The 104,894-nt window shown below is 52.0% G+C and overlaps 3 protein-coding genes across 8 annotated transcripts; all 3 read left to right on the plus strand.

The window, feature by feature from the left end:
* The first annotated feature begins 18,979 nt into the window (after window positions 1–18,979).
* On the plus strand, window positions 18,980–26,414 carry Des (desmin). The gene is made up of 9 exons (XM_021163365.3): window positions 18,980–19,660; window positions 20,834–20,894; window positions 20,989–21,084; window positions 21,245–21,406; window positions 21,574–21,699; window positions 22,145–22,365; window positions 24,007–24,050; window positions 25,461–25,543; window positions 25,710–26,414. The coding sequence occupies exons 1-9, from the start codon at window positions 19,086–19,088 to the stop codon at window positions 25,749–25,751; spliced, it is 1,410 nt and encodes a 469-aa protein (XP_021019024.1). The 5' UTR covers window positions 18,980–19,085; the 3' UTR covers window positions 25,752–26,414.
* A 7,719-nt stretch (window positions 26,415–34,133) lies between these two features.
* Window positions 34,134–91,101, plus strand: Speg (striated muscle enriched protein kinase). Of its 6 annotated transcripts, none has more exons than XM_029477563.2 (43): window positions 40,939–41,004; window positions 41,967–42,009; window positions 42,826–42,855; window positions 43,443–43,532; window positions 43,615–43,951; window positions 46,621–47,927; window positions 49,682–49,825; window positions 50,464–50,646; window positions 59,862–60,037; window positions 60,271–60,359; window positions 61,115–61,290; window positions 63,719–63,979; window positions 65,149–65,307; window positions 65,422–65,611; window positions 65,719–65,942; window positions 68,751–68,870; window positions 69,085–69,189; window positions 69,353–69,559; window positions 69,874–69,997; window positions 70,086–70,261; window positions 73,123–73,235; window positions 73,782–73,950; window positions 74,102–74,198; window positions 74,324–74,524; window positions 75,828–75,885; window positions 76,412–76,489; window positions 76,576–76,754; window positions 77,180–77,206; window positions 77,718–77,870; window positions 79,178–79,220; window positions 80,229–80,297; window positions 80,498–82,466; window positions 82,754–82,885; window positions 85,539–85,655; window positions 85,819–85,986; window positions 86,089–86,211; window positions 86,386–86,553; window positions 86,667–87,246; window positions 87,853–88,092; window positions 88,190–88,413; window positions 89,221–89,296; window positions 89,579–89,728; window positions 90,041–91,101. In XM_029477563.2, the coding sequence occupies exons 1-43, from the start codon at window positions 40,972–40,974 to the stop codon at window positions 90,231–90,233; spliced, it is 9,501 nt and encodes a 3,166-aa protein (XP_029333423.1). In that variant the 5' UTR covers window positions 40,939–40,971; the 3' UTR covers window positions 90,234–91,101. The 6 variants fall into 6 exon arrangements, with proteins under 6 accessions (XP_029333410.1, XP_029333417.1, XP_021015891.1 ...); XM_085838503.1 differs by having other exon boundaries at window positions 43,615–43,774; XM_029477550.2 differs by lacking the exons at window positions 40,939–41,004; window positions 41,967–42,009 and adding an exon at window positions 34,134–34,676.
* A 3,842-nt stretch (window positions 91,102–94,943) lies between these two features.
* Window positions 94,944–102,222, plus strand: Gmppa (GDP-mannose pyrophosphorylase A). Its single transcript, XM_021168659.3, has 13 exons — window positions 94,944–95,012; window positions 95,803–95,863; window positions 95,964–96,061; window positions 97,278–97,381; window positions 97,914–98,100; window positions 98,403–98,462; window positions 99,473–99,603; window positions 100,513–100,647; window positions 100,768–100,865; window positions 101,037–101,083; window positions 101,235–101,327; window positions 101,493–101,661; window positions 101,950–102,222. The coding sequence occupies exons 2-13, from the start codon at window positions 95,824–95,826 to the stop codon at window positions 102,048–102,050; spliced, it is 1,263 nt and encodes a 420-aa protein (XP_021024318.1). The 5' UTR covers window positions 94,944–95,012; window positions 95,803–95,823; the 3' UTR covers window positions 102,051–102,222.
* The last annotated feature ends 2,672 nt before the right edge of the window (window positions 102,223–104,894 follow it).

The raw sequence follows: 104,894 nt of genomic DNA on the forward strand, positions 1-104,894 counted from the left end.
CATGTGGCTGGTACCTCAGGGGGAAGGGATGCCTCAGCATGGGCCCACAGAGGTACCCCTTCCCCCACACCACACCATGTCTCCACCAAACAACAAATCCCTAGCTTCGTTTTCTTTTCTTCTTTTCTTTTTTCTTTCTTTCTTTCTTTCTTTCTTTCTTTCTTTCTTTCTTTCTTTCTTTCTTTCTTTCTCTCTCTCTTTCTCTCTCTCTCTCTCTCTCTTTCTTTCTTTTTTCATAAAACACAACAGTGACCCTGGAGGAGAGAGCCAGGCTCTACCTTAGCTGGACCAGGGCAGGTTTTGTCCAGGAAATCTGGCATCTGGAATCTAATGTGATGTTGGCTTTCCTGCCTCTGGTACTGCTTCCCAAGCTACACACAGATGCTGTAAACACTTGAATGGGAGGATTAGCTCCCCATGTGGTGTCTGGGACATTGTGAACAACTCTTAGTCGCTGTGTCTGGATCTGTGTTAAATTGATCTTTTTTAACCCCCAGCACTTAGAGCATGAGGCTTGGTACATATCCAGTGTTCAATACATATTGATGAATGGATAAATGGAGGAAAGAAAGATGGCCTGGGTGAGCGGAGGATAGATCCATCAAGCCATAGATTCAGACTCTTGGATTCAGGCTAACCTTGTCCTGGACTAGATTTTTGGGACGACAGCAGCAGGAGGGTGTTTCCACAGACCAAGTCCCACAGTGTCTGGGTCACAGAGGAATGGTGCTCTGCTCATAGCCTTCTACCAGCTGAAGAACCATCCGGCCTCCATTTTAGGCTTAAAAGCCATCTTACAGTAAAGACAAACTAGGTTCATTCCTGTTCATGGTAACACCTCCAGAGTCTCAAGAACTGGGCTGTGCCCCACCTGCAACCTTAACTACAAATGGTTCTGTACTGCCTGTCCCAGGAATGGCAATCATGTCTTTCTTTCAAAAGTTAATAACCATCTTACAACCCTGTCTTTGTTTCAAACAGGTTGTTCAGGCTCCCTTCTTATGACTATCTGCTGTTCCAACCTCCTTGCAATCGTGTCTTTGTTTCAAGAGGTTGTTATGATTAACTAGGTATGCTTGTGTGCTGCCTATTTTGTCTCAGATCCCCCTTTGAAAACTCCCTACCCCTGAGCTATAAAAACCTTGCCTCCCTTACATCCAAACTGACCTCAAATCCTGCCTCAGTGGGAGGAAACCCATGTACCCATTTAAAAGTTTGCTTTGATTAATTGCCTGCTTTAATTAATTTGGCCCTGGTGATTTGGGTCAGTGGTCTTTCTCCTCCCGTCTTTGGCATTAACACAATCTATTTCAGTGGGACTCTGGACTCTGAGACAATGTGTCTAGATTAGCCTCCATTGCTAAACCTTGTTTTCTAGTCTCTGATATTCTTCAGTTCTCTTTTTAGAAATCCCTAAGGTCTCCTTAAAAGGAAGGGTAACGTGAAGAATTCCAGGAGGATTGGATGAGCCTGGCGTGGGTGTGGGTAGTTTAATGAATTTCTGAACCAGTTAGGGGAGTCCCAAAGCCTTCAGGAAGCCTGCCGTTCCCCATGATGACCACTGGAGGGCATCTGGACCATGGAATACCAGAGCTCCACCTCCCACATCTTGGGAAAACTGATTCAATTCAACAAACGTTTCAAAATCGTTACAATAATAATAGCTCCCGTGTGTTGAATATCCAATTCAGTGCTGAATAAATATATACATGCACTTTGTTTAATATTCACTACAATTGTGAATTGCTTAAGGAAAAACCAGGGCATGAGGAAATGAATGCTTTTTTTTTTTTTTTTTAACCTAGGGCCAGTTAGCTAAAAAGCAAAACAACAACAAAATAACCTTTGGTGGAAATGACTTGAACCCCAGTCTTCAAGCACCAACAGTAAACAAAATAAGTAAGTAAGAAAATAAATAAATACAAGGAAGCTGGGACAGAGGATCTCTGGATAGAGGAAGGGATGCCACACAGACATTGCATTCCAGAACATTCTGAGATCAGAAGATGGATGGCTGACAGTTTTGTACATTTTGTACGGTAATGTTGCTGTTTCCTCCAGAAATGATGTTATTAAATAAATGAAGTGTCTCACAATCCATGGTATCTTAACACAGAAGAAAGTCTCGGAGCTTCAAGGCAGGAAATGGTGTTCTCACTGGACACTTTTTAAAAATGTCTCAGAAGAATCCAGACTATGATGAACATGTTGCTGTTGCTGTTGCTGTTTGGGGGTTCAGGGGATGTCGGCCCTGGCCTTGTGGATGCTAGTCCAGTTCTCTCACACGGAGCATCTCCAGCCCTTCCATTAGTGTCTAAATAGCACTTGTCATGTACCCAGAATTGTCCAGGGCATGAAGTCTCTTAGCTTCTCCTCATGGCTCTAAGCTAAGGGTCTAAATTATGACCTCCACCCATTTCCTGGAGATCCCAGAGAGGGTGATGACACACTCAAGGTCACACAGGAGGAAGAGGAGCTCAGGTGAGTGCCTGGGTGTACTGGTTCCAGTCTGCACTCCAAGAAGGGAAGAGCTGAATGATCCGCCTTGCAGTGCAAAGGGAGAGGAGAGGCCCGCGGTAGAAAAGAACTCTTTGAGTAAAGGTGCCCCAGGCAGAGAGAGAGCCCATTCCAACAGGCTCCCCTTGGCCCTGTGGAGGGCAATGGTAGCTAGCTGAACCCTACATAGCCAGAGTTCTCAGGGCTTCTCTGGAATGGGAAGAAGAGAGGTTCAACTGGAGGTACAGGATTGGAAGTGGGGTTCCTTCAGTCTAGCTAAGAGTTGAGTCCTCCCTGGCCAGGACCCTCTCCAGTGACAGGCCATTTGGGAAGTGCAGCCTGTGCTCAGGAAACGGCCGGATTGGATTTCAGGGAAGATTAAAGAAGCTAAATCTGGCCTGGGCTGGGGGGAGGTGCCAGGAGAAAGAATTGCAAAGGGCCAGCAACTGGGAGGCCCAGAGGAGCGGGCCAGAGACCTCAGGGTGGGGGTGGGGATCCCAAGTCAGGCCGGAAGCCCTTTTGACCCGAGTAAGGCTGGAATGCTGGGTCACCCAGTAGAGACGATCTACTTAGTTGAAGTTGGAGTAGGATGGGGCAGATACCCAGTTGAAAAGAGATGCTGAGCCAAGCTGAGAAGAGACAGAAATTAGGGTGCTGACCCCGTACTAAGTTTTTGTGCGGGGAGCCCCAAGAACCAGACACTGTATTGTTCTGTTGATGGTATGGAGCTGTGAAGAAAAGACTTGGGGAGCAACTCGAGTCCCCTCCCCCACTGGGCCCTCCTCTCCTTGCAGCCCCTCCCCTATCTTGAGTGGCAGCAGCGGCTGTGGCCGCTCCCAGTCCCAAGAGTAGGAGCTCAGAGCTTCTATTCCCATACCCAGCATGGGAGGGTGGAGGAGGGCTAACTTATCTGAGGCAAGATGAGTAGGGGGGTCCGAAGGACTCTGGGACTTGTGTGGGTACAGCTTCTGGCAGCAGAAACACTTGTGCCGCTGCTGGGATGTTCGTGGGAAAAGAGCCTCCTGGGGGTCATCTCTTGCCCCGGGGGAGTTGGGGTGCTGAGGTGATGGGAATCCCCAGCAGCTGGCAATCGGCCTCAGAGTCTCTTTCCAACTTCAACGCTTTAAGATCAAGCCTGGCTCCAGCCCTTAGTCTTCAGGCAGCCTACCTAGAAGGGATGTGTGGATGAGGCCGGTTGGGGGCAGTCTGTGGCCAGGGTGCAGCCAAGGGGGAGTGTGAGGCTTTAGCATGTGGGTGTGGGTGTCCAGCTCTTTTGCCCTACAGCTAGGAAACCTCTAACCCCACCTCCTCCACCTCCACACACATCCTGAGGCCTCAGCTTCCAACTGGAGGGCGGTGGGGTTGGAGAGAGAAGCCTGTCCCGAACAACCTCACTCCGAATGTGGGACTTTCTCCCATGGAAATCCCCTTATAGGGCTGAGTTAAAGAGAAAGACCTAGGCTGGTGCTGCCAATTCTGTCTGTTGTATGGCCCACTCAGAGAAAAGAGCAGACCTTCTAGGGCCACTAGGAAGGGCCAAATCCAGGCGGGTTTGGTCGCACAGTGGTGGGTTTTGTTTTATTTTGCTGTGCAACCCTGGGGAACTTACCACTCCCCTCTTCAAGCTCCGCCTATCTGCTCTGTAAGAGGAAGATGGAAGCCGGTGCTTCGCAAGGTCGTCAGGAGGCAGTGATCCACAGTACCATGCCTAGTACAGAGCTACAGTTCCTGAGTGGCAGCTAGGGTCTTACCAGAGGCAGTATAGGCTGTGGGAGGAAGGGCGGGAGACCTGGAGTCAGGAGGCTGTGGCTATGGATCTTGGCCTTGTGCCTACTAGAAGCAAGATTTAGAGCCAGACCCTGTAGTGGAGAGGCGGGACAACGTGGTAATGGCTGGTCCTTACTGAGAGCTTACGGCTATGGGTCATTTAGTTTCTGGTCTCCTTTTCTCTTATTCTTTCACAGAGGGGAAACTGAGGCCCAGAAGTACTGGGGGTTGAACCTGGGACCCTGTGTGTGTTAGTGCTCTACCACGGAGCTAAAGCCCCAGTGTTAACATTCCTTCTAGGCTCCGCCCCACAGTTACCTGGCAACAGCCAGGTATGCCTGACTCAGTATAAAAGGGGCTGCTTGCCTCTTCCTCACTCTCTTCCCCTCTTCCTTCCTTCTCTGTCCCTTTTCTTTCCATTCCCCTCCCACTTCTCTCTGTGCTCATGGCCGGCCTCTCCTATTCCCCACTGTTTCCTTTCTCTGTCTCTACTTCCTCCCCAACTCCCCTCCCCATACCCTAAGTAAATTCTATTCCATACTATATCCAGCGTATGGCTGGTACCTCAAGGGGAAAAGATGTTTCATCATGGACCAGCGGAGGCACCCTCTTACCCCACACCATACTGCGCCTCTATCAAACATATCCCTGGTTCCTTTTCTTGTTTATAAAACACAGCACCCAGCCCTTCACTGTCGTAGCTCAGGCTGGCCTTCAGTTCACAGTGTATAGCCCAGGCTGACCTGGAATCTAATCTTCCTACCTACACTGCATGTATTACCTGGAGCTTTCATTGGCTCCTACGTTCTATTCTCCTTTCCTTCCTTCCTTTCTTTTGTCTTGTTTTATTTATTTATTTCTTTATTTTTTGAGACAGGGTTTCTCTGAGTAGTCCTAGTTATCCTGGAACTCAGGCTACAGACCAGGCTGGCCTCAAAATCAGAGATCCGCCTGCCTCTGCCTCCCAGATGCTGGGATTAAAGGCGTGCGCCACCACTGCTCAGCTTACTTTCTTTTTTACATTACATTTTTAACATGTATTTTGTGTGCATGCACACGGGCCCTGGCTAATGTGTGGGCTTTGTCAGAAGAAGACAATGTGTAGGAATTTCCTCTTTCAGTCATGTGGATCCCAAGGACTGAGCTCAGGTTATCAGGTCTGGCAACAGTCGCCTCTACTTGCAGAGCCATTTGGCTAGTTCAGCTGAGGCTCGTGGAGAATAGACTTCTTCAAGAGGGGTCGACCCAGGGTCTGAATCCAGGCAGGGCCTATCTGCTCTTCCCCAATCCTTTCTTTTGCTCAGGCTCTATAGAGTCCAGTAGAACTTGAGCCATTGTGTACCTATTTCTCAGTGGGTCTAAGAGATCAGGGAGTAAAGAGTTAGAACATATAACAAGCACGGATTGGTGTGCGGGCTGAGAGGCTACATGGCAAGACCCTGTCTGGTGTTCTCTGAAGTTTCAGACCCAGTTTCGGTGTGTACCTGAATGGTTCAGAGAATAAGTATCCCTCCCCCTAGCAAGCATGGTTTAGGCTGTGTTGTGTGATGTAATCTAAAGTGTCAGAAAAGGCCCCAGAGTCTGAGGGGACCCTTAAGATGACCATGACTCTGGGCTGTGCGAAGAAGAGCAGTGTGATCCTATACAGCTATAAATAGCAGCTTGTGCATAGTGGCCCTGTGAGGTCATTGCCAGCCGCTCCGGCCCTGTTTAAAGCACCCAGCGCCTCAGAGGAAATTTGGAAAGGGCCCAGAACAGCAGGAATATGACCAAACTAGAGGAGTTGGAACCAAAAGGGCCGATGAGGAAAGATGAAAGGAATGGAGATGAATCAGGGAGAGGCAAGTGCTGAGTGATGACCCAGGATCACCACCACTGGTCTGTCTCTACATGAAGGGAGAGGCGAGCAGAGCTCACCTGCTAGCAGAGCACTAAGCACTGGCTCTGAGGTGGCTGACGGGCCTGCCATATCCAAGTCTGTTGAGCCCTCCTCTCTGCAGCACACAAAGCCTGATGCCATGCCTGGTGTGGTGATGCACGCTTTTGATCCCTCACGACACAGAAGCAAGCAAATCTTTGTGAATTTGAAGCCAGTCTGATTTGTGGAGGGAGTTCCAGGCCAGTCAGGGTTACACAGTGAGATCCTAGCTGAGATCAATACAGTAAGAAAAAGCCAAACTACGATCAAACAAACAACAAAAGCTCTTCCAAGGTTGGTCAAAGAGTGGGACCTCTTTTTCTTCTTGGGGTGGCAGCCTTGACAGCTCTGCCTCATCTGTCCCTTGGGCAAGCTCAGGACTGCACAGGACTCATGAGACACAGAGAAGTTCGGAGGTTTCCCCTGTAGTCTGCTGGAACTGGGGACTAGGAGACGTGTGGTAGGGAAACTGGGACTCGGAGAACCCAGAAGGAGGTAGGTCTGCATTAGTTGTGGGGAGGGCCAGTGGCTTCAAGGCTGAGCCAAGAAACCTGGGAGAAAGAAGGAAGGATCCAGGGTATCCATCCCCAGGAGGAATGGTAATACCATAGAGGCTTGGCAGAGTAGCCGTGTCAACATGTGATGGGATAATGCCTCTTCTATGGGATATACCTGTCATCTGGTTTCTCTTAATTCGGAGACTGCTCAGAGAAGTCAATGAGATTCAGCTTCTGGGTCAGCTATATGGCTCAGTAGGTAAAGGCACTTGACGTTAAATCCAGTGGCCTGAGTTCGATACCCAAGAGTCCACATGGTAGAAGGATGTGACTGGACAAGTTGCCTTCTGACTTTCATATGTATGCGGTAGCATAGCCCCACGTAAGTAAACAAGTAGATGCTTTAAACATTACAATTAAGCAAGACATGGTGGTGCAGGCCTTTAACCCCATACTCCAGAGGCCGAGGCAGGTAGATCTCTGTGAGTTCAAGGCCAGCCTGTTCTACAGAGTGAAAGTTCCAGAACAGTGAGGGCTACACAGAGAAACCTTGTCCTGGAAAAAAGAATACTAGATCCTCCTGTCTCAGCCTCCCAAGCATCAGAATTACAAGGTACCCCTACCTGCACCCCACCCCTAGCCCTTCCCTAATGCTACTGGAGCGTGTGCGGTGGTATTCCTCTATAACCTCCACTATGACCTCTGTTTCCATTATATCTAAACTTTGTGGCACTGATGGTCCCTAAGCCATCACCCTAAGACCAGGCCTCCACCTCCTCCACCTCCTCCACCTCCTCCACCCCCCCACCTCCATTCCTTCACTCCGTCCTTCCCTTGTGGACACAAATGTCCTGTTTGGTAGAAGCTGGGGCAGAAGGAGGTGAGATTAGCCCCAGACGTCTCCTACTTTGGCAGAAAACCCAGGGTACTTCATGTCTGAAAAAGGAGTGTGTGTGTGCTCGGGAGAGGGGGGTCTGAAGCAGGAGGACTGGGGGTGAGGACTGGGGATGGGGAGCCAGTGGAAGAAGAGGGGGCAGGAGTCAGAGATGCTTGAGAATAAGAGGATGTGTTTGGGGGACCTTAAGCCAACCAGAGGAGAGGGGGGCAGAGGATGGGGTTTTCTGACTAAGTCACTCCTCCACCCCAATGCAGCAGAAGAGAGATGAGTTTCAGGGAGAATCCTAACGCCATTCTGGCTGGGCCCCCCAGCTCTGGCCCCGCCCCTAGGGTTTCAGGAAGAAACAATCGCCTCTGGACATTCCTTCCCTTTTACAGTCACTCAGGAGCCTGCACTGGTGAAGCCTTAGGAGCTGCTGGTGAGGGGAAGGTGACCGAGGGCAGCAGCAGGCAATGCCTGGAGGGCCTCTCTGCAGATGTCAGGAGGCAACCTTCCCTCTGCTGTCCAGGAACTCAACCTGCCACAACTGAGCACTAGCCCCCCTACACAAGATCTGGCCTGGCTCCCCCCTCTCACAAAGGTCATTCCAAGGTCAGAAAGAAAATGGCACTTGTCAGGGGGCACAGATGGCTGTCGGTTGAAACCCCAGGATGAGCACCCATCTTGAGCTCCAGTTGAAACTCTACCCCAGGCTCTGTGTTTGTGCCTCCAAGCATTCTCCCCACCAAGAGCTGAAGGGTCGACAAGAGCTCAGGCCCCCAGAGTTCACCCCTGTGTGGAGCTCCCAGGGCCAGCTCCTGTGACAGCTGACAGGAGACAGAGAGGTGGGGGTGTAGGCTCTGGGGAATGGAGCTAAGTGTGACTTTGGAAGCACTGGTTTGGACAAGGTTTGTCCTCTACAGTTCCCTGTGCTGGAGGCTTGGCTCCTGTAGTCATGTTAAGCAGTAGCTGACAACATATGTTGTAGGGAAAACATTAAGAGACATAAAGTGGGCGTGGGAGCTCATATCTGTAATCCTAGCACTTGGGAGGTAGAGGCAGAAGATCAGAGGTCAAGGTTATCCTCTGCTGTATAGCAAGTTTGAGGCCAGCCTGGACTATATGAGACTCTGACTTAGATAAAGCAAAGATTGTTGAGCTAGGCAAAGGTACCTGCCACCAAGCTTGATGACCTGATTTTATTTATTCCCCAGGCCCTACTAGGTGAAAGGAGAGAACTCTTGAAAGCTGTCTTCTGATCACACAGAGAGAGAGAGAGAGAGAGAGAGAGAGAGACAGACAGACAGACAGACAGACACACACTTGGAAAGCTGGCTCAGTAGTTAAGAGAACTTGCATACTCTTGTAGAGGACCTGAGTTCAATTCCCAGCATCCCATATGTAGGCTCACAACCATTTATAACTCCAGTCTCAGGGAATCCAATATCCCTTCTGGCCTTCATAGGCTCTAGGTAGATATACATACAGATAAAACACACACACACACTCACATATCAAGATGGGTGTGTGTGCAAGCATGCATACATGAGAGGACGGGAGTAAGGATGTATGTGTATGTTCAGTATGCAGATGTGTGTGGATGTGCATGCACTTGTGTATCGGTACGTGTGAAGGCCAGAGGACAAACTCTGTTGTCATTCTTCGTTACCGCCACTTTAGTTTTGGTTTGGGGGATTTTTTGGTTTGTTTGTTTGGGACAGTTTCTCACTGACTGGCTAGAGTAGCCGGACAGCAATCCCCAGGGACCCACCTGCCTCTGCCTCCCCAGTGCTGGTGTTACCAGCATATATCACTTACCTAAACTTTCATTTTTCATAACATGAGTTCTGGGGATTGAACTCAGGTCATCATGCAAGGCCCTTTACCACTTACCTCACCACAAACAGGTTGGTCTTGGTGGGCCTTCGCAGGTCCCAGGACCAAGGAGCTCCAGGGGAGGTATGATAATGAAATAACCCATTTACATAAAAAAATTTACTAAAATATTCTTATTCGAAGGTGTGTCCTGAAGATGTTCCAAACAGCATTGCTTATACTAATAGAGCTGGCAGCAGTATAAATGCCCATAAATAAGGAACCCGATGAATAAACTATACCAGATCCATAGTGAAACACCAGGGAAGACATTGAGGTGAAGAGCTTAAACTGTGTGGGCCCTGATAGCTCAGGCTCAGAGCGCAGGACCTGATGGTCTCACTGGGCAATTCTGTGAAACATCTGAAGAAAAAATAATAATCAGTGTTTGTGGAAGTTAGAGGAGGAAAGACTACTTCCTACATCAGTCTGTGAGCCTAACACTACCCTGATGCCAACACAAGAGAGAGAGACAGACAGACAGACAGACAGACAGAAACAGACAGAGACAGACAGAGACAGAGACAGAACAAGAAAACTATGGGCTGACCAAAAATTTCAACAACGTATGGGAAAGGAAACTCAAGAGCCAATAAAAAAGATCACCAACACATAGAACTTACTCTTGCCGTGTGAGACATTTCCACACAATGTAATATTCCACATTGCAGAACAAAGGGGAAAGCCCGCACACAGCCCTCTTGGTTGATGATAAATTATAACAACTTCATTGGTTAGAACTTGTAACAATAACCAAAATAAAGGTTTGCAAACTATAAAGTGTTGCTGAAATAAATACCCAAATATATGTAGAACATCTCATGTTCATAAACTGGAATATTATGAAGATGTTAATATCCCTCAAAGCTATGCACGCATTCAGCTTGATCTCTATCAAAACCTCATTTTTCATAGAAAAAAAAATATGTCCTAAGCTGCCTATGGTTTCTTAATGGGCTTCAACTAGAAAATGAAACAAAAACTGGAAAAGAAGAACTAAGCTAACCGACTTACACTTGTCAAAATACTACTAAGGCTACAGTTGTCAAAAAAAATGTGGTACTAGGAAAAATACAAATATATAGGTCACTGGGACAGAACAGAACTCAGAAATAAATTTTTACATAGTCACACAGTTATCAACAGGGAATCAAGGTCATTCAATGAAAAAAGGGCAGGTTTCCACAAATGGTGGTGGGAATACTGGCTAGCCAATTGGAGGCCCTTACCTTATGCCCTATGTATCTATACATAAGCATGGAATTAAAAAAACATAAAACTGTTAGAAAAAAAACATAGTTGAAAAGTTTTATTTCACTGGATTCAGCAATGATATCTTGGATATGACTTCAAAAGGATGTGAAGGAGAGAGATAAATTGGTTCTTAAAATTGGTTTTCACAAAACCTAAAAATCAATTGTTTCTCAAAGGACACTATGAGCCGGACATGGTGGCACACTCCTTTAATCCCAACACTCTGGAGAAAGAGGCAGGAGGATTTCTGTGAGTTTTTGGCCAGCTTTCAGGACAACCAGGAATATGTGACAATACTGGTTGGTTTTGTGTGTCAACTTGACACAAGCTAGTGTCATCAGAGAGGAAGGAGCCTGAGTTGAGGAAATGCCTCCATGAGATCCAGCTGTAACACATTTTATCATTAATGACCAGTGAGGGAGGGCTCAGCCCATTGTGGGTGGTGCCATCCCTGGGCTGGAGGTCCTGAGTTCTATAAGAAAGCAAGCTGAGCAAGTCATGAGGAGCAAGCCAGTAAGCAGCACCCCTTCATGGCCTCTGCATCAGCTCCTGCCTCCTTGTTCCTGCACTGTGTGAGTTCTTTTGTCCTGACTTCCTTCAATGTTGGACTATGATGGGTAAGTGTAAGCCAAATAAACTCTTTCCTCTCCAACTTGCTTTTGGTCATTGTGTTTCGTCACAGCAATAGAAATCCCAACTAGGACAGACATTTATCCAAAGAAGATCCAAATATGGTCAACAGACACAGAAAGGTGCTTAGAATCAAAGACGATCAGTAATACACAAATTAAAAACGACAGTGAGGTACCACTTCATACTTATTAGGACAGATGTTACAGAACAAACAAGACCAGGACATAGTGAATGCTGGAAGAATATGAGCTGGGGTGATGATGATAATGATTGACACAGGGTTTCCTGTATATCCCTGACTATCCTGGAACTCACTCTGTATAGACCAGGCTGGCCTCAAACTCAGAGAAATCCACTTGATTCTGCCTCCCAAATGCCAGCACTGACTCTGAAGAAACTTTTTAAAATGTAATTTTTACCTTTACTTTTGAGAATTTTATACATGTATACATACATTGGATTTTGGAGTTAGATATGCTACCACTGCACCATAAGGCCCTTAGCACGTATTTTGGTCATGTCTACCCTAGTTTTCTCCCCTTCAATTTGCTCTGAGCCCTCCTCCCTCCAACCCATCTCCATCTCAACTTCTTTTTTTGTTTGTTTGTTTTTTGGTTTTTCGAGACAGGGTTTCTCTTTATAGCTCTGACTGTCCTGGAGCTCACTTTGTAGACCAGGCTGGCCTCGAACTCAGAAATCCGCCTGCCTCTGCCTCCCGAGTGCTGGGATTAAAGGCGTGCGCCACCACACCCAGCCCATCTCAACTTCTTATGCTCTTTAAAAAACAAAACAAAACCAAAACCCACTGGGTTCAGTTAACACTGCCTGTAACTGCCCATGCTCCAGGACCCCATGAGCCAGTGGTCAGGCCCTGCTCCTGAGGACCTCCAGAACCAGTTGCTCCAGACACAAGTGGCCAAGCCCTACAGAGTAAAAAGCCCAAGCTCAGGACTTGATACGCTACCATCCCCACCCTGGAAATCTCCAGCCTGGAAAGCTCTGTCCTCAAGAAACCCCATATAACAAACTCCCATCTTCTGCTAAGGGAGGAAGCTCATGCTAAGGTGAGCGTGGGTTCCCAGCCATTGAGTTCCCAACTCTTGACTGTGATTACAGTTCTCTGCTGCTCCTCACCTGAGCAGAGGCAGCCACCCTCCTGGACTTTTCCTTCCCAATAAATCACTTGTTGTGTGGTGTGACTTTGTGGTATTCCTTGGCTGCTGACTGCCAGGGTACCTCTCCCTTCAGAGCTGTACCACTCGCATTGGCACACACCCTCCAGAGCAGACTATCTACTGGAGCATGGGACAACATGGCCATCCTCCCAAAGAAAATGACTCCTTTTCCTCTAGAAGTTATTCGTTGCGAGTAGCTCCTCAGCTAGGGGTGAGGCCTCATGAGCCACACCCCCTTCACCCTGGAACTTTGTCTGCTCTGATCTTGTGCAGGGAGCCACAGCGGCTGTGAGTTAATGAGAGCGATGGCGTGTCCAAAAGACAGAATTTCACATCAGTCCTTTCTTGTCTCCATTTCTTACAGTCTTCCTGCCCCCTCTTCTGAGATGCTCCTTGAGCCTTGGGGTCAGGAAGAGGTTGATGCGGGAGTCTGTCCTGGTTAGGGATGGACAGTCAGCTGTCATTTGTTCTCAGCAGTCTGAAGCGTTAACCACCGCCACTGCAGACAGAAGCTTCTCTGGCCAAGGTTGAGAGCACAGCCCTAGCTGAAGGTCTAAACACCTATTTAGAAGGCAATTTGATGGCTAGGGATGGCTCAGCGGTTAAGAGCTCTGGCCATTCTTCCAGAGGTTCTGAGTTCAATTCCCAACAACCACTTGGTGGCTCACAATCATCTATAATGAGATCTGGTGCTCTCTACTGGTATGCAGGCATACATGTAGGCAGAACATTGTATACATAATAAATAAAATTAATTAATTTTAAAAAGAGACGGCAATTTGACATCATAACCATGTATCAAAACAGCAATAATCAAGTCTGTGACCCACCCACCTCCAGCCATGAGCTCTTGACTGTGATGACATCACCAGGCATGAATCCCCTCCTGTGGAACAGGCCCCAAATCCAACCAGAAAGCAGTGTGTCACCTCACAGTGGTCGTGTCACTATTGCACTAATGGGCATGTCTTGCCAGGCAGGTCAACATTATAGTGTGCAGGGTCCAGCATTATTCACGATAACTGAAAGTGGAAACAACCCAAATACCCATCGGATGATGAAGAGAAAAGCAGAGTAACATTACGAATGAGACTATTATTCAATCATTAAAAAGAAGGGAACCATGAAACCTACTCTAACATGGGGCGGGGGAACCTTGAAACTTTGTTGTTAAGTTAAACAAACCACTCACAAGGAGACAAATACTCTATGACTCCATGCATGTGAGTTACCTACAGCCATCAACTCCATGGAGACAGAAATAAAATATGGTGTTTGAATGGGCTGAAGAATCCCTGATTAGAAAAAGCTGGCCAGGGTTCATAAGTAATGGCATCCTTGCTTGCTCTGAAAATAGAAGTGAAACCTAATTGGAGCTACTTCCTTTCAAAGACCATACTAAAAGGAAACAGATTCAGGCTTGGTGCCGCGGACCTGTAATCCTAGAGATGTGGGATCGAAAGTTCCAGGTCAGGCTGAGGTACAAAATAAGTTCAAGGTGAGTCTGGCCTATGCCACAAACCCCCATCTCAGAACAAAACAAAGAAAGGAAGAGAGGAAATAGAGAAGAAGAGAAAGAAGGAAAGAAAGAACGTAGAGAATGTAGCTCAAATAAGCAGAAACAACCAACAGGTACAGACTGGGCTTTCTGATCGAAGAGTCAAAGGGAGGCAGCCCAGAGCAGTAACCAACCAACCATTGTCTCTGCTTTCTCTCTGTGTCTGACCAGGAAGTACCTCCCCTCTGTGCTCCCTTTATGAAGCTTGAACCACTTCCGTTTGCAATGCCTATGTCAGAAATGGTCAGGAGCACCCATAAACTCTAGCATTTGTTTGTTTGTGCAACCGAATGTGTACCCTAGGCTTAGCTTCAAAGTTGTTATGAAGCAAAGAATGAACTTGAGCTTCTAATTCTCCTGCTTCTATCTCTGAAGTCCCAGGAGTAGAGGCATGGGCCCCATATATGCAGTAGTAGTGATCAAACCCAAGGCTTTGTGCATGTTGGGGAACTGAGCTGTATACCCAGTCCCTGTTCAAACCAATCAAGAAGATTCACTGGGATAGGAGAGATGGCTCAGCAGTTAAGAACACTGGCTACACTTCTGGAGGACCTGGGTTCAACTCCCAGCACCCACATCAAAGCTCACAGTGGAAGGGTGGCGAATCATTGACCAGAAAGGAGTCAGTCTGGAGTGTAGTCTAGTCCTGTCGAACTCTGGAAATCTCATCTCTAGAAAGGTAGGAATTGGGACCCCTCCCTCCCCTGCCTGGGGCCTGCATGTCCAGGTGCATGTAGTTCTGAGGTCCCCCCACCTTTGCCCACATCAGAAGAAGTCACATGGTTGCAGCAAAGTTAAACTTCCTCTCTTCTAATAAGGTCATGCCAGCAGCACCTGGAATTCCTCCTTATGCAAATGAGCCATCCCCAGCACCCTCGCCCCACCAATCCCGTACTCAGATAGCCCCAATCATCCCTAGAGGTTTAGAAAACCTTTGTAGTCCAACCTCCAACTAAATGTGCTACTTTCTGAATCCTGTCTCCTCTCCTTCCACTCACCTCATCTTGCTCACTTGCTGCCTGAGGTCTCCATCACCCCAATCTGTAAGTCCAGTTCCAGCTGTAGACCTTCTTCTGGACTTCTTGGACATCCATGTGCATCCATGGACTTCTTGTGCATCCATTTGGGGCACATACAGACAAACATACATACATACATACATACATACATACATACATACAGGCAAAATACCCATATACGTAAAAATAATTTCTTTTTAAGATTAGCACCTTAGTTTACTTTTTGACAGGTTTTTGTCTTATTTTGTTATTTTGTTTTTTGCTTGTTTGGTTGGTTAGTTGGTTGGTTGGACTTTTTGAGATAACCTTTCTCTGTGTAGCTCTGGCTGTCCTGAAATTCACTATGTAGACCAGGCTAGCTTTGAACCCACAGAGATCTGGCTGCCTCTGCTAGGATTAAAGGCATAGGCCACCACAGTTGGCTTTGAGAACAAATAAACTAATAAAGCAAATAAAGGCCAATTTTATGTCACTATATTTTATAATGATAAAACATGACTTAGTTATGAGGGAACTGAAACGGGACACTTTCTAAGACACCTGTGTTTACTGACAACAGCTTGCCTCAGAACAGCATGTAAAATATTTTAAAAAGGGAAAAAGCCAGGTGTGGTAATGCTCACCTGTAATCCTAGCCTTCTGGAAGTTAAGGCAGGAAAATCATGAGTCTAGACTACAGAAAGAAAACATAAAGGTCAGCTCCACATACGTGATCAACAGCAGCCACCACCTAAACTTGGTCCTATGGCTCAGGGGCTGGGGCGGGCTGGAATAGTTAACTGCTGAAAAACGGGATCCAGTAACTTTTCCCTTTAAGCTCTTCTTGTATACCCTGTGTTTTGATTGTGGGCATTGCCCATATGGGAAGACAGTGATTATTTTAGCGTCCAGTTCCCAGCGGCCCCCTTGGGAAGCCAAGGTCTTGCTCCAGCGCCTTCTCAGTGTGTGTTTTGGGGTGTTCCTTTTTCTCCTTCCTGCCTTTCAGGCCCCAGAGTGTTGTTTTACTGCTCGCCCTGGCTGTGTCCTCAGGAGTGGAACTGCATCTTGGAAAAAGTCCCAGTTGGTTTGGAGCCAAGAGCCTGGTAGTTGTTGATTTTGACTAGAGATGATGCGGTTTATTTATTTGTTTTCTGCCTCATTTCACCAAGCAACTGAAGGCTAGGGCTAGCCTGAAGGCCATTCCCTTATGTGTTCTAGGGATGGCTCGCAAAGCCCCAGCAATGTCCTTCTTAGCAGCTTCATAGAAATGTTCTATACCTTCACAGCAATGTCCTTCCACACCCTGTTTCTTTGGATTGCAGATGACTAAAGCCAACATCAAGGACCTTTAGTGGAAAAAGGAGTTTCATGATCCAAGTAGGGGACAAAGCCTGACAAGGGCCTAGGAATTCGAGCTGGTGACCACACCCAGGCCAATGACCAAAGGAAGTCTCTTCCCCAGCTTTCCATGTGCAGCCAGAGCAAGTTGACATCCCCCACCCCCACCCCAAACAGAAGTCAGGAAACAAGGCGACCACAGGGGCCAGTTTAGCAAACCCCAATTTATTCATAAATTCCAGAGATCTCAGCTTGACCCTGCTCAGAGCCCGCACCCCTTGAGCCAATTCTTACAGGCAGGAGATGCAATGGCAGGGATCTGAGTCATGTAGCTACTCATTGAGCTTCAAGAAGTGAAGTGTGTCATCTGAGAGAAGGACAAGGGCCAGACAATGACAATGACAACTGAAGGTGCTGCCTGGGATGTGTTAAGGATCCATAACAGCCTCCCAAATCCTCTAGAAGCATACAGTCTAGATTGGGCGCTGAGGCCCCAAAATAGCTAGAACATAACAGCTTGCTCTGACTTGAAGCCTGGATAGGAATATCTGGGGCTCCCCATCCATTTCATAAATGTGTCTCGGGGATAAAAATTAGCTGCTTAATGTGAAAGGCTTTGAAAAGACTGCAGATGCAAGCCCTTCACAGTTCACTTGCTGTAGACACATCCAGTCTGGAACCAAAGCTTTAGTGTTTGGTTTCAGACCTGGGGTCAAGGGGCTGAGGCATATATTTTACACACCAAAGTAGACCTGGCCTCCAGGTTCTCTCAGCATCCCTCAGTCCCTACCTGGTATACCCTGCCCTCAACCTTGAACTTTAGTCCAGGGGCTTGGCTGCCCTTTCCCCATAGGCTCGTTCCTATATAATCCAGACATTTTGGTCTCTCATCTTCTCTCTCTGAGCTAGAACCCTTTCTCTCTTCTTTCTCTTTTCTCTCCCCACTCTCCCCATGAAACTCCCCTGGCCTCCATCCTTGGGGTCAGTGAACTCGCCTGAGAGCAGCTCCCCAATAAACCTGCCTTTAAAATCATCTAATCTGGCTTGAATTAGCTCATTTCTATGGCAGAGAAAGAACCAATCACCTAGACCCTGTAGTCAGGCTACCTCACTATGCTACGCTACACAAATGGCATTTATGCGGCCCCTGCTTCATGATGCTATCGGAGAACTGGGGAGTCTCAGGCGTGGTGTTCTCAGCAGGGATCAGTACATATAAGGCATTATTGTTATTGTTGTTGTATGTTTTATTGTCTCCCTGGCCTGTTCAAAGGCTCATTGCACAGTCATGCAAAGCTGTTTGGCCCCCACTCTATGACTAAGGACCCTGAGAGGTAGGGAGGACAAGGATATGCTTTTTGGCACCGCTTTCTCTCTGACCAGCCCTGGGTAGGACTACGGCTCCTATTCCAGGGCTCCATTTCCAAGGTTGAGCTATGGACCCCTAATCTAGTACTCTATTTCCAGGGTTTGTGTTCTAGGAGGGTCAGGCCTCAGTGAAGAGCTGCAGCAAGGTGCACAGAGAAATGTAGATGCCCTTAGGGGTCGGTGTGTGCCTTGTGCTTCAGGGAAGAGAGAGGCAAACACACCCCAGGCCTTCATCTCTGTTGGGGTCCTGGAGTGACTGAAGCTTGTTGCTGTCAGCCTTCCTTGACACCTCTGTCTCCTCAGGTGCCTGGCTCCCAGTCCCCAGAATGCCTCTCCTGTACCTTGCTTCCTAGTCGGGCCTTTCCTTCTCCTCTATAAATACCAGCTCTGGTATTTCGCCTTGGCAGCTGTTGCTGCTAGGGAGACGGCTGGCTTGACATGCACCTCCTGACAAAACACAAACCCGTGGTGTGAGTGGGTGTGGGCCGTGTGAGTAGGGGGATGAATCAGAGAGGGGGCGAGGGAGACAGGGGCGCAGGAGTCAGGCAAAGGCGATGCGGGGGTGTGACTACACGCAGTTGGAAACAGCCGTCAGAATCTTTCTGGAAACTATCTTGCTGGTTATAAACTCGAGGGAAGCAGAAAACCAACATTCCTCCCAAGGGAAACTGAGGCTCAGAGTTAAAACCCAGGTACCAGTGATGTGCATATGCAATTAGGCCACGTCCAGGGTCACTCTCTGACTAACCGGTACCTACCCTACAGGCCTACCTAGAGACTCTTTTGAAAGGATGGTAGAGACCTGTCCGGACTTTGCCCACAGTTGTTGGAAACCTCAGCATTTTCTAGGCAACTTTTGCGAATAAAACACTTCGGGGGTCCTTCTTGTTCCTTCCAATAACCTAAAACTTCTCCTCGGAGAAAATAGGGGGCCTCAAACAAATGAAATTCTCTAGCCCGCTTTCCCCAGGATAAGGCAGGCATCCAAATGGAAAAAAAGGGGCCGGCCAGGGGTCTCCTGTCAGCTCCTTGCCCTGTGAAACCCAGCAGGCCCGCCTGTCTTCTGTCCTCTTGGGGCTGTCTAGGGGCGCAGGCCTCTTGCGGGGGAGCTGGCCTCCCCGCCCCCTCGCCTGTGGCCGCCCTTTTCCTGGCAGGACAGAGGGATCCTGCAGCTGTCAGGGGAGGGGCGCCGGGGGGTGATGTCAGGAGGGCTACAAATAGTGCGGACAGCTAAGGGGCTCCGTCACCCCTCTTCACATCGACTCCAGCCGGCTGCCCGCCCGCTGCCTCCTCTGTGCGTCCGCCCAGCCAGCCTCGTCCACGCCGCCACCATGAGCCAGGCCTACTCGTCCAGCCAGCGCGTGTCCTCCTACCGCCGCACCTTCGGCGGCGCCCCGGGCTTCTCTCTGGGCTCCCCGCTGAGCTCTCCCGTGTTCCCTCGAGCAGGCTTCGGTACCAAGGGCTCCTCGAGCTCAATGACATCCCGCGTGTACCAGGTGTCGCGCACGTCGGGCGGAGCTGGAGGCTTGGGGTCGCTGCGGGCTAGCCGGCTGGGGACCACCCGAGCGCCATCCTATGGCGCGGGCGAGCTTCTGGACTTCTCCCTGGCCGACGCTGTGAACCAGGAGTTCCTGGCCACGCGCACCAACGAGAAGGTGGAGCTGCAAGAGCTCAATGACCGCTTCGCCAACTACATCGAGAAGGTGCGCTTCTTGGAGCAGCAGAACGCCGCGCTCGCCGCCGAGGTCAACCGGCTCAAGGGCCGTGAACCGACTCGGGTCGCCGAGCTCTACGAGGAGGAGATGCGCGAGCTGCGGCGCCAGGTGGAGGTGCTCACCAACCAGCGCGCCCGGGTCGACGTGGAGCGTGACAACCTGATAGACGACCTGCAGAGGCTCAAGGCCAAGTGAGGGCCTCCCAGATCTTTCCCCTCACCCCCACCCCCTGCAACCCCCCCCTCCCCCTCGCCCGAGACCCTCTCTCCTCAGCCCATGTTTGGAAAAGGTCATTCCCCGGTGTTCGCTAAGTAGAGATGGACTCCGGATCTTTCCCTGGCCCCTTCTATGTAACACTGGAATAGTAGTCTTGGGGAGGTAGACAGAGAGAAGAAATGGGGGACCTTGCCTAGTGCACGGTGGGCAGCTGCCTGTGAAAGGATGCTAAGTTGCTAGAGTGACGGTGTGATGATGACCATAGCTAAGGAAAGGGTCAGAGAACGTTCTGAGGGAGAAGAGAGGCTGATGAGAGCCTGGAAGGATGGATGGGCTGAGAAGAGCAGGAGGGAAGTCAGGCAGTAGCTTTAAGCTTAGCTGTGATGAGGCCCAAGGGAGGGGCGGGGATGGGGATGGGGTGGGGGCTAGGTCCCTGGGCCTAGCTGAGGTAATATTAATGCACTAGGTAAATGGACAGGTTTGAGTAAAGGAGACAGTGGATAAAGGCTGTGACCCATTCCACCACGATCCAGTAAAAAAGGCTGAATAATCCGGATATGGGGGCACCCCCTGTAGTTCCAGCACTAGGGAGGATGATACAGGAGAGCTGCCATGAGTTCTAGGCAAGTCTAGGATACGGAGCAAATACAAGGCCAACCGGGCCTACTTAGCAAGATTTGTTTTAGAAAATTAAAAAAGTTTATTTAAACAAACAAACAAACAAAAACAGAAAAGACTCCGTATGTCATGACAGTCCTGTTTCTGTTTACCCAGATGAGCAGTGTCACCTTCTTGCCACCAAAGTCACAAACATTTATTTAGCTCCTACATGGGTCAGGCTAAGCCTGGGAACACAGAGGTGGATAAAATAAAACAGAGTTCCTAACCCCGGGGAGGTCAGTCTATCTGGGACACAAGACTTCAAGGGAGTGGCTCCAGGGTTGAGACAGAGCCACTTCCTGCTCCACCCCCCGTGGGCGGGGCCTCTGCTGCTCCCCCCCCCCCCCCCCCGGGCCTCTTGTTCTATCCAACTACCAAGATGTGTCCCTGTGTCCTGAGCTGGCTCCCTGATATGTCCCCAGTCAGTAGTTCTCTACAGCTGGCTTTGTCCCTCACTATTTGTCTGTCTGTTTGTCTGTCCTGGCTAGACTACAGGAGGAAATCCAACTAAGAGAAGAAGCAGAGAACAACTTGGCTGCCTTCCGAGCGGTGAGCCCTCTTTGGTCCCCAGCGGTCACCTCTCCTCTCTCTGGTCCCCACTTGAGCTGTTCCTGACCCTGACGTTGTCTTTTCCTCCGTCCAGGATGTGGATGCAGCCACTCTAGCTCGTATTGACCTGGAGCGCAGAATCGAATCCCTCAACGAGGAGATCGCGTTCCTTAAGAAAGTGCACGAAGAGGTACCAGGAGCCCTTGGGTGATGGTGAAGGCAGCTAGAAGAGGGGCGTGGCATGGGAGTGAGGGTGGGCGTGGGGATAACTCTGAAATGGGATGTGTGTGTGAAGGTGCTTTGGGAGGGTCCAGAAGGAGACTGAACCCCCCCCCCGCTGTGCCCCGCAGGAGATCCGTGAGCTTCAGGCCCAGCTTCAGGAACAGCAGGTCCAGGTGGAGATGGACATGTCCAAGCCGGATCTCACAGCTGCCCTCAGGGACATCCGGGCTCAGTATGAGACCATCGCGGCTAAGAACATCTCTGAGGCTGAAGAGTGGTACAAGTCCAAGGTGGGTGGTCTAGCCTAGGAATTCAGGCACCTGTCCTTCTCTATCTCCATGTGAAATGCTTCCTGTACTTGCATCCATGGAGCAGGGTGAACGTAGAGTCTCCATACTCCCTTGCCTACGCTGCATCCCGCTTCTCTCCCTCTCAGAGACCCTCTCTCTGCCCTCAGGTTTCAGACTTGACTCAGGCAGCCAATAAGAACAACGATGCACTGCGCCAAGCCAAGCAGGAGATGATGGAATACCGACACCAGATCCAGTCCTACACCTGCGAGATTGATGCCCTCAAGGGCACCGTGAGTCCCTCCCCATCCCCACAACCTCAGCTTCTTTCTGCCTGCCACTTAGCTCATACCTTCACCCCTGTGACACTTTGAGCCCAGTACAGACCCTGTGGGGGCCTCTATGTCCTCAACCCACAGAGATGGTAAAACCAGATGGGTGGATTCCTAGTCGGGTACTAAGGAATCAGATGTGTCTCCCTGTGAGGTTGGATGACTGGTACTGATGCTCCTTCTTAGGTGGTTTATTCTGCATGGCCAGCCACATAAGACCTTACTAGAGCTCAGGGTTCCACAGCTAAGAAAAAGCCTTTGACGATTCTTCTACCTGACCATAAGAACCTGGAGGTGCCTCTAACCTCCAACACTGGGTCTCATTTCCATCCCGGTTCTCTAAGGCCCTCCCTCCTAGACATGCTCTGAGCCTACCCTTGACTTGGACCCCCCTCATCCCTTGCAGAATGACTCCCTGATGAGGCAGATGAGGGAGCTGGAGGATCGCTTTGCCAGCGAGGCCAATGGCTATCAGGACAACATTGCGCGCCTGGAGGAGGAGATCCGACACCTAAAAGATGAGATGGCCCGCCATCTGCGCGAGTACCAGGACCTGCTCAATGTGAAGATGGCCTTGGATGTGGAGATCGCCACCTACCGGAAGCTACTGGAGGGCGAGGAGAGCAGGTAAGGGTCCAGGTGTAGGGTTGGGGTGCTGGGGTCCCAGTCAACAGGGTGCTGGGAGCCCAGCCCACCCCATATCTCAACAAGACCTGGAAGCAGTTTTACACAAGAGGCTACTATTCTGCCCATTGCAGAAAATTAACGAGGGCCACCTGGGTAAAACACAATGTAATTAACAGTTTTTATTAAAGAGAGAGAGAGAGAGAGAGAGAGAGAGAGAAGTATTCCCTTATCCACCTTTAGAATTAAGAACCCACAGCATAAAATCATATTTGGCAATCAGTAATAAAATATTACTGCCAGTCAAGGGAGCCATGAAAGCAGAGTAGAAAATGATGAGGATGGAAGGGGCGGGGCTAGAGACAAACAGAAAAATGGAGAAGCAGGAAGCCTTGTACACTGATAGAGAGGAGGCTAAGAGGAATGCACATACAAACACACAGTCACTTGTGCTCAAAGGAAAAGACACAGATAAGGTACTCAAAGCAATCCACCCAAACTTCAGATATGACAAACAGGAGTGTGGCCCAGCAGTGGTGGAACCCGCCTTGAATCCCAGCACACAGGAGGCAGAGGCAGGTGGAACTTTTATTTTCGAGGCCAACCTGGAATACGGATGAGTTCCAGGACAGCCAGGGCTACATAAAGAAACCTGCCTCAAAAACAAAACCCAACACACACACATACACACACACACACACACACACACACACACACACACACACACACACACAGAGTCCTCTAAGGGAATCTTCTGGGAGACAGAAACATTATGAATCTGGATTGTACCGGAAGTTACATGGAGATATACTTCTTAAAACTCACTAGAAGTACTCTAACATTTCCATTGTATGTCAGTTTAACGTCAATTTAAGACAGATCAATGATGCCAACAAGTGGTACCCGTCTGTACTCATAAAAAGCATGGCGAGGTGTCTAGGTATAGAATCATAAGGAGAATTCAGGGGTTTTACTTGTTTCTTTCGAGAAGGGTCTACGATAGCGTGGGCGGGCCTCAAACATGCTGTGTTGTTCAAGGATGGCCTTGAACACCTGTTCCTCTCGTCTTCATTTCCTAAATGATGGGACCTAACAGACTGTGCCACCATGCCTGGTTCATGTGGTGCTGGGGACTGAACCACAGCTTCCTGAATGCTCAGCAAGCTATCTCCCAACTGAGCTCCATCCCAAACCCCTGCATTTTGTAGAACGCACAGCTAACACACCATGAATGAATGACCTTTTAAGGTAGCTAGAGACAGATCCTCTCTTGTAGCCTAGGCATAAATGGCTAGCTCCTGGATCTGGCTTGCCTGGGGGGAGGGCACAAAGTGAGTTTCTCAGCCTCTGTCCATGCCTCCCCTAGTACCAGGAGCAAGGAAGATCAGGGGCCTGGAGAGTGCAGTGGGTTAGCTCTGCCTGAGGTCAGGATGAGAATGGGTGAACTTTCTAGAAGGGGCAATTTCTGGGACAGCTAGAGTTGGTTCTTGCTCTGTGCATTGTGAGTAGTAGGGGCATTGGGCTCAGTGGGTGGGGACAGCTGGGAATGCTTGGGGAGGAGCAGACTAAAGAGTGAGGAGCAGGATTTCAGGGGGAGATTGGAGTGTTCTTAACCCTCTGGGGACATGGTCTCTCCCGCTTCAGGATCAACCTGCCTATCCAGACCTTCTCTGCCCTCAACTTCCGAGGTGAGTGTGGGCTGGAGGGTAGAGATGGGCTGCAGGGATTCAGTTTGGGTAGCCCAAGTCCATTAGGAGAGAAGGATCGTCCCCTGGAGGAGGCCAGGCTTGAAAGAAAAAGAAGACTGTAGCTAAAGCACGGAGGTGGTGGTGGTGGTGGTGCTGTTTTGTGTTCTATTGTGCTGACTGCATCCCCCAGCCTTCTGGATTATCAGTTCTTGAGAATCAGATGTGTCTTGAATCCCTAACTCTGGAAGCTGCAGGGGTGTTCCCCTGGCAGTTGGAGCATCTTGCTCTCTGCACAGGAAGGTAACCCCTTGCTCATGAACGGTCTGGAATGCTGCCAGAGAGCACTTGGCACACCGTTCTCTGGCTGTTTGTTGAGTGTCCTATTTGTGGGAGCAAGATGTTGGATGCATATTTAAAAAAAAAAAGCCAAATTTTAGCAAAGCCAAACAATGAGGCGAACGAGCTTTGAGGGCACGTTGCCATCCTGACGTTAGTAATATGCAGATCAAGTGGCTTCCCAGCCCCAGAGAGCAGAAAAGCATTCACTAATGATACATTAGGAGAGCAAGTCGGAGATCTTGGCAGCGTCTCCTTTCCTAGATCAAACCTTTTATATCTTCGATGTTCATTTCCATCAGGAAAAATACACGCTGTGCTCCATCGAGTCAAACGTTCATTACAGCCTAGTTGCTTGCTAAGGGACTCATGAGCGCCAAACTCCTGACACCACGGAACTAAATGTGACCCCCACTATGAAAACTCAGATTTCTTTTTTCACTTATTTGTTTATTCAGATACCAAGTATGTGTTCTGCATATAAAATCACTTTTGCTGCGGATCAGCAACTCTGAGCCACAATAAGGGGACTATCGTGGCTGCTGCTTCCCAGAGAGGAAACTGAGGCACAGGAGGGCCCGTGAATCAGTGACTAGCTTCTGATCATTAAGACATTAAACAGCTCATCCTGGAGCCTCTAGGTTCCTCCAGCAGGTCTATAGGCCTGGGCTTTGAGGTCCTATCTTAGATGAGAGTCCACGGATATAAACTCATCATTCTCTTAACTATAAACTCTTCTGAAAATCCAGAGGTGGAGAGAGAGCAAGGCAGGATAGGAAACATGAATACTGTTCCCGGGCCTTGGTTCCCCTGCTATCCTGTACCAGCACACAGCACAATCTCTTGGCTCATGAAGCCATTCCTCTAGCAAGACTGGTCCCTCGCTCTATACAATCATCTGTTGGGTGCCTGGATCCAGGATGAGGTCTCAAAGAAGTCAGACAGTTGTCATAAGAAAGGTGAAAGTCAGCTAGCACTTGGAGCAATTGCAGCCTGGGGTGGATTTCCAGTCATGGTGCAGCTTAGGTATGAACCTGGCCAGGCTCATATGAGCATGGGTTGGGTCTATTACAGAAACCAGCCCCGAGCAAAGGGGTTCTGAAGTCCATACCAAAAAGACAGTGATGATCAAGACCATTGAGACCCGGGATGGAGAGGTAAGTGGTGTCAGACCCCTTGTCTGATAGCCGGGTGTCTTTCACCAGCTGGGTGGCTTCCAACCCTGGATGGGGTGGGTGGGCCTTGCTGCCTTGGGGTGGAACAGTTGGGGGTGAGGCTCTTCTAAGCCAGCAGTGGATAGACTGGCCTTCTCCTCCTGCTTAGGTCGTCAGCGAGGCTACACAGCAACAACACGAAGTGCTGTAAGCCAGGAATTCAGTGTCCTGGCCCCGTCCTCACTGCCTCCTGAAGTCAGCCTCTTCCACTCTCGGATGTCACACCCAGCCACTTTTCTCCACTCACAGGCTCTGACCCCTCCTCACCGATCACCCCTTTGTGGTCTTCATGCTGCCCAGCCCCAGGGAACCCCTCAGCCACCTCTGCAGACCCTCCCATGAGCCCTGGCAGGTGTCAAGGCTGGCTCTTAAGAGAGAACCCAGCTCAAGTCATCACCCTTCCCCTTCCACCTTTGTGACCCCTGGCTTAGGAGAGGGGTACCAGAGAGGGTGTTGGGATCTACAGGGACAGGACCGAGCTTGTGGACATCCCCAGCCTGGGTCAGAGACAGAATGAAGCCTCAGAGAGCTGAGATGGAGAGTGGGGGGCCTGAAAACTGTCTTCATGGCCCCTCTCTTTCCCATCGCAGCCCAGGATGGCCTTGGAAAGCGGGGGCTGTAAGAGGGAACCGGAAGGTGCAGGATGTGGGAGCAGGAGCTACAGAAGGAGAGAGGATGGGTGAGGAGCTGGAGAGGAAGGAAGAGAGAGGCAGAGAGTGGGCTCAGGTCAGTGGGAGGGTACCGCCTCCCCTGCCTGCCCCTCCCACCGCAGGGGCTTGGACAGAAACAATAAAGAGACAAGCACAAACCTGCATGGCCCTGCCATCTTGACTGTGTCTCGGAGGGGGGGGGGGGAGCCTGGACCGTGTCACAGCCCCCATTGCCCTGGGATGAACTGTGTCAGCCTCTTGCTCAGCAAGATTGAACAGTAGGCCTCTGGGCGCTGCAGTCTGGGGAGCATGGGGTGCTGGAGAAGGGGTTTCAGTTAAAAAGCCACAGAGCCTTCAGTCCAGCCTTCTATCCCCTTAGGCTACCTATCCCCTTAATATCACCTGGGCATCTGGGTATGGTAGGGATGGGGACAGTCCTATTCTACAGACTGGCTGTGAAGGAAGTTCCCTCGGTCCTTTTGTCCCCAAGACACTGCCAGTCCCTATCCATTTACTTTGTTTTTCTTGAGACAGTATCTCCCTCCTGTAACCCAGACTGGCCGCAACTCCCTCTGTACCCAACCATTCAGCTTCAAACTCCTCATCCTCCTGTTTCAGCCTAAGTACCTTTTAACCCTTTCTTTAATGAGCAGAAGCCAATCCAGGTAAAATAACGTTGTTGTTCACAGAAGTGCAAAGAAAGACTTTTTACTTGGGTAAAAAACAGCTCGGCACTCTTAAGAGAATGTCAAGCCGCCCTCTATCCATAAGCAGTTCCAGTGGAATTTAGTCTCAATTAAAATACCAGAGGGAGCCAGGGCAGGTGTGCTCCTGTAATCCTAACAGGGGCTCAAGAGGTTGGGGCCAGAAGACTTCAGGTTCAAAGCCAGCCTCTACTTCCTAATGAGGCCCTGTATAAAAAAACAAAACAAAACAAATACAAACAACACCACCCAAGAACAAACAGAAATGGGGGAATGGAAGGGTATAGGAATTATTGAAGAAAAGAAAAGAGAAATCAATTGAATAAAACATGTATATGTATTATGAGGCCATGATAACATAGATCAGTGATTCTCAACTTTCCTAACGATGCGACCCTTTAATACAGTTCCTTACATGGTGGAGAACCCCCAACCATAAACTTATTTTTCGCTGCTACTTCATAACTGCAGTTTTGCTACTGTTAAGAATCATAAGGTCAGGGCTGGTGAGATGGCTCAGTGGGTAAGAGCACCCGACTGCTCTTCCGAAGGTCCAGAGTTCAAATCCCAGCAACCACATGGTGGCTCACAACCATCCGTAACGAGATCTGGCGCCCTCTTCTGGAGTGTCTGAAGACAGCTACAGTGTACTTACATATAATAAATAAATCTTTAAAAAAAAATTAAAAAAAAAAAGAATCATAAGGTCAAAAAACAAACAAACAAACATAAAAAACGAACGAACAAACAAAAACGGCCGGGCAGTGGTGGCGCACGCCTTAAATCCCAGCACTCGGGAGGCAGAAGCAGGCGGATTTCTGAGTCCGAGGCCAGCCTGGTCTACAGAGTGAGCTCCAGGATAGCCAGGGCTACACAGAGAAACCCTTGTCTTGAAAGGAAAAAAAAAAGAATCATAAGGTCAATATCTGATATTTGACCCCCACAGATTGAGAACGGCTGACTTAGAAAGTTTTGTTGATGAAAAGGAACCGCCTAAGACGTTGATGGGATAAAACAAGCGTCACGCATGTATGGGATGCTGGAGCATATTTAAGGAGGCCTTTCAGTATAGGGGGAGACAGTGGCACAGAGCTTGGCGACAAGTGAGGAGCCTAAAGGTCTGGGGGCAGAGCATGAAGTTCATCTCTCTTCCCAATTCTCCCCAAGAAAGGTTTCAGGTCAAAGAAAGATTTAAGGAACATGATAATTCTTTGGTCCTGAGGATCCATATCGCTCCCTGCCCCATATCTAAGTGACTGAAGGAGTATGGAAGAAGATAAAAATCAAAATGATGATGAAGTCACACATACAGGTGCAGGCAAATGAATCTAATGAGGCTTTAAAGTCTCTGTCGGTCATCTTACACTAGTTCTCCCAAAACTTCCAAAATCCTCTTGGGCAGTGCCGACTGTCTTTCCCCCTCTTTTTGGATGCGCCTCTGTTTTCACAAATCCCCACTTTCTTGAAGCAGGTCCACTGCGAGGATCCACCCAAGTTCCCACCACTGCCACCTGTGACCCCCACGCCCACCCCCGACATTTCCATCTCCCACATGAGCTAAGGGTCAGCATTATAGACGAACTCTCGCAGAACGCGAACTAGAATGCCGGTCAGTGCCTTTACAAGGCACGAGCGAGCAAGGTGCTGCCTACCTTTGAAACTGCCTACCTTTGAACACGTGCCTGACTGCTCTGAGAACCCCTGCGCTGAGGGCGTGGCCTTGGTGGATAAGGCTGCAGAAGCAGGGGTCTGAAAGAAGTTTCTAAAGTCCCGCTGTTTCTCCTTCTCCCTGAGTGAATTGTGTGTACTCATCCGCTCCACACAGGGCAAAAGGACACATAGGTCGGTGGGAGAGGTGCACATAGCCTCACTGTCCTAAAATAACAGATCAGACTAGTCCTTAGGGTTGAGGGAGCTGGGGTTCCCAGATTCAATCAGGGAATCCCCTTCCCAGCCTCATCTCAGTGCCCCGTTTGTGGCAGCTCTCTGGAGACCCCTCCAATTAGGGAATGCTCAGAAGGAAAGCCTTTCCTTCATGTACCTGGAACTACACCTGCCTTTCCTCAGGCAGGAGGCCAGTGCTGCCCTCCACACCCAACGGGAACATTTCGTGTGCAGCTTTTCTGAGCCTGCTCCTATGAGCTAGCGGTGGCCCAGGGAATGCAGGAAACAAACTGGAAGGTTCACGGCTCCCATGATTATGAAGCTCCGGAGCCAGCTCTTCCAGTGTGCTTTAGCTCCCTATGGCTTCCATGGCAAAACCTCTCCTGGCTCCTTGAGATGCTGCGGGATTTCCTACAAGACTATACATCAAGAAAAGAACAGACTGTTAAAGGCTTCCCATAGTCCAGAGGCCAGTCTCAGGCTAGCTGAGTTCTCCTCTGAGGAGGGAGTGGGAAGGACTGCAGAGGCATCTCTATCCCAGTAGGCACTCTCTTATCCCATCTGTCCACTCTGGCTGAACTCCAGCCCTGGCCTCTGAGGTCACTCCTCCTTCCCCCTCCCTTCCTCTCTGCACAGCTCACCGGGGATATGTATGCAAACGAGCCAGTGACCTTTGATTCAATAAGGAAAAATGTCAGCTGCCCAAAGACAGTTTTTATCTGTTTAATTCACTACTATATTTGTCGGACCCCAAAGAGTAGTTGGTACCCAGTAGATACTCGTTAAATATTTAAATACTTCTTGAATGAATACCCACTGGACACGTTTGTTTACTTTTCTCTATATTAAATATTCACTAGGAAGAGCTGGTAACACCCACTCCTTCACCAACTCAATGGACATTTACTGAGTTTCCCTTCCACCTATGTGCACAGCAGATGTCATTAAGACTTAGGACTTGAAAGATGGCTCAGCACTTGAGAACACTGGCTGCTCAGGAGGAGGATTCAGGTTCGATTCCCAGCACCCACAGAGACGATCACAACCATCTATAATTCTAATCCCAGAGCATCCAATGCCTTGTTTGAGCCTCTGTGGGTACTGCATACACATACATTTACGTTTACTGCATGCACATACATTTACGCAGACATACATTTACAAATACTCATACACGTAAACAAAAATAAAATAAAAATAAAATCTCAAAAAAAAAATCTTTTTAAAGTCTCAGAGGAGCCAGGCACAATGGTTCCTAGCAGCTGGGAGACTGAGGGGCATCATGAATTTAACACCTGACTGTGCTACATAACAACTTCCAGGTTGACTTCTCAAAACAAACAAACAAATAAGCAAGCAAAACAGCTTAGGTCAAATGTTCCTTGGCCCAGAGACGGGGCATGATCTGCCAAGGTCACAAAGTCATCTATAGCAAAGGAAGACAGGGCCTCTGGGGCCCAGCTATCTTTCCATGACACCACAGACTTATGATCAGAAGGCAGGGCAACCTGGCAGCACACACACCCAGCCTGGAGCCAGAATACAGGGCACCGTGAGCCCCAGGCTGAGGGACAAACACCTTAGAGCCAACTGTCTTGAGCAACTAGCCTGGCAGCAGCCTGACCTTTCCAGTTGTCCGCTGGTCCCGCCTAGTCCAGGAGAGGGCGCCAGCCACCAGCAGGGGCCTGAGCCTTCTCTACCCCATGCCCATAGACCCTTGGGAGCAAGTCAAGGTATCCCTCTGAATGGACATAGTAAGCAGGATACAAGCTGGGTTCCAGGCTCCATGCCAGGGCCTTTTAAATAGTTAATATTTGTTTTAATATTTAATATAATTTAATACCATCACAACATAGGTCAGACCGTGTAATGCTTCTCCTCAGAATCCAGAGATACCTCCCCATGTCGCTGAGAATGAAAGCACCGCGACCTGCGAGATGCTGGGCCATCTGGCCTTTGCAAACTATCCGATCCATTTTACCCTGATGGCTGTGTTCATCCTCCTAGCCTGGCTAGCCTTCTGGCTCTCCCCAGCATCTGCCAGGTGCATCCCACATGGGCTAAAATGGTCCTGTGTGTTCATTCCTTTCTCATCCTTTTAAGACTGACTCTAGAGTTGCTGTGGAGTCTGCGACTCCAGTTACCCTGTTTTGGTTTTTAATTTTATTTGTTTGCTTGTCCTTTAATTTATTTTAGAGACAGGCCTTCATTGTATAGCTAAGACCAATCTCAAACTCCCAATCTTCCTGCCTCAATGCTGGGATTACTGGCATGTACCACCACACTGATCCAACCACTCTATCTTTTTTTCTTTTTTAAAGAATTATTTATTTATTTTATGTGTATGGATACACCGCAGCTGTCTTCAGACACACACCAGAAGAGGGAATTGGATCCCATTACAGATGATTGTGAGCCACCATGTGGTTGCTAGGAATTGAACTCAGGACCTCTGGAAGAGAAGTCTGTGCTCTTAACTGCTGAGCCATCTCTCCAGCCCCAACCACCCTATCTTAAAGTACACCCCTACCACATTTGTAACCCCCAGCGCTTGCTGAGTCATCTACACTAAAGTATTTCTCTCTGTCTCTGTCCTTACACTTTCTTTGTTGCTCTATCAGTCTGCCTTCTCCAGTATAAGCAGCCCCAGGGACTGGCCTCTATGTCTGTGTTGCTCGTGGCTCTGTTCCTGGCCAACGAAATAGTGCCAGCCTCATAAGACGAACTCAAGAATGTTTGCTGAAAGAACAGATGCACCCCAAGTGTGGCTACTCCCATGCATAGATGAGTAAACTGAGGTTCAGCGATGCTAAGTGATTTGTTCAAGGGCACATGGTTCATTTATTTAACCAACCAACTTGTCAATGAGCCAACATTTCCAGACCCTCCGCTGCATTCCCTGTGATGGTGAGGCACAATGTTATTTAAATGGTTTTGAGTGATGAGCTGTGTGTGTGTGTGAGAGAGAGAGAGAGAGAGAGAGAGAGAGAGAGAGAGAGAGAGAGAGAGAGAGTTAATAGGGGGAGGTGTGCTGGTGTACCCACCCATGCATGCGCATGTAGAGGCCGGAAGTTGATGTGGAGTCTCTTCCCTATTGCTCTTCAACTTAGACTTTAAGACAGGATCATTCACCGAGTCTGGAACATTCTAATTCAGGTAGGCTGGCTACCTGGCCAGGAAGCCTCTAGCATTCACCCGTCTCTGCTCCTGAACACTGAGGTTAGAGATAAGTGTCACCCACCAGGATTTTTTATGTGGCTTCTGGGGACCCAAATACTGGCCCTCCTGCTTGCACAATGAGCAATTTACCATGGAGTCCCTCCTCAGCCTGACTGTGAGCTTAAAAACAAAACAGTAGCTCTTCCTTTGTTCTTGGTGTTCTGAGTCTTATGCCTTCTCCCACATTTTTTTTTTAAACCTTTTTAGAATTCAACTTACATTGTAGAATTCAATTCATCATTGGCGGTTGCCAGGGACTGGTAGACAAGGTGTGGCTGACTCCAAAGAGGACGCACAAGTGAATATTTAGGGTGATGGAACTGCTTTGAATGTTCCTGGGGTGGAAAATACACAATTTCATGCATTTGTCAAAAACCGGAGGCCTGCACATCACAAAGAGTCAGCTTTAATGTATGCAAATGACATGAAAAGACATCCCCTAAGGCTCTTAATCTTTATGGACATAATTCAGTGTTTAAATTGTTTCTTCTGTACTGTGCACCTGGGAATGCATGCCCATGCTCTCAAGCGCGCGCACGCGCGCACACACACACACACACACACACACACACACACACACACGCACATTTTGACTTCAGTATCCCAGAATGAAGGTGGTTCTTTTATTTAACCAACCAAAAAAAAAAAAAAGTCAAGACTACCCCTCTCTTCATCTCTGAGTGACCCTGGCTTTCCTAATGTTTATCCCTTAGCTCAAGGTCAGTTCTAGATCTGTGTGTGTGTGTGTGTGTGTTGTGAGTGTGTGTGTGTGTGTGTGTGTGTGTGTGTGTGCCTGCAAATGGAACTGATGACCTCAGGAATCCTATGAAAGTCCCTTGAAATGTAAATTCATATTCTGTATATGCACTTGTCAGATATAACAAAGAAGAGATAGATAGATCCTGTGGACATTTCCCAGTGGTGACATCTTGTATGACTACTAGGAAAGTGACTTTGGGATGGAATATCCAGATCATCAGATTTAACAGTTATATATGCATTCATGTGCCTGTGTGTACATGTGTACTTGTGTGTGTGTGTGTGTTGTGTGTGTCCGTCCCCCAGGGGCTTCTCTCTACGGGAAAGAAGAGCTTCTGCGCTATCATCCAAGAAGTCTGTGTAGGTCCCTGGCTGACCTTTGACCTCCGACCTTCATGTGTAAAGCCTCTGTCACCTTGATTCTTTCCCTGCCTTTCCCTCTTGATCTGTCCTTCAGAGTGAGCACAGCTGAGAAAAGTGGGCACCTGGGAAGACGGTGAGGGACTGCAACTTATGTCGTGTGGCCTGGACACCCCAGCCTTTACCCCATGTGTGTGTATCCAACCTCCACAAGTTGGGCAAAGAAATCCCCCAGGCTTGAATTCAGGCACAGCACTCCCTGCCTGGAGAATGGAATCCTCATCAACCCAACCTGCTGTCCTCATCCACAGTTCAAGCCTTCCAAACCCCTCTTTTACCGTGTTGTCCTCATGCCATCCCTGTCTCCCCTTGAGGCTATTATTGCTGATTGCAATCCTAGCCAACTTCCCTTTCTATAGGTGAAGGCAAATTGAGAGAGGGTTAGGGGTCACCTGGCTGGTGAAGGTAGTAGGGTGGTGGTAGTGTAGTGAGCGCAGGACCTGCTGGGAGCTGAAAATCCACCAGAACTCCAGGCTTTGGGTCTTGGTGCTTACCAGCTGTTATGGAGGTGCTGGGAGAGGCCATTGGTCCGGTCTGCTCACCTCCACTGGGGCCTGTCTCTCCATGTGCCTGTCATCTCTGGACCTTTCCTCTTCCTCTCCAACCAGCCTAGTGAGACTAAGGCGCTGGGGCCCGAAGAAAGGAAGCGGGCCTAAGCCCAGGAGTAATTCGACTCCCCAGATTTCACAAGCTGGGGGCGGGGGAGGGGGCGACACACCGTGGGGGAGGAGATTCTTTTAGGCCAGCTCTGGCGATGGGGGCACTGGGAGAGAGAGGAACCACATGGAGTCCAAATCCCCTCCTCTGCTGCCCCCTCCCTCCACTGCTCATTCGCAACCCGAGCCGGGGGCCCTAAAAATAGTCCCTGAGGCGCAATCGCCGGCCGCCCTGGTGACCTTCTGCACAGGCCGAAAGCGGGCGGGCAGCAGGAAGGCCGGCCGCCGGCCCCATAGGACTCATCTCTTAAGGCACCATACCCCCTAGGGCGTCCCCCTGGCCTCCCAATTCTAGCGTCTCCTGCCCCTCTAGTCCAGCTCACAGAGGCCATGCAGAAAGCCCGGGGCACGCGAGGCGAGGACGCCGGCACGAGGGCACCTCCTAGCCCCGGGGTGCCCCCGAAGAGAGCCAAGGTGGGGGCCGGCAGAGGGGTCCTCGTCACCGGGGATGGGGCCGGGGCGCCGGTCTTCCTGCGGCCCCTGAAGAACGCGGCGGTGTGTGCGGGCAGTGATGTGAGGCTGCGGGTGGTAGTGAGCGGGACACCCCAGCCTAGCCTCAGCTGGTTCCGGGATGGGCAGCTCCTACCTCCACCGGCCCCAGAGCCCAGCTGCCTGTGGCTGCGGAGCTGCGGGGCTCAGGACGCCGGCGTGTACAGCTGCAGCGCCCAGAATGAGCGGGGCCAGGCCTCCTGTGAGGCTGTGCTCACAGTGCTGGAGGTCAGAGGTAATGCGGAGGTGGGGCCTACCTGGCAGGGCTGGGGTCACAAGGGGTAGAGACAGCTGCCCAGGCCATGCGATGCAGGTTGCAGTCCCTCACCATCTTCCCAGGTGCCCCGTTTTCCCTGATGGGCCCCTTCTGAAGGGCAGATCAACAGGGAAAGGCAGGAGAGTGTATCAAGGTAGATAGAGATGCTTCTCATAAGAAGGTCAGAGGTCAACGGTCAGCAGTTGGTGGGTCTAGCCTGAGACCCACACAGACCTCTCCGTCAATAGTGCAAAAACTCTCCTAATCCAATAGAGAGAAACCTCCTGGAGAGAAATGCCCTCTTCTGCTCCAATGACAGACTTGAGACCTGGTGACCAGCCCCTCTCAGTATGTGTGTGTGTGTGTGTGTGTGTGTTGTCTTAAAGACAGGCCAGTTCTCCTGTTCCAGACCATGTGGGAGGAGATGGCTATGGCTAGACCTTCTCTCTTCATGATCAACACTGGGACAAGAATGGTGTGGTCAGGACTAGGCAAAGCAGAAGGGGTCAGATGTGTATGAGCAAGACCCAGATGTGAGAAGTGGCTGTTTGAGAATCCGTGTGTGTGTGTGTGTGTGTGTGTGTGTGTGTGTGTGTGTGTGTGTGTGTGTTTGAGGCACTGAGTTGTGGGAGGCTCTAGACTCTCATGGGGTTAATACAAACACACAGCCCTAGGATAGATGTGGATAGTGTTGAAAGCCTGTGAATCATGTATCTCTATTGAGGTTTCCATATGAGTGTTCAGAGGACAGGGAAGGGGGATGCTTTGGGCTGGTGCCTTGGCTCTTGTGAAGATGGGATTCTAGGCTGATGGACTGAGTCAGAAGAGGAGGAGCAGGAGCCTCAGTCTTGTAGATGGTCCTGTTGGAGCTGGTGGGGATGTCAGACCAGCTAGACTGTCCTGGGGTCAATGTGGGGGTTTTGTTCAGTTTCTGAGCCAAACGGTTCTCTAAACCAAAAACAGTCTTGGACCTACCAAACTTTGAAAAAAATGGAACTCTGAGGGAGTAGGTCTCATTTAGGGGAGATGGCAAAAGGCTGGGGGGGGGGTAGGGGGCTGTTTTGATCATTTTCTATTGTTTTTTAAATTTATTTTTATTTATATGACTATACTGTAGCTGTCTTCAGACACTCACCAGCAGAGTGCATCAGATGGTTGTGAGCCACCATGTGGTTGCTGGGAATTGAACTCAGGACCTCTGGAAGAGCAGTCGGTGCTCTTAACTGACTGAGCCATCTTTCCAGCCCTTGGTCATTTTCTAGAGAGATATCTCATTCCATTCCACGGTACAATATAAGGGTCAATCTTTGAGATCTGGGGAGGAAGTCCAGGGATAAAAGACCTTGGCAGGTGGAGGGGAATGAAGATTGCATTTGAATGCATTAGGAGATGGAAGGGGGGCATTGTCTCTATCAGTGTCTTCTCTCCCCAGCGTCACCCTGCCCATTTCCCAGAGTCTTCTTGTGGTCCCAGAGCGCAGGCCTGGCCTACAGATGACCAAGGGCAGCTTCCAATTGGCCTACAAGCAGCCAGTACAGACAACTTTAACCTGGCCCAGGGGCCGGGGCATGTTCTGGAAAAATTCTGAGCTTTCTGAGCTGAAGGAGCAGATTCTCGTAGTTTTTCATCTCTCTGTAGTCTGTAGTAAAAGAAGCTGAAAACAAACTATAACTTAAAGATTAAGGTAGATAAGAAGAATACAACCGAGAGGAAAGAGAGATGAGGTCAGGAAAGGAAGGGACAGTGGAAGAAAATGGTGGTCATGGTGCTTGTTAGCTGTTGGACAGGTCCACAGAGACCTGAAGCTCCAAGGGCTTCCTTGTACAGGTGAGAACAGTGCGGACCAGAGAGGAGGGGGGTCTGCCTGAGGTAAGGGATGGTTATGGCCTGTCAGGACTGAGCATCTTGTTTGGTTGGTGATCTTGGGTTTTTCTACTGCTCAAGGTGTTCTAAGAGAGGGAGAGATGGAGGGAGGGAAGGAGAGGAGTGGGGTCATAGAATTAGCTACTAATGAGTTGGCCTGACTTGTCCTCTGTGGAGATTCAGGCATTCCCCCAGCCCCTCAGCAAGGCTGTTTCCTTGCTGCTTTTGAATCAGGGTGGTATGCTAGGCATAGCTAAGCATGGACTGGCTACACCTGGACACAGGGGTACAGTCTCCTGGCTGGGGCCGTTTTGGTGAACATCAGGGGTGAAGGGCTCAGAGTGAAGAGACCTTGAGTGCTGTGGGGCTGGGTTTTAAGTCTCTGACATTCACCTTAGACAGGAAGAGAGGAACGAGCTGAGGCATGTCACCTTTGAGAACATGTCCGACTGTACAGCTACCAGGTTGCAGAAGAGTTCTGCCACGGGGTGAGGGGTGGCTTTGGTGATGATGGAGAGTTAACTAGAGGAGTCTGTCTTCTGCCCCTTCTATTGCCCATCCCTCCTGTCCCTGCTCAGTGACAGCTCTGGGTCCAGGGAAGCTGAGCCAATAGCTCAGCATTGCTCAGACTTCATAGAAAACACTCTTGTTTGGAATCAACAGCACAAAGATGCGAGGAACTCGAGGAAGCCAAAGAAGACCTGGCTCCAGACGGAAGGAGCAGTTTCCTGGCCATGAATGCTTTCTGGCTGGGAGAGACAGGGTGATATGAAGGTTCCTGGCACTTTAGAAGCTTGGGATGTGAGTTCAGGATGGAAGTGTGTTGGCAGGACACTGGAAAACAAGTCTGCTGCTGGATGGGAGGTTTGTCAGATGGGAAAACTCAGGTGATGAAGGTAAAGGGTTTAGGGCATTGGAATGGAAAATAAAGGAGGAAAAATGGCAAATTCCGGATGCTAGTAAAATCCTTCAATGTGCTACCTTGTTTAATGATTTAATCTTCCAGATTTCCCGATTATTGTTTGGAGTTTACTAATATATAAGACAGCTGGGATTCTTGCCCAAGATTGAATGGCTTCTAAGTGAGGTAGCAGAGCTAGGTCTGGAAAGCTGGGTCTCTGAGTCTGGGTCCTCATTGCTTGTCCACAGAGAAAGGTGCAGGAAGAGTAAGCAGAGAGCGTCTCATGCCCACCTTTCTCCTGTCAACATCCCAGTCCTCCTCCGCCTGCCTCTAGCATCCTCTCTGGGCATCTCTTTGGAAGCATCTGGTCCCCATCCTTACATGGCTCCTCGGCAAGTGACCAGAACAAGTCACTCAGATCATGGGGCATGTGTGGCTTAAGAGGAGGCAATGGGTGCGGAGCCGCAGGGGAAGCTGGCGTGTATTAGTTGAAGCTTCACAGCCAGGACCTAGAGAGTGTTTATCAGAAAGGCCAGCATTCGACAGATGGTAATGAACCATCCTGGCTACCTGAAGGCATGGAAGAGAGAGGTTAGAATTAGAAAGGAAGACAGTTTAGGCCTGGGGAGAAGAATACACCAGGACCTTCAGGAAGCACTGTAGTTATCATCTTTCCCACCTGGACTTGGAATGTCTGTAGAAAAAGCCATGAGAAACTACTGTGGAATTGGAAATGGGAACAGAATGTCACTGGCCATGTATGCATAGCACAGCGAGTGCCAATCAAAGAGAGGAGGAGGGGCTAGAGTGGAACCATAGAGGAACCCTGGGAGGGACAAGAGAGGTGCAGAGAGGCCTCCCTTACTTTGCTGATCAGAGCAAGGCCTCCTTGAAGATCTGGGCAGAAGGTGGGAGTTGCTTCTCTAACAGTTTCTCAGGAACAAGGTGGGGCAGAACAGAGGAGGAGGAAAGGCTCGGCGAAAGGGGCTATGCTAGAAGATTCACCACCTGCCCCTTACCACTCCTTACCTATTGCTCGCAGCTCTGTGACTCGCCCTTGTGTTTATCAAGTGTCTCCTGTGTACCAGTTATCTACCGTTTTAGGTGCTTGGGTACATGCCCCGGGGATGGGGGTGGGGAGAATCAAAAATTATGACCTCCTGGGGGTTAGTTTCTAGCAAGGAGAGACAGACCATATGAGACACCATCCCCTGCAGAGTATGAGAGTAACAGTGGAGGGGCAGGGAAGAGAGAAGCTGAACAAGGAGGGAGGCCAAGGAAAGAAGAGTAATGTATGTGGCCCAGAAGACAGTCTGCCAAGAAATCAGGACAGGCGGGATCCTTTAGAGTGTTTTCCAGCTAAGGGGAATGCTATCAGGGCTGACACGAGAAAGTGGCAGACTAGTACAGATGAGGGGTTCAAGCTGTGAGCAAGCACCTTCCGGCTCAGTCCTTCAGGTTGCTACACAGACTCTGGACAGGAACACAAGATCCTGCCAGTCACTCGTCAGGCCCAGCTGTCCCATCACTCACGCCCGCTGCCCATTGGTTATTTTTGCTGTGGAATGTGCCAGCCCCTCGGATTCTCCTGGGGAACAGGGGCTCATGTTACCCCCTCTGTCCACTCAGCTCCTCCATCTGTGAGCTGCTGTGTTTGGGGGGTGCCTAGGGTCCTCTGGCTGGAACTACTATGGGTGGACAAGTGTCCTGTCTCAATGCACATCCTTAAACACGTGTCTCCACGTGTACCATTGGCCACTGGTGGGCTGAGAGACAAGAACACCTGTATGTAGCCAGAATGTAGAAGATGGAACCTTAAGTCCCTCAGATATGGTGGCACATGTCTTTAATTCCAGCACAGAGAGGCTGAATTTGAGACCAACTCGGTCTACATAATGAGCGCCAGGCCTGCCAGGGCTATAAAACAGAAAGCCTGTCTCAAAACGAAAACAAAATAATGATAATTTAAAAGGGGGTCTCAAATGTAAACAACTCCAGGATCTACATAGAAATAAAATAAACAACAACAACAACAAAAAACCAAGATAAGAATTGCTGCCGGCAATTGATTTTAAATGTGTTGTCTCACCCTAAACCCAACCCAATTCATTGGGTCTGTGTCTGTATTTATTTCACTGTCATAAGGTCAGGAGACACACCAAAGAACAATGTGGTTCTTTATGACACAGTGGTCAATAACCTAGTCAGAGATCCTAGGTCCCCTCAATTTATTAGCTCTGTGACCTGGGACAAGTAATGGCTTTGTGGGACAAGTAATTGCTTATGGGAATTAAATGAGTTACTCACACAAAATCCTCGGCATAACTTAGCCCAATATAGACCAAGAAAGCCGTGCTTATCACTGTGCTCAGAGCTGGGACTGACACCACCCAGTGCATGCTGGGATGAGGCCTGAAGTGATACTAGTTTTCTTAGCCTCAGCCACTTGTCAGTTAAACAGGGATGGGAATACTCCTGAGAGTTTCAGGCTCCTGCCTTTGTTTTGAATGAACTGGCACTTGTAAAGGGCCAGTTTACAAATGCTAATGAAACCTAGCTACATTGTTCTTAGGAAAGGAAGCTGGAACATTGTTTAGACACAGTGTGTGTGCATGCTGCTGAATAAGGTGGGCTGGACAGTAGCAGGGGACATATCAAAAATCTTGTAAGTGGCTCACTTGTGAGAACATGAGTTGACTTTAATTAGGAATATCTATGAGCAACCTTTGGCTGCGGCGGTGTGGTGGTGGTGGTCGTGGTGGTGTGTGTGTGTGTGTGTGTGTGTGTATGGATGGACAGACAAACAGATGGATGGAGGGGAGGGGACATCACAGAAACATCCAGAAATTAGAGCCAAGAGAGGCAAGCCCTTTTTTGAGGAGCCTGGGTCCAAGACAGCCCTTAGTCTCAACCCAAGGACCTTTGCGCCGAGCATGACCTAGGCGCCCCCACCCGGTGCTGTACCCTGAGGTGAGTTGGGTGCTGTCTGACAGTGTGCGTATGCGCATGTTTGCGGAGTACGCCAGAGAAGATGCTGCTGGCCTTCCAGAGCCAGCCTGCAGGAGGAAAGGGGATGCGGCAAGGAGGCCGCCTCTCGCTGCCTACGGAAGTGGCCTGAACTAAAGGCTACAGCACCCCTTTCTGTGCCTCAGTTTCCCCCATGTGCCTGGGGCCCGAAAGGCAGATGTGGGGTGGGGGTGCGGGCTCTCAGCGTCGGGAGGTATTTCGTGGGAGAGCTGGAGAGCAGGCGAGTGCTGTCCCAGGGTGGGCAGAAGGGCTGGAAAGGGAAGGGTCGCCAGGTGGGGCGCAGGCTGGCGGAGGAAGGGCGGGCCCTGGACGCCGCCGCCTTCATCTTACCCCCACCCCGGCTCCTGAGGCCCGGCGGCTCCTTCCGCCACCCGCGCCGGCTCCTGCCCGCTCCCCAACTCGCCCCCGGCCCCGCCTCCGACTCCGCCCCGCCCCCGCCTGTCCCCTCCTCGCCCGGCCGCCGGCCCGGCCCCCTCCCCCGCCATGAAGAAGCTGTGGGTGAAGAAGCGTTTCCAGGTGAGGGCTCCGGGGGCGGGCGGCTCCGGGTGGGGGCAGGAAGGGCTGGGCGCCCCGAGGGAGGGCGGGTCACCGCGGCTGGGCCCAGGGGAGGGGGCGATGGAGTAACGCTGGCCCCACCCCAGCCCTGCATAGTGGGGGCGACGGGCCCAGCACGTTTCTGGGGAGGGGGCGCCCTGGCCGGCGACTGGAAAGCGCAGGCGCCTCCCCGCGCTGAAGGGCAGAAGCCCCCATCAACCCCAACCCCCTTGACCCCTGGAGGCCCCGGTTGCAGCCTCAGCATGTAGCGCCCGCTGGCTGCTTTGCCATCTCACCCACATCCAGCCCGGGCCTCAATCCCCGCCCGGCTTTTCCTAGGCCCCCCACTCTGCAGCCTTCGGTATTCCGGAGATCCTGAAAGCGAAGCGCACGGGTCCGCGCTGAGCTCCATAAATTTTCCCCAAGCGCTGTCCTCTACGTACTGGGGCCTCCTTCCTGCATTAGGGAGACGCTGGCTTTTGAGCGATGCTTTACCCTTTGCTAGCCCCTATCCTGCCTGCTTGACACCTACCCCAGGTATCTGTCCTTCCCCGCAGCGGGAATCTGTATCCTCGGCCCTCCATCTCTATTAATTCTTAGCGCTCCCACACCATCTTCCCTCAGTCATGCTGACTTCCTTGTCTCCTCCCCTGTATCTCTCTCTGGGCGTGCTGCTCTGACCCCAGGCTGAGTCTCTGTCCCTTAGGAAGTACTAGGATTTGCTCTACCGCCTCGCTTCCTTCCCGGCTCCTCCCCAGAGCCCAGCTGGATACCCTAGAGGAAGGAGAGCTGAGCCGTTTATGACTAGGGCAACCTAGTGGCTCTGGTCTCTGCCCTGGCCCCTGGTAGAATTCCTGTTTGATAATAGCAGATTGGAATGAGAGGTATATGGGCCCAGGAGCAAGCCTCCCCCTCACCAACTCATTCTGGCTTTTCTCTTTCAGAAAACCGGCCATTCCCGCCGGGCCTTTGGCCGACTTACCCATGGTGCGTGGACTTCTGGCTGCTGTAACCTATGCCCACTTCTCTTCTTGGTCCATGTCCCTTCATGAGGCATTACGGCCCTGAAGATAGCCCATGAGATGTAGAACCCCCTCTCCATCTATCCACCCCCCAAGAAGGACAATTATTCTCTGCAGCAGAGAAAAGCTCTAGTATTTGGAAAGGGGCTCCTTAGCACACCCACCATAGGGGGCTCTCTGTTGTCCATCTGTGGGACCAAGTGCCATGTTCTAGAAATGGTTACATGGCCACTGCTTGTTTTGGTACTCAAAGGGAAATGAGGCACAGAACATGACAGACTCTAGGATGTTGAAAAATACCCAGGAATCTTTATTCCTAACCTAAACACAGCCTTTTTTTTGAGGACCATTCAATAGTAGAGAAATTCTTGGAGAAAGATGGCTGCCACAGCCCAGTGCAGACAGATGGGAGGGAATGCACTTGTAAGGAAGGGCAGAAATACAGTGCAAACACTGAGTCTGTGGCTGAGCACAAGTGTGGTGTGTGTGTGTGTGTGTGTGTATGTGTGTGTGTGGCTGGTGAAAGTATCAGTAAGTGCTAAGGGTACCAGAACCACTGGGCAGTTGAGATGATAACTCAAGCATATGTCTCCCCAGTGTTGGTACCTTCTGGGGAGGGGGTCTCCCTCTCCTCCCCATCCCACAGAACATCTCTGGTATCCCTGGACAGCAGGGATCCTCATGCCTCCCTATATTCTGCCTGTCTTCCATGCCCCATCCCACAAACACTCTGATAACTGTCTGTCCACATCTCTCTCCTGCTGCTCCTATGGAAGCGAAGTTTTCCGCTCCTGCAGAAAGCAAAGTTACGGTAGGAAGCTGGCTCGTGCCCTAGCCCCTCATTCCCTTCCCCAACCCAGCCTGGGCTTCTCCTCACACTGCCTCAATTACACCCTGATGCCTTCCGGCTGGTTTGGGGTTCAGGACAGCCTGGTCCTGCTGTTGGTTGCGTGCCTTGACAGTACAACTCTGAGGTGACTCCTCTTTGTTCCCGGGATACTGGATCCTAGACTTTTGAGCCCTGCGAGTTAGGGCCTTGTTATGTGGGATGCGGCTATTCAAGACCTTAAGCTGTTGTGGACTTGGTGAGGGTGGATGAGGCCCTGGTAAGCCATTAAGTGGGTGGGGGTGGCTTATTTGAAGGGGTCCATGGAAGTAAGGGTGAGCATCTGAGCAGGAGTGGTCCAGAGATCGAGCCTGGGCACCAGCATGGGAGGGGCTACTTTAAGCATCCCAGGCCGGTCAAGAGGATGTCAGGAGCAAAGGAGAGTAGATTGGGTCCTGGAACTCTCCCTGTGGTTAAGATGGAACTTGCTGTGGGGGAGGCAGGAGGCGACTAGGGAAGAGTTGGAGGCATAGGGAGGAGGTCTCTGCCCACACAGACCCCTTCTTATCCAGACTCGGAGACTGCCGAGGATGACATCAGCGATGTGCCGGGGACCCAGCGCCTGGAGCTTCGGGATGACAGGGCCTTCAGCACCCCCACGGGTGAGCTTTCTGAGTGCTCTAAGAGCAAGCCGACTGCCTTCTTACAAAGGGTGCCTCTGCCTCACTGTGCTCCTTTCTTTAGGGGGCTCTGATACCCTGGTGGGTACCTCCCTGGACACACCCCCGACCTCCGTGACAGGCACCTCAGAGGAGCAAGTGAGCTGGTGGGGCAGCGGGCAGACGGTCCTGGAGCAGGAAGCGGGCAGCGGGGGTGGCACCCGCCCCCTCCCAGGCAGCCCAAGGCAAGCACAGACAACCGGGGCCGGGCCACGGCACCTGGGGGTGGAGCCGCTGGTGCGGGCATCGCGAGCTAATCTGGTGGGCGCAAGCTGGGGGTCAGAGGATAGCCTTTCGGTGGCCAGTGACCTCTATGGCAGCGCGTTCAGTCTGTACAGAGGACGGGCGCTCTCGATCCACGTGTAAGTAGTTGCCTCACCTGGGTCCACACTGTCTCATCTCACCATGCTATCCTGTGCGGCCCCATCACTGCTCCACCAGCCTCCACCCCGGTCTTCTCTGCCTCATCCATCTCTGTGCCTTCCATTACCCACTGCTTCCACGCCTAGCCTTGGCTACACTCTCTCCCCACACCACTCCCACCCACGGCCTCCTGCTCCCACCTGTGCTGGCTCACAGTGCCGTCTTCGTGGTCTTGTGGACCCCCTCTGTCCCTTCCACGTCTCCTCTAAGAGCTTCAGTTTACCAGGGCCCCTCTCCTGCCTCGCCCATGTAGGCTCCAGTTGTCCTAGGATCTCCCCCCCCCCAGAGGCCCCCTCCGTGCCTGCTGTCTCAGCAGCTGCTGCCTTTTCCTCTCCCTGCACATTCCTGTTCCCATGTGGGCCTTTTTCTGGGAGGAACAGAACCTTTCTGCACGGCAGCTCCCGGGAGAGCAGGAGAGAGGAGGGGAACGAGACAGCACCCAGGAGAGAGATGAGTGAGGTGGTCAGGGGCAGCTGGGACAAGGGGCCTGCGGAGCATGTGGTCTGTGGGGAGGCAGGGGGCCGAGAGATGAGGAGGGGGTGGGAATAGCGAGCTGGGGGGAAGGGGGAGGGGGTGAATAGCAGTGGTAGGGGGTGTGTGATGATCTTGTGGACCATACCTGAGGATGGCTCCATGGCCGCTGTGGTAAGGGGATGGATGACACGTGGAGGTGTTGGAGTGAGGTATTGAAGCCATTTTTGGAGATTTGGGGGATGGCAGAAACGGGAGGGGGTTGCTATGTCAGAAGTGTGGAGTGGCTGATGATAGATATGATGGGGGTATCTAGGGAACTGAAAGGGGGCTTGGTTTGCGATGGGTGTGGGTGTCAGGTGGACATACGGAGTTTAAGCAAGGTACCCTAGTGGGCTGTTTAAGAGGGTGCTTGGAATGGTTAGTGAAGGGCAGACAGAGAGGCCTAAGTCAGGGCGGGGGCCCTGGGAGCTCCTTTGCTTATCTTATGCTGTTATCGGGCACTCCTTCCCTGCCTTTTTTTCCCAGGCCCCAGCCTGAGCCTGGAGTTGCTATGGCAACTTCAGAGGAACCCATTTCCTTAGTGATATCTGTGGTACAGAGTCTGGCCTGGAGCTAGGAGCTGCCAGCAAGAGGTCTCCTCTGCTGTCCCCAATTTCTCTTCAGGCCTCACCCAGTTCCCAGAAATCATTCCTTAAGGACCTTTACTGCCCCCATTCGTGCTCCCCCTCCACAGACTGCCTCCTTGCTGGCACCCCCACCCTTACCCCTTCCTCCTCTTCCAGGCAGGGGTGGGTCTATAGAGTGGGTGGTGACTCAGGTAGTCTAAAATATCCTTACATTGAAGCAGCCAGAGAACTTAGGCTCCTGGATGGCACTGCACAATTTCTTCTTCTTTTTGTGTTCTCAGAAACTGAGACAGTTGGACAGGAGCAAAGGCTTAGGGATCAGGCTATCTGTGTTCTGTCCCTAGCACCAAGTCCTAGCTACCGCCTTGGGAAGGCACGGGACCTTCTTGAACCAACCTCAAGTTTATTTATCTGTTAATGGGACAGTATCAATCGTTCTGTTGAGTGACTTCTGAGAGGATATATATATATATATATATACATATATATATATATATATTTAAGCTCAATGCAAGTGCAGTCCTAATCCATGCCTGGCGCACACTAAGTTTTCAGTGAGCATGCTCCTAGGTTTTCAGCTCTCTCTGATATGTCAGGAATGAGAACGGCTCTCAGATACCCTTTCCTGCCACTCTTCCTGCATACCATGCCCTTTCCCCATGCAGACAGGGGAAACCGAGGCCTAACTCCTAGGCATCAGAACGCTGTTGGATGGAAGGTACTTTGGGTTGACAGGTTCCCTCACTCCTCCTCTCCCCCACTCTTTGTTCAATCCCACTTGGTAGTTATTTCTGAGCAGGGCTAATTCTGAGGGAGGACTTCCGCGCTTCTCAGAAGGGTTTCCAAGGACTCAGATTTTTACCCGTGAGGGGTAGACAGAAGCCTATACTATGAGGAGACTGATCAAGAGGTAGAGGACTCTGGATATTCCATTCCCAGCCAGAACCTATGGGTGCTGGTGTTAAGGAATGGACTCAGGTCACAGGGATAAGATACTGCTCCTCAAAGGCTCGCCTAGTGAGGAGGCAGTTGCTCAGTATGAAGGACAAGTATCCTGTCCAGACTGGGTTGGGCTCCTGTGTGGACCAGCTTGGGGCAGGAATGAGTAGGAGGCACGTTCCTGAGAGGAGCCCCTCCCCATCCAGCCCTTGTGTTTTCCCTTGCCATCTCATCTCTGGGTCCTCCTCAGCGCCATTCCTTTCTCTCCCTCAAGCTCAGTTCTTGCTGTGTCCCAGCTTCCAGGGCTGGGGGGAGGGGGCTGGCCAGAACCCTTGGGGCTGAGCCTGTATTGGACCCAGCCAATAGCCCAGTCTTCTGGTGCATGAGCCGCTGGCCTCTCCCCAGCACCTGCTCTGGCTGTGCCCTCGAGGGGGTGGGGCAGGAAAATCTGGCCCTTGTCACCCCAAGCCTGCCCAGCATGCACCACTGCTCAATCCCTCTCACAAGCTAGGGGGTCTAGGAGGGAAGGCCCTCTGAGTCCTCCACCCCTCTCGGCCTTGGTTCTGCAGCAGCATTCCTCCGAGTGGATTGCACAGAGAAGAGCCTGACCTTCAGCCTCAGCCAGCCAGTGATGCCCTTCGTCCACGCCCTGCCCTTCCACCTCCCTCCAAATCCGCTTTGCTTCCCCCACCATCTCCTCGGGTGGGAAAGAGGGCTCTGCCAGGACCTAGTGCCCAGCCCCCAGCTACTCCCACTTCGCCCCATCGGCGTGCTCAGGAGCCCTCGCTGCCTGAGGACATCACCACCACGGAAGAGAAGCGAGGGAAAAAGCCCAAGTCATCCGGGCCGTCACTGGCGGGCACAGTGGAGTCCCGGCCCCAGACGCCACTGAGCGAGGCTTCGGGTCGCCTGTCAGCACTGGGCCGCTCGCCCCGGCTGGTGCGCGCGGGGTCCCGCATCCTGGACAAGCTACAGTTCTTCGAGGAGCGGCGACGCAGCCTGGAGCGCAGCGACTCGCCGCCAGCGCCCCTGCGGCCCTGGGTGCCCCTGCGCAAGGCTCGCTCGCTGGAGCAGCCGAAGTCCGAGGGCGGTGCGGCGTGGGGCACACCCGAGGCCTCGCAGGAGGAGCTGCGGTCACCTCGGGGCAGTGTGGCAGAGCGGCGTCGCCTGTTCCAGCAAAAGGCGGCCTCGTTAGATGAACGCACGCGACAACGCAGTGCAACCTCGGACCTCGAACTCCGCTTCGCCCAGGAACTGGGTCGCATCCGCCGATCTACGTCGCGGGAGGAGCTGGTGCGTTCGCACGAGTCCCTGCGAGCCACGCTGCAGCGCGCCCCATCCCCTCGGGAGCCCGGCGAGCCCCCACTCTTCTCCCGGCCTTCCACACCCAAGACCTCACGGGCTGTGAGCCCGGCTGCCACCCAGCCGCCGCCTCCTAGTGGTGCGGGCAAATCTGGGGACGAGCCTGGGAGGCCCCGAAGCAGAGGGCCGGTGGGCAGGACTGAACCCGGGGAAGGCCCGCAGCAGGAGATCAAGCGTCGGGACCAATTCCCGCTAACCAGGAGCAGAGCCATCCAGGAGTGCAGGAGCCCTGTGCCGCCCTTCACGGCGGATCCCCCGGAGAGCAGGACAAAAGCCCCCTCCGGTCGCAAGCGGGAACCCCCTGTTCAAGCAGTGCGCTTTCTGCCCTGGGCCACTCCGGGAGTGGAGGACTCTGTTCTGCCCCAAACCTTGGAGAAGAATAGAGCGGGACCCGAGGCTGAGAAGAGGCTTCGCAGAGGACCTGAGGAGGATGGCCCCTGGGGGCCCTGGGACCGCAGAGGGACCCGCAGCCAAGGCAAAGGTCGCCGTGCTCGGCCTACTTCCCCCGAGCTCGGTAAGAGCACAGAGATGGTTGAGAATGTCCCCCAAAGCAGCTTGAGAGAGCTCAGGGAACAGCGGTTTTACGACTTCTAGCTTTGACACAGGCAGGGATTGGAGTAAAAGTATCATGTTAGGATCTGCTACTGGTGAGGTGCAGTGTGAGTGTGCTCAGTGGGGCAGAGATGTGAGCAAAGCCCGGGTGTCTGCTTGAGGGCCTCCCTGTCCAGTGGACTGTTAGGTAGTGGGGCCAAGGACCATCAGCTGGAGGAGGCGCTGGCTGGAACCTAGGCGTTCTCATGCCCCCCCCCCCACACACATCCATTTAGACAGGCAGTCTAAAATTCTTGAAAACCCGGAAGCTTCCCTAGCCCTTTACTCTGTTGCCCCCCAGGCCCCGTTTCCTTACCCCTTTGTGGCCACACTGAGCCTCCCCTGTCCCCCATCCTTGCATCCTGCCTCACTGATTCCTATGGTTGATGAGCAACATCACAGGCAGAATGCTTCTGTCCCTAAGTCCCTGCTGCTTTTCCCCAGTGTGTCCCAGGTCCTGCCAGTACCTGCATTATTGCACTTAACCGCCTTGTAATTTGCACCATCAAAATTATTTTTCATCTGTGTGTCAGCACCTCAGAATTGTTAGACATGTATAGGTTCCCTCCATCGTACATACCACCATTACTGTGTTCCCACAACAGTGTCCCAGGTGTTGTGTCAAATAGACCCATAGAGAGGTTACCTCCTCTCTGTCTGCTTACCAGCTGTACAAAGCACTGAATGTTTCCCTGCAGTCTTCCCCATAACAAAGCTGAGACTCAGAGAGACGGTCTCATTTGTTGAGGGTGATATAGTTAAGAAGACAGCCATCCTGGGGTCTTCACTGCCCTTGCCGCTGCCTACTTTGTCCTTTATCTAGCTGACAGAATTTTAGAGGTAGAAAATACCGGGAAAGGAGCTGGAGGGAGGGAGAGCTCAGTGGGAAATCATTTGTCCGGGATGCACGAGGTTCTGAGCTCAACCTCCAGCACACATTCAGAAGATATCTAGTGAGACCCACAACAAACAGTGTGGTCTTTATCTCTCTGTAGTATCCTACAAGCAGACACCATGTCTTATTTCCTGATGAACTCCTGGTTCTCTGTGCTCAGTGAGGATAGTGTTACTATCTGCTGATGGGACAGAATCAAAGCTGAGTTTCCTAAGACTAGCTGATCTCTCTACCACTGCCTCTTTGGGCAATCTGGTGGCCTTACAGGTTTGAATATCTCCCCACCCCCACCTGCCACATTTCCCTGTGAACCTAGGATTGCTGTTTTGGTCTTAGGTAGCTAGTAGTTTGTTCTCTGCCCATTGGTGCTTAGGTAGTCTCGTGGCCCCTAGAGTGCTTTCAAAGATCTTCCAGGACATTCATGTGAAGACACCCACTGCACGTACCAGTGCCCTCCAGTGCCAGCAGTCATTGGGAGTGAAGTATGGTCTCTGCCACCCTGTTCTGATTAAGAACATTTGCTCTGGCTTCCCCTTCCTTTGTCTCAGGACATGAGAGAGAGAGAGAGAGAGAGAGAGAGAGAGAGAGAGAGAGAGAGAGAGAGCTTTGCTTCCTTTAGACCCTGTCTTCCAGAAACTTCTCATGCTGGGTTTTGGTTTTCTAGGATTCTGTACTGTCAACATCTCCTCTCCCCACAAATGTCCCCCCAATGACCCTACAACAATGACCCTTCAAGTCTCATGTCCCCTTACCCTCTCTCCCTCTGTTCCTGTATCTGGCAGAGTCCTCAGATGACTCTTATGTGTCCGCTGGGGAAGAGCCTCTGGAGGCACCCGTGTTTGAGATCCCCCTGCAGAACATGGTGGTGGCGCCAGGAGCTGATGTGCTACTTAAGTGTATCATCACCGCCAACCCCCCACCCCAAGGTGAGCTACAGGGAGGGCTGGAAGCTGGCGGGTTGTGGTGGGGAGCATGTGGTGTGGGGACAGGATAGGTTTCCTGGAATCCTCTTGTGGGGAAGGGGAGAATTGTCCACCCATGAGGCTGCCCTGCCTCTGGTGTACTCTGGAAGATTGTCCCCTACCTCCCCAGCTCAGAAGTGTGGCAGCCTGAGCTTCTGGAGTGAGGGCAGGTTCCTCAAAATTCCCCTAAGGGAAGATGACTGAAGATGTACTTTGTTGGTGGGGTGCTTGCCTAGCATACAACAAGGTTCTGAGTTTGCCCTACAGTACTGCGTGATATGGTAGAGCATCCTTGATCCCAGCTACACAGTGAGCCTGGGCTACATGAAACCCTGTCTCACTTAAAAAAATTATTTAAAAAAAGTATTGAAGCCAGGCAGTGGTGACACACACCTTTAATCCCAGCACTTGGGAGGCAGAGACAGGCGGATTTCTGAGTTCGAGGCCAGCCTGGTCTACAGAGTGAGTTCCTAGATAGCCAGGACTACACAGAAAAGCCCTGTCTTGAAAGAATAAGCGGTGTTCCTGTGGGGTGGGGGTAAGGATGCTCCCAGAAGTCCCTTTGTGGCCATGGCAAGCTGGTTCTTCCTCCTTCCCCACAGTGTCCTGGAAAAAGGATGGGTCCGTGTTGCACAGCGAGGGTCGTCTTCTCATCCGGGCTGAAGGTGAACGGCACACACTGCTGCTCAGAGAGGCCCAGGCTGCCGATGCTGGGAGCTACACAGCCACTGCCACCAACGAACTGGGCCAAGCTACCTGTGCTTCTTCACTGGCTGTGAGACCTGGTAGGGAGCCTTCTGGAGTGGGTCCTGGTTGGTGTGGGCTGTGGATTTTTCCCAGTGTGCACAATCTTCCTTTGTTCTGGGTCCGACTCTCTGGAGGAAGCAGTTTAAGTGATCCTAGTCTCAGGACAGGGGTACGCTCATCCAGAAAAATCCATGACATTGGCCAAACTCATCTTTAAACATCCTAAAGAGCAGCGGTTCTCTGCCTTCCTGATGTTGCCACCCTTTGATACACCTGATGATGTGATGACGCCACTGATATTATTTTTGTTGCCACTTCATATCTGTAATTTGCTACTGTGATGAATCATAATGTAAATAGCTGTGCTCTCTGGTGGTCAAACGGGAGCCCTGTAAAAGAGTCATTTAGACCCCAACGGAGCTGAGACCCACAGGTTGAGAACCACTGCTATAATGGTATCTCTGAACGGGGTCTGGTGGAAAGGCCAATTGTCTTTGAGTCTATGAGAAAAACAATGATTCATTTCAAAGGATTTAAGAGGCACCAAGAGCTTCTGAGATCCATTTATTCCCAGAACAAGAAGAAAATAGAAAGTAACAAAGAATCCAAGTGCTCCCACCCTCCAGAGGCTGCACAGAGAATACACTCAGTGTCTCAGTGTCAGCCATGCTGAGGCTGTCCTGTCTGTTCTTTACCAAGGCCCTCACTTGGTGCCAGACTACTTACTCCTTTGAGTTTCAGCCCAATATCTCTCAGGTTCAGGCAGGGCTAGAGCAGTATCTATGAGCATGGCAGTTCTACTCATTTAGGTGGTTTCACCTAACAGTGTGCTGATCTTGGGTGGCGGGGTGGGAATGGGCAGGGTGTTGAAGCAGGAAAAGATAATGGTGAAATCCACAGATGTTCCCAAATGGATGTTTCCAGTGGATGTCCAAAGTCTCTGGAAGCCAGAGCTCAGAGAACAGTGTTCTGGGATGCTTCAGGGCCCTGGAGGAGGCTGGGAGTCAGTATGTCTCGTGCTCTGCCTTTCTTTCATTCAGTGTTGCAGAGACAAGCTTGGAGCCCATGCATGCACATCACATGCCAGAGCTTCATCCCTTAACAAATTCCCAGTTTGGGAATTCTTGGTGGGCTCTAATATCAGCCTTTGGGCTGTGTCAGCTCCTTTGGTGGCATGTCTGGCTTGTGATCTTTGTCCTTCATTCCACATCCCTCCCTGGAGCTGTCTGAGGCTCTCTCCTCTCTCCTCACACTCCCACTACGCTGAATCATGCCCACCCGTCCACTTCCTGCCTCCATCCTTCCATCACCTCTGGGATCTGGCCTCTGACTCAGCTCCCAGCTCTCCTAGGGTTCCCAGGCCTGGCTCCAGAACTCCAGTCAATACCTGGCTTGGGCTGAGATCTGGCAAGGGGGGGGTATGAGGTGCCCCAAATGCTGGCTGGTGGCCACCTGGGAGCCATTTAAGGTTTGGAAAGCAGCTTGGGGCACGGCAGCTGTCAGCACTTGACTGGGAGTTCTGTGCTTGCCACGTTGAACCTCCCGAGCTTCGGTTCCCTCATTTGTAAACCAGAGATAATTATACCGTCCTCACGGATGGAAGCGAATGTGCGAATGAGCGTTATGAACTGTAAAGCTGTAGACAAATGTTAGTTGTTAGCGCTTGAGGGTGCTGCCGTGCACAGGAGCTCGGCTTTCTGTGAGGATCTGGAAAGAGCTATGTCCTTCCCTGCCTTGGGGATTCCACTCCTGTTCTTCCAGAGCCCTCCATCTAGACCCTCTGTGCCTTCCAGGCCCTGGGTCCTCAGCTCATCACGGCATCTCTGTGCCTGCTTCGTCCTGGGCAGCCAGAAAATGTTCATTATGACATTAGGCTATACCAAGCATCACAGCAGGCCCCATAAGTCAGACTGGCTCCAGGGCCCAAGAGGCTGGCTGGCAGGCAGGTCCAGACTCTGCACTGGTTGTGGAGCAAGCTGACTTTCTTACCCTACAAGGCACTGTTTGGTCTAGAGTGGTTGGATGGAGGCCACAGGGCCCAAGGAGTAGCTGGAGAAGGCAGAACCAGGGGTGGCAAAGACATTGGCAATAGAGGGGGTCCCAGACCAGGTGTCCATCAGTTGTGATGATGGGGTTGTCCAGCTGTGGGGGTACAGGGAGTACATGGAGGGAAATGGCACTGTCTTGTGGGAAGAGAACTCTATTGAGCCACTGACTGCCTCCCGACCCTTACACCCAGGGCCATAGAAACTAGTCTGGGTGCTGGGTGCTCAGTGTGCTTCAGGGGTAGCCACCCCATCAGGGCCTGCTTTGGAAAACCCACAGGTGTCAATTCTTGGTTGGGAACGACAATAACCAGGACCCAGGCAACTAGAGAATTCAGCCATTGGCCTAGGAAGGCAGCCTTGCCCTAACCCTGAGTCAGTCTCACCCACTGAATAACCCAAAGTGGGGTATAGACAGAGGGGGTCTCTGGAGTGTGATGTGAGTGCCTAACCCAAGTGAAGCTTCTGATAGCTGCCACATCTGTCCCACAAGCCTCCGTTGAGTACCTACTAATGCCAGGCACCCTGTCTTTGAGCGTTTGCTTCTGTTTGCAGAGTGCCATGTACCTTTTTGTTGTTGTTCCCAAATCTTTTCATGTCTCTTTCCTTGGGCTCTAGTGAGTCCTGTATGTGTGCGTGGTGTGTGCATCTGAATGGATGGAGATATAGATGTGTGTTGCCCATGCAGTGATACTCTTATTTTACAGATGGAAAGAAGAAGAAGAATATGATTTGTAGCCAGGCCAGGCTCTCAGCCTGGGAAGCTGCCTGCGAATGCTATTAGCAATAAGTGATATAGTAATGGAAATTGCTTATTCAAGTAACAAATTAGTTTGAGTCTGGGATAAAAGTAACAGCTTTTCGGTGTTTGCTGAGTACGTCCTATGGTAACATTTGAACCAGCTCTCACATAAGTAACATTTAACCAACTCTCTGAAGTAGCTTCTGTCATTGTGTCCCTGTCACTCACTAATGCGGTAATGGAGACTAGGGAGTGTTAGCAAAGTGTTCCAGGGCACATCGCTGACCACCATACCATCACATGACCAGGGAAGTGTTCTGTGTCTGTACTGCACCTCGTGGTACACCAGTCACATCCAGCATCCAGCATTTAAAGTGTAGATAGTCCCATTAGGAGCTTCAGTGTTTGCGCAATGTCACTTTATTTGTCGTGCTTGTTAATGGTCTCAGCTGCTAGTTTCCCTCATCTCAGTTAGGATGTTGAGCTAGGGCTGAGCATCCCTAACCACTGCACTGTAAAGTCTCCTTCCCTGCTACTCTGAAGACACTGGGGCTAAGGTATTCCATGAGATTGTGAGGAGGACATTGCCCAGGCCTCTATGAGTAGCCAGATTTGGGGAGGAGTCTCTGTCTCCTCTCCTGATTCTTCATCTCTGTCCTGTGTTGCCCTAGTCCTGTTTCCTGATGCTCTTGGGTCCTTTCCACTGTAAACTCTGACAGGAGGCGGAGGAGGGAGGCTCAGAGTGCTTCATCATCTATCCCATTGCCTGCCTGCCTCACGTGTTTGAACATAGCCATGGCCTTGCACTATGCCTTAAAACTGTCCTCATTTCCTTTTCCTTTTTGTTCTCTCTCTTCTTCTTCTTCTTCTTCTTCTTCTTCTTCTTCTTCTTCTTCTTCTTCTTCTTCTTCTTCTTCTTCTTCTTCCTCTTCCTTCTTTTGGTCTGTCATGTAAGCATCACCTTAATAGATGAGTGATGTACTCAGTAAGATTAGTGAGGTTCTAAGAGGATGGAGGATTGCCCTCCAAAATTTGGGCCAGGAGAGTGCATTCATCATGACTTATCTTAGTCTTATATTTAAGATCTCCATTATCTTGTTAGGAAAGAGACTATTTATTGGGCAATGTGAATGCAAAAGGTAAAGAAGAAAAATGTGCCACCAACCTCTACCTTCTTCTCTTGGTCTGGGTCCTAGGTCACCAAATGCATGGTTTCAGGTTCCTCCTTAGCAAAGACAGTGACCACTGAGAGAACACCACACAGCCCCTGTTATCCATTTCACTGGGATCTGGACATTTGAGAAAGCAGAGTACCACGGTCTTCTCAGCCAGACTCACCCCTCCCTCCCTGTTCCCAACTGTCAGCATCAGGGGTACCTGTGGGCTGACTCCCTAAGGCTGCCACTTAGAACGGAGCTTATCTGTCACCCAGAAGAATTTAGTATGGATACAAACAGCTTACCTGACCCCGAGCAATTCAACATAATCATATGTGAGAAATTCAACACTTACACGGCTGGGTCAGGCTGACCAAATGAAATTCTCACCATCATTTCATACATTTAGAACTAAACTTGAAATGTTCTCAGCAGTGTTTCTTCTTGCCCCAGGAAGTTCTGGGGAGATGGCCATGCCAACACACTGAGACAAGTCCCACCTCCAAGCCCAGTCCTCCTTTCCTGTCACTTCCCTGGTGATCACCATGGTAGCCATTTCAAAAAGGGCCTGGGAGGGGCCTACTAAGGCAGCACATATGGAGGACAAAGGTAAATGCCTAGACACATGGAAGTGCTAGCTAATCCCCATCCCATTCTCCCTTCCTCACAAACCATATAGGGCTCCCTTTGGCCTTCAGAGCAAAGGCCAGTCCTTCAGTGGGCCTCCACCTTCTAGACAAATAGAGCATAGGTCTTTCTGGGTGGTGGCAGGTATCAAGAGATTCCTGGTCTCACATGGCTCTCTCTCTCTCTCTCTCTCTCTCTCTCTCTCTCTCTCTCTCTCTCTCTCTCTCTCTCTCTCTCTCTGAGATATGGCTTCTATGTGTAGCCCTGGAAGTCCTAGAACTCACACCATAGACCAGGCTAGCCTGGAACTCACAGAGCTCTGCCTGCCTCTGCCTCTCAAGCGCTGGGATTAAAGGTGTGTGACACCATGGCCCTGTTGCTCCTTTCTTAGTTTGTCACCCATGTCCATTCCTAAACAGTCTGCAGGCCTCCGAGCCTGTACTTTCTACCTCACATTGTTTGTTTGCCTTAGTTTCTCTAAAGCAAGCTCTAATTTAAATACCACGTCTTCCCTCATTCCCAGAGCCAAGAGTCACCTGTATGTATGACCCTTATTGGCTCTTCCCTGGCCACTCAGCCTCTGTCCTGCTCACCATTATATATTGTATATTAATATATGTTATATATTATAGTGTCTTTCTTATCAAGACAAAGTCCCCTGACTACACAACTGTCTTTTCCACACCTTGATCCTCGAAGCCATGCCTGGAGACACTCCTAGATGGATTGGGGGCTGTGTGGACCACAGAACTTGGGGATGAGGGGAGAGGAACAAGGGAAGCATTGTCCAGGGAGTTCAAGCCATGAGCACTCCCTGAGTAGCCTGTGGATGCTAAGGAGGACACACAGTAATAAGGCTGTGTCTGAGAGGGGAGGTTGGGATGGCAGCAGAAACCATAGGCCATAAAGATGTGGTTCCATGAGCCCTCAAAAGCATCAGCACACACACACACACACACACACACACACACACACACACTCAAGAATGTGATAGATAACCTGGTGACCCAAACCTGTAATCCTAGCTACTGTGGAGGCTGAGATCATAACTTGCCAGAGATACAGAGTCAGTTCAAGGCCACCCTAGGCAACATAAAGAGACCTTGTTTCAAGCTAAGAAAAAGAGGCCCAGAAAGGCCCTAAATTCAATCCCCCAGTATTGAGAAACAAATGACTCAAACAGACAGCCCAAGTCCAGATTGTAAATCAGAGACTATGGGGGACCATAGCCCAAAGAACTCTCTAGGTGATTCCTGTGCTCAGAAAACTTTGAAAACCAATCAACCAAGCTGGGCAGTGGTGTCACATGCTTTTAATCCCAGTACTCAGGAGGCAGAGGCAGGCAGATCTCTGAGTTCAAGTCCAGCCTGGTTTACTGATTGAGTCAAGGCTACACAGAGATACCCTGTCTCAAAAGGGTATCTAACAAGCAAAATAAAAAAAACAAAACAAAACAAACAAACAAAAAAAAAAACAAAAAAAAACAAAAAACAAAAAACAAAAAAGCCCAACCATATAAGAAGCATTTTGAAAAAAAAAAAAAAAGCTTGAAATCGCTGGCATGGGGTTAAGATCTAGCTCAAATTGGGAAGCTGGCTGCTGTAATTGGAATCACAAGGGCTGTAGAACAAGACTTATGGATTTACAGCCCTGCTCTGAAGTTGAATGGCCAAGAGCTGTGAGATTCAGTGAAATCACCTCTTAGAGTTCCCATCCTCCCATGAGGATTTGCCTAGGTCTCAAAACTTCCATGTGCCTAGGAATCTCTAGAGTGCTTTTGAAAAAAAAAAATTACAGTGTTTGACTCCTCACTTTAGAAAATCAATTCTGTAGGCTGGATAAGGTCTAAGAATCTGTATTTCAAAACAAGCTCCAAGTGGTACCCGTGTGGGTGGTTCAAGCATCACACACGCAGTCCTGGTGTAGATGGCCTTGGGTGATGCTATCCGTGTGCTAGAAACTGGGTGTCTGTAGTGAAGAGACTACAGGCAGCTGGGATGTTAGGCTTGGCTGGATATACTGGCCTGGAGGAAATTCTTGCTTGTGGGCTGTCTAATGCCAGTTCTTATTGAATGATACTGGCCTGAAAGAACTGTCCAAAGGGCAGCTAGATGAATAGAGTCAGCTCATGGAGAGCTGGGTCAAATGTAAAGAAGTGGTCCTTTAATGGGAAGGTTTGGGATCAAAAGAACACTGTGCCCTTGCTGGTGTTATCTCCCACAGTGAAATCTGGGATTGTAGATGGATCAGGCTTGGGATGTTACAAAAAGTGGCTACAAAGTTGCTTTAGCGCATGCGGTCAGCAGGGTTTGGGATTCTACAGCTTGGTGGCGTACTTTGGGGTTATGGTGGAACAGAGGCCACTTCTTTTTCTCAGAGAGGCACTCCATTGGAGCTTGAGCCTGCAGCCTGACAAGCAATCTCGCCAAGACTCTTGACCTAGACTTGCTGCTGATTGGCTGGCTAGCACCTAGGTGCTATTTCCCTGCTGGCCACCAGGGGTCTCTGAAGCAAGCATAAACCTTTGGCAATTCGAGTTAAATGTTTGCCCCGCCCTCCTTTCCTTAGCCTGGGAGCTCGCCTCAGCACTGTCCAGCCTGGAGGTGACCCTGGAGCCAGGAATCTAAACTCTGTAGAGGGAAAGGAGTCCCCTCTTCCAAGGGTTGTGCCTATGACCTCAGTATCAGTTGGTGGCCACGCCCCCAGCCACAAATGCCATTCAGATTTCTCTCTCCTCCCCAACCTTGAGACTGCCAGCCTGAAAGTGGGCTGTCTTCTTGGCCCCCACACTTCTTCATCACTGGCAGTGCTGGGGAACACAGGTCATAGCTTGGGAATGTGGCCCTGGGTGGAGAGAGGGGATCAAGGAGGGAGAGAGACATGTGGCCTCTGCTCAACACCTCTGCTTCTATTATTCTTCCTGAGCCCCTTCCCTACCCACTGGGTGCCAATGGAAGCTGGGGAGGAGCGACCATTGGGGAGGAGCAGCCCACACTTCCCTAGCTTTGAGCCCTGGTGGGCTGAGGGGTGAGGGGCAGTTTGCCAGCAGGAATTCAGTAGAACCCATGGTTGAGCGGGGTGCAGGCCTGTGTCCTGAAGTACCTGCTCTCCTGAACTTGTCTAGGGCAGGACCTGGGAGTCTGCAGTCATGGGCTCAGTTTCCTTAGGTTGGCAGGGGACAAATCTGGAAAGGAGGGTCAAGCCCTGACAGTTCTTTGGTTCTCTGTGTCTGAAAAAGCTGGTTGTGGCCTGTTTGGGGGTTTAAGGCTGGCTAGTTATGTATTCCCAGGTCAGGAGTCTTCTTGGTTTGGGCAAAGCATGGCGCTTCCTGTGCTGTATCGGTCAACACTTCTGGCCCAGGCAAGGATATTAAATGCCGCAGCGCAGTGCCACCCCTTGTACCCCTCTGAGGACCGGGGTCCCCACACCTGTAGTCCAGGCCCTACTGATGGGCTCAGCTCTTGTCAGTGTCCCAAGCTGTAAGGAGAGGAAAGGCAGACAGCTAGCTGCTTGGAATGATCAGAGTCTAAATTCAGCTGGTCTGGGCTCCGCCCCCCCGCCCCCCCCCCCCCCCCCCGTTCCTATTCCACCACTCCAGGGGCTGCTCCCTGTGGTCTCAGCAGGCACCACCTTCCCAGTCAGCGCCTGCCTGCTGCCCAGCCTCTTGCTGGCCACCCCCACCTACTCCCCCCCTCCTAGGCTCACTTCCCCTCCCCCCAGGGCTGGCTCAGTGCGGGGCCTCAGCTGGGTCAGCGAGTGAGTGGGGCTGGCCAGGCTGATCGCCTGTTCCCTGGGGAGCTAAGGCCAGTGGGCAGTGGGCAAGAGGGCCTGGTGCCAGGGCAGAGACTTAAGGAAGGTGCAGGCCGGGGTCCGTGTGCAAAGCCTCAGGGTGAGTTGGGGTGCAGTACTGCTGGGGGCTTGGGGTTGGAGAACCAGGAGGAGGGGCCAGGGGGCTGTGGCAGATTCATGTCTGTATTTGGCAGTCGGATAAGCGCCAGCTCAGCGAAGCTGGGCCCCTGGCCAGTTGTAGGGGAGAGCTTCAGGGCCCTGGGGACACCCCTCCCCCAAAGCAGACTCAGGTGTCCCCTTCCTCTTTTCCTAGGCTGAACCACTCTTTTCTATGGATGATCTAACCCTGCTTTTCCATTGCCTGAGAATCTGGGGTTCATGCTGTAAGGGTGGGGCCAACAGGTGCCCCTGGGGAAGCTGAGAAGGGAGAGGGGGATGGGCTGCCTAGACACTGACGCCTCATTGGCTCGGGACAGAGGTCAGGATGGGGCTTGCATGAGGTGTGTGCTGCCCTTCCGTGCCAGGCCCAGTTCACCTAAGAAACCAGTGCTTCGCCCTGCTGTGGTGGGGGTCCCAGAGGTTCCTGCTACCTCTTTGGAGCTTCATGCTAGTAACATAGATTAACTGCTTGAGTAGAATTCAGGATTGCCCCGAAAGCCTTTAGTGGCCCTTCTGCTGGCCACACCGTTTGCTCCAGGCTATTCTCTGTAGACTAACATGAGGATATGCTTTGGCAGGCCTTGACAGAGGAGGAATCGGTCTCAGGGAGAGGAAGTGGTCATGGTCATGAGGAGATGAAGTCAGAGCTGGGCCTGCAGGAACTACCTCACCTTTGTAGTGTGCTCAGCTGGCTCTCTTCATCCTTTCCCTTGATCCTCTCATCTCTCTTCCAGGCGGCTCCACATCCCCTTTCAGCAGCCCCATCACCTCTGATGAGGAGTACCTGAGCCCCCCAGAGGAGTTCCCAGAGCCTGGGGAGACCTGGCCCCGAACCCCTACCATGAAGCTCAGTCCCAGCCAGGATCATGATTCCTCCGACTCTTCTTCCAAGGCACCCCCAACGTTCAAGGTCAGACCCCTAAGGCTGGTATCCAGCCTTCTGTGGACACCATTCCTATGTGTACCTCTTAGTCTTGAGGCTACTCTTAAGCATTATATGTAACAGAACCTTGCCCCGTTAACCCTTGTGACCCGGAGACAGCCACAGACTGGTGTGGAAGAGACCTCTGTCTCAGGTCCCCCCAGTTCTCAGCAGCTGGAGCTATGCTCTGTCACCCCTGATGCTTTGGGATTCTCCTTCAGGTCTCACTCATGGACCAATCGGTGAGAGAAGGTCAAGATGTCATTATGAGCATCCGTGTGCAGGGAGAGCCCAAGCCTGTGGTCTCCTGGTAAGTAACAACCCCCTACACCACCCACCAGTGACACACACACACACACACACCCGCCAACCCACCCCCGCCTCCGCCGTCACTCCCCAAGCTAAGCCGACTTTGGTAGAAGGGAGCTGAACTTTAGAGAACTTCCCTGGGGATCCCATCTCAGCCATAGCAGCGTCACCCTGCCTGTCCGGGATGTTGCTGGAGCAATGAGTGGTTTCATGTCTATCAGCTTTGAATGACACCTCTTGCCCTGTAAGTAGGCTGGTCATCTTTACGCCATCAGCTGATGCTGGGTGATTTTCGAAGCCAAGCCATTCCTGTAGCCAGCCTGTGGTAGACCCAGCCCCCACACACTGTTTCTGAGCTGGACCATTCTTCAGCATGTCATTGTCCCCGCCTCTACACTGGTTTGGGTTCTGGTTTTCACTTTTAATTGATTATGTGGTCGCCAGTGTAATTACAATTTTTTTTAAAAGATTGTTCTTCATACCCCTTTAGCGAGTGGGAATCTATGTTTCTGTTACAAATAAGTGGAAGTAAGATACGGGGACCTTTAAGAACTATTTAGAGGTGAACCAGGTTCTGAGATGGGAGAGATCCAAGTTGAGCCAGGGTAAACCTGGCTTTGGATCCCCGGGGTGCATTGATCAGCCATATAGACTTGGGAAGCCAGTTGGGAGGGGAAAAGGCAGCTCTGTGCCTGCCACCCCCGTGGCTGTGAACGCAGGTAAGGGCTTCAGGTTCTGGCTTTGTCTCTTTGACAGGCTGAGGAATCGACAGCCCGTGCGCCCAGACCAGCGGCGCTTTGCAGAGGAGGCCGAGGGTGGGCTCTGCCGCTTGAGGATCCTGGCTGCTGAGCGGGGTGATGCTGGTTTCTACACATGCAAGGCGGTCAACGAATATGGCGCTCGGCAGTGTGAGGCCCGCCTGGAGGTCCGAGGTGAGAGGCCGTCCTCCACTCTTCCCCTACTGACAGCTCACACACAACCTCAGTTATAGGATGCCACACTGAACAGGCCGTGGAGGTCCCCCTGGTCCCGCTGCTTATACTGTAGTTGGCTAAATTGAAGAAATTCCAGAGAAAGGAAGTGACTTGTCCAAGATCACACAGAAAATAATTCCATGCTCAGCTGACTCCCCAACTTGCTTTCCCCACGTTCCATCACGATAACTCCCGCAGTAGCTGGAAGCCCTGCATCCTACAGCCATGCACCTTCTTCCCACACCCTTAAGCCTTTACCACCTCCTCTGTGCCACCTGTTCGTTCTTCACCGACTCTCTTACCCTCCTTTTGTGCCCCCCCCCACTCTCCCTACACATTTGATTGTTGTGCAGAATCTGTTGTGGTTGGGGTAGCACTGGGGAGTGGCTGGTTGCTGGACCCGTTCGGAGGGACCCTGAGGGTACCATCATCATGGAACATTGGAGGGACATCAGGGGTGTCAGGGTTTATAGAGTCCTGAAGATTGGAGAGTTGGGGACATACAGCAGGGTTCTCGGGCAGCAGGAGTCACAGGATCTATCTAGGCTGCCCCTTGGAGGCTGCTGGGTCACTCCTTCAGAATCTGGCCATCCGTTTGACCTTCCCTTCCATGTGAATAGGGTTAGGAACATCTCCTCTACCCTTTATCCCACCATTGTCCTTCCCTGCCCCTCACTGGGTACTGTTCCTTCATGCCTGGCAAAGGCCAGCTCTAGGGGCTTCCCAAGGTACTGCTAAGCTCCTGCTAGAGCCCAGAACTCCAGTCCTAGCTCCTCTGCCAGGTTTTGCCTGCCTCACTGTCCCCCATTCCTCTTGTTGCTATGGTTGCCACCTCTTTGAGCTCTAAATTCTTAAGCCTCTACCCTCTCCCTTCTCTGGGGTTGGGTTCTGCCTCGCTTCTCTGTGTTAACCTGTGTCTTGGTGCTTCTCTTTCTTTGGGATTCCTTCCAGCATTCCGTAGGCTTTGGGGTGCTCCCATTAGGCTATGAGTACTTCTCCCCTTTGTTGCTCAGGGTCTCTACCTGAGGAACACCAGGGACCAGGGTAATCACTGGCCCTTTTATCCAAGTGCTGATCTATGGGGAGCCAAAAGTGACCACTGTAGAGGCAGCTTCATATCCAAAGGGGTCCTAGCGAGGTCTGTGGTGTGTGTGCACGTGGTGCGTGCTTATGTGTGTGTGTGTGTGTGTGTGCGCGTGTGCGTGCGTGTGTGTGTGTGTACGTGTGCTGCACTAACCTGCCGCTTGCTGACTGAGGTTTTTGTCTGTACACAGGCGAGTGAGCTCAGGGGGCCACCTGCGCTGCCCCCGCTACCCTCCGAGCTGCACCCCTGTCTCAGGCACCTCTCGGACCTCGCTGTGTTTCACTGCCTCCTGCCCACAGACCCAGCCGGCTCGCCGGCCCGGACTTAGCCCATGCTCCCCTTCCCTCCCTAGCCCGTACAGCACCCTGGGGTAACCCACCGGGCCCCTGTGGATCCTCCCTCCCCAAGTGGATATGTGGCTGTGCAGACCAGGAGGCCCCCAGAAGGACTGAGTGTTGGGAAGGGACGGCCATGAGGGGTGCCAAGCTCCCTCGGTCTCCCCATAGGGAGCATCCAGCGAGTGCATGTGCTATGCTGCTACAGGCCACTGTCTGTCTATCTGTTTGTCCGTCTGTGTGTCTGTGACAGTCAGGGAAGAAAGCCTTTGAGCTGAGGTGGGCTAAGACAGAATAAGATGACAGAACACAGCATCCATGAGATGCAGGGGTCCAGGGGGCAGGTACAGTGGATATGAGGCTCTCTGGGAAGGGGCAGGGCACTGACCATTTCAGAAATGGGTTTTAAATGGCACAACATTTTTTATTCCACAAGAGACCAAAAGCTAGAGGTCTAGGGTTAAGCCCTAGCTGCTGGCAAGCTTAGGACCAAGTGGGGTACCCTTCTTTACAGACATATCCGACACGCGCTGTCTGAGAATGAGAGAGGTAGCCAGGCTGAACACAGGAGCAGGGTCATAGTGGAGGTGGAGGTTTGGAAACACTATTTCGTAGCTCAAATAAAGCCCAGTTTGTACCCAGCTAGTGTACTGTGTTTTCTTTTGCCGCCGCCGCCACCACCACCGCCGTTGTTGCCACCATCGGTCTGGATCCCCTCCCTCAATTCCAATTCACATCACATCACTTCTCCCTCCTGGTGGTCCAACATGGGTTCCCATCTCAGAGCCAGGTCTAGGGGGCTCCTTGCTGTCTTGCCTGGGGCGGATGGGCTTTCCCAGTCTCCAGAGGAACCAAATGCATCTCTCTCTCTGTATCTGTCTGTCTCTCTGTGTGTGCGTATGCGTGTGTCTTCCTCGCCCTGTGTGTCTCTGCTCTGTCTGTGCCCCTGTGGCTGCCTTCCCCTCAGCACACCCTGAAAGCCGGTCCCTGGCCGTGCTGGCCCCCCTGCAGGACGTGGACGTGGGGGCCGGGGAGATGGCGCTGTTTGAGTGCCTGGTGGCAGGTCCAGCTGACGTCGAGGTGGACTGGCTGTGCCGGGGCCGCCTGCTGCAGCCTGCGCTGCTCAAATGCAAGATGCATTTTGATGGCCGCAAGTGCAAGCTGCTGCTCACCTCTGTACACGAGGACGACAGTGGTGTCTACACCTGCAAGCTGAGCACAGCCAAAGGTAAGACTCACTCAGGTGCTAGGGCTACTGTGGTCCCCAGGGCTGGGGAGGGGACTGGAGGAGCTGGGTACAAAATAGGTGTCCAGGAAATAGAACACCAACGGCTAGGGCCAGGAGATAGTATGGGCTTCTGGCCCCCCAAACAATGAGCACTTACGAGTACTGGTTCTCAACCTTCCTAATGCTGTGACCCTTTAATACAGTTCCTCGTGTTGTGCTGACCCCCCCCCCACCATAAATTTATTTTGTCACTACTTTATAACTGTAATTTTGCTACTATTGTGAATCATAATATAGATAGCTGATATGCAGACTATCTGATGTGTAACCCCTGTGAAAGGGCCATTGGACCCCAAGGGGGTTGCGACCCACAGGTTGAGAACCTCTGACTTAGAATGATACCTGGGACAGAAATGCTCCTAGGTTCCTTGTTCCCAAGACAGAGCAAATCCACTGAGCTATAACAAACAAACCTGACTCGGGCATCTCCGTTCTTGCCCTGCAAGCTGACAAGCCCGTGTCTTTGGATAAGTCACTTCCCCTGTGTGAGCTTTATTGTATCCCTCTGTGAACGGGGATGGTGCTAATACCTACCAGGCAGGAGGGATTGGCAGGGTTAGTGAGATTACCTCTACAGAGAACAAAGCCCCGTACAAGTCAAAGGCTGGCAACTCAGGATGCCAGCTGCTGTTACTATCAATGGCATTGCTGGCCTGATCCTGTTCTCTGTGAAGAGCAGAAATGAGGACACCTGCCTCTGGGGTAGGAGTATAGAGTGGGACCAAGAGGCACCTGCTCTGGGTGACAGGTAGGACAGAGTGTGGACAGCACGAACCAGACACAGAGAAAAGTCTGGGCAGTGGGCTTATCTTCACAAACCTCAGAGTCAAGCTAAGTTTCATCTTGAATGAATACGGTATTGTAAAAGCTTCCTCAGGTCCCATGCTATAATGTCCCCAGCCCACCTTGGCACGCTGCTGTCCATCCTTGTTGACCCCCTGCCTCCTAGGAAGAAGGCCTGGCCTATGAATCTTGTCCAGCTGCCTCAGCCCTCATGCTGAACCTTTGTAGGGCTCAGTTCAAGCTCCCAAGGCTGGACTAGACCTGTGAGATTAGGCTTCTGGTCCTCCACAGCCTTCTTTGACCCAGTGCTGCCCACTTCCTCGCAGATGAACTGACCTGCAGTGCCCGGCTGACGGTTCGGCCGTCGCTGGCGCCTCTCTTCACCCGGTTGCTGGAAGATGTGGAGGTGTTGGAAGGCCGTGCTGCCCGCTTGGATTGCAAGATCAGCGGTACCCCGCCTCCCTCCGTTACCTGGACTCATTTTGGTATGGTTCACCACTCTGAATATACTGAGAAAACATCATGGGTGTGATAGGGTGTGCCCAAAGGACAGGTCCCTCTGCCTTAGTAGATTTGCATCTATGTCCTCTGCCTCCCAGGCCACCCTGTGAATGAGGGTGATAACTTGAGGCTTCGACAGGATGGAGGTCTACACTCACTGCACATTGCCCGGGTGGGCAGTGAGGACGAAGGACTCTATGAAGTCAGTGCCACCAACACTCATGGCCAGGCCCACTGCTCCGCCCAGCTGTATGTGGAGGAGCCTCGGACAGCCGCCTCTGGCCCCAGGTACCACCTAGGACCCCAGGCGCTGCCTGAGGTGCCTCTGGGGGACCCTTACCCTGAGCCAGGAGGGTATAGCTGTGCACGTCTGGGTAGCCATGTGGTTCTTGCAGCTCGAAGCTGGAGAAGATGCCATCTATCCCTGAGGAGCCGGAGCACGGAGATCTAGAGAGGCTGTCTATTCCTGACTTCCTACGGCCACTGCAAGATCTGGAAGTGGGACTAGCTAAGGAGGCCATGCTGGAGTGCCAAGTGACCGGCCTGCCCTATCCCACCATCAGCTGGTTCCACAATGGCCACCGCATTCAAAGCAGTGACGACCGACGCATGACACAGTGTATGTGACCAGGAAGGGACCCAGCAACCTCTGGGCTTTTTGAATCCTCCCCCTAGGACTCCCTCCAGGTCTTCTATTCGTAGTCTGGTTTGAGATGGAAGGGCCTGGGGAACAGAGCCTTTTGGGGCCCTGAGGTCAGTCTGTCCCTTCTTGAGTCCACACAGTGCCATCTGCTGAGTCACCCCCAGTGGCTGTGTTAGCATTTACTGGGCAGGCGGCACAGCCTGCTGCTGACTGACATGGGGACTGCACGGAGGTTGCAGAATCCAGGGTGCCTTTCCTCATTTGTAACTGTGCTGTGATCAGAGTGAAACCAGCTCAATGTACAGATATACACACACACACACACACACACACACACACACACACTGCCACCACTGCCACCACCACCCCAAAGCAGGGCCTGCTAGATCGCAAGCGATGAGCAAATGATGAATGTTATTACAGTTTTTATTGCCACTACTCTCACTGTTGATAGAGCAGAGCTGTCCCCCAAGCCTGAGAAATCCAGTGGAAGGGCTGGCAAGTGCAGGGTCTTGCTGAAGGCAAGTCGATGACCAGGAAATAGGAAAGAGAGAGTCAGGACTTGGGTTGGAGTCCTCTTGCCTGGTTATTTTCCCAAGGTAACGCTATTGTGTTCAATTGTCGAAGCAACATGAATCTCATGTAAGCTCCTCCTACCACTACTCGTGATGGCTCTCTTCTAGAGCTGCCCCCCGAGCCCCTTAATAAGTGCTTTCTTTGTGATTCAGCCCAAGTCCTGAAGACCTGGCAGGGACAGTCTCGCCTTGCCATAGGTCTGTGAGGCAGGTACTCTGATGCCTGTCTACAGATGGGTAAACTGAGACTTAGAGAGGTCCAGACATTTCCTCAAAGATAAGCAAGGACCTGCTGACCCAAGCCCACCTCGCAAGCACTGCTCTTGACTCCTGACTGGGGATGTAGCTAGGTTGGCAAAGTACATCCTCGGAGGCCTGGGTGTGATCTCTATGGCTGTCTAAGCTGGGCATGGTGGCATGCACCTGTAACGCCAGCATTTGGGAGGTAGAGAAAGGAAGATCAGACGTTCAAGGTCATTCTAAGCTACACAGTGATTTCTGGGCTGCTCTGGATTACGTGAAACCCTGTCAGGAAAGGAGAGAGAAGGGAAGGGAGGGGAGGGGAGGGGAGGGGAGGGGAGGGGAGGGGAGGGGAGGGAAAAGTATGGGAGAGGAAGGAATGAAGGAAGAAAATAGAACTAGACTGGGTTTAATCGCTCACACCTCATTCTCTCAACTCCACCCTCATCGCATCCCTAGTACCCGTGCAGCAGCTGTAGCTGTCATCGCTTAGTCACAGACCTTCCCGTGTCCCCACTGGAGGCCCTGGGTAGATGTCTGTCTCAGGATCAGAGTTACCGTCTCTTCTGTGCCTGTGTCTGGGGTCACTGACAGCCTTTGGTGTTTCTGCCTCTTTAAATAGTGTAGGCAGAGATAAATGAGTGGATAGCCATTCCCAGTGAGATAAGTGATAGAGGAAGGCAGTGTTTGGGGACATCCCTGGTGTGAAGGAGAACAGCACAGGCCACCACTTCTTCATGTCCCGCCAGATGACAGCATCCTCATTATTGATGGAGCAGAGTGCAAAGAAAGAGCTTTGGAATGAAATGGAACTCAAGTTCAAACCATTGCTTCATCATTTACCAGCCGTGTAACCTTGGACAAGTCAATTAATGTCTCTGACCTCCTGGGTAAATGGGGATCATTTTGTAGAGTTGCTGAAAGGATTAGGGTACCTGGCATCGGATGAACACAGAGCAGGCAACTCTTATTATAATTTATAATGTGACATATATTTGGCACTTACTGCATGCAAAGCATTGCGTTGTAAGCGGAACAAGCAGAGCTGGACAGGAGCTCATGGATGTGAGAAGGAGACATCTCTAAAGTCCCTGGGACCTGGTACCCAGCGATGAGCTTCAAGAGGGCTGGAGACCCAGGGAGGGCATCAGGGCACTGGAAGGGGGCGGTGGAGCCATGGCAGGATGGGCTTGATGTAGCTGAACTGTGTCTTAAGGAAGGAAGCTTCAGGTAAGTTGAGAGCATTCTGAAAAGGAGTAGCGGGGTGAGCGAAGACTCTGAGGTGGAGCTCACGTGGCCTGTCCAGGGACCTGATGGACGGGCAGTCGGAAAGGAATGGCAGCCAGACGGTGGGATGGATACTGGAGTTTCTGCTTTAGCTGACCTCTGGTGGGCTTTCTTCAGTCTCTGCTGGAGATGAGGGACAAGCAACGGCTATTAGACTGAGAAGAGACTGGGGGGTGGGGGGAATCTACCAAGAACCTGTATCAGTACGTTGACTTGGAAGTTGTACCCCCTTGGAGGTACAGGAAGGAGGGCTGTCACAGACATACCAACATAGGGACACAGACAAACCCTGTGTAAGAAGGTACCAAACCGGGCGTGGTGGCACACGCCTTTAATCCCAGCACTTGGGAGGCAGGGGCAGGCAGATTTCTGAGTTCAAGGCCAGCCTGGTCTACAGAGTGAGTTCCAGGACAGTCAAGGCTACACAGAGAAACCCTGTCTCAAAAAAAAACAAAAAAAGGGGGGGGGGGAGAAGAAGGTACCAAATGGCTAGGCTTCTAGGCTTGAAATGCTGAAGCAACATGTACTAGCTTTGGCTACAGGAGGCAGGTGGCTGCCCTCTCCTTTCCCCCTTTGCCCTCTCTCTGCAGTGGGTAATATCTGTATAGCCAGGTTTGAGCTGCCATGGGCTCAGCCCAGAAAGTATCCTGATCAGCCATGTGTCGCTGTCCCTCCCCTACAGACAGGGACATACATCGCCTGGTGTTCCCAGCTGTGGGGCCTCAGCATGCTGGTGTCTATAAGAGTGTGATCGCCAACAAGCTGGGCAAAGCGGCCTGCTACGCCCATCTCTATGTCACAGGTGAGGCAAGCATCTTGTCTAGTAGCTGTGTCCACTGGCACCAACTAAGGGGGAGGCTAGGGGGAGGGGTGCCCCACTCCCGAGGGAGCAGCTGGCCTTGTCCCTGTGCCTGTGGCTGAGCCTCAGGCCTAGCTCTCTAAGGGTTAGTGATCATGTGGAGTTGTGAGGCTCTGAAGCACCCTCCCACCTCCTACCTCCCACCCATGGCTTTCAGATGTGGTTCCAGGCCCTCCAGATGGTGCTCCGGAAGTAGTAGCTGTGACCGGAAGGATGGTCACACTATCGTGGAACCCACCCAGGAGTCTGGACATGGCTATTGGTAGGTGAGGGTCGTACAGGTCAGAGGGTGGGGATGTGGTATGAACAAAGAAGGTTCTAGCAGGGGAACCAAAAGGCCCAGGCTTTTGAGCATACAATGGGGGACAGGAGTGGGTAGTACTCTAGAAGTGGGATCAGCAACACCTTTGCTGTTTCTCCTCTAGACCCAGATTCCCTAACATACACTGTGCAGCACCAGGTGTTGGGCTCGGACCAGTGGACGGCACTGGTCACAGGCCTGCGGGAGCCTGCGTGGGCAGCCACAGGGCTGAAGAAGGGGATCCAGCACATCTTCCGGGTCCTCAGCTCCAGCGGCAAGAGCAGCAGCAAGCCCTCCGCACCGTCGGAACCCGTACAGCTGCTAGAGCATGGTAAGCCCGCTGCTGTGTGGATGGGGATAGGCATGGGGTCAGAGATGGAAGCTCCAAGGCTACCTGGACTTAGTAACTGTAGCATGGACAGTGTCCCTTGGCAGGACCCCATCCCATCAGTGGTGGGCAGTGGCCTGGCCACTTCCTTAGGTGCTTTCTGGCTGTGTTCCATTTCTCTGAGCCTCAGCTTCTTCGTGTGTAAAACTGGAGCTCTAAAGGAGTACAGGAGAGGGGAGGGGGCATGGGATGACAATGCAAAGGATGCCATGGCCCAGTGCCAGCCTAGCACAGAGCCTGTGTTCTCCTCCCTGCAGGCCCACCCCTGGAAGAGGCGCCTGCTGTGCTGGACAAGCAGGACATTGTGTATGTGGTAGAGGGCCAGCCTGCCTGTGTCACCGTCACTTTTAACCATGTGGAGGCCCAGGTTGTCTGGAGGAGGTATGAGTCCTTGCTTCCCATTGGCCCCGATTTGGGATCATCCAGCCCCAACCCTACCTGACAAGACCACTCCTCATATCTTCCTTAGCTGCCGGGGAGCCCTCCTCGAGGCGCGCACAGGTGTGTATGAACTGAGTCAGCCAGATGATGACAAGTATTGTCTGCGGATCTGCCGGGTGAGCCGACGAGACCTGGGACCCCTTACTTGCAGTGCCCGAAACCGCCACGGCACAAAGGCCTGCTCGGTCACCCTGGAGCTGGCAGGTAAATGACAACTTCTTCATCCCTTTGAGTCATGTTGCATGCTGGAGATTCAATCCCATGTATGCCCACTCAGGCCTGTCCTTCTAGTAGCAATGCCAGTATTAGTGATAATAGCAGCAATAATGTCAGTATGTATTGATCACGCATGGTGACATGTTCTATAGCTGCACTAGGGGAGCTGAGGCAAGATGATTGTGAGTTTGAGCCAACCTGGGCTACAAGTGAAGGAGATCTAGTTGAGACAGGGTTTCTCTGTGTAGTTCTAGCTGTCCTGGAGCTCTCTTTGTAGAGCCTGGCCTCAAACTCACAGAGATCTTCCTGTTTCTTCTTCCCAAGTGCTGGGATTAAAGGTGTGTGCCACCACTGCCCAGCAAGGTCTAGACTTAAAAAAAAGAAAGAGAGCCTGGAATGTAACTTACTCTAGAGTACTTGTCCAGCACAAGGCCTTAGGTCGAATCCCTAGCGCGCATGCACACACACACACACACACACACAAAAGTATATACACAACGTTGTATACAATGTTAACGTCTCGTAAGTGCCAGGATCACTGTGACATCATTTTTTTTTCTTTAAAGATTTATTTATTGTTATATGTAAGTACACTGTAGCTGTCTTCAGATACACCAGAAAAGAGCGTCAGACCTCATTACGGATGGTTGTGAGCCACCATGTGGTTGCTGGGATTTGAACTCAGTACCTTCAGAAGATCAGTCAGTGCTCTTACCCGTTGAGCCATCTCTCCAGCCCCCACGTACCTCATTTAATGCCTCAACCTTGTGAGATGGGGCTCGTTACCATTCCCATTTTGCAGATGAGGAAACACTATTAAAGTGTTAAGTAACCTGGCCCAAGATCACAGGCTCTAAATTCAGGAGCTAGGTTCAAGTCCCCATGCCAGACTGCAAAACTCTGAGCACTATTAGTTTGTATGCTAAAATCAGTAAGGAAACAGGGTCTCAGCAAAAACAGCAGGGAAGGAGAAGCTGATTAAAAAGCAAATGCTCAGGCTGGAGCTATGGCTCAGTGGCTAAGAGCACTGACTGCTCTTCTGAAGGTCCTGAGTTCAAATCCCAGCAACCACATGGTGGCTCACAACCATCTGATCTGATGCCCTCTTCTGGTGTGTCTGAAGACAGTGTACCCATATACATTAAAAAAAAATGCCCTCAAGCACAGCCTTTTGCCTGCGCCCAGCTCTGAGACCACTTTGACTTCACCACTGTCACCTTAAGCATGTGGAGGTCCAGAACCAAAGTTCCCCCCCTTTGGGGGGGGATTTCTCCTTTAAAGTCAGAGCTTCTGGGGCTCTAGCATGCATTAAGTGGCCACTGCTTTGTGTTTTGGATCCCTAATTAAGTCCAGCATCTGTATCTACCTGGACTGAATATTGTTGCCTGCTTAGTGGATACAATTCCAGCCAAAAGCAAACAAAATGACATTTTAGTTAGCACAGACAATCTATGAGCAAATGGATGTTTTCTGTTGCTTAAAAAAAAAAATCATTGAAGCTCACTTAAAAACCTCCAGAGTTTTGACCTTGACAAATTGCTTCCCCCCTCAATCAACAGGGGACCAAGAGTTCCTAGAGAGGAGGAACAGCCACAGGGGGCATGGGGAGGAGCTTGGGCCCTCCTGGCTCTGTGCTGATGGGGTTTCCAGTTCAGGGCTTTTACTCTGGTCCAGTTCCTACCCTGAATTTCCGCCTCAGTCGCCACTCTGTCCCCAGACTGAAGTGTCTGCTAGACTTGTCCACACTTTCAAGGGTAGCCAAATTTAGGGCTTGAAGGGGCCTAGCAGCCCTGCATCCTAGCCTGGCATGGATGGTGATGTAGAGAGACTATCTTAACCACCCAGAGCCAAAAGGGATCTGGGTCTTATAGCAGATACCGTGTTCTGCAATGCCCTGCTTCACCATGAGCCAGGCAGGGTAGGTAGAAAGGCAGCCCCTTCTCTTGACTGCCACATAACAAACAGCCTCTTCCCCAGCCCCGCAATAGCCTCTCCTGTTGTCTATATAAAGCCAGGCAGGTCCCTACGGTGGTGGCAATCTATACCCAGCTGCTCTATTTTTTCCCTTCGGGCCTTGATTACTTTAATTCCTCTGGGGTCCTCGAGATGCACTCAGAACACAGGGCTTGGGATTTACAGTCTTCACAAGGCACACTGCAAAGTGTGCTTAACTCTACCATGAGAACTGCAGACTGCTTTGCAGGGGATGATTGGCTGTGTGGTTTGCGGGAGAAGTAAGCGGAGACTTCCCTCCGAGACTGTCTGGTTAATATTTGGGCGGTGCTTTTTTTCTTTGGGCTTGCCACCTCCCAGAAGGCAGAAGGCTTCCTAGACAATTTAAATAAGAATCAGAGAGAGAGAGAAGCTTCAAGCTAGAGGCTGTGCCCTTCAGGAGCTGAATTCTAGGTCACAGCCCCAGCTTCCTCCTGTGGGGGGCCAAGTACAGGCCCTCTGAGGCCACCAGGTGGGGTGTTGAGAAGAGCAGTCACCCATAGGGGGCAGCTCTGAGCCACACTGCACCTGCCTCATGGTTACTGCAGAACAGAGGAGCTGATCAGACCAGAGAGATAGGACCTGCAGACTTCTTTTGTGTATGAAAATGTCTTAATTTCAAAGCCATCACACGAATCCTAAGGGTCGCACAAAGCCACCTGTACCAGTGACCATGCTTCAGAGCCTTGGAAGGTACCTTGTTAGGATTTACAGTGAGAGCCAAGCCAGGAACTCTGGGGAAGATGGGAAGGAAGGGCTGGTATTCTCACCATCCAGTTGCTGATAAGGACAGGACTTGAGGAGGCAGGCCCCTGTGGTGATGACATCTGGTCCCCTCCCATCCCTGTTTGTTGCAGAGGCACCTCGGTTTGAGTCTATCATGGAAGATGTGGAGGTGGGGCCTGGAGAAACCGCTCGCTTTGCTGTGGTAGTTGAGGGGAAACCACTGCCAGACATCATGTGGTACAAGGTCAGTGGGTAATGCAGGCTGCGGTAGCCTGGGAGCTGGGGGTTTGTGGAGTCCTGGAAGGCCCCCAGGACATAGTTACGAGGAGGAGGAAGAGGAGGAGGAGGAGGAAGAGGAGGAGGAGGTTGGATTCTTGGGGCTAACTGAAGGGTTAGGGGTCTTGTTTGGTTGGTTGGGTTGGGTCGGGTTTTTGGTTTTTCCAAGACAGAGCTTCTCTGTATAGCCCTGGCTGTCCTAGAACTTGCTCTGTAGACTAGGCTGGACTCAAACTCAGAGATCTACCTGCCTCTACATCCCAAGTGAGTGCTAGGATTAAAGGTGTGTGCCACCGCTGACTGGCACAGGTTAGGGGTTATTAACAAGAGATAATGGAGAACCTGATGCTGGTCCTGGGGTCAGAGGAACTGAGTAAAGGCAGCAGTGGGGCTTGATCGGCAGGGTCCTGGCCTTCAGGTCCAGATGAAAGAGGCTGTCTGGGTGTGGAGGAATAGCTAGGTCCAGGTGTCAGTAAAGCCAGACTCAGGCTGCAGGTGACACCCTCCTCTGCAGGATGAGGTGCTGCTGGCCGAGAGCAACCATGTGAGCTTCGTGTATGAGGAGAACGAGTGTTCCCTAGTGCTACTCAGCGCAGGAAGCCAGGATGGAGGCGTCTATACCTGTACCGCCCGGAACCTGGCAGGCGAAGTCTCCTGCAAGGCGGAGCTGTCTGTGCTTTCAGGTGGGTTCGTGTTCTGGGGAGAAGAGACAGGCAGTATCCTGCCCGGTTCCCGCATTCTGTCCTTTGCCTTTTGGATCTGTCCCACATTGCCCTTCTCCATCCTTGTCCCTTTCTTGTCCTCCCAACATGGGGACATCTCTCTCCTCCCCAGCTCAGACAGCCATGGAGGTCGAGGGGGTCGGAGAGGATGAGGAACACCGAGGAAGAAGACTTAGTGACTACTACGACATCCACCAAGAGATTGGCAGGTGTGGAGCGAGGAAGAGCTGCCTTCGAGGACCAAGAGGGGGCTGCTGGGTCTGAGGGCCAGGAAGGATGGAGGGTCAGCGTTGTTGTAACAGCAGTGTCTTGTCACCTTCCCTGTGTCATCCAGGGGTGCCTTCTCCTACCTGCGGCGTGTAGTGGAGCGGAGCTCTGGCCTGGAGTTTGCAGCCAAGTTCATCCCTAGCCAGGCTAAGCCTAAAGCATCAGCAAGACGTGAGGCGCGCTTGCTGGCCCGGCTCCAGCATGGCTGTGTGCTCTACTTCCACGAAGCCTTCGAGAGGCGCAGGGGACTTGTCATAGTCACGGAGCTGTATCCTGGGACGAGATGGGGATGAAAGACTGTTCTTTGTAAAGGCAAATTTGGAACATGTTTTACCCTTTGCAAAGGGGTCCTTTGAGTTAGGGCCATGACTGGGGTGGGGCTCTAGCTCACTTAGCATGCTCAGAGCCCTGGGTTCAGTTTACAGCACTGCATAAAACTGCGTGTAGAGACCCACGACTCTGATCCCAGGACTGGGGAGGGAGAGCTGAAGCTTAACATCATACTTGTTTTCACAGCCTCATCCAGGCTATGCCAAATCCTTTTAAAAAGGTAGACCTTTTGAACGTTAGAGTGAAAAGCATCTCTAGATCTTTGGTCTTAAAGAATAACAACAATAACAACAAATGTAAGTTCATGCCAGGTATGGTAGCATATGCCTTTAATTGCAGTTGTCAGGAGATAGTGACAAGTGGCTCTCTGTGAGTTCAAAACCAGCCTAGTCTACAGAGAGAGTTCTTGGACAGGTAGGGACCCTGATAAGAAACCCTTTCTTTAAAAAAGACTTAAGTTTATACAGCATTTAGTGTGTGCCCGGCAATGCTGCACGGGTTTTATAATTACTCAATACTCAGTCCTCGTGTATATCTTCCTGGTAGAACTTCATCCTTGTTTTAGGGCTGATGAAAGAGGCATAAAGAGGTTAACTAGTATAGTCTAAAGTCCTGCATCTAGCAAACACCGTATTCCATCACACGATGCAGGGTACTATATCTGCACATCTGACAGGACCCTGCTCCAGACGAGACCCCAGACCTGCTTTACTTACCAGGACTCTTTATAAAGCCACAACCTTCTCTTATATAAAACCTTTGGCTCAACAAAGGCACATTGAGCTAGCAATGCTGACGGCTGGCTTGACCCTCCTGGAGCAGGGTGACTCTGATCTGCACACCAGCCTCACAGTCTGCCCTGTCCAAGTCCAGACCACAGCAAAATAACAAATAATTTCATTATGAAGACCTCTGGGTTACTCTCAAATATTGCCAAAAGGCTCCGTGTATAGTCAATAAGATTCTACCATAATTTGAGGCGTGTAAAATGCTTCATAAGTCAGGAGAGGATCTTTTGCCTTCACTTCACTCCCTGAATAGGTAAGGGACTTGCCTGAGAGTTCAAGTTCAAGCAGGTCTCCTATCTATGTAATCTGCTGCCCGGAAAGTGGAAGCTAGTCTCTTACCCTTCTGATCGTGGGGAACCAGGGCCCTAGGAGCTCTGAGCATGGGCTGTATGCAGCTCTGGGGTTGAGCAGGGCAGTTGGTGCCTAACCCTTACTCCTTGACTTATGACACAGCTGCACAGAAGAGCTTCTAGAGCGCATGGCCAGGAAGCCCACCGTGTGTGAGTCTGAGGTGAGGGCAGTGGGTGGAAGGGGCAAGGTCGTGGACCACCTTTCACTTGTGCGAACTCTAAGAACAATGGGTGGGTCTTATACACACCATTTGTGCCCACAAGGAAGCCAGGGTCGGTGGTGGGGAGCAACACCAGATGGCACAATTCCCCACTCCACAAGACATGACTTGTACTGTCCTCTGTAAACAACAGCAGACACATTCTGGCCCTAACTCCATTGCTTCCCAGTGTTCCTAACATAAACGTTCTATGAAAACCACCTAGACTTTGATCTCACTGCATGGCTATACAAAGTGTATACTGCATGGTTCTCTTTATAATATAAATCACTATCCTCTGTATGTGTTCTGTGTACAACGTGTGCAATGGCACATGGTAACCCTGAGTCTTAGCATCCTTCATCCTGTGTGGTGAGCCACAGATGAGCTCTCATGAACTGTCTGAAGGCCTCTTGCCACATCTCTGGTGATGAGCAAGCAGAGTGTTCCCCCACCTCCATGGACTCTGGCCTCCCTGTTTCCACAGACTCGGACCTATATGCGTCAAGTGCTAGAGGGAATATGCTATCTGCATCAGAGCCATGTGCTGCACCTGGATGTCAAGGTGAGGAGGGGTGTGGCGAGCATGCAAGAGGTGGGGCTGCCATATGAGGTGTTCTTCCTTAATCAGCTCCCATGCCTTGGTTATAGCCGGAGAACCTGCTTGTGTGGGATGGTGCAGGGGGTGAAGAGCAGGTGCGCATCTGTGACTTCGGGAATGCCCAGGAACTCACTCCGGGAGAGCCCCAGTACTGTCAGTATGGCACGCCAGAGTTTGTAGCACCTGAGATTGTCAACCAGAGCCCTGTGTCTGGAGTCACTGACATCTGGTAATGCTGGCATGCTGGCCGCGCTGGGGACTTGCTCACTGGCTGGGAAGAGCTTCGGGAAATTGGGATTCCCCGTCTGACAGTCAGTGGGTGGCATTGCTTCTAAGGTTTCCCTTCTGCCCAAGTGATTTTCAGCTTTTTATCATTTGGGGCTAACGCAGTCCTTCTGGGCGTCGGATCTCCGCTTCCCTGGGGCTGGGCCTCCACACGTAAGACTGTATAAGTTTACTGGACTTCAGACTTCTGGGCTTCCTTAGCCAACCCTGTCATGGTCCCTGACTTTGGGTTGGGGTCCTACCAGAAGTAGACACTCCTATGCAGCCTTGCCAGGGAGGACTCATCCTTATCAGAATGGTGGTAGAGACAGCTACTCATTTCTGCCTAGAGTGGCCTGGCCTCTCACGCATATTTCTGGTTTCCCACAGGCCCGTGGGCGTCGTTGCCTTTCTCTGGTAAGGACCCCTCTGCAGTCTCCTGATTGGCCCACCCCTAACACTTGCAGGGTCCATGTCCCTCTCCCTTCTCTCCCACACTTAAGGGGTTTCACATGCACCAGTCTGGTTACCCCGGCTGGCATGCCACAGCTTCATCAGAGGTGGGCACGCTGGATCCAAAGCAGTGCAGGTTGAGCACCATCTTGGCAGGGAACGACCTGATCCTAAAAGATCCAGAGCACAGACTAGAGGAATACATCTCTTCAGGGAAAGCCACACTGGAGGAAGGACAGAACTTATTCCCCAAAGCACAGGCAGTCAGCTCCCAAGGCACAGCTGCCTCTCTGCCTAACCAAGGACCCCAAGTGGGAGAAGGACAAGACTATGAAAATTCTGGCTTCCTGTCCAGATTTGCCCTGGTGTCCCCAAACCTTGGGTCTCTACTTGTTCCCGGCCCCACCACCACAGGCATTGTACTTCACCTCAAGACCCTGCCCACCTCTTACCATAGCCCACTCTGCCCCTGCAGTTTGACGGGCATCTCCCCATTTGTTGGGGAGAATGACCGGACAACACTCATGAATATCCGAAACTACAACGTGGCATTTGAGGAGACTACGTTCCTGAGTCTGAGCAGGGAAGCCCGGGGCTTCCTCATCAAAGTGCTGGTGCAGGATCGACTGTGAGTACAAGAGCCCTTAACTGCAGAGAACCCCCTCAAACCACCTGCCTACTCCTACCAAACCCCTGCCCTTAAGTCTGCAGCCCCTGGCTCATTTAAAAAAAATTCAAAGATTTGTTTTTATTGATTGATGGATTGTTTTCTTATTTATTTATTTATTTACTTACTTACTTAATGTATATGAGTTCACTGTAGCTGTCTTCAGACACACCAGAAGAGGGCATCAGATCCCATTACAGATGGTTGTGAGCCACCATGTGGTTCCTGGGAATTGAACTCAGGACCTCTGGGAGAGCAGCCAGTGCTCTTAACCACTAAGACATCTCTCCAGCCCCCTGGATTGATTTTTTTTTTCTTGAGTAGCCCTGGCTGTCCTGGAACTTGTTCTGTAGACCAGGCAGGCCTCAAACTCACAGAGATCCATCTGCCTCTGCCTTGGAAATACTGGGATTTAAAGAGTGTGCTACCACTGCCTAGCTAATTTTTATCGTTTTTAATTATGTGTGTGTGTGTGTGTGTGTGCACATGAGTGTGTCGTGTGCATGTGAGTGACGGTATCTGTGGAGGCATTAGACCCCCTGGAGATGGATTTACAGGCAGCTGTAATCTACCTGATTCCTGATTGGTCCTCTGGCAGAACATCATTTGCTCCTAACCACTGGGCCATCTTTCTTTTCTTTTTTTTTTTTTTTTTTTGTTTTGTTTTGTTTTGTTTTCAAGACAGGGTTTCTCTGTATAGCCCTGGCTGTTTTGTTTGTTTGTTTGTTTGTTTGTTTGGTTGGTTGGTTCTGAGCCATTTCTCTAGCATCGAATCCCCCGTTCCTTTTTTTTTTTTTTAAAGATTTATTTATTTATTATATGTAAGTACACTGTAGCTGTCTTCAGACACTCCAGAAGAGGGCGCTAGATCTCGTTACGGATGGTTGTGAGCCACCATGTGGTTGCTGGGATTTGAACTCTGGACCTTCAGAAGAGCAGCCGGGTGCTCTTACCCACTGAGCCATCTCACCAGCTCCCCCCCCCCATTCCTTTTTTTAAAAAAAGATTTACTTATTTATTTTATGTATATGAGTACACTGTTGCTGTCTTCAGACACAGCAGAAGAAGGCATCAGATCCCAGTACAGATGGTTATGAGCCACCTTGTGGTTGCTGGTAATTGAACTCAGGACCTCTGGAAGAACAGTCGGTGCTCTTGACCACTGAGCCATCTCTCTCGCATCAAATCCCTTGTTCTTAAGAAGTCCCATTTTCTCAACCATTCATGAATAAAGGAATGATAAATTATTACTTCTTATTCCTTTACAGGAGACCTACTGCAGAAGAGACACTGGAACATCCTTGGTTCAAAGTGAGTCTAGTCCAAACAGCTCCATTTACTGACCATTATACTTGTTAACTATGATATGCATTTTATATACATGTGACCTAGTAGCCTCACAGTAGATCTGTAAAGGATTGTAGTATTAGTCCCATTTTGTTGATAAGGAAACTGAGGCCCAAGTCAATGATCAGGTTAGAATAGCATAGACTCTAAGCATAAGCTTGGACTCCTTTTCCTATCCTTGGGAATGGGCGTGGGTGCTCCTCTTTAGGGTTCCTATTGGTGCACAAGACCAGTCCTGGCCTAATTTCCTCCCTTTTGTGTGGCCATCTCTGTCCTGGGTTGGTTCCACACACTGGTGACAGGGTGGCCTGGCTCATTCACTCATGAACTTCAGGTGAATGGTTCTTATCATTTTCAAGCCCCTGCCTCCCGGGACACAGTGGCAGGCACTGGCAAGGAGGAGATCAGCAAATGAGTCGAGAGAAGGCATCTAAATCCACTTGCCATTGGATGATGCCACATGGCTCAGGGCAGACTGCTTGCCTAGCACCTAAGGCCCTGAGCATGAGGGACTTCATCCTACAAAACAAGATACTTGTCATCCAACACTGTGCTGGGTCAGCCAAAGACAAGCCATTCTGCTAGCAACTCTCAAACGAAGAGTTTCCTTCCTTGGATCAGAAACAAGTAGCATCAGATCGAGGGTGGGCAGGCTGCCTCGGGCAGCATCTATAAGTCTGGGCCACCAGGACTTCGAATGTCTGGTGGTACCCAGAGACAGAAGGGAGTTGGGGACTCCCGGAATACCCAATATGTCAGGGAAAGCCACCCTCAGGCATTGCCTGTTACCTGCCTCTTCTCCTGTAGTCAAAGAATGTGTCTCAGGGGTAGCTCTGGCCTGACAGTTTGTGGGGACAAAACCCTTCAGGAATCAGTACTTCTTGCATCAAGGTCCCCAGTGGACTTTGTCTCTCTCAAAAGGTCTGGGTTGACAGAGTGCTGTCCCTCAGGCCCTCTTTCCTGGGTTTGCAGACAGAAGCAAAGGGTGCAGAGGTGAGCACAGATCACCTGAAGCTCTTCCTGTCACGGAGGAGGTGGCAGGTGAGTTTGTCCCCGCCCTGCCCCTGTCCTTTTTACACTTATTTCCTCCCGTGATATTTCTTTTCAATGGTGAAGCCTCGCCCCCTATTCCTGCCTGAGCTGCCCTCCCATCGCTATATCTTTCTCCAGAGTTGAAAGGGGCCTGGGAACCAGTTAAGCCTCTGGGCCTTTCTGGTCTGACTGTAGCATCTTGTTTGCAGCGCTCTCAAATCAGCTACAAGTGCCACCTGGTGCTGCGCCCCATTCCGGAACTGCTACGGGCTCCCCCGGAGCGGGTGTGGGTGGCCATGCCTAGAAGACAACCCCCGAGTGGGGGACTCTCATCCTCTTCAGACTCAGAAGAGGAAGAGTTGGAGGAACTTCCCTCAGTACCCCGCCCCCTGCAGCCTGAGTTCTCAGGTTCTCGAGTATCCCTCACCGACATCCCCACTGAAGATGAGGCTCTGGGGACCCCGGAAGCTGGGGCTGCCACCCCCATGGACTGGCAAGAGCAGGGAAGGGCTCCCTCTAAGGACCAGGAGGCCCCCAGCCCTGAGGCACTCCCCTCTCCAGGCCAGGAGTCCCCTGATGGGCCTAGCCCCAGGCGGCCAGAGCTCCGCAGGGGTAGCTCTGCTGAGAGTGCCCTGCCCCGAGTCGGGTCGCGGGAACCGGGCCGGAGCTTGCACAAGGCAGCATCCGTGGAGCTGCCGCAGCGCAGGAGCCCCAGCCCGGGTGCCACCCGCCTGACTCGGGGAGGCCTGGGTGAGGGCGAGTATGCCCAGAGGCTGCAGGCCCTGCGTCAGCGGCTGCTGAGGGGAGGCCCGGAGGATGGCAAGGTCAGCGGCCTCAGGGGACCCCTGCTGGAGAGCCTGGGGGGCCGTGCACGGGATCCCAGGATGGCGCGGGCTGCCTCCAGCGAGGCTGCCCCCCACCACCAGCCCCCTCCGGAGTCCCGGGGCCTGCAAAAGAGCAGCAGCTTCTCTCAGGGCGAGGCAGAGCCCCGGGGTCGGCACCGCCGCGCGGGGGCGCCCCTCGAAATCCCCGTGGCCAGACTTGGGGCTCGCAGGCTGCAGGAGTCTCCCTCCTTATCTGCCCTTAGCGAGACCCAGCCACCGAGCCCTGCGAGGCCCAGCGTCCCCAAACTCAGTATCACCAAGTCCCCGGAACCTTCCGCTGTCACATCCAGAGACTCTCCCCAGCCCCCGGAACCTCAGCCTGTCCCAGAAAAGGTCCCTGAGCCCAAACCAGAACCAGTCCGAGCTGCCAAACCAGCACAACCCCCTTTGGCTCTGCAAATGCCAACGCAGCCTCTCACCCCCTATGCCCAGATCATGCAGTCGCTCCAGCTGTCCAGTCCCACCCTGTCCCCACAGGACCCCGCTGTGCCTCTATCAGAGCCCAAGCCCCACGCGGCTGTGTTTGCCAGGGTGGCTTCCCCGCCGCCCGGAGCCTCTGAGAAGCGCGTGCCTTCGGCCAGAACTCCCCCAGTGCTAACCGAGAAAGCCCGAGTCCCCACGGTGCCCCCTAGGCCCGGCAGCAGCCTCAGCGGCAGCATCGAAAACCTCGAATCAGAAGCTGTGTTTGAGGCTAAGTTCAAACGCAGCCGCGAATCGCCACTGTCGCGGGGCCTGAGGCTACTGAGCCGCTCGCGCTCGGAGGAGCGCGGTCCCTTCCGTGGGGCGGAAGACGACGGCATATACCGGCCCAGTCCGGCAGGAACGCCGCTAGAGCTGGTGCGACGGCCCGAGCGCTCGCGCTCCGTGCAGGACCTCAGGGTAGCCGGAGAGCCAGGCCTTGTGCGTCGCCTTTCGCTGTCCCTGTCGCAGAAGCTGCGGCGGACACCGCCGGGACAGCGACACCCTGCCTGGGAGTCCCGCAGTGGAGACGGGGAGAGCTCCGAGGGCGGCAGCTCAGCTCGGGCATCCCCAGTGCTGGCGGTGCGCAGGAGACTCAGCTCGACGCTGGAGCGTCTGTCCAGCCGTTTGCAGCGCAGCGGCAGCAGCGAGGACTCCGGGGGCGCCTCGGGTCGCAGCACGCCGCTGTTTGGACGGCTGCGCAGGGCTACTTCCGAAGGGGAGAGCCTGCGACGCCTCGGTGTTCCGCACAATCAGCTGGCCTCTCAGACTGGTGCCACTACACCTTCCGCTGAGTCTCTGGGTTCAGAGGCCAGTGGCACATCGGGTTCTTCAGGTAAGGAGGGACGAGGCGAGTAATGGGAGTGGTGTGCTAGAGACAGGTTCTGAAAGGAGTAGGGGGCTCCAGAAACCGGAAGCGGGTAGAGAGAGGTGGAGAGGCAGAGGCTAGCAAGAAAAGGGACAAGGTTGGGTTTTTGTTTTTGTTTTGTTTTTGTTTTTTGTTTGTTTCTGGTTTGGTTGGGTTGGGTTTGATTTGGGGGGGGTGCTACTTTGAGAGCTACAGGAATGTGGGTGTCCTGTGGGAATGGCTACACAAGAGCTCATGAGTCTGGGTGTGTACAGCTCCTGGAGAAAGCCGAAGCCGGCACCGGTGGGGCCTTTCCAGGCTGCGCAAGGACAAGGGATTATCGCAGCCAAACCTCTCCTCCAGTGTCCAAGAGGACTTGGGTCACCAGTATGTGCCCAGTGAGTCAGGTAAGAAGCCTTAGGTTGCTCTCAGGGCTGGCTGACAACAGACCACCATGAGGACCTTGGGCAGTCATGGAAGAGGCCTCTAGTTAGGAAAACAACAACGATAATTACAGCAGCAGCTGCCATTAATTAGCAAAGGCAAGTGTCCTATTAAGCATGTCACAAAGGCTGTCTTGTTTAACACTACAGCATTCTTTAGAAGGATGGTCCTCTGCATCCTATTTTACCGTTGGGGAAATAGCTTAGTGAAGCGATGCTGAGTAGCTTGTCCGAATCTCAGGTCTAATAAGGGGAGCAGCCAGAGTCTGCAAGCATCTCCAGGCCACTGAGGCCTTTGTTTGGCTGGCCTTGTGTCTCTTGCAAGGTCTCTGCATCTGGGTGCAGTTTTAAAGCTGCCCCAAATCCTGCTTCTGTGCACTCAGTGTCTCAGACCACTTGCATTCAAAGACACAACTTGTATCCCAGCTTGGACTGCACCCTCTGTTCTATACAACTCTGAACTTCTGGTTCTCCCCCCCCCAAGTCTCCCCCTCCCCCAATCACCCACAAGGCAAGTTTTAGAGAAAAATAGACATTAGGATTTTTTGCTTGGGTAGAGGCCTGCAATATCCCACAGTCTATTGCTTGTTCAAATGTCCTGGGGCTGCAGGGAAGGAGGTATTCTTCCTGGTGTCCTCCTACCTGGCAAAGAAGCAGGTAGGTTTCTAGACATTTCTGGACATTCAGGAGAAAGCCACCAAGCCAGGGTGTGCACATGATCTTTAGAAGCTGTCAACTCTATCCTGGCTCAGTTTGGGGTAGAATGGATCTAAACTTGCTTTCAACTCAGATGGGCTTAAGAAGACTATTTCTAAGCCCTGGTCAAGGCTGTGGGGCTGTATGACTGGTGGGAGGGCGTGGGGGACAAGCTGGCTGGAAGAGGGTAGAAATGGAGGGGCGGGGGGGGGGTGGCGGGTGGAAAGAGCATCAGTAGAGAAATGTGGGGTTGCTAATCCCTTCCCACCTGGGGCCTCCATTTTTCTGTGCAGCTGATTCCCTTCTGAGCAGTGAGTGCCCTCTGACCCCATTCTCCCCCTGCAGGAAGAAGCCCCTCCCATGTCCACTTTATCAACTGGGGCTGATCCTGGACTAATGACCGTAGGACATCTTTTACCTCTTATGCTGGCCTGCTTTGTTCCCTCCGCAGTACCCCGACTGCGGGCAGCAACTGCCGAGAGACCATTCCCGGTACCCTGGAGAATAAGACTGAGGCCCCTCCTTGGGGAACAATAGGGTCCTGTACTTCCTCTGAATTCCTGCTCCCTCCTGGTTCCTGTGGTTACTGCTTTCCTAGGGGTCTTTAGCTCTCTCTCCCCAGGTGAAGTAGACACGCCCCACCCCCTGTGACCTAAACCAGATTGGATTTTTTTTTTCTTAAGGAACAATCCAGGGACCACAAATTCAAATCGCAGTGCCTCTGAGGACCTGCAGAACTGGCACAAGCCCCTTGCCTTGGGCAAGGTCACCAGCCAGGGTCCAGGCAGCTTTTCTGCTTTGCCCAAACAATCCCTCTTTCCAGGTTCAGCTCCTGCCTTCTCTGCTGGGTGTACTAAAGAGATCATAGTAGCTAGCGACCTCAAGAAAGGCTGTTTGGGAGCACTTCCTGTGTGGACTCTGTGTCGCCTTTCCTTTTCACAGCAGACCCTCCCCACCCAAGCTTGATGGGTCTCAGCCTCTCAAGTCACAGATTAGAAATGCAGTTTCAGAAGGGGCATGGGACTTGCTTAGGGTCCTGGGGTCTACTCTTCTCTCTTGCTCTTTTTAGTGGCATGAATGAATATGCAGGAATGTCAGGAGCCTCCCCTAAATCCCAGAGACACAGAGGCGCGCTTCCTGGGGCTGCCCATAGGGGGCGCTGGCTTCAGCTCTCTTGAGACTGCACAGTTGTTTTTTTTGTTTTGTTTTGTTTTTTGTTTTGTTTTTGAGGCAGGGTTTCTCTGTGTAGCCCTGGCAGTCCTGGAACTCACTATGTAAACCAGGCTAGTCTCAAAATCAGAGATCCTCCTGCCTCCAGCCTGAACAACTTTCAGGAGTCTATTTTTTTTTCCTTCCATCATGTGGATTTGTTGAACGGAACTCAGGTCACAAGGCTTGGCGGCAGGTGCCTTTATTTGCTTAGCTGTCACACTGGCTCCAAGACTGCACATTCTGATAACAGACGCTTCTCACAGCCCATGTTAGCTCGGGCCCCTGCTTCCTCTCCTTTCCTGCTCATTTGCCCTGCAGTGGCCCAGAGGGAGTTTAAATTGCAGAGTCTTGACTGTTATCATTCTTCAAACTGTGTTTGTTTTTATTTTAACAAACGCCCATAGAGCACTTATTTAATGCTGGTCTCAGCTCTAAGTGATTTACACACGTGAGGTGAGGTAAGCGCCGGCATCTTCAGTCATCAGTCAGGGAGAAGAGGGTTCTGCATATGCTGAGAGGCTGGAGAAGGTGATGCCCACTACAAGAAAACCTGGGAGGCACACAGGGCATGAGGTTCTACTCTCCTACATATGACCAGGAGGCGAGAATCATTCATTGTACTGGCCGTGTACTACCAGGGCTCACAGGCATCTGTCTCTCCCTCAGCAGCAAGCAGCCAGGGTCCTGAGCTGTCTCTCTTTTCCTTCAGATTTCCCCCCAGTCTTCCACATCAAACTCAAGGACCAGGTGCTGTTGGAGGGGGAAGCAGCCACCCTGCTCTGCCTACCTGCAGCCTGCCCAGCACCCCGCATCTCCTGGATGAAAGGTAAATACATTGTGTCTTCTGTAGAGAGGGGAGGCAGCGACATGCAGTTCCTAGTCAAAGGGCATGGGAGAGGCCAGGCCACGGGGAGGCAGAAAGAGGTAAAGGGCAAGGGAGGGAAACCTGGATTCACTCAGCTGCTCAGTCTATGCCTTCTTGTCCCCAGATAAGCAGTCCCTGCGCTCAGAGCCCTCAGTGGTCATTGTGTCCTGCAAAGATGGACGGCAGCTGCTGAGCATACCCCGGGCCGGCAAGCGGCATGCTGGGCTCTATGAGTGCTCAGCCACCAATGTCCTGGGCAGCATTACCAGCTCCTGTACTGTGGCCGTGGCCCGTGAGTTAGTGGGAGAGCAAGGCCAATGTACCAGGGATGAGGAAGTGGGTTAGGGCGTGCTGAACCCGCATATGTTGAACCCACATCTCCTTCTCCTTCCAGGCATTCCAGGGAAGCTAGCTCCTCCAGAGGTGCCCCAGACCTACCATGACACAGCACTAGTACTGTGGAAGCCAGGAGATGGTCGGGCACCTTGCACATACACTCTGGAGCGGCGGGTGGATGGTGAGGGCAAGGCAGGGTGAAGGGAGCAAGTGGCAGGCCAAGGGTGGGGGTGGGGCTGCTTGGGAAGGCCAGAGTCCTCACTAGATAGAGGCATCTTCTCTGGGCTCTTGTAGCATAGAGAGCTGGGGCCATCCCTCTAGGGCCTTAACCCTCCCTCCACTGTGCTGTCTGCAGGGGAATCTGTCTGGCACCCTGTGAGCTCAGGCATCCCCGACTGTTACTACAATGTGACTCAGCTGCCTGTCGGTGTGACCGTGAGGTTCCGTGTGGCCTGTTCCAATCGTGCTGGGCAGGGGCCCTTCAGCAACCCTTCTGAGAAGGTCTTCATCCGAGGCACTCCAGGTCAGCGGAAGGTGCAGGGCGGTGATGTCGGAACCCAGGACCTCTCTGCTCCTTGGAGCATCCCGGCTCTGCTCCCAGAACATTCTATGATGATTTTCTTTGTCTTCTCTTAGATTCTCCTGCTCAGCCAGCTGCTGCTCCCCGAGATGCCCCTGTTACCTCAGGGCCAACCAGGGCCCCACCGCCTGACTCTCCTACCTCACTGGCCCCCACCCCCACTCTTGCGCCCCCAGCCTCCCAGGCATCCACTCTCAGCCCCTCAACTTCCTCCATGTCTGCCAACCAAGCCTTGTCCTCACTCAAGGCTGTGGGTCCACCACCCGCAACCCCTCCACGAAAGCACAGGGGGCTTCTGGCCACCCAGCAAGCAGAGCCATCCCCACCCAGTATCGTGGTCACCCCAAGTGAACCTAGGTCTTTTGTCCCTGACACTGGAACCCTGACCCCAACCTCTAGTCCTCAAGGGGTTAAACCAGCACCTTCCTCAACTTCCTTGTATATGGTGACTTCCTTCGTGTCTGCACCTCCAGCCCCCCAGGCCCCAGCCCCTGAGCCCCCTCCTGAGCCCACCAAGGTGACTGTGCGGAGCCTCAGCCCAGCCAAGGAAGTGGTCAGCTCCCCGACACCCGAGAGCACCACTCTTCGGCAGGGTCCCCCTCAGAAACCCTACACCTTCCTGGAGGAGAAGGCCAGGCAAGCAGGGATAGGGAGAAGGTGGGAGAGTGGATGGGACACAGGGAACAAGGGATACAGTTTGTGCAGACTGTCCTGGCTAGACTTGGAGGAAGATGCTAAGATGTGGGTCTTTAAGGACCATTTGAGCTCAGCTAGCTACTGTCTTGAGCTTGAGCCATGTGCTCTTCACAACTGTGAGAGGAAGGCACAGCCTTGCCACTGTGATCACCCCTTTCACAGATGAGAAAACTGAGGTTATGTGCTTTCCCAAAGGTAGAGAGCCAGGAGAGCTGGAAGCTTTGCTCCTAGCACTGAACTCCGAAGCCCACTGCAGCCCACTGCGTTTTTGTTTTGGAAAGATTTATTTAATGTATGTGTACACTGTGGCTGTCTTCAGACACACCAGAAGAGGTCACTGGATCCCATTACAGATGGTTGTGAGCCATCATGTGGTTTCTGGAATTGAACTCGGGACCTCAGGAAGAATAGTCAGTGCTCTTAACCGCTGAGCCATCGCTCCAGTCTGCCCACTGCGTTCTTGTTCTCATGGTCCCTGCTTCCCATTTTAGCTCTCACCATGATAGTGCCCACCCTGAGTCTGTGGCATCCCTCTTACACACACAGGGGCCGCTTTGGCGTTGTGCGGTCATGCCGGGAGAATGCTACAGGCCGAACGTTTGTCGCCAAGATTGTTCCGTATGCCGCGGAGGGCAAGCGACGCGTGCTGCAGGAATACGAGGTGCTTCGGACGCTGCACCACGAGCGGCTCATGTCCCTGCACGAGGCCTACATCACCCCTCGGTACCTCGTGCTTATTGCTGAGAGCTGTGGCAACCGGGAACTTCTCTGTGGGCTCAGCGACAGGTAGCTGGGTGTCCCTGGGGAAAGGGTAGCAGGAGTGGAGGAGGCTGACTGGAAGGTCACCCATCCAGCCTCTGGTGACACCCCACCCCCGCCTTAGATTCCGGTATTCAGAAGACGACGTGGCCACCTATGTGGTGCAGCTGCTACAAGGCCTGGACTACCTCCACGGCCACCACGTGCTACACCTGGACATCAAGCCGGACAATCTACTGTTGGCCGCTGACAATGCCCTTAAGATTGTGGACTTTGGCAGTGCTCAGCCCTATAACCCTCAGGCCCTGAAGCCACTTGGCCACCGCACAGGCACTCTGGAGTTCATGGGTAAGAGGGCCAGCAGCAGGGTCATGGTAGAGGGCTAGAGGATTGCCACAGGGGCATGCCAGGCTCACCCCCTCCACCCACACATGTACCATTAATATACATTACCCGCTATGTAAATAATGAACGAGAGTTTTTTCCATTGATCTTTACAATAGCCCCGGAGTTGGGCACTGCAGTACTCCCTTTTTACAGATGAGGAAGGAGAAGCACCCTGACATTAAGTTATTTGTCCAATTAGACAGTTACAAATAACTGCAATGGGATTTGCAAAAGCTGGAAAGACGAGAGAATCAATTACAACTGTACTGAGCAGGGAAAGCCAGTCATTTAGCTACCTGCTAACCGGTACTTGTTATCGTTATTCCTTAAAGTTATTCTACAAGCCACACTTTAGAGACAAGACAATGGGAGCCAGGCAGGTTTAGTAAATCGCCCGAGGTCCCATCATGAGAAGGGGCAGGCTTGGGATTAGAGCCAGCCAGGCTGATTTCAAAGGCTCTTAAATGGCCACACTCTGTAAATGAGAGCACTGCTTCTGAGGTGGTCCCGGGCAGCTTGTGACATTGTATCATGGGTCTTCTGGAATCTCCATTACTCAGTGGCGAGTGGTCCACATCACCCCCACTTCTGTCCTGCCTGCTGACCTCTAGGGCCTGCTGTTCTGGTTTTAATCATGCTTTGGTAACGGCCACGGTTCTGCTTCTTAAGGCCCCAGAACTACCCCCACCCCCGCCCCAACCCAGCCTCCCTCTCCCTGTTCCCCTGCCACAGGGAACCTAAGCCAGCTTGACCTCTGTCTCTTTTCAGCTCCTGAGATGGTGAAGGGAGACCCCATTGGCTCTGCCACAGACATCTGGGGAGCCGGTGTGCTCACCTACATCATGTGAGTGGCCTGGTCCTGGTCCAGCCCCATGCTTTCTCTGCCCATGATCCCTCCCTCTACCTGTTCTAGATCTCAGTCCACTTCTGCCCACCCCTCCCTCATCCTGCATTTCCCTGCCTCCCAGGCACACAACCAAAAGCAAAGTGGCATTATCCTTGAATACTGTGCCCCTCCCAGATGCCCTACATGAATGTCTCTTAAGTCTTTCAACTGCACATCACTCTAAGGTAGAGGCAATGAGAGAGGCATCCAAGATGGCAATTCACCTTTCTTCCACAACAGGCTTAGTGGGTACTCCCCATTCTATGAGCCAGACCCCCAGGAAACAGAGGCTCGGATTGTTGGGGGTCGCTTTGATGCCTTCCAGTTGTATCCTAACACATCCCAGAGTGCCACCCTCTTCTTGAGAAAGGTCCTCTCAGTACATCCCTGGTGAGTAGGCCCCCTACCTGCCAACCCTCCAGTGTTACCCATCTCTGAATGCAGACCACCATGGCTTCACTTGGCCAAAGATTCCCAACTCCTCCATAGAGAGTTGCAGCAGAAGCTGTCACACTGCCGCCCATTTAAAGCCCACAACAGCCCTGGGAAAGGCAGAGTCAGTCCCTATTGCAGAGACTGGGAAACTGAGCCCATGAGCTGCCCAATATCAGAATCAGGATTGATAAAGGGCCTGAAGGAGGGAACAGCCTGCCTTCTCCCAGAGCTTCTTTCCTGGTTCATGATCCCTGGCTTGCCTGGCAGGAGCCGGCCCTCTCTGCAGGACTGCTTGGCCCACCCATGGCTGCAAGATGCCTACCTGATGAAGCTGCGCCGCCAGACACTCACCTTCACCACCAACCGGCTCAAGGAATTCCTGGGCGAGCAGCGGCGACGTCGGGCTGAGGCTGCTACCCGTCACAAGGTGCTGCTCCGCTCCTACCCTGGCAGCCCCTAGGTGGCACAGACCGCAGCCCGGCCACGGGCTTCAACTTGGGTTCTCACTCGCGCTGCCAAGGGACATTCCAGAGCCCATGCTGAGCTGGACAGGCAGGGGCTTCAGATACCAGCAGCAGCAGCAGCAGCAGCAGCAGCAGCAGCAGCAGCAGCAACATCTGGCTGGGCTATTACCTCATGGACCTAAGAGGACAAGGCCCTGGGGCTTCAGCCGAATGTCACCCCGGCCATAACCAGAGCAGGAGACCCACTGGCGAGGCTGGGCAAGGGTGAGAGCAGAAAGTCAAGGAGGGAGTTGGGAAGTGAAGAATGAGACGGAGGATAGAGAGGGAGGAGCTTGAGGAAGGTTCTAGGCTGGAGTGGAATGCTATATCTCAGGGAGAACCCAGAAGGGGACATGGCTGAAGAGGAAGAAGGACCCTGTGATGTGGGAATGTGGTGGAGAGGAGGACTAGACATAGAGAGCGTGCCAGGAGCCAGAGCAGAGACATAAGGGAGGGCAGAAGGGTAGAAGGCAACAGGAGTGGGCTCAGGGGTGGCAGGGCAGGCCAGCAGCTGCATCTTCCGAAAGAGAGAGGAGAAAGGCAAAGAGGTGTGTGCCTAAGGCCGCTCCAGCTGGTCTCCTGTCCCAGCCGATGCAGTTCTGGGCATTCTCCACTGGCCCAGGGATGTCCTCACTGCTCCTCCATGGCCTTTGCCCTCCTTCCCATTTGTATTTATTTATTTATTGCCTTTTGTGGAGTTTCCTTTCTATCCAGTCCCTAGTGCCTATGTTGTCCCGACCATCCCCCTTCAGTCACCCAGCTGTCTGTGCAGCTGTCTGTCTGTCTGTCACAAGAAAAATAAAAAAAAAAAAAAAAAAAAAAAAAGACAGCAAGCGGCAGGACCTGTGTGTGGTCTCTGGGTGGGGTGAGGAAGAGGAGGAGGCGGGGCGGCTTGGAGTGGGTCCTGAGTGGAGCTTCACCTTCTCTAGGCAATGACAAGGCATTCAGGGGTCTACCATCTATACCACCGAGCACCTTGGGGCCTTCCAATCCCCCCTTTGCCTCTCACCCCCTTGTATTGCTAGATGAAGGGAGACTATAGCCACTTTTTAGTTTCTAGGATGCTGGGAGACATACTGATTTCCCATAACCACCCTCTCTCTTGACACCAGGGACCCACCTCTCTGCTCATATGCTCCCTCTTTGTAACTTGAAGAATGTTGGGCTCTAGAATGGACTAGCCACATCCCAGGCCTATCTCAGCCTAGCTCTTCCTCAGGACTAGGGAGAGATGGATTTCATCTCAGTAATTAGGTCAAAAAGAGACAGTGTGAAGAGCTGGAGAAGACACCAGGAGAGGTCCTGGCCTGAGGTTTTTGGGATTTAAACACAGATCTGAATGTATGGAGTAGCTGTGAGTGCACAGGGTAGCCATGTCTAGGGTTGAGGGACACATCAGGCTAGACCTTCTTGTCTCCAAGGCAGGTTAAGAGTCTGCTGGGCGGGCTGGTGAGATGGCTCAGTGGGTAAGAGCACCCGACTGCTCTTCCGAAGGTCCAGAGTTCAAATCCCAGCAACCACATGGTGGCTCACAACCATTCGCAATGAGATCTGGCGCCCTCTTCTGGAGTATCTGAAGACAGCTACAGTGTACTTACATATAATAAATAAATAAATCTTTATTTAAAAAAAAAAAAAAAGAGTCTGCTGGGCAATGACTGGACACACCCATGCAACATCGAAGAATGGTCACAAGGTCCCAGCAAAGAGCTTCCTGGACCGGAGGTAGAGGAAAGAAGGAGCTAGGTTTCCTGAGTTCTACCTTGAAGCTCTACTCTCGGCCAGATGAGGAACAAGCTTTTCTGCCTGTAAGCCGAGCTTCAGCACTGGGTTGAGACCCCTTGACTCAAGCTTCTACAGCCGTTCTGGCTTCCAGGAGGGAGGCAAGGCTCACCATCGTAAAATAACAAGGTGTTAAAAGCAGAGAGAGAGATACCTTGCCCACCCATCATCCCAGTTATGAAGATATACAGTTTGCCTGCGAGGATCTCCAACCCCTCACACACTGCAAATGCATTCATATAAAACTCAGGTGCCTGAACTCGTATCTTGATAAATGGAAAAAAAAAATTCCTCTCCCGTCCCCTTTGATCTGCAGTTTCCTTCCCACCTCCATTGGAAATGGCACGTGAACTGCTTATTCCAAACACGGAAGAGCCAAAGTAATTTATGTCAGCAGAGTGGTATCAAAATTGTTCTGATCAAAAGGTTTGCAGTACCAAGACTCATAAACCAGTGCCTACAACGCTCCCACCTGGTTCCCTAGCCTACATTGACAGCACTCCACGCAAGCCCCGGAGAGATGATCTGTATCACAGGCAGTCTTGTGTCCCTATGCACAAGGGTATGCCCCCAAAGGACTTCAGCAGACCTAGAGGCTGGGGAGTCAATTATAATGTTAACCTTCAAGGATGGTAATGACCATCCAGATCCTGTTCTGTCACAAAGATGGAAGAGAGGCACTGGGGAAAACAGTCCAGGGGTTACCTCTCCCAATTTCCAGGTTAGGTGTCTAGTGGGATAAGGGAAAGGGGCAGAGATGGTGTGCTGGCAGACTGCGCAGCGAGCAGGCCTCAGTTCTATTACGAGAGCTCTGAATACTGACCCAGCCTGGAAGGATGGGGGTGTTTCAGAAGGAACTGAGAGAGAAGGGTCTGTCTTGGCTTCTGAAGGACATAGCTCTGGCAAAGGCAGTGTAGCCAAGCTGACGTAATGAATCTCAACTTTCCTGGACCTGTTTATCTGCTGGAGTAAGGATGCAAGGAGCTGTGCTATAGGCCTAAGTAGTACTGTCTCCAAGGATCCAGAGGTAGTGGTAGCTCTGGGAGTGCAAGATACTGAACTGGCCACCTGGACCAGTATAGAGCATCAACGATGCCAACCAGTGCTCAGATTCCATGGGCATCCTTATGGAAGGTTCATGTGCTCTAGGTTCAGAACAGCGTCACACTGTGGGCATCTGCAGTGGTAGTGTCCAGGCAGGAGTGCATTTGTAGCTGGGCCTCGTCCAGACCGGGCGAGGAGGAACCCACCCTCCACACTGACTGGAGGGCATGACAAGCCTAGCAATTTCCTCCCTTCCTCCAGGTCCTGATCCCACCCAGACTGAGAAGTCAGCCCGGGGCTCCCATCCTAGGATTCTAGGATCCAAGGTCACAATGTGAGCCAGGATTTAAAATCTAGTTTTCTGGCTCCCAACCCAGGGCACTTTCCTTACACACAGCTGTCACCGAAGCACTTGTGAGAGCTGTATCTCTTTTGATCTTCTACTTGACCCAGAGAAAAAGGGACAGGGATAAGTCCTGTTTAATAACGAAAGAGATAAAAAGTAAAGGCTAGTCATCTGTCCAATAACATACTGTGAATTCAAATGCATCATGAGGAGTTAGGGCCAGATATTCCTCGTCTCATGGTGATACTCGTGTCCCATGGTCGGGTTCCCCTGTCCTTTGTTGAGTCCATGCTAAGGTACAAAAGGGACCTCAAAGACGCCATGGCAACACTGACTGCCCACTCATGTCTGCCAGACCAAGCACGGGTAGGACATCGAGAACCACGACAGGGTGGTCTAGGATCTGCAGCCAAGGCAGGGCTGAGACTGGGACCTGTGTGGTATTTGTTCCCAGAAACTGGACTGCAAAGAGTGAGCTTTATAATTGACGCTCATTACACACAGAGATAAACTGACCCACAGATCCACCCTCTGTCTCTCCACACCTTCCTCAGGGTGTGGAGATTGGTCCCAACACCACCAGCGCCTTACCATTCCCCAGGACTACCGCACTGAGCATGGCCCAGGGCTTCCCTCAGGTGGACATGGCTTGAAAGGGACCATCAGACCTTTTTGCCCTGGCTGCGAGTCCAGGTGCTGGTGGGATCCAAACCCTCTTCTGCCTTGCTTAATAAAACTGCTTTCTGGGCTGGAGAGATGGCTCAGTGGTTAAGAGCACCGACTGCTCTCCTGAGTTCAAATCCCAGCAACCACAAGGTGGCTCACAACCATCCGTAATGAGGTCTAACGCCCTCTTCTAGTGCATCTGGAGACAGCTACAGTGTACTTAGATATAATAATAAATCTAAAAAATAAAACAAAATTGCTTTCCTTCTGACCCTTTGCGTGCTTGTTTGTTTTGTTTTCCATCGCTATTTCCTCTCCCTGTTCCCCTCCCGCCCCCCAATATTTATTCCAAGACCCACAGGCTAAGGGTCACAGAATGTTGGAGTCACTAGGAAATCTGGAAAGCTCGCCTGGTCCGATGCTTCATTTTACAGGTAGTAGTCATCCGGAATAGGATTTCTCTCAATGTCAAATTTCTCAGTTGGACAAATTTTGGAACTGTGACTGCTCCTTTTCTTTTGCTCAGTCTAGGCTCAGCCCCTCCCGGCTGTTCTAAAGCTGGCCACCCAGGGGATTGTCCTGTGAGTTACTGCTCCGCTGTCTCTGGGCCCATACTGGAAAAGCTTAGGTCTTAATCTCAGTTTCCAGGCCTAACTTCTTAGCCCCCATCCTCACTCCTCTCTCTCCTCAGTTAAGCCTTGCCCTACGGTGACTTGACCGAACGCACCAGGTTTCCAGCACGTTTCCCAAGTGTCTTATTGGAGTTGGAGAGAGAACGTTTTCAAAACTACAATTCCCAGAAGCCCCTGCGAAGGAGCTCTCGCGGGTTGTAAGGAGACACGTACGCGGAAGGAGCAAGCAGTGGCAGGCGGCAGAGCTGGCGTAAAGGGAGCTAGTGGTAAACGGATCTACATGGTGGAGGGGGTGGTGGGCAGGGTAAGGGGTAGCGGACGGACCCTGGACGTAGGGAGGGCTCACAGGGCCTGTCTTTCTTTCCTCATGCCCACGCTTGTGTTGGTTCTATAACCAATGGCTACGAGAAACTGACGTCTATTGGACTGACTCAGTTGTGGGGTCCAGGTCAGCAATCAATCTTTGGAATCCAGAGATTCCGCACCAGTGGTCCGTATGCGCACGGCTGGAGTAGTAGGCTCAGCGTTTGACATGTCAACGGAACCTGTCTTTTGATTCGAGCACATGTAGGTAGTTGTAGAATTCACAGTCAGCACCTAGAGGTGTTAGGGTTGGTGCTCATCAAATGCAGATTGATGTTAGTTCTGTACTTGGGGCGCATTCATAGGATTAAAATTAAAGCCCAGAGCTCACTCAAGGTTTGTGGTCCATATTCACCGTTGGGATTCGGGGTTGAACAGCTAGAAGGAGGAAGCAGTCATTTGCAAGGCATTGGGACTAGAGGTTTCAGGGTTTTGAGATTTGGGGTCAGAGAAGGGGGTCCGACGAGTACCCGTGTTTACATAATTTGTTCACGGCCAAAGAGAAGTCATTAGAGATAAAAGGGAGGGCTGCAGGTTTTTGAAGCCGTCTGAGTTCTGGATTGGGAAGAATTTCGTGATTGTGTGCCCAAGGAGAGACTATACTGAACTTTTGTGTTTACATCCTAGGAAAGGACTATGTGTCGTCATTTGGGAGTCTGAGATCTGGTTGTAATTATTCTGTTGTGGTTTGAGGTTTAGGTAACAGCGCTCATCATGCTCAAAGCTGTGATTCTCATTGGAGGCCCCCAGAAGGGTGAGGAGATGGGGAACAGGAGAGCGGGTAGGCTGGAGAGGTCGGTGGGGTTGGGACACAAGGAAATAGGAAGCTAAAACGTTCTCCTGTCCTCTCTCAGGGACTCGCTTCAGGCCTTTGTCTTTTGAGGTGCCCAAACCTCTGTTTCCTGTGGCAGGCGTTCCCATGATCCAGCACCATATAGAAGCCTGTGCCCAGGTAACCCCACACTTCCTGCCCCCCTCCTTCATGCTGTGTGTCTGTCTTCCATTTCCCAGCTGCCATCTTTTCCCACCAACTACCGCTCCAAGGGCTGCCATTCACAGGTGTCTGTGCACTGCTTCAGGCTGTGCATGCAGCCAGCCCTGGTGACTTCCCTGCCTCTTGCTGCTGCTCAGATTTCACACCTAGTTTTACAGTATGGAATGTGAAGCCAGGCAGGGATCTTAAAGAATAAGCTAGAGCCATAGCACGGGGAATCAGTGATAAAGCACAGAGCACCTATGCTGTAGCTCCTTTTCTTTATTGCTCCATTATTGGGATAGACAAGGTTTGAGTTTGAGTCCTGTCTTCCTACTGAGACCTGGAGCAAGCCAAATTTCAACCTCTTTCAGTTCTAGTTTTCTTATCTGTAAAGGAGATTAAACCTCCCGTGCAGAGTGTTGAAGCTGTAAGATGCCTAATTCAATGCAGACCCCTGATAAATGACCCTGTCATCTTATGCTGGAACCAAACTTAGAATAATATATAATGGGAGATGGTTTGGTGGGTAAGTGCTTGCTTGCACAAATGTGAGGCTGTGAGTTTGATCCCTGTCATCACCCTTTTAAAGAGCCAGTGTTGGTGATAGGTTTGTCATCTTAGGACTGAGAAGGTAGAGAAGGTAGATCACTGGGGCTTCCTGGCCAGCCAGGCTAGCCTAATCATTAGGTCCCGGACCCCAGTGAGCGCTGACCCTGAGAAGGTGGGCTACTCCTGAGGACAGAGCCATGTAGAGATCCAAGATTGACCTTTGGCTTCCATGTGGTTGTTTACACAGGGGCTTGTGTACCCCCACATATGCATGGGCACACATACACAAGCTACACAAACAACTCAGAGACACAGCATGTGTCTAGTATGTGTGAGGTCTTGGGTTCAATTCCCAGTGCTGGGTGTCGGAAGAGGTGACAAAGAAGGCAAGGCAGAAAAGATGACTGGATTATACATGACTGTGGCTTGGTGGACAAGGTCGGTCCAGTCCAGGTACATGGGAGACTATAAAAAAAAAAAAGTGGAAAGATCACAGCTGAGAGTTCTAACTTCCTCACTGTCCAAAAGAAAAGCAGGGTCGAATGGCAGAGCTCAACTTTTATCCTCTAGACTTCTGGACCAGTACCCAGATCTTCCCAGTTCCCATCAGAGGTTTCTCTGGCAACCTCTTCCTTTGTCCTAGGTCCCTGGGATGCAGGAAATTCTTCTCATTGGCTTCTACCAGCCTGATGAGGCCCTCACCCAGTTCCTGGAAGCTGCCCAGCAGGAGTTTAACCTTCCAGTCAGGTGTTTGAACATACGTGTGTATGTGTGTGTGTGTGTGTGTGTGTGTGTGTGTGTGTGTGTGTGTGTATGTGTGTGTGTGTGTGTGTGTGTGTGTGTATGGGTCTGAGTCTCAAAGCTCTTGGGAATGGGTTGAGTCACCAGGGTTCACCCCATACCCAAAAGGTACTTATTTTGGGCATCAGAATTACTTTTTTTTTTAAGTTTTATTTAGTTATTTTATGTAAGTGAGTACACTGTCACTTTCTTTAGACACACCAAAGAGGGCATCATATCCCATTACATCTGTGGTTGTGAGCCACCATGTGCTTGCTGGGACTTGAACTCAGGACCTTTGGAAGAGCAGTCAGTGCTCTTAGCCGCTGAGCCATCTCTCCAGCCCGAGAATTACTTACAGAATTACTTAATATGCGGTTTCCTTGCCGACCCAGAGCAGAAGTGCTGCTGACAAGGGTGGAGGTATGGGGGGAGGGCAGGTCAGGTGCCCTCCTGACTCATGGTGTCTCACTGAGCTGGCTGGGGCTCCTGGGGACAGGTACCTGCAGGAGTTTGCTCCCCTCGGCACAGGGGGTGGCCTCTACCATTTTCGGGACCAGATCCTGGCTGGGGCACCTGAGGCCTTCTTCGTGCTCAATGCTGACGTCTGCTCTGACTTCCCCTTGAGTGCCATGTTGGATGCTCACAGGCGCCAGCGCCACCCTTTCTTACTCCTTGGCACCACGGTGAGAGGGCTGGAGGCTGTAGAGACTGGGGCCACTCTAGGTCTTGGGTAGGGGTGGAGTTGGGAGGGAGATGTGCTACTCCAGCAGTTACAGAGGTGTCACTGGCAACCCTGAGCCCTTTGGTTGCTGGAAAGTAGAGGGGCGGGGGGGAGGGCGGCTGTCAGCTCTCAACTCTGCTGAAGGCCTGTCAGTGTCAGAGCTGCATGCCAGGTGCTAACGGTGAAGTGAAGGAAGGGAGAGAAAACAGCCTCAGCCGGCCCCGGAGGAGGCAGGTCACTGTCTTGGATATGTCTGTCTCGCAGGCTAACAGGACACAATCCCTCAACTACGGCTGCATCGTTGAGAATCCACAGACTCATGAGGTGAGAGCGGGATGGGGTGTATCCGGCATCTCTAGGGGATGCTGAGAACGCTTTCAGGAGGGGTCCATCATATCAAACAGATAGGACAGTTTGTGTGCCATCCCCTCCCCCTCTCTAGTAAATCATCTTGTAGCTCCTTAAGAGAGAATGACAGGGGGAAGGGGCGCCAGCTCGTTTCTGTAGGAGTGATGTTTTAATAAATGTATTCACGGGGCACTACCGGAACACAGAGAGAAGCCCAGCAAGAGTCTGACGTGAGGGGTCAGGGCTTCCTTCAGGAAACAGGTAGAGATGAAGGAGACTGCGGCAGAGAGAACGGTTTGTGCAAAGACAGGCAGGAAGTCCACGGTGACCCATAATTACTGAGGTGGGAGCATAGTCGCTAGGGCAAGAAGAGCCTTGTCCCTGTTTGTGAAAATCCCTGCCCATGAGTCTCAAGGACTTAGACACACAAGCCATTTTACTTGTTCATAGTTTAATATATATAAACTCTACATGGAATATATATGTGTAAGCTTACATGCATATGCAGTTTTGTGGCAGGCACCAGTTAGACATGAAAGAAAAAGAGCCACAGAATAAACACATTCCCCACCTCTCAGGAAACCTCAGTCTAGTAGGAAGGACAGTCAAAAGCCAATCCTTGGCACAATGGCCTGGGTGAGGTATAACCTGAGGCTAGGGGTGTCAGGTGCAAAGAGCTAAGTGGAGTTGATAGCAGAGTGACAAAGAGTAACAATGTCAACTTGGTTCCAAATGAAGGGTTTCCCAGAGGAAGAGGCAGAGAAGAACATCCCAGTGGCCAGTTATTTCCAGTTATTTTCCTGGAATACCAATAGTTAGGGAGGATTGAGCACAGGTAGCCCCCTGGGGATGTGAAGCCAAGGTATGAACTAGCCCGTTCGGGAGTTGCTCTTGGCGGTAGAGGGGCCTGACGGTGAGGTGATGTAGTATGAGGTGGTGGTGTGGAGGTCTGCCCTCCGCTATGAACTCTGCCTTCACTTCCTTAGGTTCTGCACTATGTGGAGAAACCCAGCACCTTTATCAGTGACATCATCAACTGTGGCATCTACCTTTTCTCCCCAGAAGCCCTGAAGCCTCTCCGGGATGTTTTCCAGCGTAACCAACAGGATGGGCAACTGTGAGGCAGGCTCCATGACCCTGTGACCTAACCCCAAGCATCCCCGACCCAGACCCGTGCCCCCTGCCAGGCTCTGCAGGTCCCATGGTCACCCTGCTCCCCGGCTTTCTCCCCTTGCCCTTTCCCACTGTCATCTGTAGTCTGCCTCCCTAAGTCCCTCCCCTCCTAACCCATTCTGTCCCTCTTCCTTACACACCCCAGCTCCTCCTCTGTCACCACCTGCCCATTCCGCTTCTGGTCCATTTCTCTCCAGCCCTGCTTGTCCCACAGACATCTTTTGAGAACAGAAGGCAACACACACTTGAGTGCACATGCGCTCAAGTGCAGACACGCACACGCGTGCACACACACACACTCTCGCTTGGGCTGCCCAGAGCCTTGCTGGCTAATGTCAGGTTTGTCCCTCCCAAGTCGGCTACTAGGTCTCCCCCTCCCCACCCAGCTCCCATCTCACGCCTCATTCATCTGCTGACAACATTTCTCACTCCACCATGTCTCTGCTTCTCTCCATCTCTCCTGGCCTCTCTATCTCTGTTTCCGCTGAGCTGGCATCTCTACCATCTCTTTCCCCCTCCCTCTCTCTGTGACTGTCTCTGCCCTCACCAGCTGCCTTGCTCTGGGGTGAGTTTGGTTTTTTTGTTTTGTTTTTGTGCCATCCAGTGAGGGAGGGGAATTAGCTGGGTGAATGGGGGGAGGGTGGGCATAAGCAGGGATAGGAGGAGTGGGGTCTAGGCCTGGGGCCCCCCAGTGAGAGCAGTCAGTCGAGGGGAGTAGAAGAGATTCCTAGGATTTGAATAGACCTTGGTAAAGCAGCTAAGCGAAAGGAGTGGCAAAAGCCCCTTCCACTCCTTCCCGGAGAGACTCCCTATTTAGACTTACCTAGGGATCTGAGCCCCCTTTCCCGGCCAGGGAGGAGTCCCCAGGCTCGTGGCCTGGCGCAGGGACCATCCGACTAGAACAGGACGTGTTCTCAGCCTTGGCTGGGCAAGGCCAAATCTACGTGCACCTCACCGACGGTATCTGGAGCCAGATCAAGTCTGCAGGGTACGTGGGGGCTGGGGAAGACACCGTACCACAGATCTTGAGACTTAAGAATGTGGTATTTGGGGAGGTAGGCACAGGCCCTGCTGGACCCTGAGCGCCCCTCTCCCTTTTGGTCCCCAGCTCAGCCCTTTATGCCTCCCGCCTCTATCTGGGGCGATACCAGATCACTCACCCAGAACGGCTAGCCAGACACACTCCAGGGGGCCCACGCATCAGAGGTACACCCCCCCCCCCCCCCCCCGTCCCATTACTACCCTTTACCCTCCCACATCCTTGGACCTACACTCTTCACCTCGGGTGTGGAGGTGAAGGCTCAGTCTCCCCCCCTCCCTATCCAGATGTGTTTTGGGGTATCTGCCCCCCCTCCAGGTTGTTTCTTCTGCTTTTAGGAAATGTTTACATCCATCCAACCGCTAAAGTGGCCCCATCAGCTGTGGTAAGTAAGCTGTGGCCCCACCTTCAGGGAGAGGCTGTTGGGATCCGTGGGGAGACCAAGGGACCAAGCTCAGGTGCCGGCCTGTCTCCCCGCTTTGGAATAACTGTTGTATCCCCAAGTCCCCCCACAAGTATGATGATCCTCTCCACAGCTGGGCCCCAATGTCTCCATTGGGAAGGGGGTGACCATAGGCGAGGGTGTGCGTCTGCGAGAGAGCATTGTCCTCCATGGAGCCACTTTGCAGGTAGGAACCAGGCACACAGCCAAGAGTCTGGGGGGGAAAGGGGAGGAGTCAGGTATGCCTTCCAGATCAAGAGGGGTGAGCCTCACCCCAGGCCCTGCATCTCCCTTCCACACCTTCCTGTGCCTGCCTCCTGTCCACTCACCCTGAGCCATCCTATTCCAACAGGAACATACCTGTGTCCTTCACAGCATTGTGGGCTGGGGGAGCACTGTGGGGCGCTGGTCCCGTGTAGAGGGGACTCCCAATGACCCCAATCCCAATGACCCCCGAGCTCGCATGGACAGTGAGAGCCTCTTCAAAGATGGAAAGCTGCTTCCTGCCATCACTATCCTGGGTATGATTTGTTGGGGCCTGGGGGCCCGGGTTGAGGGTTAGCAAGCTCCACAGGTGAAGGCTGGAGTCTGCAGGGATGTTTGTTCTTGTGTGTATTGTGCGTGTGTATGCATGAGTGTGTGTCTGTATTCCTTAAGCAAACATTTACCAAGATCCTGCCATGTACCCAGCCTGAGGGAATCACTGGGGGATGAGGCTGGAGCACAGATGGGCAGGCCTGGCCATGGCCCCAGCTCCCTGCCTCATCACCTCTCTCGACCTGTTCCTGGTGCCCTCATCCACGCTCCAGGCTGCCGCGTTCGGATCCCTGCCGAGGTGCTCATCTTGAACTCGATTGTTCTACCACATAAGGAGCTAAGTCGAAGCTTCACCAACCAAATCATCCTGTGAGGATGCTGCCAAAAGGCCCCCAGGACTCCCGCCCACTCTCCTTTGGGCTGCTGCCTGCCTGGCCAACTCTGTCCAGATAGGACCTGAGGAAGCCACCTTGTAGGGAGCCTTGTGTGTGGCCAGGGACACCTGGCCTCCCTCCCTACTCCCAAATAAACCCCTATGAACCTTGGAGCCAGCTTGGACTCCGCTCTTGCCTGGACTTGGGGGGGGGGAGTGGAGGCACAAGAGGGGCAGCTGAGTCAGGCCCCCCCACATTAGCATTTAAATTGGAGTCGTTGCTGCTGGCTCATGAATAATGAATTCGGAGTCTTGGTAAATCTCCCCCTCCCACTGCCTCAGCCTTCTGCACTAGCTGCTTTAGAGGAAGGCCCTCCAGGCTCCCTGGCCCCCACGACCTTCACCCTGCTTGCTGGCCTGCCTCCCCGGGCCTGGCTTTCCAGAATGCTGAAAGCTGAAGGATTTCAGTGGGCACCCTTGCTGGGAGGCTGGGACGCAGGCTGAACACCCAGCAGCCTGCTCTCCTCAGCTCCATGCCAAGACCCAGCCCTGGCCTGTTTAACGCTCTGCCAGCCCCATCTGCTCCCAGGCTGGCTTCGGGAGTTGGGGGCTTTGCCCCTACCCAGGGGTCTTCCAGGATCTAGCCCCCCCCCACTTCTCCGGCAGAGGTCTGATTTCAAAGAGGCCTCTTTACCCCTTGGCAGTCTGATACATTTTGGCAGGTCATAGCCCTGCTCTCCACACATCCCCATGTTTGCCCATGACCCCAGTGTGCCCCTCTTGGCACCCCCCTTTCCACAGCTGTGGGTGCTGAGTTTAGTTGCCAGATGAGCTGGTAATGATCGTAATCTGCTAATTGAGAGGAATCTAATTACCCGAAGAGAATAGGGGGGCAGGGTTTGGGTGGGAGACAGGAGGGGGTCCTGGCAGCCAGCTTGGGTGGCAGGCAGCAGGGTGTCGGGACCTTGTTGTTAACCCCAGGGTCAGGGACTGAGCTCAGGATTTCATAGCTTTCCGGGCAGGCAGTTAGAAAGATACATGGGGACTGGACCACAGCTGACCTGGGGACTGCCCTAGAGATGACCTCCCATGCCATGAGGGCTGGCTGAGAGCTGGGGGGGAGGGGGGGGAGGGGGAGGGAGATGGCCCAAAGTCTTAGCAATCCTAAACTGTAACCGGCATCTCCACAGCCCCTTTTCCTGGTTTCTTCCTAGCCTGCCTCCAACACAGACCTGTCACGTCTGCAACCATCAGCAGAGATGCAAACCTATTCAGCCTGGGGTCACCTCCCTAAGGAAGGGGCTAGGAGAGGGTTGGACCACAAGGCCAAGCTCTGGGTTCCTTTTCTTTCCTCCCCCTACCCTGACCCTTCTGTTCCAAGTGGTTGGCAGAGGCCATGGCAGCTCCATCATAAATATGATAATTTAATTATTTTCTCAGCAAAACACCGTGAAATCCAATAAGTCTGTGTCAGGCCCTGGCCCCCGGGACCCCCCTCCTAGACCCAGTGGGGGTGGAGACATGATGGCAAGAGGCTCTGAAGGGGGAAAGGGTCAGTGAAGGTGGTATGGAGGAGGGATGCTGAGACCTTCAAAACATTGCCCAGGCTGAGGGAGTCGCAGGTGCACGGTGTCTTAAGGGTGAGGGGGTGATGCCCTCACTCCTTCCGACCACTCTTCTGCATTGGGAGAAGCCAAAGCCCCATCTGTCTGTCTAAGGGGGAAGCTCACAGCCCATGAAGTGGGAGCCACTCTGCCTCCAGAGAGATAGCAGGGAGCCCCCTTATCTGCTACTCTGGGGATGTGCACCCAACCTTCATTAGCCTCATGGAGATATAGGTGTAGGAGGGTACTGGTTCAGGGGTGGGTTTGAGAAGGGAGAAGCCAGAAGGAACTGGGGTGGAAGGGGGGTGGCAGTGAGCAGGGGGAGGGATGCGGGGGAGGGGCGTGCTCCCAGCCATTAGTGCTTTTTTTTTCTCCCAGTTTCCATAAAAAGATTATTCTGTAAAATCAGCGAAGGGGAGCGAGTTGGGGGCCGGGGAGGGGGGGGGTTGGGTCCCTGGCATCAAGCTGGATGGGGTGACAGGGGAGGAGAGCTGAGGACAGGGACTGAGTATGGAGGAAAATTTGGATGGGCTTCAGGAGCAATCGAGATAGAGAGCCAAGAACGCTGGCTAGTGTTGGGGAGGGACTGGTCAGAGTGGTGTTGTGTGGGGGGAGCAGTGCCCTCTCTCACTCATGTCCTGCTGGGGTTGCCCAGGCCCCAATCCTACCTCCATCTTAGCCCCTCCCCCTGGCATTTAGCAGCCATTATGGGGGAGCAGATTGCAGCCTCCTCCCCCTCTCTGGGAAGCAGGCACAGCTGGGGCCCGCCACATCTGCCGCATCAGCACGGAACACAGCTGGGTGTGCCCAGAGCCATGCTCCCCAAAACACAAAGGGGGTGGGAACCAAGGAGAGCCCAGACCCCTGAGATAGACACACTGACACCTCTGCCAACAGACACTTCTCAAAGGGAAGCAACACCCACCAACACACGCTCCCTGTGTGCAGAGACTGAGAACTGGCAAACACGCAATTACCCGGCCCCGCCTGCCACCTCCGCTCCCCTCCCGCACCCCCCTCTTCTTTCCTCTCTTCCCACTAAGGCTGCCTTCTGTCACCAAGCCATCTCTGAACTGTCCTAGGCTAGATTTAGGGGAGCAAGGGGTTTCATTGGCACCAAGAACACCTTCTGGTAGGTCAAGGGATGGAAAGGGACGCCTTGGGAGCCCACCCTGGGTAGCAACTTACTCTTCTCCAAGACTGTACCCCTCCCCATAAGGAGGCCTACCCCTAGTCAGGT

Source organism: Mus caroli, unplaced genomic scaffold, assembly GCF_978045245.1.
Source record: "Mus caroli unplaced genomic scaffold, Mus_caroli_1 scaffold_1, whole genome shotgun sequence".
Taxonomy (NCBI): domain Eukaryota; kingdom Metazoa; phylum Chordata; class Mammalia; order Rodentia; family Muridae; genus Mus; species Mus caroli.

What these genes read in the sequence shown, in the direction of transcription:
- Gmppa (XM_021168659.3), top strand. Translation starts at nt 95,824, where the DNA reads ATGCTCAAAGCTGTGATTCTCATTGGAGGCCCCCAGAAGG. An exon ending in GAGTTTAACCTTCCAGTCAG is followed by an intron (nt 97,382 to 97,913) that starts GTGTTTGAACAT and finishes TCCTGGGGACAG; the next exon opens with GTACCTGCAGGAGTTTGCTC. An exon ending in TCCATGGAGCCACTTTGCAG is followed by an intron (nt 101,328 to 101,492) that starts GTAGGAACCAGG and finishes CTATTCCAACAG; the next exon opens with GAACATACCTGTGTCCTTCA.
- Des (XM_021163365.3), top strand. Translation starts at nt 19,086, where the DNA reads ATGAGCCAGGCCTACTCGTCCAGCCAGCGCGTGTCCTCCTACCGCCGC. An exon ending in ACTTGGCTGCCTTCCGAGCG is followed by an intron (nt 20,895 to 20,988) that starts GTGAGCCCTCTT and finishes TCCTCCGTCCAG; the next exon opens with GATGTGGATGCAGCCACTCT. An exon ending in AAGAGTGGTACAAGTCCAAG is followed by an intron (nt 21,407 to 21,573) that starts GTGGGTGGTCTA and finishes CTCTGCCCTCAG; the next exon opens with GTTTCAGACTTGACTCAGGC.
- Speg (XM_029477550.2), top strand. Translation starts at nt 34,283, where the DNA reads ATGCAGAAAGCCCGGGGCACGCGAGGCGAGGACGCCGGCACGAGGGCA. An exon ending in CGTTACCTGGACTCATTTTG is followed by an intron (nt 65,308 to 65,421) that starts GTATGGTTCACC and finishes TCTGCCTCCCAG; the next exon opens with GCCACCCTGTGAATGAGGGT. An exon ending in TGGCACATCGGGTTCTTCAG is followed by an intron (nt 82,467 to 82,753) that starts GTAAGGAGGGAC and finishes GGGTGTGTACAG; the next exon opens with CTCCTGGAGAAAGCCGAAGC.